Source organism: Spermophilus citellus (assembly GCF_964194105.1).
Source record: "Spermophilus citellus genome assembly, chromosome: 13".
Taxonomy (NCBI): Eukaryota; Metazoa; Chordata; class Mammalia; order Rodentia; family Sciuridae; genus Spermophilus; species Spermophilus citellus.
In genome coordinates this window covers 109726521-109867029 of record NC_138193.1, presented here as the reverse complement: position 1 = coordinate 109867029, position 140509 = coordinate 109726521, and the positions used below count along the sequence as shown (strand labels likewise).

Genomic DNA, 140509 nt, shown 5'->3' with positions numbered 1-140509 from the left:
CTGGCCTGCAGAAGGAGCTGGGCTCCTTGGGGGTGCCTACCCGGGCCCTTCCTGGGCTGCCACGAGCTTCTGAAAGGTGACGGGAGAGTGTGCGTCGCAGCGTCTGGCTATGACAGCTGCCCGATAAGCCCTGGTTACTATCCTCATTAATATTGATCAGTGGGGCCAAGTGACCTGAGACAAGGTTTGCAGGAAGTGGCTTCTTCTCTGGCGGCTGAGTAGGAGGAGAAACGCAGGGCTGGCCCAGTGGGAGGCCCCATGTGGGCAAGGTGGGCCATGAGGAGGCCCAGGCCACGGAGCAGGAAGGAGGGAGGCCGGGAGATGCTTTGCATTTGAGGAGCCGAGGCTGCCCCAGCAGGGCAGAGCCCTCTAGTGAGCACCTACTAGGTGCTGGCAACCACCAGCCCATCGCACCACTGAGCAATGGGGCTGGGGCTTCTGTTTCCAGCCCCTCTGTCAAGTGGCTCAGAGCTGGGCTGTCACTGTGTCCAGGTCCCAGGCCTGCTGTCACATTTGGTTGGCTGCCTGCACCACCTGCCTCGCCTCCTACCCCATCCCCTATCCCTTCAGCAGCCCCTGGTTCCTGAGCCTGTGCTGTCTACGCTCCTGCTCCCCAGCTGACTTTGCTGCCTTGGGGTCTGCCACCCTGTGCTCTGGGCACTCTGCTCCACAGGCCTCGCCCCTGCAGCCGGGGAGATCCACAGAGCGGCCACGTGGGCTTCAGGCTTTCATCCCTGCTTTGGCACAAAATCTCCCCTTGGCAGTCCCTTCCTCGAGTTCGGCAAGTGGTACCCCTGCTGGGTGCGCCTGGCTCTGGGAGTGAGGCTGGGGTCAAGGGTCCTGGAGACGTTGTCCCTGCTGGGCCGGTTTCTTTGTGACATGGGCCAGCTGGGCAATGTCCCCGTGCCTCTCAGCTGCAAGAGAAGCCCAGGCTTCTCCCAGTTCAGAGGGGGATCTAGAAGTCTCCCCAAAGAGAAAAGGGGAGACAGAGGATGGGGGTTTCCATCTCAGGGATCCATGTTATTTAACACTACAATCCTGGGAGTGGCCCCCTCTGGACCCCTGAGCACCAACTGTCCCCTACTCAGCCGCTCTTCTTGGGCTGTGGATCTTTGCAAGTTTGTCTTTCCAGGTGTGTCTCACTTGGGCCTGTCTCTGAGGCCCGTTCTCAGGTTGATAGACATCTGTGTTATTCTACTTTGGGGCTATTATAAATAATACTGCTGTGAACATTCACATCCATCCAAGGTTTTTTTTTTTAATGTTTACATGATTTTTTCTTTTTTTATTAAATGTTTACTTTTCTCTGGTGTATATATTTAGGAGTGGAAATACTGGGTCACATGGTACTCTATGTTTAATATTGGAGGAACTATGAGTCTATTTCCCAAAGCAGCTGCACAGTTGTACAATTCTACCAGCAAGTATGAGAGTCCAGTTCCTCTCCATCCTCCCAACACTCCTTATCACCCACCTGATTTTATTATAGTCCTCCTCACAAAGGTGAGGTGCTACCCCACTGTGATTTTGACTGGCGTCCCCTACTCGCTAATGATGTTGAGCATATTTTCATGTACTTATTGTATTGGACATTTGTTTATCTTCTTTGGAGAAGTGTTTATTCATATTATTTGCCCACTTTTAATTGAGTTATTTGTCTTATATTATTGAATTGTAAGATTCTTTTGCATATTCTGTATACAAGACCCTTATGAGATAGATTTGCAAATATTTTCTCCCATTCTTCAGGGTATCTTCATTTTCTTAATGGTATCTTTTATAAAATTTTGATGAATTTCAAGGTTAGGAATGAGACTTAGCTGTAGAACACTTCCCTAGGATGCATAAGGCCAAAGTTTCAATCCCTAGCACTGTAAATTTAAAAAAAAATACATTTTATTAATTCCAATTGATTGATTATAATTTGTAGTTTGGTGTCATATCTATGAAATTATTACCTATCTAGGGATCATGAAGGTTAATACCCATTTTTTATATGAGTTTTATAGTTTTCACTCTAACATTCAAGTCTTTGATTCATTTTAATTTTTGTATTTGGTGTGAGGCGGGTGCCCCAGTTAATTTCTTTTGAATGTGTGTGTCCAGTTGTTTCAGCATCATTTATTGAAAAACCAATTTGTACTCCAATGAATTACCTTGGCTCCATTGTCAAAGATCGATTGGATCTAAACGTTGTTAGTTCTGGACTCTCGATTCTGTCCCATTGACCTATATGCCTGTGTCCTGTGCCAGCTCCACATTGTCTTGATTACTGTGGCTTCTGTAGTAAGACTTAAAATCTAGGAGCATGACTCTTCCAACTTTGTTCTTTATCAGGTTTGTTTGACTGTTCCAAGTCCCTTGTATTTCCACATGAATTTTAGAATTGGCTTAACCATTTCTGTACAAAAACAAGATGGTTATTAAAAACAAGGGATATTAGTATGCAGTGGGTCACACTGCGTCTATATGACTTCAGGAAGAGTCATCTTGACAGACTTGAGCCTTCTGATCTGTGGCATTGGGAGAGCTTTCCATTTATTCAGGTCTTTCCTTTCTTTTGACCATATTTTGTAGTTTTTCAGGGACCAGTCTTGCATTTCTTTTGTAAAATTTATTCCCAAGTACTTTTTTGGGGATGATGTTATAAATTGGAATCATTTTATTAATTTCATTTTGGATGGTTTATTACTAGTGTATGAAAAACGTGATTTATTTTTGTACATTGATCTTGTGTCCTGAAATATTGCTAAATTTGTTTCTTCATCTTACAGCTTTTAAAATATTTTTTCCTAGCCTTATGGCTTTCATTGTTTTATTTATTTTTTTCCCTTGGTGGATTCCTTAGAATTTTCTATGCACAAGATCATGTTATCTGTGAATAGAGATGGTTTTACTTCTTTTCCAATGGATTCCACTTATTGATGTCTTTATTTTTGCTTGTCTTCCATGGTCAGGCCTCAGTACCTGCTGAGTGAAGGTGAGTTCTTCTCTTGCTCCTGATCTGCGGGGCCTGCATCATCCAACATTGAATATGGTGTTGGCTGAGAGTTTTTTCACGGAGGCCCTTTATCAGGCAAGGAAACTCCCTTCTGTGTCTACCTTATTGAGTGTTTTCATCTTGAGAGAGTGTGCGATTTTGTTGAATGTTTCTTCTGTGTCTATTGAGGTCATCAAGTGGTGCTTTTGACCTGTATTCTATTATTGTGGCGCATTACCTGAGTGACTTTCATATGTTGAAACAACCGTGGGTTCCTAAGATAAACGCCCCTTGGTCTTGGTGTATGTACATATTCCTGGGTTCCATGTGGTAGTTGGCTGAGGACATTGGCATGGCCATTCATAAGGGATATTAGTGTGTAGTTAGTTGGCTTCTCTTTTGAGGTCTCTGTATGGTTTTGGCATTCGGATAATACTTGTGGCCTCAGAATTGAGTTGGGCAGTACTCCTTTGTGTTAGTTAGCTTTGTGCCACTATAACCAAAATATTGGACAAGAACAACTTACAGAAGGAAAAGTTTATTTTGGCTCAGTGTCATGGTCCATGGTCTGCTAACTCCATTGCTCCGGGCCTGAGGGGAGGGCTGTTAGAGGAGATCTGCTCACCTCAGGGCAGCCAGGAAGCAGAGAAAGAGAGAGGGGGTGGAGTGGGGCAGGGGCCAGGGACAGAAAGAGTCCCCAAGGCCATACCCCCAGTGACCTACTTCCTCCAGCCATGGCCCCGCCTGCCTACCATTACCACCCAGTAGCCCATTCAAATTACTAATCCATCAAATGGATTAATCCACTTTTGGGATTACAGCCCTCACAGTCCAATCGGCTCATCTCTGAACATTGCCTAAAACATGCTTCTAGAACATGAGCTTTGGAGGGGACAGCCCAGATCCAAACCAGAACATCCTTCTTTTTCTGTTTTTTGGAGGAATTTGTGAAGGACTGAGAATCATTCTTTTCATTTTTCTCTGGCGGCATTCACTGATGAAGTCACCTGGGCCTGAGCTTTTCTTTGTAGGAAGCTTTAAAATTACTAATTTAACATTAGTTATAAATCTATTCAGAATTTTTGTTTTATCTTGAACCAGTTTTGATAATCTTCTCATAGTAACCCCACCCCACCCCCTGTACTGGGGACTGAACCCAGGGACACTCGACCACTGAGTTACATCCCCAGCCCTTTTTATTTTTTGGAGACTGGTCTCACTAAGTTGGCCAGGCTGGCCTCAATCGTGTGATCCTCTACTTCAGCCTCCTGAGTCGCTGGGATTACAGGTGTGCCCCACCACACCTGGCTACACAGAGTCTGTTTTTAAAGAGTTGATGGAGGGAGATTCTAGAGGAAGGAGGAGGCCTGGGGTTAAGGTTGCAGATGAGGTTGCTTATGGATAATGGCAGGCTGGACGGCTCACGGCTCTCCTTGGCCTGGCCCTGTTCTGGTCCTGCCCTGGGGCTCAAGCTCCATAACATCTTTCTGATCTCCAAGTTTGGGTTAGGTGCCCCCCTTGCTGCCTCTCCTATAAAGGCACTTGCCACGTTGCACTGAAATGGGGCGCAGTCATCAGTCTCCCCCACAAGACTCTAAGTTCTCTGAGGAGAGTGGCTGGTGCACCATGTTTACCCAGCACCTGGCACTATAGGGCTCCTAGACACTCGCAGGATCTAATCTAAAGTGTCGGCCATCTTCTTGGGAATTCCCTTCGCTTCCCTTTTAACTCAGTGCCCTCCCCCCTCCATTTCCTGGATCCCACGTGCTCCTATTTCTTAGTTTACTGACTTGCTCCCTCATTTCAAGGTACACATCTAGCAGCAGTCTTAAGAAAGGATGCATGAGAGCCGTGAAGTATTAGAGAGCACCTTCCTTTCGGTCTGAACCATGTGTCTCCTCTACCTTCACCCTGTGTTCATTCCAGGTGGAAAACATGCCCATCCAGGGCTGCTGTGGAGATCAGTGATGCTCTTATCCCCTTGGATGAGGACTTTCTATATGTTTCTGGAAACATTTTAGGACCTCGCCTGTCCCAGGTGCTTTGGGCTTTCTCAACGGAGTGCTTTCTGTTCTGGGCCAGTTGTTCTCCAGCAGTACCATGAATCAGTCCCCTGGAGGGAGGGATGGCGCTGCTGTCCAGGGACCACATGGCTCTGGAACCACTATGCCAGGCCAGGGGTGGACCTTCAGCGGGGAGAGCTGTGCCTTTCAGTTCTGCAAATTTGACTGTAACTTAAACAAAAACAAAAATGGACCCCATGCACTTTGCTGCATCTTTTTTGGTTAACTGGTCTTTTAACCTTCTGAAATTCCTGATGTCAGGCTCCTAGAATAATCGCTTTATTTACTTTCCTCTCCTTTTCCCATCTTTCGGTTCATCTTTCAAGGAGATTTTAGCGCCCAACTCTTCTATTCAGCTTTTCCTTTTGGCTGTGGTTTTAATTTGCAGGAATTCTTTTTTGCCTAAGAGTGTTTAAAACTAGCACCTGTTCCTTTCTTGAAGGCAGCGCCTTCTCGAGTCTCTCTGTGGAGGTTGATTAGTTTTTCTTTCTTCTGCTCCTTATATAGTTCCTCTCCTCATTGCCTGGTCTGTGCCATAGAGGGTCATTAGGCAATCACAGACTTTTTTCTATTAAAAATGCTTCCCAATGTGTCACCTGCAGGCATTTCTTTGGGGACGGGTCCATCTCTCCTGTAACTCTTCCTCTAATCTCCTGCTCTCAGGGTATGAGCCCTGCTGCCAGGGCATGGGGAACAGGCAGGGCACCCCACAGCCATGGTGACACTTTTGCCTAGCCTCTCACCCTTCACCCTTGCCTTTCCACTGTGCTCCTGCACAGGTTGGATGACCCCATGAAGAGAGGACGCCCTGGTAAATACGAGATCAGATGACCACCAGGTGGTTACCTAGTACTGGTCACTAACGGAATGGACAGCCTATATTTTTACTTGCTAAATTTGCCAGCCCTCTGCACAGGATTCCAGCCAGGACATTTATTGAGAGCCTTTTATATGCCAGTATTCTGCAAGCTTCAATTCTAGAATGTCTTCAAAATCTCCAGTAAATAAACTCTTGTTGCCTTCTGTGGGGTAGCAGTAGCTTAGTGGGCAGGGCTGGCCAGGGAGCCTAACATACTATATTCTGATTTTCTTCCAATTTCTCTCCTTGGTTTTTCTCCCTCGGCCTTGCTGCTGCCTTGCGTGGGACCCGGGTCCTCTAAACTTGGATTTTTGAACTTGATCGTCACTTTAATAGTGCTCACTGGAAGCTGAAGTCAGCAGTTATGTTTAACTGGACATTCTCTGAGTGATTTGTATGTTTCAAAGTTGGGGTTCCCCAACCTGTGGCATGAAGCCAACTTTCCAGCGTGACTCTTGGGCAGCAGCCTGCCCTGCCGTCCTCTGGGCCTCCCAGCGGCACAGTCTTACTCTTCCAAGTTCATCCTTTGCCCATGCTGTTCCCCTCGACCACACACCCTTCCAGCTTAAGACCTCGTGGAGTGGCCTTTCTTCTGGAGGACCTGTGGGTTCCCCTGCCTGGGCACCCAGGCTCCCTCTGCATGGGGGAGCCCAGCACAGGCTTGTTGGCCGGGCAGAAAAGGAAGGAGCTGTGAGGCCAAGGCCTGGGCCCAGGTGGAGGAGCCTGCTAGTCCCAGAGACCCGGCTCCTTTAACAGACTTGCCCTGCTTCTGTCCTACTGACGTCCCCTCACCTGGAGGTTCGTGGACCTGTGACCACGCTTGGCACATTCCCAGGCTCTCAGAGATGGGTGCAGCCCTGTCTGCACTTTACAGAAGCAGGTGGCATCTAGGTATCTCTGAAATACATATGAAGGATGCCCGGCCTGTCCCTCTCCTGCTGATCTCCAGAACCCAATGGGGACTTAGAGGCAGAGCCAGCAGCCGTGGGAAGAGAGGTCTGTCTGGAAACTTCCTGCTCTGAGTGAGAAAGCCATCCACACCTTGTAGCTCATCCTTGTCGTAGCACACAGGACAGGGCCCTGCCCAAGTCCTGGTCTGCTCCCAGCGGGTGAGATTGAGACTGGGGACTGCTGCAGACCAGGACGGGGGCAGGGCCAGCATCTGTCCCACATCCTCCCAGGGAGGGCGGGGCCTCTGCGGCTTCTCTCTCTTCTTTGTTTTTCCCCTGGGTTTCCCCACAGATGTTTCCCGAGGGCTTGTGATGTGCCCATCCTGCTAGGTGACACACCCAAGTGAACGAGATAATCACACCTTCCAGGTAACCGGGAGCAATACACAGGAGCAGGGACAGCAGATGGGGGTCAGCTGGGGAGGACCAGGGCTCAGTCAAGAAGGTGGCATGGGGACAGGCTATGGGAGGACTCCCCCGAGCCTTTTGTCATTTTGAAATCCCAAGGTGAGGTGCAGGGGACATTAGGATCTATGTGATCCCAGGAGACATCAGTGAGCGCCAACACTGAACTTGAACCTGTTCCCGGGAGGCAGGGTTATCTGTAGAAACTAGCCAACCTCAGGCCCCCCAGCTCCCTCCCACTTGGGGCCAAGTCCCTTCCATGTCTATGTCCCCCCAATCCCAGTGCTGTCTGGTGCCATGGAGATCAGGTATCCTGAGCACTCGGGTGGATGTCCCTGCCCCCGAGGGTGCCCTGCCTGCTCTGACCCCAGAGGCAGCCTGGCTTCTGAGCGATCTGGATCTGGCTTCTGCTCTTGCAGCTCAGCAGGGCGCAAGCTAAGCCCTGAGGGCTTGGCCGGCCACCTGGTGTCCCCCACCTGGTGCTCCCCCCTCCCCAAGCTGCTGCTCTGACCAGATAGCTGCTGTCCGGTGGAGGAGCAGCTGGGCTCCCCGCTCCCCTGTCCTCCTCTCCCTAAACTGCATGGCTCCAACTGCAGTCCCAGGCCAGGGCTGGCCATGCTGACCCAGGGGAGCCACCCCAACAGCCCCAAGAACCAGAGGGATGGACTGAGGGCCATGAATGGAGGACAGGGAGGAGAGCAGTTGTTCTATTTCCCTCGGAGCTCCACAAGGGGTTGGCTGGGCTGTGAGCGGGTTTGCACGTGTGTGGTTTGTATGTGTATAGTGCCTGTGTGTGCCTGTGTGAGTGGTCATGCCATGTGTGGCATGGTGTGCCTGTGTGTACGTAGTAGTGGCATGTGTGTGGCATGGTGTATGGTGTGTACCTATGTGTGCGTGGTAGTGGCATGTGTGTGCCTATGTGTACATGGTAGTGATATGTGTGGCATGGTGTGCCTGTGTGTGCCTGGTGTGCATGGCAGTGATATGTGTAGCATGGTGTGCCTGTGTGTGCCTGGTAGTGGCATGTGTGCATGTATGCATGTGTGTGCCCTTGTGTGCATGCCAGCCTGCTGGTGGGTGGCTCTGCCTGTGAGGACTAGGAGCATGCTAACCCCTTCCAGGCTCTGCCCCAGGGTAGAGTGAGAGAGAGTGCTCATGGGGCAAGGGACTCTGTCTGGAGCCTGCAGTCCCCATACCCAGCCCTATGCCCTGCTCACAGCCATCCTAACAGGTGTTACCCAATTGTTACCGCTTCCCCAATGTTGAAGAATAACACCAAAGAAGCACGCCGAGGCAAGGTCAGAGTAGAAATTAGAAGTTTATTAAAGGACAGCAGAAAAGACTTCTCCCGGAGGAAGAAGGGGACCCAAGAGGTGGAATCCGTGGAAGTGCGGTTGTCTCCCCTTTTTATAGTTTTGGTGATGGAATGTAGGGGAAGGGGTGGGACACAGGTGGGCCAAACAAGTAATCTGGGCAGGAAGGACTTCATTATCACTTCTTTGGGATGGGCTATCTCCAAATCTGTTGGGGCTGTTCCCTGGGTTCCATTAACATTTCTTTGGGGTGGACTTTGGCCTAGGGCCTTTCGGGGACTTCATTAACATTCCATGAGTTGTCCTGCATTCCCCCCCCCCCCACCAATCATTGTCAGCATGGCCTCCATTTTAGATTTCACTGGATATGATATTAGACCCGATTTATCTAACTATACTGACTACCTAATTTTAAATCTGGCTTCACAATCATACTCCCAGGAGTGGCACTGTTCCAAGATGGCCCCTGCAGGGATTACTACTCTGCAATGGGAATTTTTGCTCCCGCCCCTGCCCCGCTCAGGCAAGGAAATGAGTCTAAGCGCTGAAGTGGCTACAGACTCCCAAGTCACAGGTTGGGGGACACCTCCAGGGCCCCTAGACTGGAGCATGGGCTACATCCCCAGGGAAATAGCAGGTTTCTTGGCAAACATGGCAGACCCTCCAGAACACGCCCACAAACCAAATGCTAATGGTGAGAGTTGGTGTTCCTGAGTGCCGTCTTCAGTGGCCCTTGCAGACCCCTAGACGTGGACTCCGGTGTTGAAATCCTCATTAGCTGGTGGGCATGCAGACTGGCTTTACCCTCTGCTCTCCCTGTAGCATCCAGCCCTTGACAGGGGGGTCAGCTTTCACCCACGGAGGCTTCCTGACTGATGAGGAAAACAGGCTGAGGACATTTAGTACCTGCTTCAGGGTCCTGGGTTAAGAAGCCCAAGAGTCAGGATTCAAGTTCAGAGCCGCCTGACCCTGGGTTCAGTTCTCTTCAGAGTCCTCTAACCAGGTGACCTGGCAGGAGTGACGGGTGATCCCTTCTGTGGTGGAGCAGGATGGTGTGGCCAGCTGTTCAGAGCTAGCTCTCTGCAGGTCCCACTGTGGGGTGACAAGCTGGGCTGTGGGAGGAGTGGGGTTCCCTGGGGCTCTGAGGCCACCGTATGCAGGGAGCAGGGCCAAAGCTGTGTGGCCAAGAGAGTGTTTCTGCACAGGGCGCTACATTATTTTGCTCCTAGCAGGTAAATGAACAATGGCTTTAGGCAGGTGAGCTTCCCATGACAATCAGTGACATAGCAGGCAGGTGACACTGGAGTCCCCCAGCACCCGGATCCTCAGGCCAGAGCCCAGAGCCCACACTTCCTTCTGCAAACCAGCCCAAATTGGCAGGACCCACTCCTTGCTCTGCGGCGCCCAGACATTGCCGCCCCCACTATGGAGAGACTTGGAGGACCCCAAGGAACAGCAGCAAGTGCCAGGTAGCGGGGGCAAAAATGAGTCCGGGGAAGGCGTGCTGGAGACAGGTGTGTGGGATGGCCTTCTCTGGTGTCTGAGGGCTCTTCACCTGCCCATGAGGGAGCAGGAGTGGTAGGGACAATAACCAGCGCTCCCGTCTGCTCCTCAGAAGGGCTCTGCCAACAAGGGAAGAACTTGGCAGAGAAGCCAACCCCACCTGCAGGTGGACAAGGGCAGGGGTGACTATCTCCTCATACTGTCCAAAGCTGAGGGCAGAGGCAGGGGCAAGGCCAGGGTGCCAAGACAGTAGTCCAGTCCCTCAATGTCAACCTGGGGACTCAGGGTCAGGTGGGGAGCAGAGGTCAAGATGGGCTCTCAGGTAGACAGGTGTGCAGTTGAGCCCGGGGTGTGGATGAGATTTACAGATGGATGAGGCTGTCTTCTGTAGCCCCAGGCGTTTTCAGACCAGCCTGGACAGGCACCTGGAGACTGAGGAAGCAGCATGGTTCTGGTGGAGGTACAGGTGGAGGTACAGGTGGAGGTACAGGTGAAGGCACTGGTGGAGGTACAGGTGGAGGCACTGGTGGAGGTACAGGTGGAGGTACAGGTGGAGGCACTGGTGGAGGTACAGGTGGAGGCACTGGTGGAGGTACAGGTGGAGGTACAGGTGGAGGTACAGGTGGAGGCACTGGTGGAGGTACAGGTGGAGGCACTGGTGGAGGCACTGGTGGAGGTACAGGTGGAGGCACTGGTGGAGGTACAGGTGGAGGCACTGGTGGAGGTACAGGTGGAGGTACAGGTGGAGGTACAGGTGGAGGTACAGGTGGAGGCACTGGTGGAGGTACAGGTGGAGGCACTGGTGGAGGTACAGGTGGAGGCACTGGTGGAGGTACAGGTGGAGGTACAGGTGGAGGCACTGGTGGAGGTACAGGTGGAGGCACTGGTGGAGGTACAGGTGGAGGCACTGGTGGAGGTACAGGTGGAGGTACAGGTGGAGGCACTGGTGGAGGTACAGGTGGAGGCACTGGTGGAGGCACTGGTGGAGGTACAGGTGGAGGCACTGGTGGAGGTACAGGTGGAGGCACTGGTGGAGGTACAGGTGGAGGCACTGGTGGAGGTACAGGTGGAGGCACTGGTGGAGGTACAGGTGGAGGTACAGGTGGAGGTACAGGTGGAGGCACTGGTGGAGGTACAGGTGGAGGCACTGGTGGAGGTACAGGTGGAGGTACAGGTGGAGGCACTGGTGGAGGTACAGGTGGAGGCACTGGTGGAGGTACAGGTGGAGGTACAGGTGGAGGCACTGGTGGAGGTACAGGTGGAGGCACTGGTGGAGGCACTGGTGGAGGTACAGGTGGAGGCACTGGTGGAGGTACAGGTGGAGGCACTGGTGGAGGTACAGGTGGAGGTACAGGTGGAGGTACAGGTGGAGGCACTGGTGGAGGTACAGGTGGAGGCACTGGTGGAGGTACAGGTGGAGGTACAGGTGGAGGCACTGGTGGAGGTACAGGTGGAGGCACTGGTGGAGGTACAGGTGGAGGCACTGGTGGAGGTACAGGTGGAGGTACAGGTGGAGGCACTGGTGGAGGTACAGGTGGAGGTACAGGTGGAGGCACTGGTGGAGGTACAGGTGGAGGCACTGGTGGAGGCACTGGTGGAGGCATTGGTGGAGGTACAGGTGAAGGCACTGGTGGAGGCACTGGTGGAGGTACAGGTGGAGGTACAGGTGGAGGTACAGGTGGAGGTACAGGTGAAGGCACTGGTGGAGGTACAGGTGGAGGCACTGGTGGAGGTACAGGTGGAGGCACTGGTGGAGGCATTGGTGGAGGTACAGGTGAAGGCACTGGTGGAGGCACTGGTGGAGGTACAGGTGGAGGTACAGGTGAAGGCACTGGTGGAGGTACAGGTGGAGGCACTGGTGGAGGTATAGGTGGAGGTTCAGGTGGAGGCACTGGTGGAGGTACAGGTGGAGGCACTGGTGGAGGTACAGGTGGAGGCACTGGTGGAGGTACAGGTGGAGGCACTGGTGGAGGTACAGGTGGAGGTACAGGTGGAGGCACAGGTGGAGGTACAGGTGGAGGTACAGGGGGAGGCACTGGTGGAGGTACAGGCGAAGGCACTGGTGGAGGTACAGGTGGAGGCACTGGTGGAGGTACAGGTGGAGGCACTGGTGGAGGTACAGGTGGAGGCACTGGTGGAGGTACAGGTGGAGGTACAGGTGAAGGCACTGGTGGAGGTACAGGTGAAGGCACTGGTGGAGGTACAGGTGAAGGCACTGGTGGAGGTACAGGTGGAGGCACTGGTGGAGGTACAGGTGGAGGTACAGGTGGAGGCACTGGTGGAGGTACAGGTGAAGGCACTGGTGGAGGTACAGGTGGAGGCACTGGTGGAGGTACAGGTGGAGGCACTGGTGGAGGTACAGGTGGAGGTACAGGTGAAGGCACTGGTGGAGGTACAGGTGGAGGCACTGGTGGAGGTACAGGTGGAGGCAGTGGTGGAGATACTGGTGGAGGTACAGGTGGAGGCACTGGTGGACGCACTGGTGGAGGTATAGGTGGAGGCACTGGTGGAGGCACTGGTGGAGGTACAGGTGGAGGCACTGGTGGAGATACTGGTGGAGGCACTGGTGGAGGCACTGGTGGAGGTACAGGTGGAGGCACTGGTGGAGGCACTGGTGGAGGTACAGGTGGAGGCACTGGTGGAGGTACAGGTGGAGGTACAGGTGAAGGCACTGGTGGAGGTACAGGTGAAGGCACTGGTGGAGGTACAGGTGGAGGCACAGGTGGAGGTACAGGTGGAGGTACAGGTGGAGGCACTGGTGGAGGTACAGGTGAAGGCACTGGTGGAGGTACAGGTGGAGGCACTGGTGGAGGTACAGGTGGAGGCACTGGTGGAGGTACAGGTGGAGGCACTGGTGGAGGTACAGGTGGAGGTACAGGTGAAGGCACTGGTGGAGGTACAGGTGAAGGCACTGGTGGAGGTACAGGTGAAGGCACTGGTGGAGGTACAGGTGGAGGCACTGGTGGAGGTACAGGTGGAGGCAGTGGTGGAGATACTGGTGGAGGTACAGGTGGAGGCACTGGTGGAGGCACTGGTGGAGGTACAGGTGGAGGCACTGGTGGAGATACTGGTGGAGGTACAGGTGGAGGTACAGGTGGCCCAGCCCTAATGCCTCATCACCCTCTCTGCCTCCACCCCAGGGGGATGCTGCTCCTCTCCCCTGCAGGGTTTCCCCAGCTCTCCACCCCTTGCCAGGGATCAAGGGGAGCTCCCTGGTGGTGTGTGCCCCATGGCTAGAGGGGCCTCATTCTGAGATGTCAGGCCTGGCTGGCCCAGTGGTCCCTGGGAGCCTTCCTGCAGAAACGCCCCAAACACAGGCCTGCATGGGCCGAATGAGCTCTGCTGTCCAAGGCAAGCACTCCAGGGCCTAGCATGGACACTGCTAGAGAGGCTGTAGCAAAAAATAAACGTGGGGAAAGTAGAGTTGTCACTCCCAGGGCTCTGGAGAAGGCTGCCTGTGCCCGGCCTCCTGCCTGCCCACTGGCCACCGACACCAGGGCTTGGCACTCTCAAGCCTCTTTCTCCCCATAGCAGAGTTCTTCCTAGAGCTTCGCTTTATAATCATGCCCAACATTGAACAGGGAGGTACCAAGACATCCGGGGCTTACGGACCGGCTTAGATTCCGTAGCTGGAGTACGGAAACAGGCTAGGGTCTGCTGTGGCCCAGTCACTAAGGTCCAGGCCAAGAGCAGCCCTCTGTCTGACTCACCTGTGGGCCAAGAGGCAGAGGCTCACCTTCTACCTGCAATGCCACGTTCACCATCGCCAGGGTGGCCCAAGGCTTTTGCCGTTGTCCATGATGATGGCCTGTGTTTGGCCATGCACCTCCCCCACTCCATGTTGTACTGTGTTTTGTTGGGGGCCCCAGACAAATGCCCAATCCACAGTGGACCCTGCACATCCAAAGACATGGAGGGACCAAGCCCTGTTTGTGCTTTGCACAGGGACATCACAGGATGGCTTTGCAGAGAGGGAAGGAAAGGGGGGGATGGACCTGCTTACCAGAGGCCTGAAGGTAGCAGAGCAGGGAGGGGCCAGAAGGTGGAATTCTGCTGCAGACCCTTCCGGTGACCAGCCAGGTGCCACCCCTCAGCCTAGTTGCTCTCCAGGTCCTTGTGTCCCCTCAGGGTCTCCCACCCAGCCAGGGTAGCTCCTCAGGGGTCTGTGCCTAGAGGTGAGTGTGACAGACTCACCAAGCCTTGGCAGTCCATCAAGAATTCCAGAATATTCTCCCCAGAGTTCAGAGATGGATCTTAACTGCCCCGTGTCCAGGAAGGCAGTGACCCTCTTGCTCCTGAGACAGACTTCTCCACTGCCCCTGTGACATGACGCACAGCTGGCTGGGGCAGGTTAGGCTGTTCTTCCCTCAGGTGAGGCCTGCGACTGCTGCCTCCCGCAGCCTCCCAATTACCTGCAGTGAGGTCACAGTCTGGAGGGTTGTCTGTCTGCTGCAGCTGGACCGCACTGGGCACTCTCTCGGCTTCAAGCCAGAAGCTGCTGGCTGTTGCCAGGGTCTTGCGGCTGGTGCAGTGTCTCTGCTCCCTCCCTCCTCGGGCACCTCTGAGCTCCGGGGAGCTTCCCTCCTTCCTGGGCAAGGAGAAGCCCTTTTTTTTCTGGGACCACTTCCAACTTACCCTCTGCCAAGACGCTTTTGAGAAACGTCTGGAAGGAAACGCAGGACTCGCTCTTTCTTGCTATAAAAACGTGCAGACCCAGCAGGCCCCGGAAGGAGGGGCTCCATGACGGGGGCAGGAGGGCGCTGGACCCTGAGACTCTCTGTGCCCTCCTGGGACCTCACATCATACTGCCCTCCCCCTTGCTGGGGCCTCCCGTCCAGGAGTGACCTGGACCCGTGGCTTCCCAGAGCAGGGAGACAGGCAGGATGGCTCAGGATTGCTCGTGAGAAGGAGGATGAACTTCTCCACCCAGCACCTTCAGGAGCAGCAGGACCTATCGAGGCAGATTGCAAAGTACACTGCGCACAGGAAATAGGCTGCTTTGTTGAAAAACCAGCCTCTATCTCAGAGCAAAGCCTGTCCAAGGAAGGGACATGCCTTAGTCCTTGGAAAGACCCACAGAGCACTCCTAAGCACATTCCCACCCTGCTAAGTTGTTTATCTACAAATAACAGGAGAAATCTGCTGTGCCAGGTGTCCCTGACTCAGTCAGGCTAAGTGGGGATCCATAGCAGCCACCAATCAGCATGAGACAGGGAAATACCTGGGATGCCAGATGACCCTCCCAGTATTTTATGGTGGTTGATAACAAGTTGGGAAACCATGTAGTTCAGCATGTACACCCCTCTTGGCTTAAACCAATCAGTTCAAATGAATACCCCTTTTGTACTGACCAATCACCCCTACCCAACTTGTTCCCTCCAGTGAATGTGCTAATCATGTTTTAGAGTTGTTATTTGATTTTCCCGCGGTGTGTGATGATTTGCTAAGAGATGCTATGATGTATGTGAAGTCCCTGCCTTTTCCAAAGAATGTATAAAAATGCTGCAAACCCTGGGCTCGGGGCCTCTCAGCGTCACCAGTTGCTGTGTGTGCATGCGGAGGACTGAGCTAGCTCACAATAAACACCTCTTTGCTGCTTACATCGATCTTGGGTCTCTGGTAGTCTTTGGGGGTCCCGAATTCGAGCATAACATTGTCACCTCCCTGATGAGCCTGTGCAGTCAGGCGGCATTACCCTGAACTCAATTGAATTTATTTGTTCATGCAGTAAATACTTGTTCAGCTTCTCCTACATGTGTGTCCTGGGCTCAGAAATAACCGGCATCCCAGGATGAAGGGTTCCCCTGGGACGTGAGACTTTTAATGCCAACATCCCGGACAAAGGTGATCACCCTTGGTGAGGGCAGGGACTCTCTCTCCTAATGGAGTTCATGTGGGAGGAAGAACTACACCTGCCCCCACCAGGAGACCCTGTGTCAGCTCCCCACCTGCCCTCTTAACTGTGGACGCTGAGAGGGAGTCATCCCACCTGTCCTCTGGACTTGGCCAGTGCACTCCCTGCTGGGGGTGGAGGTGTTGCTGAGCCCATCCCCATTGTGCACCATGACAAGCAAACGTGTATGTTGTCACTTTGCCCAGAGCTCTGTAAAGGCACACAAGCCTGCCACCCAGAGCAAACCCACAGGGTAGTGTGTCCCCAGCCAACACTCATGGCAACTGCCTAGTGAACTCAGAGCCTGGCCCAAGCCCGAAAACACTGAGCTGATGGAGGCTCCTGCACGGGCCTGCTGCGCTGGACTCCTCCTGACGGCAGAGACACCGGGTCACCCGGAGTCTGGGTCTGGGTGCAGGTATCTGGGGCCAGAGTCAGGGAAGCCCCATGTGGACCAGTCTGCCCGTGGGCTTGAGGATGCACCCCAGATGCACTTTGGTCCCTGCCTCGGTTTCCCTCACTGCCCTCAGGTTGACCTTGCTTCCTGGGTTTCCTCCTGCAGCCCCAGGACAAGTAGGCCATGAGGAGATCAGAAGGCAGGGTGGGGGGCTGTCGTAAGGGCACCCTCTCTGGTGACCTGCTGCCAGGACTCAGGAGTGCGTGTGGTCTCTGGGACCTGCAGCCTGTGTGCTGTTTCCTTTCTAGAGGGCAACGTGGCCCCTGTTGGGTGTTGTGCCTTCTGTGGGGTGTGGATGTGTAGGTTCACAACACTGTTTCCTGGGGCCCTCACAGCAGCACCCCATGAAGGAGGCGTAGTTAGCACCCTTTGATGGATGAAGCAGAGACTCAGGTACTCAATGCTTTGCCCACAGTGACGGGTCAAGTGATGAGGAAGCCGGGATTGGAACCAGCTCTTTCTGAGGCCAAAGGGCCTTCTTGGCTGAGGTGGTCCCTAAATCTTGGAGCTGTGCCTTGCAGGAGCAGTGGAGGAGGAGACAGGGCCTCCCAGTCATCCCCTTCTTCACCTGAGCACAGTGGACCCTCCCTGCCTCAGTCTACCCATCCCAGGGACACCCACTGAAGAGGTATGGGGACAATGGAAGAAAGTCTTCAGAGCAGCAGGTCACAGCTACTCTGAGAGGTTGATTAATGCCCATTTCGGAGAGCACTTTGACCGCATGGCACCCAGCGCTGGGCTAGAGTATTGGGAGCGGTGTCATTAAAACCGTTATTGCTCTATTAAATTTCTCTAGGGACAGAAAGAACTTCCATCAGCTGGTGAGACCTGCAATTACAGCTAAGCAAATTGTCGCCTTTTAAACAGGATCCATTTCTGCACAGCCCTGGATAATGCCTTCCCTGTTGGTGAATCACGCCCGCCTCACGTCCATTTCCAGGGCCCTGATCTCCTCTTCCTGTGGTTCCTTGTGCCTGGAGACATTTCTGTCGGCTTTGCAGTAGAATGAGGACTCAGGCTTGGGATCATCCATCAAGACCTGCAGAGTCCCAGAAAGCAAACTGGACCGGAGGGGAACAAACTGGATTGGATGGGCCTAAGGCTTCCTCCCTCCTAGTGTGTTCTAGATTTTTCTGGAAAAGTGCTCTTCAGTGAAGAATGATGGAATCTTGGGACTTTTTGGGGACAACACTTTTGGGGCAGTTCTTTCTGGTTGAACACTTATTGTGGACAGTTTACATTCATCAAGCCCATGCCCTGTGCCTGTGATGTGCTGAAGACACACGATGAATGAAACCCAGTTGTTGCCCTCGAGGAGCTCAGGAGACAGGGAAAGAAGGAACCTTTCAGGAGCCAGGAGCCTTTGGGTTGCTCAGTGAAGAAATAGAGACCAAAAAGGAAAGATTGTCTTGGGCTTGCATGACTAGGTGTCCTGGGCTCAAATGATCTCATGCGGGCTCCGTTTGTCCCCTCTATTCCTGGGCTCTGCATGTCTCGGCCATTCCTGGTTCACTCTCTCTGCTTTTGACATGCTCTAGACTTGGAGGAAGGAACAAGACAAAGCAAAGAAAAAAAAACAGGCTCTCTTTTGGCAGGCAAGGGTGAAATCTAAGAATTATTGCTGCGTGCGGTGGCCCACACCTGTAATCCCAGCGGCTCAGAAGGCTGAGGCAGGAGGATCTAAAGTTCAAAGCCAGCCTCAGCAATGGCAAGGCACTAAGCAACTCAGTGAGAAACCTTGTCTCTAAATAAAATATAAAACAGGGCTGGGGATGTGGTTCAGTGGTCAAGTGCTCCTGAGTTCAATCCCCAATACCCCTCCCCAAAATTATTATACCAGTTAACTTTTGCTCCCTAACACACCTCTATGAAATCTAGTGTCTTGAGGGTCGGCTGGGTCCAGCTGAGGGAGGCTGCTCACCTGGTTCATCTTCCCACCCTCGCATCTCCCTTGAGGCTGGGGTTCAGGCTGCTCCCTGTGTGAGCACCTGGGGACTCAGACTGAGGGGAGGTGGCTATCTGGGGAAGGGTGGGCATAGACAGGTTAGGTCTTAGGGATGGCAAGGCCAGAGCTAGTAATGTGGGGATTCAAAGGGAGTAAGTCACGGATGGGACTTGGTTTCTGAGTACAGGGTGAGGGGTGGAGAGTTGAGATGAAGCCAGGTATTCTAGGTAAGGCAGTGTTAGCTGTGTAACAGATGGACTTACCCATTTGAATATCTTCAAGCAGTAGTCAATTTGTGTGTGCCTGGTGGGGCTGCTCTCCTAGGAAGCCATCTTCCCAGGCTTCTTGCATCCCATGGAACCACCCTGTTCAATATGTGGCTCCCCAAGGTCATCCTCAAGGTCCTCTCTCTTCCAACCTACCTATTAGAAGAGAAGAATTTCATAGGCTAGACTTAGAAGGGCAGCACATCACTTCTGCCCAAGTTCCTGGGCTCCATGTGGGTCACATGGCCATGCCTAATTGCAAGGGGACCTGGGGAGTGTAGTCCACACTGTGTGCTCAGGAAGAGGAAATGGACTCTGTGGTCAGCTCACCACCTGGGCCCCACTAGGTTCTTGCCTTCAGATAACCAAAGCAGGAAGCCTGAAGAAGGTTGAAGCTTATGGAGGTGACCAATTCCACGGGCTGCAGGACCCCCTCCCCCCGGGATGCCTGAGTGAGTATCAGTGAATCACTGGAACACATGAGGCAGTGGAGGTGCCAGAGCCGAGGTCCCGAATCTGCAGGAAGACGACACTGGAGCCTTGAGCAGAGGCAGAGCTCACCCTGGACCTGAGAATTCAACCCAGGAAACAGGACGCCATCCCTGGCACAAGGGGAGGCTTTGCATGTGTCCTTTTGGGGGTCACTAGGGTCATGGATGACAGAGACCCGGAGACCTGGGCCACGCTGAAGGAATGTTCTCTGGAACATTGGGGTTCTGGCTTTTATTTTATTTTATTTTTTTTTTGAGAGAGAGAATTTTCATATTTATTTTTTAGTTCTCGGCGGGCACAACGTCTTTGTTGGTATGTGGTGCTGAGGATCGAACCCGGGCCGCACGCACGCCAGGCGAGCGCACTACCGCTTGAGCCGTATCCCCAGCCCCGGGGGGGTTCTGGCTTTTAAAAGCTTCTTGTGTGGAAGTTTTTTCCTTTTCCTGAAGCCATTTTGCTTCTTGATTAAAGCCAGATCCACTACAAGGTCGTTATTAAGCGAAACTTGTAGCATTAGAATCAGGGAGAGGAGGGTTGGTCTCGTGGCTGTTGAACCAGTTAAAGTTCTGTTTTCCTTTCTTCACCTTTTCCAAGATGCCTGTGATATGGATGCAGCCCACGGTGACAGGGCAGGAAGCGTCAGGAAAGGAGTCTTCTTCCTAACTGAGGCCTAACTGTTGCTTCTCATTGTGTTCCTGCATTTATCACACACCTCCTTTCTCCTATTTTTGGATTCTCTTATTTGTACTTTATAAACACTCCCCAAAGCCAGGCTCCCCACTCCTAAATCTGAGCTTCGTGTTCTCTCTTGTTTGGACTTCTCCCACCAAGGACCCAGGAGACGGGGACGGTTGGTGGAGAGGAGGTCTGGCTCAATGCCAGCTGAGGGCCCTAGACAAACAGGTCCAGCGTGGCCCTCACAGCGGCTTCTGAGCTGAGGTGAACCACAGCCTGCAGATACGGTCAACAGTGCCCGTGGGATCATGGACCCACGGGGAGACAAGACTCTGCTGACCCTACGTGCTGAAGGACGCTGGAAAGAAGACCTGGACTCCCAATGTCTCGGGCTTTCTACAGCCAGCTGGGAGGGATTTGTGTGCGGCAAATCTGTCCCTTTCTGGGCCTCTCGGGATAGGACATCTCCACTCTCCACTCCAACCTGACTCAGAAGACACAGCAGTTGTCAGGTGCCTTGTGAGGGGTCGGGGCGGCTGCAGTCACTGGTTGAACAGGACCCCCAGCTCTGTGAGCCCAGATGGACCTGCTTGCCCCGGCCCAGGAGCCCCTGGTGTATCCAGATCCTGCTCCTCACCTCCTCCTCCGCCCACCTGTCACACTTGACACAGGACATTCCCGAGCGTGGCAAAGTGGGGACTTGGGAATGTGGTTATCATGGCTTGTCAGACATGAGGATGATTTCTTCCGCGTCTGGAGGCAGAGTTGAAGAGAGGAGGGACCTTAAGGATGTTGTTTCTTTGACCACAGAGGACACCAGGAGGCTCATGGGTGGGGGTGGGGGAGGTGCTTCAGCCCCTCAGCAACAGGTCTGTCCCGAGCCAGGACTCCAGCACCCAGCCTGAGGCTTGGCTTGGCATGCTGCCATAGCTGCCCCTCCAAGTCCAAGCGCAGGGTTCCTCCCCAAAAGACCTGGCCCCACGCCCCTCTGCCTCCTGGGGCAGCTCCAATCGTCTGTGCAGGGTGGGCAGCCTCCAGGACTCCTGGTGTGCCAAGCGAGGATGCCCAGGATGGTCCAGTTCTCACCTCTAGCCGTGGTCAGCCTGGCCGCTCTCCCTTTGTCCGCTGTCAAGGAAGGCTCTAGGTGGATTCAGCTGACCTAGGGCAAGCTGCGCTTCCTGCGCCAGTGGCCACTTCTCTTGGGGCTTGGTGTTATGGACAATGCAAGGCTGGGCTCTGAGCCCCTTCCAGGGTGGTACCAGTGCCCTGGCACTGGCCAGCTCTGAACCTGACCCAGCACCAGGCACTGCACTGTGAGTGGGTTAACAAAGCGCTATCTCACCCTTTCACCCAGGGCCTCTGGGAGCAGAGGTTTGTGGATGATGGTGGGTGGGAGAGCTTAGTGTGTCCAAGGGGTCTGCTTGAGATATAGATATACATACTTCCCACAGGGTTCCATGATACTCACCTGGCATCCCAGCTATTCAGGAGGCCGAGGCAGGAGAATCAATGAAGTCCAGGAGTTCAAAGCCAGCCTGGGCAACATAGCAAAACCCTGTTAAAAACAAAAACAAAAACAAAACAAAACAAAAAAACACCCCAAACCCATTTACCCTGATGCATTTAAAATATTCATTTTCATCAGCCCTAATCAGGTGCTGAGCACTGCACTGGGTACTGGGCTGGGGATCCCAGAGAGAGCAGGGCTGAGGCAAATTCCCCAACATCTATGACAAGTAAGGGAGCATGCCCTGGAAAGGGAGGGGCAAGCTTGGTGCCCGCTAAGGGGTAGACACCTGGGTGCTTCCCTGGAGCCTCCTCTCCCAGCACGCCCCACTCACAGGGACTCCAGGCAGCCCTCCCGCAGAAGGCCCCAGCACCAGGCTCTGCCCTGCTTATCTTCAGAGGCAGGAGGAGCTGCCAAGCACAGCTTCCCTGTGTAGAGTTACACCCTCAGCTCCGCCAACGACAGCTGCCCTGCGGGGAAGACCCTCCTCCTGGCTCAGCCTCCATCTGCTGCGAGTGAATGGGCTTTGGAAACTCAGGTTTCCTAATGTGGAGAGTCCACCTGCCTCCCTCAGCCTGCATCTCAGGAATGGCTTGGTGCCAGGCCCCGGGCACAGAGGATGGACTTCACCTTCTCCCTCCCTTGAGGTGCCCACAGCAACAGCTTGTCCTGAATAGCTCACTATCCTAGAAGGGTGAGTGGAGAGCCCCAGGTAGAGTGGGGGGCAGGGGCTAGAGCAGGCTGTAGGGAGGAATGATGCACAACAGATATCCCTGGGGACTCCTCCTGCACCCTGCATGCTAGTCCAGCAGGGCCCAGCCCAGCCCAGCATCTGTACCCCATGCCCAGGTCCATTTAGGTGCCAGCTCAATGCTGCGCAGGCCCCTGGAAGATGTGAATGAGAGCAGCCCAAAGAGTATCCCATCCAGATGTTTGCTCCTGCAATTATTATAATATGGTGCCCGATTCTAAGACACCATAGACTAAAAGATGGACTCCCAAGCGGATGGTGCATGACAGGATTGGGCAACGGTAAGATACATTATGATTTCACAAATACTATGATGTGGATCCTTATAGTCAAAGGATTTGCTTTACAAATGACACATTGCATCCATAGAGTGTCATGCGTTTGTTCTCAAATTGTTGGTTGGATCCCCCTGAGACCCTTTCAGGAACTCTGCAAGTTAAAACTATTTGCATAACAATCTAAGACAGTACTGATGTTTTGTTCTTATCCTCTCCGAGTATACAGTGGAGTTTTCCAGACCTGTGCACTATGGTAATAGCTAAATGCACGAGCAGATAGAGGAGTCCTCTGTCAAGCTGGGCATTAAAGATATTTGCAAAAGTGTAAAAACCATGCCATACTTCTCACTAAACATCTTTATTTTGGAAAAGTATAATTTTTACCATAACTGTAACAGATTTATTTAAGTGAATTAAAATATTTATGAAAATTTTCAGTTTTAGTTTCAAGCAGTAAATATGGGTAGATGTGACCCATGTTCGCAAAACACTTCTGGGGTTCTGCATAATCTGGAGGTGTGTGAAGGGGCCTGAGAACAAACGCCTTGAGAAGCTGGTCCAATGTGTCAGGTCTGAGCCAGGGCTTCGCAGCGCAGAGCTGCTGAGATGCCACGTGGGCACACAGGAGCTGGCCCAGACTTGGAGCAAGACACAAGTATTGCAGAGACTTAATCTTTGAGTCTCCATCTTCTCTTCTGTCTGAGGGATGGTGGCCCAGAGCCACAGACAGGACAGAATGAGGAGCAAAAGTGGAGTGTTACTTCTGATTTGATAGCTTTATGCAAATAATTGCTTCCTCACCTTCCAAGTGAGTCCCTGGGTATCAGGAGCTGTCCCCAAAGGAAACCAAAATGATGGTGGATGCCCCATGTAAATGGCAGACCGGAGTGTCTTCTCCCTCCTGTAGCCTGGGCCTGCTCACCACAGGCTGCTCAGGGCAGCCTGTGTCTGCTCCCAAAACTAGCCAGAGCAGGGGAAGAGGTGGGAGGCAGTGAGCCGGAGCATCCTCCCTTAGTGCTCCCCAGCCTGCAAGGTTCCTGGCCAGTTGGAGCTGGGACAAGCCTGGGAGGATTGTAGAGAGAAGGAGACGTCCCTCCAGTCAGCTCCAGCTTTGGGTGGTCCCGGCCCATGCTAGCCAGCCCCTCTGGACCCACAGCATCTTTGGGGACCCTGCTGGACACACAGGCACAGAGGGCAGCTTGGAGGCCCTGGGGAGGCATCAGGTTCCAGCCTGAAGTCTGATGTCTGGCTCTGTGCTGCCTGGACTGTTGACCTTGGGCATGTCCTTTTTTCCTCCTGAGCCTCCATCTGCCCCATTAGAAAGCAGAGGCTTTGTCTCTGTTCCAGGACTGGAGCCTCCCTTGGAGGCCTGACCCAGGCTTCTGAGGGCTTCTCAACAGGAAGGGGCCCAGGGACTGGACCCAGGAGGGCCACTTGGCTCCACCTGGCAGATGAGCCAAAGGCATTAGGCAGCCATGCCAGCTGGCCCCTCGTGGCCAGCACAGGACTTCTTATCAGGTCAGCCCTGCCCAAGACACCCCAGTCCAAATCTTGCAAACCTGGTATCTCAGGCAGGGTGGAGTGTGTATGTGTGAGCACGTGTGTTTACATGTGCAAGAGTGTTTGCACAAGCCCTGCCTTTGTTTGCCTTTCTTTGTCAAGAAGGACTCCTTCTTGACCCCAGGACAAGGGCAGAGCCAAAGTCTTCCGACAGCTCGTCAGCCCCCGCCTCCCTGGAGAGCTTGTACTGGACACCCTGCAGGAGAGGGCCAGAGGGAGGTGCTTCCCAGCCAGAGTCTGAAAAGTTTTGGGAAAGTCCGAATGCCAGGCCCCACATTGTGGAGGGCGGTGTTTTGAGGCCAGTGGACTGCTAGAAAAGAGGTCAGCTGCATGCACCTCGACCTGCAGACGTCACCATGTCCTTACAAGTGCTGTGCTAGGGTGTTTGGCAAATCATGGAACATTCCCTAAGAGTTTGTAAGGATGAGGTCAGATCATAAGGACTGTGATGTTTTCTCTCATTCTGCCCCCTACTAGTAGATCCACACCACTCAAGAGGAGGGAGTCCTTTGGAGGGCCCCATCTGTCTAGGACCCCTGAGCCAAGTCCTGGCTCCCCTCCTGGCTGTTCCTGGAGGTCCACATCTGCACAGGGCTCTGCCACTGGACAAGCGCCCCGAGTCAGCCTTGGAGGCAAGCACGGAAGCTGGGCTGTATGTAATGGTCACACCTCAACCCAACTGCAGAGGAGGGAGGCTGGGCACTGTAAATCCACAGATGGGGAGGCCTGAGCGGGTGGGAGGGCTTTGGCGCCTCCCCTGGGTGCTGCTTGTTGGCGGGCTTCCTGTGTCAACTGTGAGGGCTCCACACCCCCGGCACCGCCGGCCATGGCTGGAGCAGGACCGCCGTGGGATCACCTGTCTTCCTCTTCTTGCTAATGGAAGCCGACACTGAAGCAAGGCACGAGAGGACGAGGGCCCCAAGCCGAAGGTTCTTCTGGATGCTCAGGGAATACTGTCACACAGGCCAGACCCTCCAGTAGCAGCAGGCTGGCAGGCCGGGAGAGAGCCCCACACAGCCTCCCAGGTGCACACCCAGCCAGAGGGCCAGGCCAGGCCTCCTTTCGCTTTCCTTCAGACTTTCTGTGCGACTCATTGTTTCTGAAAGCCCCACGGTCTCACCGTCTCTTTATCACTCCTGAGCTGGTGGTTGGGTTCAGTTTGTTTTCCAACTTCCTTTTACTCTTTCCAGCTGATTTAACTTTCCATGCCGGAGGCCAAATTACACAAAAGTCACTCCCCCGGTCCAGCGGCGATGAGCGTCCTGGGCCTCGGTTGGTTCTTTTCCCACAGAGGTGGCCCCAGCATGAGGCCCTGGGCCGGAGGGGCAGGTACATTGTTTCCAGGACAAGGAAGGTGCGTCCGCCTTACCCTGCATTCCACAACACGCCCTGCCTTCCTAGAGGGCTCACCCCTCACCCCGCTCTGCCAGGAGAACTCCTACTGGTCCCTCAGGACTCGGTCAGCAGCGCCAGCTCCTGGCTGGAGCAGACACTTCTCCCTCCCTGCTATGGGTTGGATGTGTCTCACCTGTTGAAGTCTTGACCTTCACTACTTCAGAATGTGACCAAGTTTGGAGATAGGGCTTTTAAGGAGGCACTTAGGGTAAACGAGGTCCTCTGGGTAGGCCCTAACCCAATATGACCAGTGGTGTTCTTCTAAGAAGAGATGAGATCTGAGACACCCACAGAGGGTAGATGGTGTGAGGACACAGCAAGACGGCGGCCATCTGCAGGTCAAGAAGAGAGACCTCAGAGGAAACCAGCCAACTGACCCCTCAACCACAGACGACCAGACTCTAGAACCCTGAGACCAGAAATGTCCCTAGCTCCCGCCCGTGGCCTGGGGTGCTTCCCCCTGGCCGCCCAGCTGCCTCCCGCTCCTCTGAGCCCCACACCTCCTGGGTTTCCCTCCACCCAGTGAGCAGTACTGCTTCCTCTGGATGTTGGCCACCCGGGAGAAGAATTTGTCTCGAGATTCTCAGTGCCTGGTTCTGTGGGTGTTCAGGAAGGGCTGATAGAAGCAAACTGAACTTTTCTTGGCTCAAATACACAGACTGTAGGCAGCTCCTAGGCTAGAAATAAACAGGTGACCTGTCTATACTGACTCCCTAGCGCCCTAAAGGGCGTTTGATACGATATTGGGCTCCATTGACTGAGGCTCCACAGCCCCTGATAAAGTCCAAGTGCTCCCTATCTCAGGCTGCGTCCTCCTCTCTGGTGTGCCCGTGTCCTCGGGCTGCCACATCTGGTGGTTTCTCTTCACTTGTCAGTTGGTTATGTTCCCAAATCCATTCATGTTAGCTGTGCTTTTAATACACACAAAAGATGTCTATTACACAAAATATGAAAGTAAAAACAGTTATTTCTATGAACAGTCAATTAAATGATTTTAAAAAGATTCATTTAAGTGAATCACTGAAAAAAAAACTTGCTGTTGAGTCAAGCTTGGTGTGATAGCCCGTCTCCAAGATGGCGCCCGGTGATTCTCACCTCTCGCTGTTCACACTATTGTGTAATCCTCTCCCACACGGGACTCATGGTCTGTGAGACGATAGAATACAAGGTAAAGGGACACTGTGTGTCTTTGAAGCTTAGGTCATGAAAGCATTAGCAGCTTCTGCCAGGTCCTTGGGGCGCTTGGTCTGGAGGGTAGCTCTTCAGAAAAGCCCCCACGGGGAAGAGCGGAGGCTTCCCCCCAGCAGCTGGCACAGTCTTGGGAGTGAGTCCATCCTTCTCACGAGGGCAGCCCTGGCTGACGTCCGACTGCAGCCTCCTGAGAAACCCCGAGCGGATCTCCACGGTCTGGTTCTTCTCAAATTCCTGACAGACACAGAGGGAATAACCGATGACCACGGCTGGAGGGCTCAGATACTCAAGTAACTGTAACTGTCACCCAGGAAAGAGCGGTTAGAGGATCGTAGGAAAAATGACTCTGAGCCCTGCTGCACCCAAGTTGTTTCACAACCGTTTTTAAAGTTCTTGCTGTGCTCAAAAGAAATGGAAACTAGAAGTTGTGGGTGCTGCTGATGCTCCCACCACATGCCCTGGGTTCAGAGGAGGCATTGTGCCTACACCAAAATGGACCGGTGAATGGCTTCTTCCACTCACAAAGAAAACTTTAAAGATATGTTTGATTCAAAAATTTGTTTTTTCACTTTAATTGATGTTTTGCTAAACTAAACTAACACCAGGCTAAAAGTTTGGGAAAAGAATACTTCTGTGGGGCTCTAAAATACAAGTGACTGTGCAACGCCCCAAAATCTTCATGTCAATCAGACCTGGAAACACTTGAAGCTGCCCAGGACGTTTCATCGCACACTCACCACACAGGGGCCTGATGGATCCTTACCTGGCTTAGGTTAGGAAAAGGGAGAGTGCTTACCAGGGTACATTTCCAGCCCTGCGGACCAGACCAGAACAGGCAAAGCCCTGCTGAGAGGTGTTTCTGCCATGGGTGCCATCCCTGTCCGCCCCTTTAGTGTAGTTTTGTGCATGAAGAGAAATGTGTATTTTTATCTTTAGGTTTCCAACAGGAGGAGGTTGAAAAAGGGCCCGGCAGCTCCACCAGCACAGGTGCTCCCTCTTACACACTCTCTCCTAGGTGCTCCCTCCTAGGTGCTCCCTCCTCAGTGCTCCCTCCTAGGCCCTCCTCCTCAGTGCTCCCTCCTAGGCCCTCCTCCTCAGTGCTCCCTCCTAGGCCCTCCCTCCTCAGTGCTCCCTCCTAGGTGCTCCCTCCTCAGTGCTCCCTCCTAGGCGCTCCCTCCTCAGTGCTCCCTCCTAGGCACTCCTCCTCAGTGCTCCCTCCTAGGCACTCCTCCTCAGTGCTCCCTCCTAGGCACTCCTCCTCAGTGCTCCCTCCTAGGCACTCCTCCTCAGTGCTCCCTCCTAGGCGCTCCCTCCTCAGTGCTCCCTCCTAGGCACTCCTTCCTCAGTGCTCCCTCCTAGGCACTCCTCCTCAGTGCTCCCTCCTAGGTGCTCCCTCCTTAGTGCTCCCTCCTAGGTCCTCCCTCCTCAGTGCTCCCTCCTAGGTGCTCCCTCCTCAGTGCTCCCTCCTAGGCCCTCCTTCCTCAGTGCTCCCTCCTAGGCACTCCTCCTCAGTGCTCCCTCCTAGGTGCTCCCTCCTTAGTGCTCCCTCCTAGATCCTCCCTCCTCAGTGCTCCCTCCTAGGCACTCCTCCTCAGTGCTCTCTTCTACTTCCTCCTCGGGCTCCACCCCCTGCTCTCTGCCGACACACTCTCCTTCTTGGGCTTCGTGCTTGTGACAGAGCCTTCCCTGCCCCTTCGCCTCCCAGATGTGGTCGCTCACCCCTGCCGCTGGCTTCTCCACCGACTCCCTCCTGGAGCCGAGGGTGTGGTCCAGCATCCTCTCATTCCACACCACCTCCTGGCCGTGCCTCTGCAGCTTGGCAGCCGTTGGAGTATCCGGGGGCTGACGGGCCAGCTGGTCAAAATAGAGGTCCTGGCCTTCCTTCCAGAGGCTCGGGTTCTTCCCACCAGGGCTGCCAGGACACTGCCCGGTGCCAATGACCTCTTGAGGGTGACCACTTCCTCACTATGTCTCTGGCCCTGACACCTCCACCCAAACATCCCAGGGGCCTCAAGTGCAGGAGGGAGCATGTGGGTGTGAGCACGTGGGTGTGAGCACACGGGTGTGAGCACGTGGGAGGAGGCAGGGAGCGTCCGCCGGACTCGGCAAGGTGGCGCTTGTGGGTGGTTAGGGGAAAGTGGTCTGGTGATGTCATGGAGGTGCACGTCAGTGTGGACCAGGAGCCAGCAGAAGGTGCACCAGCTGAGCCACGAGTCCTTCCTATGACAAGATATTGAGAAAGGACAAGGCGGTAACTGCGAAGGGGCCTGGGGTGGGGGATGGGTGGTTCCTCCCTTGGGGACAGTAACTCTCACGTGTCTGTTCCCATTGGTTTGGCTGTGAGACCAACCCGGGGTGCGGCAGTGGGCACAGCCATGGCATCGCCCCTCTCACCAGCGGCCAAGCTTCTTCCTTGCCACCCGCCACCCTGGCCAGGCGGCCTCCTCCTCACTGGCCAGCTCTGCAGCACCAGGCCCCTCCTGCTGCCCAGGCTTCTGTGGCTCAGAAGGAAGCGAGTGGACACCTGTAGCCCCTGGCAGCCCTGCCGTGTCCTGCTGCAATATTCATGAGGAGAGCCCAGTTACAGCAAAGGAAGACAGAACTTCGAGAATCTGAGAGCTAGGACTGGGCGAGGGCCTCCCCAAGCAGAGGCCCAGCCTAAGCAGAAGGACTGAAAGGCCTCTGGACTCCTGGGGCCCCGGGGAGGGTGAGCTCAGGCCAGACACAGCACACAAAGTGAAGGTGCCAAGAGGGCAGGTCCCCTGCTGTGACGTGAAGTGTGTAGAAGAGGTCACAGCATTTCTCAGGCTGGAGAAGGCGTCAAGCACTTGTTAAGGAACATGGAAGAGCGGACAGAATAGAGAAGGGAATGCGGTGCCAGGGTGCTCAAGAGAAAGCCCAGAGAGAGCAGAGACAGAGTTGGACCTGCGCATGCTGAGAAGGAGGACAGGGCTGTACGGGGAGGTCACTTGTGCCAGCTGCTGTAGTCATACATGCCCACTGCTCACCAGCCTTCCTAGGTGACCCCTCCTCAGCGCTCCCTCCTAGGACTCTCTCCTCACTCAGGTGTCCTGCTTTTCTTCATGTCCCCACCTTGGAAAGCCCCACCGCCCTCCGTCTCTTCTCCTCTCAATACCCAGCACCACCCCCGGGGAAGCTCTGGGAGGCTGCTCTCCCCAGGACTGTCCCCTCTCCGACTCCCACGGCCATGTCCTAATGCAGGCCAGCCTTGCCTCACTCCTGGACTCACACAGGACAGGCCCAACTAATCTATGTCACTCAGCTTTGTCCCAATTCGGTTCATGCCCCAGCCCTCCAGAGGCTTCCTGTGTCCCTCTGGGGGTCAGGGCTCTTCCTCCTGAGCACCAGTACCCTCTTCAGTGTCCAGTATCCTCAGTGAGCACTCCTTTGGGGAGGATTCCCGTGGGAGTGCACTACTTGGGCCTCACTCAGGACGGAGAGGGGTCAACCTCAGAGCAGCTGCAGGCCACGGGGGACTAAGTGACCAGATTGGTGCTTAGCGCTGAAGGTTCACTGGTGAACGTCACATCTGCTTCCTGCCCGCTCACAGGTAGGATGGGGGGCGAGGGATGCAGGCCTTGGCTGACTCCGGCAGGGCCAGGGTGGCAGTGAGGAGTCTCTGAGGTCCTCAAGCACGCCGTGGCCTGGCCAAGGAGCCAGCACAAGAGTGTGGAAGAGACAGGTGTCAGGGCCCCGATCCTGCAGCAAATGATGCCCCAGGCTGCCCCCTGAGAGCCAATGCTGCCTTGCCTCACTTTTTGTGGGATGTCACAGCACTGCCCAGCTCTCAGGCCTCCCTCCGGTTGGGCCACGCTGCTGGCCCGGCAAAGTCTGCTGGTGACATGGACATTGTTGGAGAGTCCCCAGGCCTGGCCTGTGGGCAGAGTTAGGCTCAGTGAGGGACAACTCCATAGGCTGTCCCTGAATGGCCCTTCCCAAGGCCCTTGGGAGCCCCCCAAGTGACTCCTCACCCCCTCGCCCCCCAGAGTGGAACCTCTGGGCTGGGATCTGAGCACCCTCTGGGCCCTTTTCCTCCAATCCAGCAGCCTCTTCGCTTCCATTTCTTTCACAAGAGACCCGAGGGTCCTGGTCCCTTAACCTCCACAGCCCTGGAGACAGGGGCAAGGATTTGCATTTCTCCTGCGAGGTGTGTTCGCCTCAGAGGCTTGGATCTTTCTTACCCTGCAAAGGAAGAGAGAGAAAAGAGGAGTTTCCATATCAAAGCAGACTCTGCATTTATTTCCCGTCTCACCTCACTCAGACCTTTGCTCTCTGGGTCCTGACATTCAGCTGGGATGCGGAGAGACCCCATGTCTGCTCCCATCCGTACTTGGGTAGAGTCTGAACAAAGAGATCATGGAGCAGAGGTGCGCAGCCGCTGGAAGGCTGCTCAGGGTTCAGAGTGACTCCATCTGGCTCATGTGAACCGGGGTGGCTCCCAGGGCGGCTCCCAGGGCCAGCTCGACGACTTTGGCTCGAGCGCAGAAATCGGAGGTTGCTTCATCCCCACTGGGGAGGGGGTCATCAGGGAGAGCGACAAGATGCCCTGAAGCCCCCCTTCAGGAACCCCACCTCTGGCTCAAATCAAGGACCCTCCCCCATGCTCCAGGCCCCCGTGCCACTGGGCTGAGGGCAGCTGGGGCCTGTGACAGGTTGCTTTGTCAGAGCTGGCGAGGGTGCCAGGCAGAGCACAAAGCCACACTGTGTTCTCTGGCAGTGATAACGGATCCGCTCAGCCATCCGAAAACCAGCTCAGCCCTAAGGGGACCTGCACCCAGAGGATGCCTCACTGCGCGGCCCCGGACCTGCGTCGTGGGCAGATACACACGGGCAGCCTAGGGGCCCAGATCCTCCAGGAAAAACCCAAGTTCAAAAACTCTCTCCCAAGGTCAGACCCGTTGTTGGTTTGAGAAACAAGGCCACACAGAACAAAGCAGACCAGCTTGTGCCCCCAAACGTCTGCAAGGAAGAGGTTCCTGTCACCTTCATGGCCTTGGCACCCCAAGTGCACTAAGCTTCCCTCGTTCCCTCTAAAGCACCCCAACACGGGGTGTGAGATAGCATGGACCAGAAGTTCAAGGGGAGGGGGCCCTTTGTAATTCTCCACTCAGCTTTGTGAGGAATGCTGAGACGACTCAGAGAGGTGGAACAACATGCCTCAGGCTGCACAGCTCACTGGGAGCTCCAATCTGAGGATCCTGACCACGGTCCAGGGATGGCTTCTCAGAAGCACCGGTTCCAGGCCCAGAGAAGGCCCACACGCTGGTGGGTGGAGGAGAGCCACTCTGGCTCAGTGCTGAGTCATGGCCCCTGGCTCCTGGAGGGCAGGAGGAATGTGGCTGACCAGGCTTCAGCAACGGCTCAGCCCTTGGCTCCCAGGACCCCAGAGGCCCACGGGTGTGTCGGCGGTGTCAGAGCCAGCAGCTGGCACCTCCCTCCCTTCCCACTGGTGCTTCTGCAGCAGGGGCTCCCTGATGGCCGCGTATGCGCTCTCAGGGGTGCAGGGGGTGCGGGGAGTGGGCAGGTAACCCCTCAAGGCCCAGTGACAAGAGCTGGGGGGCAGGAAGAGCAGAGCTGCAGGATCTGGGGGAGCTGGTGCCAGATGAAGAAAGGGGCTCAATGGACAGAAGAGAGGTGTCTGGGGGAGGATCTCCCCAGCAGGAGGAAGAGCTTGGGTAGGCAGGGGCAGGGGGCGTCCAGCAACTGCCCTGGGGCTGGCGCCCGGGGCTTCGCCTGCTCCTGCTCACTCTCTGCTGGTTTTCCAGCTGCGGGAGGCTGCCTAACTGTGCCAGGTCCTGGCTGCCCACTGGCCTGCCTCTGCAAGGTCTGGGTTACCCGTGGGCAGAGAGGGCTGGGGGCTGGGTCTGCCTCAAGAACAACCGTGGGGGAAAGGTCTGGTTGACGGGCTGAGAGGCCCCTCTCAATGTCACTAAGTCTGATGTCACTAAGGAGAAAGGGATCTTGTGCAAACCCTGAGGCTCCACCTCTGACTTCTCACCATGGTGAGAGGGGTTCCCTGGGGGAAGGGGAAAGGCTGGGAGCTGAGCAGAGGGGGAGGGAGGCCCTGGGCTACTGACCCAGCACCCTGGGCTGGGCCTGGCCTCCACCAGGGCCCTCACCTGCCTCCCCACTTAGCCAGGGCCATGAGGCCCTGCTGCTCTCAAGCAGTCTGGCCTCCATACAAACTCTCTGCTGTTATTGCTGGAGTAACCAGCCCCAAGAGGACAGGAGCTGGTCCCAAGGGGACAGGAGACAGAGCAGGAAGAGGTAAACACCGTGCTATGGGTGGGGACTCTGCCGGAACATCACAGGAGGCCATAACACTGATCCAGTTACTTCCAGTGACTCTGGGCACTGTGCCAGGTCCCTGTGAGCTGATCCTTCTCTGGGGCCTCAGAAATGGCAGTCAGGGTCCTTTGGGAAGGTAAAGTGGCAGCAGCCCTACATCAAACCATCAATTAGTTGCCCCCGAGATGGGGACCCAGCTCCCTGAAACGTGCCTGTCTGCAGCAATGCAGAGAAGGGAGGAGGCACTTTGCTGCCCACAGGACACTCTCAGCTCCCTTTCCTTGCCGGTGACCTGAACGCCCCCACATGAAGTCCACGATGAGGTCAGCTTCTGCCCCAGGAGGCTTTAGGGCATGGAGGGAATGAAGGAGGGGAGGCTTGTGTTGGTGGGTCCAGCTGCAGATGGCTGGCCAGGTGGGTCGGGAGGCTGGACTCTCCAGTCCATTCCGGGGCCGCCCCTGGCTCACAGTACCCCTGGGGACCTTCTCTTTCCCTTTCCCTGTTCCTGCCTGGGAAGGGATATTCAGATCCCGGTTCCCCCGAGCCTCCTGTGACCCTCTAGACCCTGGACATGTTGGGGGCAACACCTCAAAAGTGGGCAATCTGTTGGCTACTAATCTAAACAAGGACAGTGGGCACAGAAGGGACACTTTCGCCCCCATGTCAAGTCCACGATGTTGCCCTGACCACCCAGGCTGGCCCTGAGACTACCAGGCTAGCCCGCCAAGCCTCTCAGGCCCCAAATAGCTTTACAGAGAGGAAACATAATAAAGTCTCCACTTTATTCTCTAGAAGGGCGGTGGAGGGATACGGCAGGCAGGAACGCTGGGTTTTGGGCTCTGTTCTTTTAGTATAGGAGGGAGAAAAAACTAAGAATTCTACGTGGAACCAGCTCACAAATCCAGCAAGTGTTTGTGGAGCAAGCTCTGTGTCACAGCCCGTCCAAGCTTTGTGTACAGAGATAAATAAATACGACAAGTCCTTGGCCCCAGGGAGCTCACATTTGGGTGGTGGAGACAGGTAAATATCGAACTGAGATCTAAACAGTCAGATCAGACTATTCCAGAAGCACATACAAGCACGGCTTGCTCCACAAACACGGGACCAGGATCAGAGTAAGAATCTCACCTCCCACACCAAATGTGAAACATGCCAACTCAGTCCTTAAGAGAAATACTGCCTCAACGTAATGTCTTAAAACTCAATATTAATGGAAATCCTAAGGCTTTGGGCTGGTTTTGTGACCCTGTGTTTTGTGCAGTGGGAACAAGTGTTTCTCTTCAGCTGTGGTAGCTGGCCATGTGGCCCTCGGGCCCCCAGGACGGTCCGTGCTGGCATTCAGCTTGACAGTGGCATGTGAACAGGTTGGCACACCAGGGCTTTCTACAACTCGTGGCTTTGGACTCGGAGCTTCAGTCACTGTTCCCATTTGATTCAATGTGGGAGCCTTTTTGATAACTGTCTCAGGGCACCCAACTCCCCGCAGTCTGCCCAGCATGGCCCTGGCTGCTGGAGAGGAACCTGAGGGATTGCTGGTGATTAGGGGAGGGGGCTGCCTGCAGAGGACATGGGCCAGAGGCCTGCAGGGGAGGGCCATTCAGCTGCCTGCCGAGAGGACTCCACAAGAGGCTGGGGCTGGGCCGTGGTACTGATGGTCTAGCATGGGTGAGGCCCTGGCGGGATTCCTACCAGGGAACCGCCAACCACCACCAGGAAAGCGATACAACAGCTTGATTGAGGTCATTCACGCTCCACCGTCCACCCCGTGAAAGTGCACATTTCAGGAGCTCTCACTATCTTCCCAGAGCCACGCGGCTGCCACCCCAATAAACTGCAGAACAGTTCATCTCCCCAAAGAAACCCTGCACGTTTCTCACTCCTGCATTTCCCTCCAAATCTAGCCTGGCCCCTCCCCGGCCCACCCCTAGGAAGCCACAAATCCACCTAGAAAATGATGTTAGCTCTCAGCAGACCTGGCGACCTCTCTCAACAGGACGGTGCCCACATCCTGACCCGCACCCCGCTGGAGAAGTCTGATGGCCCAGGTCTCTCCTTGCTTCTGTCCCTTTATAGTGCACACACTGCATGGGCTGAGTCTCCTCCTCAACATGCCAACCCTGGAGTGTCCTGGTTTGGGATTCTGTTTTCCAGGTTTGGGATATTCGCATAGACAGACGGGACATCCAAGACCGGCACCAGCGTTCAAACAGGAAGTTCATCTGCATTCAGACGCACCTGATGCACACAGCCAGGAGGTAACTTTGCACACTGTTGTTGGTGACCTGCACTTGGCACCTGAGCTCAGGCCTGGAAACTCCCACTTGTATCCTGTCAGAGCTCAGAAAGTTTTGGATTTTGGAGCTTTGGGGTTTTTTGATCAGGAAGGCTCACCCTATATCTTATTCCTACCATTTTGTCATGGAAATCTTTCTAAGATATTGTGCAAATTGCCCCATTAGTCATTTGCCTCCTTCCCCTTAATAACAGAATCCTGGATCTCTATGGGACACATGTTCTAGTCTTCCTCATAGGAAGGTGGACAGAAGTGGTTGATTTCTGAGATGTAAACAGACGTGCTGTGGCACTTACCATCTCTTGGGAAGGGATGAGGATGGTGCTTTCCCTTTCTCCTTCCTCCTACCTGGAATAAGGGTATAAATGCTGGCACCTTTGCATCCATTCTGGGCCATGATGTGACTTTGCAAATAAAGATCATGTTAGCTGGAGAAACAAGAGACCAGGGGACTGGGTCCCTGTCACCTGGAGCTGCTATTTTAATCCCAGATTTCCTGCCCCTGGGCCACTTTGTCAATGTTAACATTTAAATCAACTTTCTTTTTTTTTGGAGAGGGGGTACTAGGGATACTAGGGGGGAACTCAGGGGCACTTGGCCACTGAGCCACATCCCCAGCCCTATTTTGTATTTCATTTAGAGACAGGGTCTCACTGAGTTGCTTAGCTCCTCACTTTTGCTGAGGCTGGCTTCAAACTCACTATCCTCCTGTCTCAACCTCCTGAGCCGCTGAGATTACAGGCGTGTGCCACTGTGCACCCAGCTAAATCAACTTTCTTTAGCTAAAATTTAAAAAATAGAATGTACCCGTTTTAATTGTATGGTTTATCTGGGTTTGACCAACGTATAGACCATGAAACCAACATGTCAATCAAGTTCTAGAACATTCCCATCACTCCGTTGGTTTCTGTTCCCTTGGCTGTCCATCCCCATCCCCCTTGCCCATCTCCCTCCCCCAACACATACTTCTGCCCAGGTAACTACCCACCTGCTTTCTGCCTATAGATTTATTTTTCCCTGAGCTACTTTTACATGAGAGAGAACCAACTGTCTATATTTTTTCAGGCCTCCGTATGAGTAGCCAATTCTTACATAGACCTGAATACACACAGCTCAGCTCCTAAGCATAGTGTAATATTTTCTTGAAAACTCCGGACCATTGTTAGGGATCCCATGCTTTAGATCAGTTCCCTAGGAAGCAGATTTGGGCATAAGATTTGCAGTCAGGAGTTCTATTAGGGCCACGGTTATGTGTTAAGTAAGGGGCCCAGCATGGGGCAGCTGGGACAGCACCTCAGCCAACCCTGTAAGGGGCTCTGAGTGACCTACAGAGAGGTCCTGGGCAGGGGCCTGGGCCTGTGTACCCCCAGATGGACCAGTCACCCTATGTGGGCTATTCCTGGGGACAGGGGACTCACAGGCAAGGCAGCTCTTTCCCCTCAAGGGAAATTCCAGGGAGGGACTTAGTTGTACCCATTAGTAGCCACCATACCAGCAGCTGATGGGTGAGCGTCTGGGCTCTGCTGGGAACCCAGGAGGTCTGGGCTCTGCTGGGAACCCATAGCACCATGACACCACGTGTGCTGGGGCACATCCAGGGGCCACTCAGGTGTGTGGGAGCTACCTGCATCCAGCACTCACGCCCACCCTCCTCACCCCAGCCCTGGCAACAGGCATCGACTGCAGTCTCCAGGGACTGCCCCTCACAGCCCTGCTCTGTGTGTCTAGTATCTCACAGGCAGACGCCGGGCTCTGTGTGTCCTGCAGCTCTGAGGGCAGCAGAGGTCTTCCCTGGGGACAGGGCCACAAGTTAAAGCAGCTTCAGCCCCCTAAGGCTGCTTGTGTCTCCTCGGAGCCTTCTGTTGCTCCCCCCCCTCCCCTCCCGACAGCGCCCCCTCCCCTGGGAGCTCGTTTCAGCAGCTCTCGGTGTCTCTTGAGCCCACCCTCGTTGGGCACCTCCAGCTATTGCTCTGCATCCCTCCCTGGGTGACCTTCCTGTTCATGCCTCCTCTCTCCTGGTCCTGCCTTGTTTTAAGCTTCGTGGCGGCATCACTGGCCCTTCTTGAAGACAGGGCATTTCACTTCCAAGTCACTGTATTCTTCTGCCCAGGGAACATCCATGCTCCAGAATCCGCCTCACCCCCCTGCCCCGGGCTGTGGGAGTCTGCATGCTGGCCTCCAGGAGCCCTCCTCCAGTGAGGCTTTCCCTTCTGCTGGGTTTGAGGGTTGTCTTCAGCAGAAGTGCAGTCCCGGGAACTCTGGCTCCTAGGTAAGCCGGCTATTTCCATAAGCCAGAATTCAGACTTGACGGAGAAAGGAAGGCACAGGAAGATTGTTCACGTTACTTTTCAAATGGAAATACAGAGGATAATACATCAGAAATGGAGATATCCACAAAAGACTTAATGTTTGGACATGTTTGCTTCTCATTTTTAGAAACAATATATGTCAGTTATAAATAGAAAAAAAATGCTTCAGTGATTTAAAAAAGAAAGAGAATACATGTCAGCTATATGGCTCCAGGTTCTTTCCAACCACACCCTGTCTGGGAAGCAGTCAGTAATGGGAAATCTCTGTCTGTTTTGATACCTTTGCTACATTGTATCTATATAAGTATGCATTGTATGGTGCTGTATGACAAACAGACTGTTTATTTCCATCCTTTGCCTGATCCAATGCTGTCTTTGAGATCTAGCCACCTTGATTCCTGAGTATCTAGCCAACTGATTTTAACAACAGTTTACAGTTGCCTATGATATGAACCTATCCCGCCTGGGTTAACTTTCACTCCTCCAGTGTTGCTCAGGACTCTGGGCTTCTGCACTTTTCTTTTTAAATATATTTTTAGTTGCAGGTGGACACAATATCTTTATTTATTTTTATGTGGTGCTGAGGCTGGAACCCAGTTCCTCACACGTGCAAGGCAAACACTCTACCACTGAGCCACACCCGCGCCCTTCTGTATTTTTCTTAGGGCGCATAATGAGAAGGGGAAATCGCTATGCCGAGTCACCCCTCCACTTCCTAGATCTTGCCATATTATCCTCCAAAGTGATTGTCCCAGTCCACACCCCTCCCCAGGGCACGTGAAGGGTGTCCCTGCCCCACGCCCTCCCATACCTGCTCTGAGGAGTGGGGAATGCCCTCTCGCTGTGGCTGCACTTGGCCTTTCTTGGTCCCACGTGGCATTTTGAACATCTTACATATTTTTATTGGCCATCTGGATTTTTTTCTTCTGTAAAATTTCTTTTTCATATTATAAAAGGATTTTGCCCTTCATGATTTTTTTCCTCATGTTCTTGCAGCACTTAAGAAAATGTAGCTTTACAGACGGAACAAGGTGTGTGTGTGTGGGGGGAGAACTGAGGTTGGCACCCGTAGGCCAGGGTCTAGTGCCCACTTGACATTGATTATTTATGATTTGAGGTAAATGTCTTCTCTTCTGACTTTTCCAATTTATTTATTTATTTAAGTGTGCAATTCAGTAGGTTTTAGCATATGCACACAGCTGTACAACCATCACCTCTAATTCCAAAAGAGGAACCCTGTCCCCACGAGCAGTCACTCTTCCCTCTCCTCTTGGCAAACCCACTGTCTGTGTGGGACCGGCCTATTCAACATCCCACACAGATGGGGTCATACAGTACAAACAGACAGTGCCTGATTTTCTGCAACTGGCTTCATTGACTTGGCTTGATGTTTTCAAGGCTCAATATCTAGTGGCATGTGCTAGTATTTTTCTCTCTTTCTGGCTGAACAATGTTCCATTGTATGGACGTACCACATTTTGTTAATCCGTTCCAGTAGATGAACTTTGGGGTTGTTTCTTACTTTGTGGGCATTATGAGTACGGCATCAACATTCATGTTTAAGTTTTTGTGTGGACATATATTTTCAATTTTCTTGAGTATATATTAGAAGCGGAATTGCTGGGTAATATGGTAACCTCATAGTTTTAATTGTTTGAAGGACTGCCAAACTGTTCTCCACAGCCACTAAACCATTTTATATTCTCTCCAGCAACGAATGCAGATTCCAATTCTCACATCCTTACCAACACCGATTGTTTTCTCCTCCTCCTCTTCCTCCTCCTTCTTCAGGGGCAGGGGGAGGGAGCAATGGGGTTCTTGCTGAGTCGCCCGGGCTGGCCTTGAAGTCCCAATCCCAGTGCTTCAGCCTCCTGAGTAGCTGGGATCACAGTTGGGCATCAGGGCACCCTACTCTCTATCTTTTTGATTCCAGTCATCCCGGAGGTATCTTATGAGGTTTGAATTCTTATTTCCCAGATGACTAATGATGCTGAACTTCTTAATATGTGCTTATTGACCATTTATACATCTTCCTGGAGAAATGTCTACCTAAGTCCTTCCTGTTTTTTCATTGGATTATTTATCTTTTTGTTTGGGGGCTGTAATATACACACAGTCCTTATCAGATCTATGATCTGCACATACTTTCTCCCATCCTGTATAGGCTGTTTTATTCTCACCTTCTTGAAGCCCCCCAAGTTCTTCACTTTGATGGAGTCCAACTCACCATTTTTTCCTTCGGTTGCACGTAACTTTTGTGCCATATCTAAGAAACTTGCCTAAAACAAGGTCATGAAGATTTACTGTCACATTTTCTTTTAGGAGCTTTATAGTTCTAAGTCTTATATTAGGTCTTTGATCCATTTTGAATTAGCCTTTGTGTATGGTGTGAGGCAGGGGCCCAGATGAATTCTTTTATATCTGCTCAATCATCTGCTCATCCAGCAGCATTTGTTGAAAGACTCTTCTTTATGCCAGTGAATATTTTGCATCTTTGTCAAAAATAAATGGATAATGTGTGAGGCCTTATTTCTGAATTTTCAATTTTATTGCATCCATTCAGATGTTGATCTTTACACCAATACGACACTGTCTTGACCACGCAGCTTTGTAGTAATGAATAGTTTCCTCAAATGTACATTGGAAAGTACTTTTCTTATTTGCCTTAGATGACCATCTAGGCCAGTCATTCCCAATGTGTCGTCTCTGGACCAGCAGCATCAACATCACCTGGAAGCTTCAGACATGCAAACTCTCAGGCAATACGCCAGACTTGCTCCACCAGAGACTCTGTCACCGGGCCAGCAATCAATGTTTAAACATTAGCCCTCCAGGGATTATGGTGGACACAAAAGTTGGGGATTCACTTTATTTTATCTGCACTGTTGAATGGGATCCCTGGGGCACTGGGATCGCAGTCTGTCCAAACTGAGATGTGCTGTAAGCATGAACTACACATTGAATTTCAAAGAGTTAAATGGAAACACAATACAAAAACATCTCATTCATAATTTTTACATTGATTTCTTGTTGAAGAATGCTAATACATGTGGGATTAAATAAAATATATCATTAAAATTAATGTTTTTTTTTCAAACATTAAAAAAGTGTGCCTTTAAGAAGATTTGGAATCACATACATGGGTTGAATTTTCTTCTGTTGGGATTTGGGCAACATTGAGCTAGAAGGTTCCAAGAGACATGCAGGGCTGCAGTGTGGTCACGTCCACCCCACATTGGTTGTGGACCTGGGTTTCATGAAGGAACTCCCGAATCCGCTGCGGGGCATGTGCTGATTTCTCAGGCACCTGAGCTCTCTTTCCCAGAGGAGAAGCCATCTGGAGCAGAGCTGGAAAGGCAAGCAGCCTTTTCCGGTTCAAACTGGTTTGAAACAGCAGTCAAGGCTGCTGCGGGTGTTTGGCTTTGGGTTTTAGGCTTTAGCCTGAGTGATTTGCGGGCAAGCAGACCCTGGACTGCACCTCTTATTTTTCACTCATGTGGGCAAGCTGTCAGGGTGCTGTGCAGAGTTCCAGGTGGGGGGCTTCTTTCCCCCTCCTGCATGGGGTGCCTGGTGGGCTGCTGACTTGGGGCAACCAACAGCTGGGGCCTGTACACCCTCGTCCACCCAGCTGTGTGAACTGGCAAGAGACAGACATTCATCCCGACTTGGCAACTCTGGGGAGTGACTGCTTCAAGATCAACGTTCGCAGTCACTCAAGTGCACTTTACAGTTTACAAAGCCATTTTCCCCTCCCTTGGTGCACCTGACCTCCCTCCCTCAGTCATCTGATGGCAGAGCACCCCCGAGGAATGAGCTCAGAGAGGCGAGGTGTCTTGTTTAGGTGACACTGCTAAAATGCGGAGGACTTGAGACCAGCACCCAGGCCTCCTGACTGACCTGCTGGGATGACCTTCTGCCATGTGTGGAGGGGTCAGTCAGTTCTGATGGTGATGGGGAGGAGGAGGAAGAGAACATGAGGCCGATGAGAGGAATAAATCTGCCATTTATTAAGACCACATGTACTGACCCTTTTAATGCAAAAGAGCCATTAATATCCACATCTTACACATTAGGACTTTGGAAACACTGAATTATGACTCAATCAGGGTTACTAAAGAGAACACTCCAGGCTCTCTAAAGAGGAGAGAGGGGAGAGGGAGAAGTGAAAGAAGGAGGAAGGATTTGTTTGTTTGTTTGTTTTAAGGCAGTCCTGGTTCATTTAAGCCTCTCGACCACCCTGCAAGGCTGGTGCGGTTTCCACTTTACAGAAGAGTCTGGGAGTTCAGGTCTGTCCAACCTGAAATCCTGCTCATTTCCCCCAGCACCTCCAATGTCACTTCTTCTTCTTCTTCTTTTTTTTTTTTTTTTTTTAGAGAGGGGGGTGACAGAGAGAGAGAGAGAATTTTAATATTTATTTATTTTTTCTTAGTTCTCGGCGGACACAACATCTTCGTTTGTATGTGATGCTGAGGATCGAACCCGGGCCGCACGTACGCTAGGCGAGCGTGCTACCGCTTGAGCCACATCCCCAGCCCCTCCAATGTCACTTCTTGAACTGTGTCTCTGCCAATGGCAATGAGAGAAGAGTCCAGCTACAGGGTTCCAGGTGCTGTTCCTCTCACACTGTCACCCAAGGTGGGCGGAGGGGCCAGAAACAGGGATGAGAAGGCAAAGAGCTGCCCAGGGAACAAACCCAGCTTCTGGAAGCTGTGGTCCTGGAGGGCAGGGTCCTGGGCCCCCACCCTTGAGATAGGGAGGGGTGGTCAGACAGACAGCGTGGGAAATAGAAGAAAGGGTCTTATGTCACATGCTCAGGTTGCCATGACAAATTACCATTGATTGAGAGGAGTGCAGTTCTCACAGTTACGGAGCTGAAAGTCAAGACGGAGGTGCTGTCTGGTTTAGTCTCTGGGAAGGGCTCACATCCTGGTTTGCCACATTCTTGCTGCGTCCCTCTACAACCTGTCCCTGGTACCCATGCATGTGCCTAGAGAGGGGCAGATTTCTCTCTTCTCTTCAAAGACCACCAATCCCATGGGGTTAGGAGCCTACCCTTATTACTCATTTAACCTTAATTACCTCTTGTTCTCATTTGCTTGGATTTTTTTTTTTTTTTTTTTGAACCAGGGATTGAACCCAGGGGCACTGAACCACGAAGCCACACCCCCAGCCCTTTTTATTTTTATTTTGAGACAGAGTCTGGCCAGGTTCCTTAAGGCCTTGTTAAATTGATGAGGCTGGCCTTGAACTTGGAGGGATCCTCCTGCCTCAGCCTCCTGAGTCACTGGGATTACAGGTGTGAGTCACCATGTCCAGCGTCTTGAATCTTGATTGTCCCCCAGAGACCCATGTGTTAAAGGCTTCATCCCATCACAAGTGGTGCTGGTAAAAGTTGGTGGATCCTTTAAAGATGGGGGGCCAAGTGGGAGGTCTGTAGGTAACAGGGAGTGTGCCCCTGAAGGGGATTTCCCTCCTCACGTTTTTCTGCTTCCTAGCCAGGTCCTGCTCTGTCATGGTCTCCTGTCATGATGTGCTGCCTCTCCCTAGACCCCAAGCAGGCAGGCCAACTGGTCACAGACTGGAACCTGTAAACCTGTGAGCCAAAGTAAACCTTTTCCCTTTATAAGTTGATTATCTCAGGCATTTGCTTTAGCAACACAAAGCTGACCAATGAGCCTCCTAAAGCCCCTTCTCCAGATACAGTTGTGCTAGGGGTTAGTATGCCTACTTATTAAATTGGGAAGGGGCACGTTTCAGTTCATAGCTTTAGTTTATCTTGACCCTCAGGAGTTTGCAAGGATAAAGGGCACCAGCAGTCTAGCTACTTGGGTGGTTGAGGCAGAGGGATTACAAATTTGAGACCAGCCATATCTTAAAAAAAAAAAAATTAAAAGGGCTCGGGATGTAGCTCAGTAGTTCAGTTCCTAGTACTGTGGAGGGAAAAAAGTGGACCAGAGGGTACATTCAGAACCTGCCTCTGAGTCACACTGCCGGGATAAGCCACCGGCCACAGCATCTATACCAGGCGCAGCCACGCACATGGTGTGCCACAGGGATAAACAAATTGACCTAATGATCCAATTTCCCTGATCCAGCTAATGATTCGAGGTAGCATCTAGCGATTCCACTGCCTGGCAGATCATGATAACCCCAACTTTCCCCTTTTCAGGTACCTCTTGGTTTCTCACTGAGGATACTTCTGGGAATTTCCTGGTCATTTCCTCTGCCTGTGAGCTTCTGGGGTCAGGAGAAGGTGGGCAACAGAACTGGTGCTTCTGGTAGGAGTGAGTGGCGCCTACTCTAATCTTGGCAGCCACATTTCTTCACTCTAATTACAAACAAAACTACGTGATGGAATCCAAAGAGGACCTGGAAACAAGCTGGCTTTCTACTTCCTCAAACATTCTGGGGCAGGATGTATGAGCTGCAGCCACACTCCTTGGAAAGAGTCTCCTTAGTAGGATACACACTCAAGTTCATTCAAGTACCACAACTGATTAAAAAAAAAAAAACCCACAGTATTTCTTCTAGTGCCTGCATAGGCCCAGCACAAAGACAGAGTCTGGCTTTAATTCATCCTTCTATGAGCCTATGTGGCCCTCTCCCCAATATGTTGATTTTGCTGGTGGTCGCAGCATTGAGGACAATTATTAAGGACAATATGTATGGTGCATATGTAGTCATGTTGCCCTGTGCCTGGGAGAAGTGTGCTCAATTTCTCTGGCAGGATACTGCTGCATGCTCATCAAACTGTCTTTTTCCAGCTGGGTATTGACAAGATCATAACTCCCAGGGCTCCCTGAATCTAGGTGGGACCATGAATGGTCAGTGAATGCAGGCACAAATGACAGGTGCTACTTCCAGGCCTGTCTCCTAATCAATCCCTTTGGACACCCTGGTGCTCTTTCCTCTCTTACTGGAAGTAGAGGGACAGTGGTGGCCCCTGAAGCCCTGAGGGAGTATGCTGTTCCCCAATGTCTGCATGGAGCCTTCCCCTTTCGGGTTGAACTATAACCTGGGTGAGGACTGGGGACAGCAGCCCAACATAACCCACCACAGCTGACACAATCCCCACATACCCTCTGCTGCAGTCACCTGGCTGAGGGGCTGGGTGTCTGAAGGCCTCTCTCCTGGAACCCTACCTACCCTCTGGATGGACATGCTATAGGAAGTTATAGAATGACCTTGGAAGGGAGGCAAGACACCCAGGGACTAGAGCTTGCTCCACAACACCACTACCGTTGGCTACTGGCTACTACTAACCCCACAGTCATCATTTCTTTTACTCCTCACAGGAGATCTGGCTTGGAGACTAAATGCCACTGGGTATGGTTTTGCCATTGTGCCCATATAGACAAGGGAGATAGAAGAGTCTGGAAGCCCCCAGGGCCAACCCCCACCTCAAATAGCTCTGCCACCCTTTTCATTGTCAGCTCCCAGGGTAGTAGGAGTTCACTCGCGGTGTTTTTTTGTGGAGGAGGATTTGAAGGAGGGATTTGAGTTTTTCCCTAGAGACGCCAGAGAGACCGTTTTGTCTCAGCATAACAGGATCGCCCAGCTCCACATTTATGGCTGTTTCTGTGGTTACCTGTCTTCTGGGATGTTTGGGGTGGGTGGTCATGGCAGGTGCAATTGGCAGGGGTATGTAGGAAGTTGGGGAAGAGCAGTCGGCCTCTCTGAGATCCAGGGGTCCACTCTTTCCTTACAAGAGATGTCAATCAAACCCCTTTCTGAAAAAATACACCGAAGACCCACATAATGACAGGGAAGGAAGGATCCAAAGAAATTCACCCCTCCCCGACACCCATCTTATAGGTGCGGAAACCGAGGCTAAGGGAGTCTAAGGGGCTTGTCAACATGGCCAAATGAGTTGGCAGAGGTAACCAGAACCTCAACCCAGGTCTCCAGCCTCCTGGCTGGGCTCTCCCGGAACAAGGCCCAGGAAGGTGGGCGATAGCTGCGAACAGGACTGGGGTGGAGGGGAAGAGGAGCCCCGCGGGCGGTCCAATCGAGTGCTAGGGTGCCTGGGGCGACTCAGGCCTCTTCCCCTTCCCAGGCACTCGGGCCGCACTTCCTGCTGAGGACTGCGGGGGCGGTGGGGGGGAGCGGGCTCAGGGCCGGCTCCTCCCGGGCGCCGCCTCTCGGTTTCTCCCTCCACCGCAGGCCAGAGGCCAAGGGTTAGGGAGGCGGGACTGGCGCTCAGCTCCGTCCCTGCCCCAAGGCTAAGGCCTGGCAGCGCCTCGGTTGCTCCGAGAGAGGACTGAGGAGTAGCGAGTGGCAAGGGTGGTCAGGGTGCAGGCCCCCAGCCCCAGGTCTACAGCTCGAGGTCTACTGGGGGGCGTGGCCACGGGGGGGCGTGGCCGGGCCGCGGTCCGGTGGGCGGAGCTGGTTCGGGGGCGTGGTCGAAGCGGGGGCGGGTTCGCAGGAAACTTGAGTGCCCGCCCCCGGCCGCGCGCCCCGCCCCGGCCCCCGCCTCCGGGTCCCGCCTGCGCGTCCCTTCCTTCCCGGGTTGGCAGGCGGGCCGCGGCGGCGGCAGGCGGATGACCGGCGGACCTGCGGGCGCCAACCCCTCGCTCCCTCCCTCGGCCGCCGGCTTCCTTTTGTCTTTCTGGGCGGCGATGCGCGCAGGGCCCGCGCGGCGGCTGCGGGCTCACGGAAGCCCGCGCGTTTAGCTACCCCTCGGGTCTCCGCGCTGGTCCCGGGCAGGGGCCCGCGCCCGCCGCCACCGCCACCGGCGCAACTTGGGCTCGAGAAGCCAGCGGACCGCGTCCTGCACCGGAGCCGGTAGGGCAGGGGCGGGCTGCGGGACTGCGGGAGGGCAGTCGTGTGCACTGGCGTGAGCTGCGATCGGTATCTCAGCGTGCGTGAGTGTGTGTGTGCGTGTGCGTGTGTGTGTGTGCGTGTGTTGGGGTGCCTGTGTTTCTCTGCGTGGTGGAGTTTGGGTGACCGCGAATCGTGGCGTGTCTCCGGAATGGCGTGTCCTCGTGGAGATCCCTGTGTGTTCTTGGGATGAACATTTTGAATTGCGTTTGTGGAATTGTGTGTTGGGGCGCAGTTGCTGGTGGGGACCGGTGCCAGGCGGGTGTCGTGTGTGCGCAGAGCGGGGGTGGCGGGGTGGGCGTGGGCGGTGTGGCCCGGAGAGCCGAGTCCCTGGTCCCCGCCGGTCGGCGCAGTGCGGAGCTTAGAAGCCTGGGGGAAGGCTGGGACCCGACGGGGCGAGCTCTGGCCTCTTGGGCAGCGGGGCTAGCCCCGCCCGGAGGCTGGTCCGGGCGGCCCACGTGGGTAGCCTGTGAGCTTCGACGGAGGGTGGGGGCCCGAGCGGCTGCGATCAGCTCCCTCCTCCCGGACGGTGAGCGGGGCGTGGGGGAGACCGCCGAGCTCTGGCCTTGTGACCCGCACTGCGACCTCAGCCCGACACACCACCTTCTTGGGTCTCCGTTTGCCGTTCTTTTAAATGGGAACAGCTCCTCTCTCAGGGGCTGTCGTGACAGTTCGAATGGGAACGCACTAAAGATAGCTCTCGTCCCAGTACCTGGCACGTAGTAGGTGCTGCGTTGATGGGATTAGCAGCTTGCGTTTTTTAATATTTGATTTTGCTTTATTATGGGTGGGGTGCTTATATTTCTCCTCCTGCGGTGGTTTGTGCCTCTCTCTCGGCCCTCACTTAACAACGAAGCAGGGAGATTCGAGAAAGTTTAGGCTGCTGGGTGCGCTGCCTTCTCGCCGCACCTCCAGGGCGGTGGGGCGCCGCCTCCGGGTGCGCGGGAGCGCGCAGCGACGGGCGCGGGCTCTTCTCCAGCCCCGGAGGCTCCCGCGCCGGTGCTGGGGTCCCTCTCCTGGCCGGAGGCAGCGGTTGCGGACTCGGGAGCCGTTTTGTTCAACAAGTGCCTAGTTCCTGGGGGATATAGCCCGTGGAATCAGAGAGCCAAGTGGCGCTCCCTACTGACGAGGTTCTCGCATTCTGCCTGGCCTGGTCACACCGAAGGCCACCCCCACTTCCTTTTTAAAAGGCCAATATCAATTCCATCCTGGGGAAGATGTTTGCCAGGAAGGTCCTGCTGCGGGCCTCACAATGGACACCTTCCAGTCTCATCCCTAACTCCTCTAGTTCCAGCTCCCTTGCCTGAGGCCCAAGTGGGTATGAGAGCCTTCCTTCTAGTCTCACATCTTAATTTTAAAAATATTTAGTTTTGAAATAGACATTGAACTGCACTGTCTATGCACACTGCTCTGCCTGGGATTCAGTCCTGGGCGGCACCCCGCTAACCTCACCTGAACACTGGCTCAGAGCCAGCAAGGCATCTGTGGGCTGCAGTGCCTGCCACCTTCTGCCCCAGCCAGTGCTTCCTTCCTTCACAGCCTTGGTTTCTTGCTCTCAGGACTCTCTCCAGTGTGAAAACAACCTTTAAGCAAGGGAGCAACAAACAGATCTTGTTGGTGCCCCAGGCTCTCAAAACGGAGCACTGGAGAGAAGTGGGTTGGGGCAGGGATACTGGGCCTGGCCGCCTTTGGTGGAGATGTGTTTCCTGAGCCCCAGGTGCTCCCCCTTAGTGCTCTCCTGGCATCCTTTGCAGGCTTCTGTGACACCAGAGCAGAAACCTCAGTTTGGGTTATTGGATTTGCCTCCAGCCAAGGCTATGATGGGGAGGTCTTGGGCCTGATGGCTGTAAGCTGATTTTTCATCCTGATTTGGTGTCAGGGGTTCACTTAGAATGCAACCCTTTTTCTATTTCATCTAATGATTTTATAATATCCTAGAAGAGAAAAGGGCTTTTGATCTGAATCCTACTCTTTTCCCCATAATCAGATTCAATAATGATTTTTTTAAAAAATCAATCTGGCTTTCTCAGCTCGGAAGACAGACCAAAAGGCTGTTTTGTTTTGTTTTCCTAGTTAAAGCCAGCCCTTTGTCTCAAGCAGTCCGGTGTTTTGGCACTAGGTCTATTTCTGTTTCACTTTTGAAAGGGCCTGTAATTGCTGCGCTCTTGAGGTTTCGTGGATAATGTGCCAGAGGGAAGGCCCAGGGGCTCTGTCTCTCCCTGGTCTTAGGACTCTGCGTCACCTTTTGGTTTTCCTGCTGTCTTTGGATGCCACTTTAATGTATTTTAAAGATGTAGCTGTCAATGTGCCATAGCAGTTTGGGAGTCATGGTTTTGGGAATCAGATTTATGGAAGGCTATCGGGCCTGTGGAGAAGCCAAAATCAAGCGAAAAACCCCAGAAGAAAAGAGATTTGCCCCAACTCCAGTCCAGGACCCATTAACTTCCAAAGAGCTCTCCTAGAGAGAGATTTGAAGAGAAATAGAATAACTGAAGCAAGTTGCTTCAGAGTTTATCTCAGCCCTCTTTTCTGGCCACAGGGCTGTGCAGAATTAGAAATCTTAGCTGTCATAAGAGGAGTGGGCTCACCTAGCTCCATCCCTACCTGGAACTGCTAGGAGTTTCCTTTGGCCAGGTGGTCCCAACACCTGCCTTCAGAGTTCTCCGTGCACATTTCCAGGGGTTGTCATTCACAGTCAGTACCCCGCTGACTGCCTGGGGCCAGTTCTGTCTCTAGCACCATGCTGAGCACCTGCAAAATGCAGTTTTCTCTCCATTACTCAATGTGTCTTTCTCCCAAACTTACTCCAGGACCTCATATTGCTACTCATAAATGATGACTTACCGGGCTCGATCATGAGCCAGTGATAATCTAGGCTGCTAACAGGCAGCCCCAGGGTTTATTTGGTACCAATGATTAAGCTACTTGGCAGCTCAACCTTTATCTCCAGTGGGATCAGGTTTGTATTAGGATTTGGACCTAAACTGCCTGTGTGCTGTGGGAAGGTACTTTCAATTGATGAATTCCCACCAGACTTGATGGGGGACTTGGTGTGTTTTGCTAGTCAGTGCCTGATGTCATTGTGCGCTGGGAGGGAAGGGACATTTGGAGTTAGATGAGCAGATGCTTGTAGATTGTAATCATGCTGTAGTTTGGGGTTCCCCTTCTCTCACAGTCTCATTAGGTTTCTTTGTTGTTTTCATGCCATGTAAGGCCGCAGCTGAGAATCTCATGTAGCTCTGGTTCTGTTCCCTTTGGGTTGGGTTTCTAATCTGGGGTTGCCAGAGGGTAATTGCTTATGGAGATTTACTGAGATGGGCTTATGAGCTTTCTTAGTGCCACTTGTCCTATGGGGGGAATGTTTCTTCTTTCAAATCACTTTCCACCCCCTCCCCAATTGGTGGGGCTCTAGAGGTGCAGGTTGTAATATAACTCCAGGTAATCAATAGTTTGACAGGTGGAACATTTCTTCCGTGCTGATGAGCAAGGTATAAGTCTAAAGAATTTTTTTTTAATCATCTGAAAAGCACAGTAAATCCTTTAGAGAGCCCTACCTTGGCCATGTCGTTTCAAGTAAAATTGAATTTCAGAGGCAGAGCTTCACATCTCTGTATTTATGAGGCATGACTAACTCAAGACACCCTTCCGGAGACCTGCGGTGCTGCCCTCCCCTCCAGCATGGTGGGGGGGTCTTCTTGGGACTGTTTTTCCTTTTCCTACTACACCCCCTGCTTGCTAATCCAGTGGCTGTGTTTTCTGGGGACTGAATTTGTTTCTTTCAGTGCTTGAAGTACAACCAGGTCGGCAGGAAGCCAGGAGCCTGGGGGTGGAGGTGCCCGCTCAGCCCCACCTGCCTCGAGAGAAGAGCACTCTTCCCTAGCAGCAGTGATGGGCCTCTGGCCTTTGACTAAGGAAACTCAAGATTGTTCAATACTCCATGGTTAGGGGGGCAGAGTCCTGAAGGAGGGAGGAGGGCTTTGGGAGGCGCGTGGTTCTCCTCACAGGGCTTCTCTGATTTCACATTAGTGCTCTGTGTCCTCAATATCTTTCCCTGCTCCCTGTCCCCTTCAGCTGGTGAAGAATCCCTGGGGCAGGCACTATACCAAGTGTGTCTCTAGAGCAGTCTCCTTCACGTGTCCCTGTCCCCCAGCTGAGCTACCGTGCTCACGTCTGCATCAGCAGGCAACACAGCCTGTGTTCTCTGTGTGAGCTGCGGCCCCAGTCCTGTCCCCCAGGATGGTGTCCAGTGCGGCGGAGCAGGACTCCCCTCTCCCGTGGAAACTGCATCTTGTACCCGATACGGCCACAGGGCCTCCTCCTCATCTGTCAGAGCTCTATGTCTCAGGAGAGTTTAGGGGCTCTTTCCCCTCCCTCAATGCACCTGCCTGACCAGGTCAGTGCTCCCTGTGGCCCTGGTCTCTCCTTCCCAGCCCCGAGCCTCTCTTCCCATGCAGCAAACCCTGGAGTGTGGCATCTGGTTCCTCCATTGCAGCCAGTTTGCTGCTCAGAACACAGATTTCATCATCTTGCTCCCTCGCCCCTCCCCACGCCAGGTTGTTCTCTTACTCAGTGAACATCAGTGAACGTTGGACTCTGCTGCCAGCCCTGAGTTAAGGGTTAGGGCTGGGGTCTGGGGAGATCATCAACAAGCCCTGATGCTCTGGTGCCAGCAGGGAAACTTCTGTCCCCAGCTAGGGCCAGAGGGACTTCTGCAGAAGCATCTTTTGACCTGATGCCTGGAAGAGGGATGGGCCGTGGAGCGGCTGGAATTAGGGCTGGATATTCAGTGCCTCTGTTTTCTCTCCCACCCATATTTCTTTATCTGCAAGATTCCTGCTCATCCTTTTTTTTTTTTTTTAAAAAAAACTTAACAGTAATATTAAGAAATATATAGTAATTCATATGAAATATCCCCATTTTAAATGTACAATTCATTGGTGTCTGATAAATTTATAGAGGTATAGAGTTGTCACCAGAATCCCTTTTAGGATTTTTTCGTCATCCAGAAAAGATGTCTAGTCCCTATTTGCACTTGCTCCCTGACCCCAAGTCCCAGCCACCGGCGGCCACCAGTGGATCAGCTTTTTGATTCTCTGCACTTGCCTTTTCTTCCTCCCGTCTCAGGTGGCTTGGTCTCTGGCTCAGTGCCACCCAAGGGGGCTGAGTGCTTGTTCATCTCCCTGCTGTCTCCTGGCCTCCCCTGCTGCACCTAGCCCAGCACTGCTGTCCACAGTGTCCTCAAGGCATGTTGACTGGGCCAGCTGGAGCTGCTTTTCCCACATTTCTTCTGTCCACGTCTGGAGTGTCTAGAAGAGTGTTGACGTTGGGATACGGGGTTTGCAAGGTGCCAGATGGTGTGGGGCCCTGCTGCATTCATTATCTTGTTCCATCAAGAACCTGTGAGGCAAAGGGCATTGGACTAATTTTTTAAATGAAAAAACCAAAGAGTCCCAGAACAAAATGAATAGCCCAAGGCTACCCATAAGCAGAAAATACTAGAACCAAGAATGGAATCAGGTCACTTTCTCTTCTGTCCTATTTTGGTCATAATTATATGTCTTCCTATGGCTTGGCTTGGGCCGATGCTCAATTTTTCCTGTACAAGTCTTGTCATCCCGTCCAAAGCTGTGGAAGTGCCTTTCAGGGCATGAGTGGTACCAGATGCGTCTTCATTTGCCCTCGGATCTGGTCCACAGCTGAACTCCATAAGTACATAAAATTCTAGTAAATATGTGGGGGGCCTTGTAGAGGGAGTGGCTGGCTGAACACAGTAGACCGTATGGTTTTACACCCTTGCATTTCAGAAGTGGTCCTCACCTTGTGTATTGGGTTTTGAGGTGACCAGCAGAGGACACCCAGTTTGACAAATGTAAAGGTGGTCTCTTGCTCTCACTGAGGTAGCAAACTCCCACCGTGAACCGTAAGAACATCTTGTTTCTTTCAGCTTGGATCAGGGTTACATTCTCATTTCAAAATATCTCAGGGAGCTATCTGGGTGTTAGGATCAGGGAGTCCTGGATTTGAATCTTAGTCTCTGCTGTGTATCTGAGCCCACGTCCTCACGTACAGAAGGGGCTTCTAGGCCCATTTAGAGCATCAAAGGAAACACAGCTATGGGCACCAGTGAGTCTTTGGCTGGCTATTTGTGTGTATTAATGGTGGTGGACTTTGTCACAGTTTAAGTCTTCATGGCTATAAGTACCTCCTCTGCCACTAATTATTCCATTTCAAATTCTGGTTGAAGACATTTAATGTCAGAGTCTTTGTATGCAGATGTGCATGAAGGCTTCAAAAGGAAGCCACTGACGGTCAGTTTGGAGTTTGGGGAGCTGCCATTTTGGATCTTTCCAGCTTTACATCTTCTGAGAAGCATCTCTTAGGGTCCCTACTCACCCACGGTAACCCTGAACTTGGGGACTGCACAGAGATCTGCAGGCTATTCCCTAGACATAACGGGGCCTCACCCTCTTGATCCTTCCCCTGGAGTGCGGAGGAAGCATCTGCTGAGTTTAGATGTGTGCGCGAGCAGACTGAGGACTGCTGGGAACACTCACAGCGCCATTCTGAGTGGCTGTGTGTGGACGGCAACGCCCTCCCCTCCGGCAGCAAGATGTTCAACTCTGCTTTCTGTCTGTGCATTTAACGGATGTTTCCTGAAAACAGAATGGATGCTAGTCCCCACCTTTCCCTGTCACTCCTGTCCTTTCCATTTGCTGCCCTCTAGTCCATTTCTGGAGAGAAGTGAGAACCTCTTTAAATCAATCACCTGTGCATTAAAAAAAAAAAAAAAAAATCCTCCCCAGGACTGTGCAGTGTTCCTTACTCAATGCATGTGGCTGGGGGAACTTCTGGCCAAGGGAATATGGATGTCCCGAAGGTAGCCCAGACCAGGACCTGAGGCAGGGCCATGGGCAGCAGGACGGGTGGCTCCCCAACCTCCCAGCCCTCACCCTAGTGTCGGTAGCAGTGGCAAGAATGAGCTTCTTTAAAATTCCTCCAGCCAGGCTCAGTGGCACACACCTGTCATCCCAGCAGCTCAGAGGCTGAGGCAGGAGGACTGCAAGTTCGAAGCCAGCCTCTGCAGCTTAGGAAGACCCTAAACAACTCAGCAAGACCCTGTCTTTAAATAAAATACAAAAAAGGGCTGGGGATGTGGCTCAGTGGGTAAGCACCCCTGAAGTCAATCGCTGGTACCTCTCCAAAAAAATCCCTTCAGCTGTGCCATTGGGTCCCTGGTTTCTGGCATGACCTAGACAGTGTGGTGGGGCTTTGACCTCTAGCAGTGGACATAAAACCCAGGTGGCTTTGCAGGTCTTCCTAGTCAGCCCAGGTGGACATAGGCCTTTGGTGGAGTCAGGGGTGAGGGTCTTTGGCTTGTCTGGTGGCTGCTTTCCCCTTTTTTTCTGAAATGCGGATGATGAATGGCCACTTTTGTTAATATATGTTTTTGGAGATAAACTGTTACTGGACATGAAAACAGAATGGCATGGCCAACGGTCCTTGGAGTTTGCTGTCAGGTGGGTGCTTATGGATTTTGGAATTGCTTCCCCCAGTGTTAGTGAGAGTGGGGAGAGAGAATGTAGCACAGGAAAGGGATTCCAAGTTTTCTCTCACAGGATCCTCCAAGTAACGCAAAGGGCTCTTTATGACTCATAATTCCTTCCCCCATGGCTTGTTTTGGGCCAGATGCTGGCTCCCCAAGACAAACATGTCATCACAGTCACTATATCACCATGATCACTATCATCACCACCACGGTCACTATCATTTTTATCTTCAGCATCACTACTATCACCATCACCACGATCACCGTCATCGTTACCATCATGACCGCCTTCACCGTCATCATGACCACCATCACCATCACCACCATGATCACAACACCACCGCGGTCACCATCATCACCATCACTATCACCACACCACCATCACTGACATCGCCCTCACGACCACGATCGCCATCACCACTGTCATCACACAGTCGCAATCTTGATTCTCAGTCTTTGGGCCATTGTGTCACATTGCCATCCCAGTTCTTCTTTACAGTCTTCCTGCCGTTTGAGGGGAGTGGAAGGGAGGATTGTAGATACAGAGAACTCAATGGATGGGTGGTGCAATGTGATTCTGAAAGTGGCTCCATGAGAATTACTGCTGTGGAAGATCCTGGGCCGGGAAGTCTCACCTGCTCTTTTGGGCCCAGCAGCAAGCCAGTGTTACCTGCTCTGTGCTGCTCTCCTTTGCCCTCTAGGGAGGACAGATTATTCTGGATGGAGCCTGGCCTTATTCCTGGGCATCATATTTGTCCACCTCTCCCAGGGCAGTGGGCCTCTTCAGTTAGGACCCTGATGAATTTCTCCTTGATGACCCTCCATTCCTGGTACCACGGGCCTGGAACACGTGAATGCCCAGAGGTCTGGTGTAACCGCCCCCCACGCTTTCAGCTGTAGGATGGCGAGTACCTTGAATTATTTAAAATCTTCACAGTTTGCCTGAAGGGCTTGCTTTGCAGGCCTGAGTGGTCAGTGCACTAGTGTGTTTTCTGTGCACGTCGTTGATTGGTGCATGTTTGTTCTATGCATTTGTTAAAACTGCGGTGCAGTGGTCTGGAAGCCATCAAGTCTTTATGGGTTGGTGGAGTGGCCCCCATTCCATTATTAATGTCTGGTTTTGACTTGGCATAAGAAATGCTTCCTCTCCAGATTTCAGCTTCCTCATTTGGCAAATGGGGCTTATGGCTAGGTAACCCCTAAATCCACCATCAGCTCAACAATTCAGGAAAAGTGTTTAAAAATGTAAACTTGCATGGTAGGTACACCCAATGCAGAGCACAGAGAGAGTCTGCATTGCTAAACTGACTCCGAAAAAATGAACTAGAAAACATAGACACCTTGGCAACTGCATATTAAGAGGTGGTGTTGCAATTCAGAAGGGGAAATTTGGGGAGCATAGGTAGAAGGAGACATGGGGGTTGGAAGGGACTGAAGTTAGTGTAGGGGCTCTGTGTGTTGGTGTCATCTGCCTGTCACCAGTCAACCTTTTCTTTTAGCTTCCTGTACTAAGGGAGCTGGGATTAAGAAGATGGGCTCATGGTTAAAGGAGAGAACTGGCGGGATGATTGCAGTGTGTTAGTTCTGGGGAGAGCAAGGTGGAGGTCAGCGGATGAGCTGGTCCTTAGGCTCTAGACCCAGTGCCTTATTTAGACACTGTTTCCTATTCCCTAAGAGGATGCTCCAGCAAGAAAAGCCGCTGCGAAGGAGATTGCCCTCCTTAATATAGCAGTGCTTTTATGTTCTTCCTGGAAAGTTACACCACTGATCACCTGAGAGACTGGTAAACTGAACTCCTTGTTTTGACTAATTGCAAATTAAAGAAAAGTCCACATTAGGAAGTATTGTACAGGAAGAGTAATCATATCATTTCAGACAAAAAGTATATTTAGTACTGCAGACTCCTAACCGGATTTTGCCTCCATTTGAAGTTTCTAGTGAATTCTTCAGAATCCTTTGATATTAGCATATTAGTGGTGGTAGGATAATAGGAATTAGTTAAAGGGGTTGAAAATCAGCACCAAAGCGTTTCTCCTAAGCATGGGATTGAGAGGCATGATATAGAATTATACACGGAGCTTTACTTCACTTATGTTTGCAAGAGAAAAAACTCAGAGAAAGCAGATGGGAAGGGAGGACACTCAGTGGTTCATAGTGGGTGATGGATGGGATCACGGTGGCTTCTCTCCTGCTTTTTCATATTTCTATACATTCTGAGTTTTCCACTGGGCATGTGTTACTTTGGCAATTAGAAAGAAAAATGGTCTTAAAAGGAATGCCAGTGCCCTTCCTGGTTTGCACGTGTATCTGGCTTACCCTCTTAATTTGCCTGGCAGACTTCCTCTCTGACCTCAGACTGGCTGGAACCCATAACTTCCATACTTGTGATTATTTGAATTAATGGAAATTTGTCATAATGCACCATTAGAATTTGTTAAGTGAATCTAAATTCAATACTGAGCAAGTGCATTAACTGGATATAAAGAAAGACGTTCTGAGTCTTCTGAGAAATTCACCGTTGGAGTGTGGCAGGGTGCAGATGTTCATGATGCAGTGTCTTTCTTGAATGTGGGTGTCCACTTGACCTGGGGGAGGCTTTGTGGCTCCTGCTGTTTTCACCTTGGTATTTGATGTCCTAGTACCACAGTCCCTGCTTCCCTGGGAAGCATCTCCGTCCTGTCTCCCTAGCTGGCTAATATGTTCCAGCTCCCTTTCTGAAAATAACCTTTTCTGTACCTACCCTGCCCCTACTGCACGACCCCCAGGGAATGGACCTGCTGGTCTCCAGCCCTGTGAATCAGAGGGCTCCTGGTGGGGATCCTTCCTCCTCTCCCTGTGACTCAGACCTCAGTTGACGTTGGCTTGACTGTATTTGTGTGCTGGCTGGGAAGCCATCTCAGCCTTCATTAGGGCCATGCCTGACTTCTGCGGCGTCCCTCCAAAAGATGTTCATCCCCATCATTTTTCAGAGGTTTAATCTGAGTCCAGGATATTGAGTCAGCAATGGAAAGTTATGAAAAGAGGCCAGCCATCAGAGAAACTGCCTAATATGAAAGATTAATTCCAGGGTGAGGGAGGGGGAGAGATGCTGAGGACGGGCCACCTCCAGGCAAATAACAGGCATAAAATGGGGGATCCCGAGGTTGCATTGCTGTGAGCTCAGCGTCTGCGTATAGTTTCTTGGATTAGAGATTTAATAAATCACCTCTTTATAGTCCACTATCTGTATTTATGATCTGGAAAAAGAAGATTGCAATTATCAGCAAAATTCCGTCATATCTGGTACATAATTTCAGGATCTTCACCAACCACAAGGAAGCCAAATTAAAAAATATATATATATATATATATATATATGGATGCTGTGTTCAGAAATTGTTCCTTTAAATGCTGGGTCCTTAGGTTTTTCCAGGATCCAACACCGAGGCAGGAAGCATGCTCTCCCATCACTGGAGACAGGTAGGTTGCTATGGAGACCAGGTATGGCACGGTGGTTTCCTGGGTATACCAGTTGTCCTGAAAGAGGAATAAGCCTCACTGTGGGGGAGATTTCTGGAAGAGTGAGTGTGAATTAAGTTTTTCTAAAACAAAGGTCAGGCATTCTAATTGAGGTATCTGGCATAATTTTGCCTTCAGTTCTGTTTCGCTTAATTATTAATGCTGCACCCTCCCTTTTCCTGCCAGATATGCTTAAATGCATCAAGACCGTTGATCCAAAACAACAACAAAGTCTTAATAAAGCTAGGGATGCTTCTTTAGTGCGGTTGATGATTATCCTTTAGAACTCAACAGATTGAGCTTTTGCACTTCTGTGACCAAAAGACCTGACAGGAACAGTTTTAAAGGAGGAAAAGTGTCCTTGGCACTCACAGAGGTCTCAGTCCATAGATGGCCAGCTCCACTGTTCTAGGTCCGAGGTGAGGAAGGACACCCTGGTGGAAGGAGTACAGAGGAAAGCAGCCCAGGACATCCCACCAGGAAGCAGAGAGCGTTCCACTCACCGAGGGCAAAATAGGTACCCAAAGACATGCCCCCATGCCTCCTCCAGCCACACGCTGCCTGCCTACAGTTACCACCTGGTAATCCCCCTCAGGGGTTTAAGGTCTCATAACCCAATCACCTCATCCCCAGACTTTCTTGCATTGTGTCACACATGAGCTTTTGGGGGAACATTTTCTATCTAAAACAGTTATATGTTATATGACTGCCTTGATGTGGGCCCTGTGGCACCGCTGAAGCTAGACTGCCAGACCCTGCCCTGTGGGCTGTGTTATGGCAGATCCCTGTGGGCTGTGTTGTGACATGATCCCTGTGGGCTGTGTCATGGCATGATCCCTGTGTTAGTCAGCTTTTCGCTGCTGTGTCAAAATACCTGAGATATACAACTCAAAAGGAGGAAGAGTTGATTTTTAGCTCATGGTTTCACAGGTGTCAATCCATGGTGGTTGGCCCTGTCGCTCCTCTGTGGCAGCAGAGTACATCACGGTAGGAGCACATGGCAGAGAGGCCTGTTCATCTCGGGATGACCAGGAAACAAAGAGAAAGAATTTGGGGCCAGGGTGCCAATATCCCCTCCAAGGGCACACCCCACGACCTAACTTCCTTCCACCGGGACCCATTTCCTGAATGTTCTACTACCTCCTGATCGTGCCCCAGGCTGATGACCAAGCTTATGGCATTTGGGAGACATTTAAGATCCGAACCGTAACAATCACAGGCTCTGGGAAAGTGAGGAGGACCCGGGCTGACCTACTCCTGACTCAGCGCCAGCCCCCGTGAGAGCCCGGGTGGAATCTTGGTGGGAGGTGGGGGAGGGGATGCCAGCGGGTGACATCTGCTTGTTTGATTTGTTGTTACTCACAGCGCTTCCAGTCAGCCCTGGTAACTTTGTACCCTAAGACAGGCCTGCCACGCCTCCTCTTGGGAGCTCCCTGTTCCCTGGTGCCTAGAGGGGTCTTGGGCGGTTGGTGGGGAGCTCCTGGCAGTGCTTGGTCTGCTGAATGCTCGAAGTGCCCTTCCTCCTGCCATCTGGCTGGGCTTCAGCCCCCTCCAGCCCCTGCACAGCAGCAGTCAGAGTCCTGCACTGCTGTCCTCCCCCGGCTCCGGGAGCTGCCCGCAGATGCCTGCTTGGCACATGCTTGGTAGCTCATGGGGGCCACAGGAGCCTCGTACCCACCTGAGAAGGTGCATGTGGTGCAAAAGGAAGCTGTGGCAGAGCTGGGCGTGGGCGATGGGGAAGACCCCTGCCTCTGCCCGGCATGACCTGGGTCCCTAGCTCAGAGGGTGAAAAAGGGCCTCAGCCTCGCGTGCCCTGGGTGCAGACACCCGGCTTTGGAGTTCCCGTTGGGAAGACCAGGTTTCTTGAGGCTGACTGACTCCCTTACGGTCTAGGGGAGTGACCGGGCCATGCTTTGTGAAGGGAAGAACTCTTCCTGTGGCTCTGTCCTCACGCAACTGAGGCCCACACAGCACCCACCCCTGTGCCTGCTGCACACCCTGGGGTCCTTCAGACCCACTCTTCCTTTTTTTTTTTTTGCAGTGCTGGGGGTGGAATGCAGGGCCTCACACACGCTAGGCAAGCCCTCCACCGCTGAGCCACGCCCCATCCCGGGCCTTCCTTTTGATGGGCCCTGCCTGACAGCATCTGTTTTCTCATCTGTGAAATGGGAATAATGCCCCTTGCCTCACAGGCTTGTTGTAATAATTATCCTTAAACCTCTTATAAACTGTAGAGTGCCATACCCATGCAGGCGCCCAGGGCTCTGGACTCAGCCTGTGCCCTGGCACGTGACTGTCAGACGTCACCGATTGCCCTGCGGGAGGTGGGGGGGTTGTTATGGCTCCCTGTGGAAGTCGAGTTCTGGGCCTCAGCCCTTTTCCTTCCCCCCTCTGGCCAGCCTGTGCCTTTCATTTTCCTCCTGCAGGATGTGAGGCCCGAGCCTCACCGAGGAAACGGGAAGACATGTGCCTCTGCTCGCCCACCTCCAGGACTGTCCGACGTCCGCCAGGCCTGGGCAGCCTGGGAACTGAGCACCCAGATTCAGATGCGCCTTCAAATCCAGCCAGCCGAGCCTGACTCAAAGGCCTGACTCGGGCAGCTCCCCTTGAACCTGTTCCCGAGGGCGGCCACCTCTGGATCCCTGGTGTCAGTAACAAGCTGGGCATGTGGGCACCTGCACCTTAAATCCTCAGGGACTTGTTTCACAGCTGACTAAGGCCTCATGAAGTGTAGCTGGCCCTGGGCACAGGGGACACCGGCGGCAGGTCTTGGGTCTTGGATTGTGGGGAAGGGGAAGCACATGTTGGTTCTCAGCACCGAGAGACGAGCTCGATTCATGGCTACCCGCCTACCCAGGGCTGTCCTGCTCTCGCAGCCTCCTGTCCCCTCCCAGGTCATGGCTTTGCTTTAGGCTGTCCCTTCCTGCCAGAAGCCTCCTGGGCTTTTCCCAAGGCCCTGGTGCTCAGGCTCCCGTGGCCTGGCCATCTGCAAGACTCCGGCCTGACCGTTCACTTCCAAACCAGGGCCATCATCTTTTCATCTGACTGGGGACCTCCCAAAGGCAGGGACCGTGTTCAGCAGTCTCTGCAAAAACTGGAGCTGGAGGGAGAACCCCCGGGTGAGGAGAGACACCCTGTCAGCAGCGAGCGCTGTCACTCAAGCTGTCACTCGGTGAGTGACTCACAGGCTGTCTGCCAGACTGCATGACAAGGACGGTCCAGCAAGAACCCTGCCCTCCCTACGTTTCTACTTGAGAGCAATGGACAGGACAGTAGTGTGCCGATCACATAGTGTAGGGTAGCGGCCCCCCGCAGGGAGGGGACGGTGACAAAGAGCAGTGACTGCAGGAGGAGTTCTCTGTGGTGGGGGTAAAAGAGGGAGGGGCTTGCTCTGGTTTATGAATGAAAAACTTTAAAAATTCAGGGCTGGGCTGTGGCTCAGTGGTAGCGTGCTTCCCTAGCATGGGTGAGGCACTGGGTTCGATTCTGTTGTTTTATAAATGAACAAAAGAAAAAAAACTTTTAAAATTAAGATATAGCTCACATATCACAAAAACCGCAGTTTAAAGATGAACGTACAACTCACTTGTTTTCTAGTATCACAAGGGTGAGCTACTGATCCACTGCTACTGATTCAAGAATCTTTTCATCATTCTCTGGAGAAATCCTCTGGCTGTCAGCCTGCACTCCTCCATCTCCCGCCCCAGGCCCTGGAAGCCAGTAATTCATGTCTTATCTCTATGGATTTGCCTGTTCTGGGCATTGCAGATAAATGGTCATAAAATATGTGGCCTCTGTGTCTGGCTTCTTCGTTGCGCATAATGTTTCTGTGGCTCTTCCGTGTGGCAGCATTATTATACCTCAGGCCTTTATACGACGAAAAATACCCCACTGCGCGGCTGGGCCACGTGTGGGTTCACTTCTCTGTGGATGAACATTTGGGTCGTTTCCACTCCAGATTGTTACAGATGACGCCGCCTTCAGGACCTTCGTGCACAGTTTCTGTGTGGACGCACGTTTTCATTTCTTTCAGGTATACAGAGAGACAGGTACATAGTGTGGTCAGAATGCGAAGGGAAGGTGACCTTCGAGCAAAGTCTTGAAAGACACAAGGGCGTGGCCGAGGAGGGACTGACAGACACTGGAAGAGCAAGTGCAAGGACCTCTCTCCCAAGAGCCTCGCCCTCCTAGCCAGGGGCACCCAGAGAGTTTTGGTGATGAGAGGTTAAGTTCAAGGCCAATTGAAAGGGCTTCCATTTCTGAATAAAGACCCCAAACCCCAAGACAGACGGCTTTTGGCCCCTCTATCTTTTTCCTGCTTGGAAAGCTGATATAGTTTCTGGAAGTAGGGCAGCCCTCTTGTGACATGAGGCTAAATCCATGTGCTCAGGACCACGAAGCAGAAGAAAACTGGGTGCTTGATGGCCTCTTGAACCCTGCCTGAACCCTGAGCCCTTGCCCCTGTTATTTTATTTTGTGACACAGAGAGAACTATTTCTTGCCTAAACCACTACTTGTCAGGTTTTATATTGTTTGCAGCCAAAAGCATCCTCGTGGATGCAGTGTTTAACACAGAATATGTCATTCGAAGTCCCCCAGCTTGATCACTGCCCACAGGCCTGGGAGACATTCCAGCCCCTCCCTCTCTGCCTTACTCCCCCCGTCCCAGGGCTCAGGCCTCTAAGACGGCCAGGGTTCAGGTCTCCCCCGGCTGACGGCTTAGACCCTGTTTATTAGCAGCTCCGAGCACCCTGCCCCTCTCCGGGCTTCCTCACCTGCTGCCTCTGCTGCTGGGGATCTCTGGCTGCCCCTCACCACCTGTCCCTGGCCAGCACCCACTCAGTTTTCAAGAAGCACGCTGGGCATCTCCAGTGACAGGTCCTGTTCTCAGGTGTCCCCCGTGAGCTTCGTACTTGACATCATCCATCGTCCCAGTGGAGAGAGTCCAGTCTGTCCCTCGATTCCACTTTGGGTCTGGCCTTGGGCCTCTGCCTGGCGCAGGGTGGATGGAACTAAGAGGAGTCTAGGCTGTTGCCTGCTGCGGGTTCCAGGTGTTGGGCGCCGTGTGAGGCACCCTCCTACCCCGTCCCTGGAGCCGGCCCGTCTTCCACAGGCCTGGCCGCGCTCCACCTTGGCCACCAGAACCACTCCTCATTTATAACGAGAACAGCAGAAACAGGCACAGTCTGTGCTTCATACACATAAACGAGGGCCATGGGTCATCCCACAAGTGACCTTTGGGGTGTCCAGCCCAGGGTTCTCACAGGCCCTGGGGACATCAACGAGCATTGCAGCTACTTCACAGAGATGAGCCTTCTCGTCTTCCATTTTCTAAATGTGGGCCAAGAGCACACTCTGAAAGATGAACTTGACAGCCCAGGGTTTGTCTTCTCAGGGAAGAGGAACATTAGGCAAAAGGGACTTCAAGAAATTCAGGTGAGGGCTGGGGCTGTGGCTCAGTGGCAGAGCTCTTGCCTCACATGTGTGAGGCACTGGGTTCGATTCTCAGCACCACATATAAATGAATAAATAAAAATCAGGGTCCATTGACAACTAAAAAAATATTTTAAAAAAAGAAGGAAGAAATTCAGGTGGGAATCTTTGCACTCACGGACAGTTAAGAGCATGAGCCGCAGCCAGCTGTTTTCAGGGTCTCCCTGTTGGTGGGCCCTGTGGTTATTAAGGGTGAAACCCAGACTGTGCTGTTATGTAAAAGCCAATTAAAATAAATTAAATGCAAATAACTGGTTCATTGTAATGTTAATTTTGAGCTCCCGGATCAATCAGAGGTTGTGGAAATGCCAAAGTTGTTAAGACTTGGTTACCATGGTAGCCGCCCTACACTGTAAGTGGCCTGTTGTGCAGAAATCTCCTGGGCCAGCTCTGTAGTAATGCTCTGCAGGGGCCCAGCGCTCTGAGGTCAGTCTGGGTTCTGGAGACCTGGTGAACTCAAGACCAGACTCACCACAACTACCTGTTGGTGACCTTGGGGGAGAAAGTAATTTCCCTTCTGCCTCAGTTTCCTGCTTTGGGGACAGCACTCAACAGCCTGAGTAGCGGGGCATTGGGCACCTGCTGTGTCAGCCCCATTTTGGGGGAGTGACAGCAGGTGCAAACCCTGCCCTGGGCCTGCCCTGCCTGTCCACTGACCTTTGGTGACAGTGGCAGTCCTTCCGTCCTCTTGCCTGGAGGCAGCTGGTACCTGGTGGGTGGAGCTGTTCTGCTGGGGTCGCTGGGTTCTGAACTCTGGGTGCCTCTCACCTTTTGCGTCAGGATCCCTCTCCACCCTCGGGGTTTTCAATCCAGACACGTTCTTTCCCATCATCACTTAGACTGACCTGTTTCAGCCCCAGTCCTGAGGCCTTAAGTCCTTAGACAGGACTGTTATATAGAGGATGACTTGTCCCCGACTCTGGGTCGAGGTGGCAGTGCCAGGGGAGTAGGGCCGTGATTTGGGTGGGGTTGCTGCTCTCCTGGGACTTGGCCTTTCCCAGCTCCTGCTTCTGCAGAGCTTTGCTCAGAGCTGGTCTCGGTGTCCTCCCTTCCCAGCACCCAGATGACCTGGCCTCGCGGGGAAGGCCGCGGGCCCGGGCAGAGTGGCCTCTTGACACAGCCTGTGGCTCTAAGATGCCACAAGCGCAGCTGCAAGTGCATATCAAGCACCTGCCGCCGGTGCCGCCTGGCTTCCTCGCGTCCCCAGGGCCCTGCTTCTCCAGGCTCACTTGGGGCCAGTCAGTGCCGCTGGGAGCCGGCTAGTGTGTCTGCTTCCTTATGGTACGGAGTCTGACTGGCCTCGCCCCACTCTGGGGAGCAGCAGGGAAGTGAAAAAGCAGTTGGGGCCATACTGCTCAGGAAACGTGTCATTTTACTGTCATCTGACCTGCTGCAGATCATCCCTGAGCGTTTGCCTGGTGGCCCCGGAGGAGCAGAGGGTCAGGAGAGGAAAGGATGGTGTCCCCATGGGCCTGTCCTTTGTCCTCTCTTGAGGTGCCAAGACTCCATCTCAGGTGTCAGTGCCTTGAGGGTGACCAGGTCCCAGAGGGACCACACCCCGGGGGCAGAGGTTCCACAGGAGAATGGCCTTCCTTCCAGTTTCTTCTGGGGGGTGTGAAGTGAATTATGTTCGGGTAGACAGAGGTTCATTCACCTTTCCTCTGAGTTGCTTCTCCAAATGAGTGCAGAGCGGGCTCCTTGGGAAGGTGGGGGGGTTTGGAGTGTGTGGAAGGAGTTGGCCGCCATCCTCGGGTTGTTAACAGCAGATGGTGGGAGCCCTGTGGTAGATCCTGTTTTCAAAGCCTTGACCAACCCCTTTTGGAGGTTAGGGTGGGACAGGCAGTTGGTGGGGTACTATCCGCCTGGGTGTGTGCAGCTGGCTGGCCTTCCACCTGTGCCCTGAGCTGTGCCTTGTCACCTGCAAGGTAGGCCAGGCCGCCCCACCCTGGCCTGTGCACCCAGTTAGGCTGAGAATTGAAGCCCTGCAGCTGGCCTGAGGCCCGCAGAGGCCCGGGCACGGGGAGGATTTGTGCGGCCTCTCGGTGCTTGCTCTCCTCCTGGGCATGTTAATGAGTGAGTGACACATGTGTGGTTCTCCCTGGGAAGGCTGGGCAGTGTCCCCCTCTCACCTCCTGGGCATTTGGAATTGGCCAGCGCTCGCGAGCAGGTGCTCGAGGCTCCCAGCCCGGGCAGCTGGCCATCGCAGCCTCCCATCCCACCTCCACGCTGCATCCCAGGGAGCTGGGCCGCTGCCATTCCCCAGACACGCTGCCCTTTCCTTCTGTCCCCTGGCTCTTGGTCTTTGCTGACTGTTTAGCTCAGCCCCAGGCCCCAGGTCCCCTGACCAGCCCTCCTTCCCCAAGCCCAGGGAGCGCTTCTGCTGGGTGGGAGTGCGCTGGGACGCACCTCTCCTCACACTGTGGGTGTGGCATCTGGGAGGGAGGAGTGCAGTCGCCTCCCAGTGGCCTCTGCCGCCTGTGGAAGGGCTCTGTCACCTGGGTCCGTCTGGAGTCCTTCACTCTCCCCACCCTCCTGGGTATGCAGCCACGGCTGAGTGGAGAGTGTTTTGTATTCTATGTTAAACATAATTTCAAGACATGCGCTTCCCAGAGACGGGTCTGTTACCCAGAATGTGTAGTAAGTCCTAGGTCACTCTCGGGAGCTACCTACAGGAAGGACGTGCAGTTACTTCCTCCAGCTCTGCGCTGGGGTGAGCCTGGTGGGCTTAGAGGTTCTTTGCTCCGTGGCTCTGTGAACTTCAAGCAAGTCACTTAACTGAGTCTGAGGTTCTTAACATGTAAGTCCCACTGACCTGAAAGGCTGCATGAGGATTATATGAGCTATCATGTGTCAAAGTGCTATATTCATGTTAGTTCCTTTGTCTTATTAATATTGGGGAGCAATGGATTTTTTTTTCTGACTTGGTTTTTATTTTAAGACTAGGACAGGGCCACTTACCATCGTCATCTGTGGGTGTGAGCACTCTTACCTTCAGCGAGCACTTAATGTTGGCCAAGAGCCTTGGCTTATTCCAGTAGAGAATGGAGTTATTTAGAGCCAAACTGTAGGGGGCCTAATTCTCTGGGAAGCGTTTTCTGCAGATGGTGTTAGCGCTAATGACTTACTATATGTGTATCCATAAGTGGGTGATTTATGGCTCACGCCAGACCACAGCTTTTCATTTCCAGAACTCCATTTGTAATGGCCTATTAGATTTAGTAAGTGTGAAGGACTTAAGTCGAGGCTGCCTCCATCCTTGAGCTGCGGATAGAGCCTGGCCCTGTGGGATGTGGAGGGGCAGCCTCGGGGACAGCACCCCTGAATGGAGCCCTGGGCTCTGTGTCTGCTTTGTCTCCCAGGAACTCCCCAGTAGGCAGGCGATGGCCAGGATCCCGTTTCACAGACAACACTGAGACCCAGAGAGGTTAATGGCAGTTCCTAGGTGACAGATCTGCTTTGGAACTTGGTGTGTCTGCTCAGCTGGCAGTGCCAGAGCAGAGCAGGTCTGTGCCCCTTATTGACCAGTGCGGTTGGTGGTGCCCCGTGTGTGCCAGCTGGGCTGTGCTAAGGGGTGCCCAGGCAGCTGGTGAGGCACTGTTCTGGGAGGGTGTTTCTGGAAGAAGCTGAGCCTGAATCAGCAGTTGGCATCGGATCCCTTGAGGGTCTGGATAGGCACAAAGAGGGAGTGGGGTGAACTTGCTCTCCCTTCTCTCCTGCCTTGGGACGCCGAGCTCCTGGCTCTCAGGTCTTCGCCTTGGATTAGAATCCACACCACGGGCTGTCCCGCGTCCCCAGCTTCCAGAGTCAGGTGGTGGGGTTTCTCCTCGGCCTGCAAGATTCTGTGAGCCGGTGCCTTATGATAGGTGTCTGTTTATCTCTGTATGTCTTGCTGGCTCTGTTTCTCTGGAGAACCAGACTAACACAAACAAGATCTGAGTTACTCCCCCACCTGAAGGCTTTCTGCTCCAGATACTTGGGTGTGTGGGGAGTTGTTGGGGGAAGTTAATTATTATGCAGATTCCTACCCTTCCTGTACCTCTGGGCATCAAAGCCCCCAGAGGGCCCTCTCAGAATGCCCTTAAACTGCCCTGGGGGTCTTATGCACCCACTGCTCCACTTTGTGAATCTGTCTTCCAGCAGTCTTGTATCAGCAGGATCCCCACGTCTCTCCTATGAGGTCCCGTCCTAACCCCAGACCCCAGGGTATGTGGCTTACATGGTCAAGGCTTTGTGACGTGATGCAGATCAAGGATCTTGAAATGGGGAGAGTGTCCTTGATCACAAGGAGGACCTGCTGTTATCATAGTAGGAAACCTAGCTGGGCACGGAGTGCAGCCTGTAAACCCAGTGACTTGGGAGGCTGAGGCAGGAGGATCACAAGTTCAAGGCCAGTCTGGGAAACTTGGTGACACCCTGTCTCAAAATAAAATTAAAGGGCTGGGGAAATAGTTCAGTGTTAGAGTACTTGTCTGGCACATGCAGGTCCTGGGTTCAGTCCCCAGTGCAACACATAGGCGTGTATGCACACACCCACATACACAAGAGAACCTGTCTCAGCTATCAGCACCCTGAAGGAGATGTGACTGTGGAGGTGTGCACAGAGGCACAGTCCTGTGGCTCTGTGGACAGAGGAAGGGGCCACCAGCCAAGGAATGCAGGTGGCCTATAGAAGCTGGAAAAGGCCAGGAAACAGATTCTGCCTTACACTTCCAGAATGAACACACAGCCCTGCTGACCCTTCCCTCCCAGGGAGACCGGCAGAGCCCCTCTGAGGAGCAGAACTGTATTAAAATGAAGTCGTTTCAACACTGAGCAGCAGACTTGGCCCCAGTCTCTTCCTCAGAGCCGTGCACTTCCCCGGCTTCCCGGCTCCAGTCCGTGAATCTCAGTCCTACTGAGGCCCAGATTCTGGGCTGTAGGTGGGTGCATGGTTCCCACCCCCAAAGGAGTGGTGGCAGCTGGCCCCTGCTAACTGATGGCCTTGAGGGCATGGGCTGTGGCCCTGAAGAGCTGCTTGAGGGTCCGAGAGTCTCAGTTTACGCCCCCTGAGCTGAAAAGCAGAGCCATGCTGTCAGTACACCTGCGCAAATGGGCGCCGGCCTTGGAAACTATTAAATCTTGGTCCCTTTTTTGGTGGGGGTCTACTGGGGATTGAACCCTGGGGCACTCGGCCACTGAGCCCCATCCCCAGCCCTATTTTGTATTTTATTTAGAGACAGGGTCTCACTGAGTTGCTTAGTGCCTTGCTTTTGCTGAGGCTGGCTTTGAACTTGCGATCTTCCTGCCTCAGCCTCCCAAGCCGCTGGGATTATAGGCTTGTTGGTTGTTTTGATCCCCACCCCCCTTTTAGAGACTTCAACGTGTGTGGCAAGTTAGAGGGGCTTCTTTCTCAGTGTGGCCCGGTGATCTCTGAGCCTGCTCAGGGGTCTTGTGTGGGCACCACAGGGCGCTGGGCTGCGTGCTCTGCCCGGAAGGTGCCAGCCAGAATCCTCTGATTAAGAGGGACGGTGATGATTCTGAAATTTTGGGTGATGTTCACGATTTACTGAGTGCTTATTCCTGCTGGGTATCTTAAGGACCTTGGTTAGGAGACCTTGGTGAGCAACACTGGATCCCGAGGCGGAGGTGGGAGGGATGCAGGCAAGCACTGCCCCTGAGCTCCTGCCAGGGATAGTGCCCAACCCCAGGGTGGGGGCAGCCCTTGCTCAGGCTGCCATAACAAAGTGGGAGCCTTAGGTGACAGAAATGTATCCCCAGTGTGAAGACCTGTAAGTAGAGGTGAGAAACTGGTTGTCCAGATTAGAACCTTAGCTCAACTTCAAATTTACCTAAAGAAACCATGATTCAAAAACAAAACACAGCAAAAAACAACACCCCCCCCCAAAAAAAAATCTAAACCCACAATCTCAATGTAAAATTCAACGTTAACCTAAAGAACAGCTCTTTAGGAAAAGGAAATAACTCTTTCTAAAGTAAAAAGTGAAATGTACATAGTTGGCTGAAAAGCCACCGTCAGCTGAGAAAGCGTTCAAGCTCAGCGCTCACAAACCCTCACCTCAACTACTTACCCTCGCCTCCGCCACCCTGCTAGACCCCTGTTCATGAATAGGAGTGGCACTGTGAATACAAGTGACAAAGCATGGTCCTTTCCTTGCATCAGTTTCTTTCAGACCAAATGATTAAATTTAATAAATTTAACAATTTAATAAAACAGCCTCGTTAACGAAAGCCTCGTTAATAACACTGTTAGCTCAAGGCAGGGATGCACCTAAGGAAAGAGGAACTCTGGACAAAACCCCACCTGCTTACCAGGAACCCCACGGCTGGCCTCCTGGTGTCCGAGGCATTGCCTGCCTGGTGACATGTTCAATGGCCAGTGTCCAGACCGTGTGGAGACAGCATAGTCATCTGCTCCTTAGACAGGGACTTGTGTGAATAGCTAAATGAGGGTCTGACTCCCTCTTACTTGCAGTCGGTGAGACTGAGCTTCCCTCGACGAAGTAGGAATAAAATAATAAGACGGGACTACACTATGAAGCTTAATTTAATTAGTTCATGTAAATAATGTATTAAACTTCTACTAGAGACAGCAGCCTACCTATGGGTTAAATTTTTCTTTTTTTAAATATTTATTTATTTTTGTTTTTTAGTTGTAGTTGGACACAATATGTTTATTTTATTTTTATGTGGTGCTGAGGATCGAACCCAGGGCCTCGCATGTGCTAGGCGAGTGCTCTACCGCTGAGCCACAACCCCAGCCCTGGGTGACCTTGGAGTATAAAATAACCTCTGAATGATGTTTACCTAGGCGATGCAAGTCAAGGTCGACAAATCATTAATTGACTCAACAATTAATTATCGGGACAGGCTGCTGGGAGCGCCAGTCCTATTTTAGAGTCCATATCAACACTAGGGTTTTCGATCCTGCCATGGAGCTGGACTTCCCAATGGTGTAACTGCTATTAATGGCTCGTTTGTTCAACGATTAAGGTCCCACTTGCTCTTGAGTTCAGACAGGAGCAATCCAGGTCAGTTTCTATCTATTTAATGCTTCTCCTAGTAGGACAAGGCAAGAGAAATAAGGCCAGCTCCCCAAAGTGCCCTCCAACTAGATAGGTGACATAATCTTAACCTAGTATCCCCCTCCCTGCCCTAGTGCGGGGCTTGCTGAGGGGCGGAGCCAGGTGAGTGCGTCAGACCTAAAGCTTCAGAGTGGCCTCAGCTCCTCCTCTTAGCAGCGTGTCTGTGTGAACTCTTCCTGGTCCCCCCAGGCCACTTTGCCATCGCAGTTGCAGCTGACTCAGTCTGAGAGCTGGGTGTAGGTGGGCAGGGCTGGTGTCCCCGAGGCCACTCACTGCGTCTGGTAGGAGCGGTCTTCCTCCGTGTCCTCACGTGGTCATCCCTCTGTTCTGATCTCTTCTCTGCGTAAGGACACCAGATTAGGACCCACCTGATGACCCAATTTGGTCATAACTACCTCTTTAAGGAAACCGAGTCCAAAAACAGAGATACTCTGTGATGCTCGGGCTAAGGCTTAGCGTATGGATTTGGGGGCCACAGTTCAGCCCATAACACGTGGGAATGATGGCGTCCACCTGAGCAGGTTGCTAAGAGGATTACTGCTCACGGCGGTGTGCTTAGCACATCTAAGAGGCAGCAGCTGGCGTGCTGACGGACAAGTGAGGTTCCCTGAGGTTCTTGCCATGTCCCCTCTGAGCCAGTGTTCCTCTCGTGTGGACCCTGTCCATCTGCGTGAGGATGCAGGTTTCCAGCCCTGCCCCAGGCCTGGTGAGTGGTGGCCTCGGGGTGCCCCAGGAGTATTCTGAGCACACTGGTGTGAGCCCCTCCAGAGCCTGAGGCTCTGCTGCCCAGCACCTCCGGCTGCTACCCCTCTGCCCCCTTGCCATCTTGGCTCGTCCCTCTTCCCTTCTCCTGTGGCGGGTTGTCCCCTCTCTCGTGGCTCCAAAGCCGTTTCTCGTCCTGTGTGCATCTACACCAGCCTCCACCTCCTTCAGGGACTTGCCAGAAGGCTGCAGAGCACGGCCTGGCCAGGGACTGCCTGGTGTCCCTGTGGTGCTTCTGGCCATACTCCTGCCTCACTCCTAGGTGCCCTTGGCCACCTGCCATCTGTGCACACACAGTCCCTCTGCCCTGGAGCCTTGCACATGCCCTGTCATGGCCCAGCCCGAGTACTCTCCCTCCTCATCTGTCCCCAGGTGTCACGCCTCCTCCTGCGTTGTCTCCGTCTCCCAAGGGAACCTGCATCCTCCAAGCACAGGGCTGGATTCCTTCCTGGGTCCTTGTTGCTTGAACACCACTTCTGAACTGGAGATGCTGGGAAATCCCTGCTGGTGTGTGAAGTGAGTGGGGTTATCTGGGGCAGGGCATGCACCCTCAGGAGCTGTCCCCTACACAGCTGAGGTGAAAGTCGGCACTCCCTGTGTGATCAGACTGGGTGCCCTGGCACGCGGAGCAGGGTGGCACTTTGCCTGACTCCGCAGTTCCACCGCCACCTCCCTACCCGGGCTCTGCTGTGTCTTGAAGCGCCCTCCCCCCTCTGAGGACCTGTTTCTAGTCCTCAGTGGACGTAGAAATGAAGAAACCACCATTGGCTGCTTCGTCACATCATGGTACCTGTCTGGCCCCTGGCTGACTTGCTGCCCTGCTGGTGGAGTGCCCTGGGTGGGGCTTGGTGAGGAACCCGTGTCACCTGCTGCCCTTTCATACCCTCTGGCTCTGCACATTTGGACTGCAGCGCCCCAGTTGCGGCTTGCACCAGGCTAGTCAGGGACTTGGGCTGAGCTGCTGATTTTAAACTGCTCTGCAGGGGAGTCACCTCAGGTGCAGGGAACTGGAGTAATTAAGTGGGTGGCCCTGTCCCTCTGCCATCTCCTAAGCCTGCATTTTATCACTGTTTGGGGTAAGGCTTAATTTTAAAATCCTTAGCCAAATGTTTGAAACACAAAACGGGACGTGTGAAGCCCTCCGGCGCCAACCTTCTCTTGTGCCTGAAACAGATCCTTTCACAACTGTAGGGGGTTCAGGAGGTCATGGGGTCAGGCCAGGCAGGTCCTGGGTGTCCCTAAGAGCTGTCGTGGGAGCCAAGGAGGTTGTGTGGGCTGATGGAGAGGGAGGCACCCAGGGCTGGCAGGCCGGCTGAGTCTGTCCCTGGCATTGGCCACCCAAGCACCTCCCACAGGTTTCTCCATGGAGGGAGGGGCTGGCAGGAGCTCCACCCCTGCTCCAGGTCACCAGCCCTCTCTGCGATTTGGCTACCCTGAGCGAGCGTCTTGAAGGCCCAAGTTTAGCTCTGAAGGGGGAGTCATCCGTGGGCCTGTGGAGACAGCCCCTGGCTTGTGGGTTGGCCTTGTCCTGCAGTTAGCATCAGGCAGGAATGCACCCCGGCTCCCGGGCAGGTGCAGGGCCCTGGGACCCAGGTTGCCGCAGAACTGTCCCATGGCCTGTCGGGCCTCGGTTCCGCAGCACTCTGTGCTGTCTCCACTCCCCACGCTTCCTACCTCTGGGGAGATGACAAGACAGTGCTTCTGAGGAGGAAGTGACTTGGCCAAGGGCACGGAGGTAGGGGCAGAGCTGGCACCACAGCCTCGTCTGTGTCCCCCATCGCACCGGCTGCCCTCCTCCTGCTCCTGCGACACTGTCGTTCCTTCCAGGTGGACTTTCCTGGACTTCGATCATGTGGTTGCCTTCTTTGCTAAGGTCCGTCTGCCCAAAGGTTTGTTTCCTCTGAAACTCTCCTTCCACTCCGCCAGCCCCAGCGGTTCCCAGCCAGTTCCTTGTCCCCAGCCCTTCCTTAGGTCAGTTTCTGTCCAGGGTGGGAGAGGGGGGAAGTAGCCATGCAGTCAAGGGGCGAAGCTGGCCCTGTGTCCTAGCCAGGCTTTGGACGTCAAAGGGAAGGAAATAGTTCGGTGCTTGTTAAAACAGCAAGGAAGACTGTATTCAAGACTCTTGCCGTCGGGGTGGGAGCTCCCAGAGCAGAGGGGAGACAGTTCAGCTCCGAGAACAAGGAGGCGAGGGAGCACTAAGCCAGGAGCCCAGAGAACACTAAGCCAGGAGCCCAGGGAGCACTAAGCCAGGAGTCCAGGGAGGACTAAGCCAGGAGCCCAGGGAGCACTAAGCCAAGAACCCAGGGAGTACTAAGCCAAGAACCCAGGGAGCATTAAGCTAAGAGCCCAGGGAGCACTAAGCCAGGAGCCCAGGGAGCACTAAGCCAAGAACCCAGGGAGCACTAAGCCAAGAACCCAGGGAGCACTAAGCCAGGAGCCCAGGGAGGACTAAGCCAGGAACCCAGGGAGCACTAAGCCAAGAACCCAGGGAGCACTAAGCCAGGAGCCCAGGGAGGACTAAGCCAAGAACGCAGGGAGGACTAAGCCAAGAGCCCAGGGAGCATTAAGCTAAGAGCCCAGGGAGCATTAAGCTAAGAGCGCAGGGAGCACTAAGCCAGAAGCCCAGGGAGCACTAAGCCAGGAGCCCAGGGAGCACTAAGCCAGGAGTCCAGGGAGCACTAAGCCAAGAACCCAGGGAGGACTAAGCCAAGAGCCCAGGGAGCATTAAGCTAAGAGCCCAGGGAGCACTAAGCCAGGAGCCCAGGGAGGACTAAGCCAGGAGCCCAGGAAGGACTAAGCCAGGAACCCAGGGAGCACTAAGCCAAGAACCCAGGGAGCACTAAACCAGGAGCCCAGGGAGCATTAAGCTAAGAGCCCAGGGAGCACTAAGCCAGGAGCCCAGGGAGCACTAAGCCAGGAGCCCAAGGAGGACTAAGCCAAGAACCCAGGGAGCACTAAGCCAGGAGCCCAGGGAGCACTAAGCCAGGAGCCCAGGGAGGACTAAGCCAAGAGCCCAGGGAGCACTAAGCCAGGAGCCCAGGGAGGACTAAGCCAGGAGCCCAGGGAGCACTAAGCCAGGAGCCCAGGGAGCACTAAGCCAGGAGCCCAGGGAGCACTAAGCCAAGAACCCAGGGAGCACTAAGCCAGGAGCCCAGGGAGCACTAAACCAGGAGCCCAGGGAGGATTAAGCCAAGAACCCAAGGAGCACTAAGCCAAGAACCCAGGGAGCACTAAGCCAAGAACCCAGGGAGCATTAAGCTAAGAGCCCAGGGAGCACTAAGCCAGGAGCCCAGGGAGGACTAAGCCAAGAGCCCAGGGAGCACTAAGCCAGGAGCCCAGGGAGCACTAAGCCAAGAGCCCAGGGAGCACTAAGCCAGGAGCCCAGGGAGCACTAAGCCAGGAGCCCAGGGAGGACTAAGCCAAGAGCCCAGGGAGCACTAAGCCAGGAGCCCAGGGAGCACTAAGCCAGGAGCCCAGGGAGGACTAAGCCAAGAACCCAGGGAGCACTAAGCCAAGAACCCAGGGAGCATTAAGCTAAGAGCCTAGGGAGCACTAAGCCAGGAGCCCAGGGGGCACTAAGCCAGGAGCCCAGGGAGCACTAAGCCAGGAGCCCAGGGAGGACTAAGCCAAGAGCCCAGGGAGCACTAAGCCAGGAGCCCAGGGAGCACTAAGCCAGGAGCCCAGGGAGGACTAAGCCAAGAACCCAGGGAGCACTAAGCCAAGAACCCAGGGAGCATTAAGCTAAGAGCCTAGGGAGCACTAAGCCAGGAGCCCAGGGGGCACTAAGCCAGGAGCCCAGGGAGCACTAAGCCAGGAACCCAGGGGGCACTAAGCCAGGAGCCCAGGGAGCACTAAGCCAGGAACCCAGGGGGCGTGGGGTGGGGCCAGGGAAAGTGCCAAGGAGGAGACCTCACGATGGGATTCTGGGTAAAGGCAGGTCAAGTCTTTGACCTCAGGACATGATCAGATGTGATGGGAGGTCAGATATGGAGGGAGGGGAGATTTGCTAAGCTGACCTGGGATTCTTGCTGGAACCCAGGTAGGTGGGTCCAGGACCAGAAGGCTGGGCTGAAGCCTGGCCCACAGGAGGCTCAGAACAGCCTGCCGGAGTGTGGCTGAGGTGGGCGCTGTTGGGGCTCTGCAGGAAGTCCAGCTGTGGGGGCACCGACCACCTGGGTGGGCCACACCTCGGCCCTGCTGCCTGTCCTGCCCACGAGGCCCGTCCTGCTCATGGTCTCTGAGCTTGGTCTTCTGTCGGCCCCTTGGCACGGTGCACTGTAGACAAGGAGGTTTCTCATTTTAAAATTGATTGGTTCCCCGGGGACAGCGATGACATGTCTTCACCCAGACCTCAGACCATACATCAGGTGGTGTAACTAACAGTAGACGCTGGTGCCTGGGGGTCTTCTGACCCCTGCTCTGGGTGCCCTCTGGGGAAGCTGGGCCTGCTGGGGCTCAGGGAGGCAGCCCCTGGCCTGGGAGCCTCCTCCCTTCAGCTCCAGGGGAGCATCACTCTGGGGGGCCCCCTGAGGTCCTGACGGCTTCCGCCAGGTGGAGGGCAGGACCGCCACCTCCACTGCTCAGTGAGGCAGCGGTTTCTTTCCTCATTGCCAGTTCTCCTCGGGCTGGAATCCCTCATGCTGTCAGAGCTGATGGGCTTTCGTGGCTATTTTGGTTTTGAGCTTCACTTGATTATTGAAGAAATTTTTATTTTTTACACAAAAATTCTGGGCCTCGTTGGTGAGACTGAAAAATGGGGAAAGAAAGAAAGAAAGAAAAAAAAAAAACACCTCATCTCCTCCCAACTCCACTTCTGTCCCTATAAAGTCTGGAATCAGCAACATCTGTGTCACCACACACGCCTCAGTTGGTGAGGGAATAAAGTCCTCTGAGCTTTGCTCTCTTGTGACAAATCCAGCCATCGCAGCCAGCCAGAGCCCACCTGCCCTCCCAGCTCCCTGCTCCCACGAGTCCCTGGCTGGAGGTGGGGTCACCTCCCTGCGTAGCTGCGAGTGGTGCTGGTGTCTGGCAGTGCCCCTAAGGGAGCTGACCACACGTGTCGCCCTGTAACTTCGCTCAGGACGCGGTCAGCGCTTTGGAAGTGCTGCCAATGGTGGTCCAGTGCTTTTCCTCCTGGGGACGTCTGTCCAGAGTTCTGCTGTCCGGCAACTGTCCTTCCGCACCAAAGCCACCTCTGCAGCCTGTCTGCAGCGGGTGACTCCCCTCCCGAGGCGGCCGGGGCCTGCTGACTTGATGCCTGCAGGCCAGCGCAGCAGGGGCACGGGCATGGCTAACGTGCTGGACACCGCGGCTCGCAGGTTGGGTGCTCTCTAGTGTTCTTTTGCCCTCGGCTCTGTTTTGTGGCGCTGGGGATGGAACCCAGGGCCCCACAGGACGCCCTCCTACCGCGTCCCACCCCATTCCCTCTCGGGATCGCTGGCCCTGGAGAAAGCCAGAAGCCAGGCCCTGAGGCAGCCCCGGGAAAGGGCACTGTGAGGGGCTGAGGCCGCCAACAGCCACGTGGGTGAGCGTGGAAGCGCCTCCCCGCTTCCTGCCCTGCACCCCAGCCAAGCCGCAGATGAGGCCACTCCCTGGCACAGCCCAGCGGGGACCCTGGGAGACCCGAGCCAGAGACACCCTGCACCTCGATTCCGGACCCACAGGAGCAGTGACGAGTGGTGTCGCACTGCCTGCGGGTGCGTGGCCGTGCAGCACAGACGGCTGGACAAGCCCACTTCAGAACCCCTCGAGCAGCAGGCACTGCCCCTGAGGCCGGCTCAGTAGCACCCTTCTCCCCTGGACCCTCAAGCACTGGCGGCATTTCACTCCCCCTATCAGGGTCAACGGGTTCCCTCCTCCTCCCCAGCACCCGAGCGGGCGGCCTTGGACACCGAGCACCGACGGTGTCCACGTCCCTCGAGGTGGTTGACTGTGTGCCCTCCTGAGTTCCGGGAGGTCCATGTCCCCTAAACGTGTGTGTCTGTTGTCCCCTCTGGTCTCCTGTTGGGAATTAATTGCTTATTCATTTGCTTTGCCCCGTTTTCTCTGAATTATCTTTTTTATTGATTTGTACATTGTTTGTCAATGACTCGTCCTTTGTCACTCAATACTATTTTATACTCAGCTTTGTTCCATTAACAACACATGGAGGATGTTTTTCTACGCCAGTGTAGATGTCATTTAGTGGGGTTTTAGGTAGGTATTAGTCCTTCCGCTGGACGTCTGGCTGGCCTGTAGCTCTGTACTGGTGGGACGTGGCCATGTGTCCTTCAGCTAAGTTGTGACCTGGCAGCAAATGGCCCTGCCGATCTCCAGGGCTCAACAGTGGTTTCTTTCTCTCTCAAGTGACATGGCCTTCACCTGTTGACGGGTGAGCTCCGCCACTGTCCCTCTGGGAGCCGGGCTGACGGAGCAGCCTCACCTGAGACATCGCTGCTCACAGTGGAACACGGCAGTTCTCACCGTCAACTCGGAAATGGAATCTGACATGTGCCACTTGTCAGTTCCGCGTGGCCCAGCCCCGAGTCCTGGGGCAGGCAGCATAGTCCTTCCACGGGGAGGGTCGGGGAGTGTTTTGAGCCAATACAACTTACCTCATGGCGTGATGAACTGTCCCCTATATCCCCCTTCTTGGGACTGTGCCCCATAAATTCTTACAAGTGGACTTGCCAGGCTAGGGATGTGGTGTTGATTTCATCAGCTGGGTTTGAACTGTTACCGAATGTTTGCAGTGAATTTAAATAATTATTAGTCCCGATGACCATTTTTAAAGGAGAAAAAATACTATTCTATGGAAATTCTGCCTCACCATAGTGGTTCACCTAGGGTGGTTAAAGTACTCTCCCATTCCATTTACGTCTCACAGCCACCCTGTGAGATTTGCAGTCGCAGGTGTTTCCATTGCTATTCCACAGACAAGATTCCTGAGGCTCAGAGAGGGTGAGCCCTTGTCTCAGGGCTGCACAGCTAATGATGAGAAGCCCTGACCCCTGCTTAGCCCTGGGCTCTTTCCTAGGCCTTTGGAGGTGGTGAATAGACTCTTTCCCTGCCCCTTCCTTTAAATGTGGTCAGTGACTGGGTCTGTGATCTGAGAAGCCTGAGCACAGGCTGGCCTTAGCAAGGCCCCCCTCCGAGTCCCTGCAGCACCTCAGAACCTGCCCTTCGCTGAGTTGCTCGTGGCTGGTCGGCTTAATCTGTATTAAGGTATCGCTGACCATCACTGGAGGGCGGGGATTTACTATTTTTAGCAAAAGTCAGAGGAGCGACATAAATCCTGTTAGTCGACAGTACTGAAGTGACTGGGTTGTTTATGAAGGAGAGTGGCACATTTAGAAGACCCCATATCAGATCACCCCACTTCTATGGAATGTCCCTAGTAGGCAGAAGTCCACAGGTTTGAGTGACATTTGTCCCGGGGCTGAAATCCATGTAAACCTAACATCCGGGGCAAATGGAAGGAGGTGACTCCTCCCCGACCCCGTAGGGCTTGAGTGTCTGTCTCTGGAGCAGAGGGGAAACTGAGGCAGGAGTGTCGGACCTCGGGCTTTTTCTTTCCCCGGGAAGCCATTTGTTTTCTGAAGCTGACATTCTTCCTCCTGCGGTTGCCATGGGGACTTGGGGACAAGTGTGAGCTCACTTCTTAGGTGGCAGTGGACACACCCCAGCTTGGCTAGGACAGAAGACACAAGCAAGTGGGGGTGAAGACGTGGGCAGAGGAGGGCCTTGGGCCGTCGCTGGTGGGACTGAGGAGCCGTGCGTCTGTCTGGGGAGCAGGTGGCAGGTCCTCAGGTGACTCCCGTGTTGCCAAGTGCCCCAGCAGGGCTGCCAGGGATGCGCCCCAAAGAACAGAGACCTACTGTTAGTCAGCTTTCCGTCTTTGTGACCAAACACCTGAGGAAATCAGCTTAGAGGAGGAAAGGGTTATTTTTGGATCAAGGTTTCAGAGGTTTTAGTCCACGGTCGGCCGGCGCTGTGGTTTCTGGGCCGAGCAGGCAGAGTGTCATGGCCGAAGGACACTGGAGGGGGCCCGTGCACCTCCCTGCAGCCAGGCAGGAGTGGGAGGACGGGCGTGGGGAAGGGTCTCGGGACAAAGCATGGTCTTCAAGGGCACACCCGTAGGGACCTGCGCTTCCAGCTGGGCCGGCCTCCTGCGGTTTCCACCTCCAGCTGGGGACCAAGCCTGCAGCAGGTGAGTCTGTGGGGAACGTTCTAGATCCAAACCATGGCCTCTGTGTTCATGCGAAATGTGGACATGAATGTTCATAGTAGGAACATCCCAAGTGATGCGTGAGTGGGTGACACAGTGTGGCCATTTGATGATTTGACTCAACGCGGGAAGGAGCGGGCCCTGGCACGAACTTCAGCCGGACGGGACCTGCCAAGGGAAAGAAGCCACACAGGAGCCGCCTACTGTCTCATCCAGGCAGTTTCTAGAATAGGCACATCTAGAGAGACTGCCAGGGACCGGGAGAGGGTGGGAGGTGGGGCTTCTTTTGGGGGTGATGAAATGTCCTGGGACAACACGCTGGTGGGTGACATGGAACCTCGTGAGCTGACCAACCTCCGCAGGACTGCGCACCTCAAAACACAAAGCAAATGTAAACAGACACCACCCGACAGTTTACCCAGAGGCCACAGGAGGGAGTGGCCCGTGAACTCGGGGTTAGCTGTGGGCTGTTCTTGGGCGGAGAGCTTGAGCTGGCTAGTTCAGATGATGGTCAGCCACCCTCTGTGCCAGTGCTGGGCTGGGCACGTGTGTGTGTGAAGAGGCCAGGCCTGGTGCTGACCTGTGCAGCAGGCCCCATCAGCACCAGGGTGGTTGGCCAGGACCCTTGTCGCGGTGTGCAGGAGGGTCTGGTCGGAGCGCGCTCCCCACGAGCCCCATCGAGCCTCAAGCATGCAGCCACCGACCGGGCGTGACGTCGCCACTCCACAGAGAGGAAGCAGGACTCAGGTGGCCAGAGGCACAGAGACTGGGACAGGGATGGTGCCTGCTTGGTGACCCAGGGAGCCCAGCCAGCGCCGGCTGAGTGCCTCCTGCATGCCTCCCGGGGTCGCGGGGCTTTCTTTCTCTTCCCTCCTGTGCCCCTCTGAGCAGCCCCGAGGCAGCTGGAAGAGCAGGGAGGGGTGAGGTGGTGTCTGGGACATGGGGCAGGAGCAGAAACCCTGGGCTGGGGGCAGCCAGGGAAGGAATAGGGGGACGAGGTGCCCGGGGCCTGGACACGTGAAGCTGGATGGGGGTCCCATCGTTCATTGTATTTGAAATTTGTTTACAATAAAAAGTCTACAAACCGCCAACCCGCTGGGTGCTGTTACCAGCGGCTGACGAAAGGGTGACCCGGGGAGGCTCCGACCCAGCGCCTCCCGCACAGCGGGGCTGAGCAGCAGGGCTGCGGAGCAGGTCCCGGGCTTGGGGGCCTCTTGGGGTTACTTGTGTGCTGGTTCTTTCTCCTGAGAGAACCCCAGAGGCTGGGGCTCCCCTGCACCCGGCATCTGATGCCCTCCTCTCCCCATCCCAGGAGTTTGGGCGTCCCGGCTACGTGCCCGACGGTTAATGGGGGAGGTGTTTTCCTCTGTCCCTAGATGGGGCATTCTTGGTTAGTCTGGGCTTGGTGACATTGGGATACTGTTATTTCATGGATCATGTTGATCTGGTAAACCATTTCTCATTACTGAGACCCTTCAAGAACTTGGGGGTCAATGGGAAGGTGGTGCCTGTACCGCCGCCCTCTTCCCCTCCTCTTCATCTGCTCCCCCAGTGGAACAGAAATAAGACGGAACTGAGGGTACAGTTGAGTCCCTTACCAGCTGTGTGGCTTGGGAGAACTGGCTTACCCTCTCTGAGCCAAGGCTTGTCTCTTGAAGAGGAAGGATTAGCGCTTCCTTCACTGATGTCACTCCTCGAGGGGACTCTCAGCAGCTCTGCCCTTGTACGGCGTGGCCACGATATTGTAGAGTCTGTTGCTAAAAACTGCACCGCAATCTTGGTACCGCATGTTTTCCAGGGATTGGCAAAGGAATGTTCTAGTTATTAATGGGCCTTTACTGCTGGGTGACTCAGAGTCTCCTTGCCACAGTGGCAGAGGCAGCCTTGAGGTCACCTGCTGCAGGGCACAGGGGGCCCTCGGAGGAGTGTAGCATCCCCACTGGCACCAGGGAGTGAGGGTCAGGGGGACTAGGCTGGGGGCACACTGAGGGGCAGAGCCAGGGCCCAGGATCCAGCGGGGCCTGGAAGCCTGCGAGTGCTCTCTGCCCTTGGACGCTGAGACGCCTCTCTCAAGTTCAGCTGCATCCCTGAACATTGAGCGGGGACTCTCCAGGGCGCGGGGTCCTTTGCCCCGTCCTGAGCCCCGGCCCTCTGGGGACAAAGAGCTCTCCCGATCGTGCCGATGGCATTGAGTTCCCAGACTTCTCTTTTCTGGGTTAAATCATCCCACTTTTTCTCCCTCACAGAACATCGTTATAAATTCTCCGTTTGGCAGTGGATGGAGTACGTGGCGTGAGATGGCCACCAAGCCCTGCTCCGTGTCCCCAGCAGGTGGGGGCTTCCATCGAGCCGTGCTTTAACTCGGCCATCCCAGCAGAGTCTCTCACAGCTGAGGCCCACCCCCGAGGGTCCCAACAACCAGCAGGCACCGTGGGGACTGCCCTGTGGTCAGGCCTGGCCGTGTGGGGTCTCTGGGCAGAAACTGTCCTGACCCGTGGAAGGGAGCAGCTCTGAGACAGCGGGGCCAGCCGTCTCTGCTCCGTCGTGCTGCAGGGCGTGGGGAGAGGGCAGAGGGGCCGTGTGGCTGGCCCAGTGCTTCCTCAAGAATGTGACTGTCACAGGGGCAGAGCTTCCAGATCACCTGGGCCAATTCTGGTGTTTGGACAAGATCCACATGTTTGGGATTGAAGGGGCCCTAACTTTGAATTGCCACCTCCTGTCTCGATTGGGTAAGGGTTTGTGAGATCAGACTTCACCGCTGAAGAACGACTGTTAACGTGGTGCTGAAGGAGTGCCAGGCAGGGCGAGGGCACGCTGCGTGCTCCGTGGGGGGCCTTGGGGTCCCTGCTCTGCCTCATTCGGGGCCAGCAGCCTGGTTCCTGGGACACAGCTGGGACAATGTGCAGCTCTTGGCCTGCAGCGCAGCCCGAGGGGGGAGGACGTGGGTAATAGCAGCTCCAGGACTGAGGGGTGCTGCCTGGGGGCTGGGGGAAGCCTCCCGGAGGGGAGCTGGCGCTGGGCTGTTCAGGAGGCCGGACCTCTGGCTCGGGAGGGCAGGGTGCATTCCAGGTGTAAGGAGCAGTGTGTGCTAAGGCATCTGGGCCTCGTGCTGAGCTCCTCCGTGAAGTGCGCCTCCTCTCTCTGATCGAGTTTGTTTGACCATCAGCCTGACTCCTGGGCAAGGAGGACAGTCTGTTCCTGGGCAGGGCCGGCCACGCTCCAGAAGCTGGCCCAGACATTCCTTCTGCCTGTGGAGGATTCTCTGTCTGTCTGTCCAGTGGATGGAATCCACGTGGCTATGTGCCCGTCTCCCCAGCATTCCCTGCCCTCCTGTGGATAGGCCGTGCCACGGAAGCACAGGATTCAGAGGTGGCCTGTCCTCTGAGTTTGCAGCCTGGCCTGCTGTCACCAGGACGGCTCCTGACGTGTGTGGACCTGTGTGTCAGCGTCTGCTCCCTCCCTGTGCTCCACGTAGAGGCCGCTGTGACCACATGTCCAAGGAGGGCCAGCAGTACTGATGTCCACCTGGTGTGGCTGGGTGGCTACATTGTCTCAATACCCACGTAACTGCCACGTTGCTGGTAAACTGCCGTGTTGCCCTGCTCCCTTCCGGGGGACCCCAGGCCTCTGTGGACTGAGGTAATTCAGGAAGCAGCCTGTGGTGGCCCTCCTGTTAAATCTCCCACCTGTAGCCACCCGCCTGCACCGCCCTGTGCCACGGGGCAGACACAGAGGACTCCTGCTTTGTCTCTGCAGTTAAGAGGTCTTGCCTGTCTGTGAGTGGACAGGGGCTCAGGTTTCATGTGGTCGTGTTGGGAGCCCGATTTATAAACAGGTCCCCAGAGTCTGCAACAGGGACTTGGGCTAAAATCGGGTGGCTGGCCAGCTGACTGACGTCCCAGGATGCATCTCCAGGGCGCTGGACCACACAGCGCTGCCTCCCTGCATGACTGTGTGGGGCCTGGTCTTCCATCAGAGCAGGCTGCGCTGGACAGAGGGAGGAGGGAGGAGCAGGGAGGAGGGAGGAGAGGGAGGAGCGGGGAGGAGCAGGGAGGAGGGAAGAGCAGGAAGGAGGAGGAGGGAGAGGGGAGGGAGGGAGGAGAGGGGAGGAGGGAGGAGTGGGGGGAGGAATTTTCTTTCCCTTAAATAAGGTCCCAGCTGCGTGGCAGAGTTTTAAGAGAAGGAAAACATTTGTCCCTTCTTTTCTTCTTTGTACTCCCTCCCCCTCATGGCCCTGCCAAAGACTTTGTTTGCCCCTAAGATACCCACAGAGGGCTGCCCCATCCCCCCAAACACCCCACATCCAAATTATGCACCCCGCGTTTCCTACTCCACTTAGAAGGCCCCTCCTTATAGTGGCCCCTGTCCAGGGGCACCTCATGGTGCACAGCCTGGTGGTGCTTCGTGCCAGGGTGTGAGGGTGTGTGCACAGACGCCTGTGTGGAAGCTGGGTGTTCACCTGGTGGGACAGCAGTGCCCCGGAGCCAGCCTAGGCATCTGTTGGCCAACTTCCACATAGCACACTGCTGCTGTGCCCAGGGTCTATTTTTCCAGTTTTGGAACTTGAAGGTTTCTCAAAGTCTGAAGCAATTTCAGGTGGACGTGGCTTCAGGTGGGACCTCCGGTGAGTGGCTTTTTGATCTGTCTCTGCTTGGCCTGCCGGGCTGTGCTGGCCAGTACCAGGTCAGAGGTGTGCGCTGGGACCAGACGGAACTGAACTTCAGACCAGAGACACGAAGCTGTCTGTGGCAGAGAGGCTTATGGCAGGCTTAGAGGCTTATGGCTTCCAGAGTTCCTCTGCTGTTCTCGTTGGTGGGGCGCCCGGGGTGGGCGTGGGGGAAGAGACTGGAGCAGAGAAGAGGGATCCATCTGCAGGGCAGGTCACAGGATGGCCGCTCTTCCTGATAAGTGCTTCCAGAAGGAGGCTTCCTCTGCAGCCGTGCCAGTCGTTAGGAATGCTCAAGGGCTGGTCCCCGAGGGGCAGCGCCATAGCACACTCATCAACCTTGCGGCTTTGATCTCCCGCTCAGAGGACCACGGCTTTGATGTTCAATCTCTCTCTTTTTTTTTAATTTTATTTATTTATTTTTGTGTGGTGCTGAGGATCGAACCCAGTGCCTCACACATGCGAGGCAAGCGCTCTACCCCTGAGCTACAACCCCTTCGCCGTCATGGGGCAAGGAGGGCCGTCTGTGAGGGTGCATGCTGGCTCCCAGCCGAGGATCCATTATGCAGCGGAGCCAGACGCCAGGCCTCGTGGGGTGCGCCAGGTGCTTTGGGATTAGTGCAAGGCCCGCTTCTCCGGGAAGCGAGAAGGGCCAATCTGTTGAGCGATGCACCGGGCACTGTTTTGGAAGCTGTGCATTGTCTTCGTGGAGTGGCAGGGTGGCTTCTTGGATGTCACTCTTCGGGTTCTGAAATGGAGCCCGTGCAAAGAAATGGAAAAAAGCGATCAGGGCTGCGCAGCTGCTATTGTACCATCTGGTGGCTCAGAAATATTTTATAATCAAATGAGTAAGACAGCTTCTCGCACTCCACACATGCACTCCCCTCCCCTCCCTCTCTCTGAGGCACCAGGGAAGCCTCTTCCCCAGGGGCCAAGACACCAGCCTCTCGGTGACCTGGGCAGCTCTCTGGAGTCCCCCGGTGCTTGGTTCGCTCCTTGTGAGGTGGGTGCTGCCTCGCTGTGCCGCTGTGTGTGGGTGCAAATGAGGCTGATATCCAGTCGTGTCCTCTGGGATACTATTTATTATCTGTCTTAGAAAGACTTAAAAATTGTGCACTTTTGCTTTTCTGGATGTAAATGTAATATGCGTATGTTTGCCGCCGAGTATTTAGAAACTACAAAGACACTGGAAAACCAATGAATAATTCATAACACCCCCCACCCCCACTGGAGGGGCAACCACTGAGAACATTTGCCGTAATTTGGAAGGTTTCCTAAGTAGCCCGAGCACACAGATGGTCTGCGTATCCAAACCACAAGGAAGAATCGTGGAAAGAGATGGAAGTTTGAGTCTGTGGGGCACGGCTGAATGTGTGTGTGGGTGTGTGTGAAGGGTCAGGCCTCACGTCGGTGCGTGTCTGTGTGTGTCTGTGTGATGTCTTGAGGTCCCCAGACCTCCCTGGTTCAGAGCAGGGCCAGCGGCTTCCCAGGTAGGTGTGGGCAAGTGGGAGGACACCGTGGAGCAGTGCCTGGCGCTGGGGTCACTGGGGGCAACGGACCTTCCCGAGTGACTTTCTCAGAGTGCTCTAGACAACGTGGCCACTGCAGACATCAGGCCAGGAGGCTCTGGGGATGTGGTGGGAGAAATCCCTGTCGCAGAACTGGGAGGAGTGGAAGGAGACAGACCCAACCTGCCGCCGGTCCCCAGAGCCCACATGCCCAACCGGGGCTGGGCTTGGAGGCTTGCCCCAGCTCACCCACTTTGTGGAGGCATTTAACTAAAACAGTCCTTCAGGCAAATGGAAGCTCCTGGAGGGCACAAGAACCAGGGAGGGTGTGATGACCGGTGTCCAGCTGGGGTAACTGGTCAACCAGGCCGAGGCCCACAGACCTGGGCTGGTGTTGATTTCTGTGGGTGGGGGGTGTTCTGTTAGCGCCCCAGGCTGCACATACTCTCTCCCCTGAGAGGGTGAAGTGCAGGCAGGATGCTTCTCACTCCTTGCCCCTCTCCCTCCTTCACTCCCCTCTGGAAGGCTCAGACCCTCCTGGAGACACAGAGTTTAGGCCTCTGTCCCTCCCTCTGCCCAGGCTGGTTTCTGAAGGGCTCTTCTTTGCACAGTTTTCACCCCTAGAGGGACAGAGTGCTCCCAGATAAGCCCAGGGATTGCATTACTGGAATCCAGAAGTCTCCAGAACACGCCACACTCAGGGGCTGGCCAGGGTTGATGCTGTTCACTTGAGTTCAGCCAGATGTAGGGTCAGCCTCAGGCGATGTGTCCAGCTCCATGGTCTCTGGGGCCCTATTCAGAACATCTTGCTCGTCTGTCTACTGGCTTGGCCATTCTGCCACCCCTTGTTCCTCTGAGCACCTCTGAAGGCCGGGCAGAGCCTGCTGCAGGAACCACGGGGTCAGGTGGGTGGGGAAGCTTGCCCCACAGCTAGTGGCTGACTCGGGTCACAGGGATTTCACTAGGATTAAAAATGTGCCTTCCAAAGCCCAATGGCAGTCATCAGCCTCAAGATGCTGCCCCAGGTGTGGTCCACGGGCAGGAAGGCAAACAGATTTGAAATGGCTACACCTACTTACCCGTGTTGAAAGCGCCTCTTTCCACCCTGGGGGTCCAGGATCTGATCGGGGGTGTCAATCTCCAGCAATTGCCTGCTGTTCTTCCTTAAGGGCCCTTTAACAATCTCTGGGTCCTTATACAAGCCCGTGTCCCCCTCCATGTTTATTTATTTATCTTTGTGGTACGGGGGGATTGAATCCATGGGCGCCCCACCACTGAGCCATATCTCCAGCCCTTTTTTAAATGTCTTACTGAGGCTGTCCTTGAACTTGCAATACTCTTGCCTCAGCCTCCCAGTTGCTGGGATCACAGGTGCTCACCACCCTGCTGGGACCCCCTCCGACACCTGGACTGTCATCCCTTTCCTTGACACTTTTCTGACTTTTTCCCTGGGGAGGCTGGGGATTTCCCGAGGCCTCTTTTATGTCACTCCCAGTGGTGCCTGGCGCAGAGCATGGGCCGAATTGCTTTAGCAGTTCAGCTTCCAAACCCTTCATCTTTGTATCCTGTACTTTCAGATGAAGTCAGGATTAGCCAACGGTGTTTCAGACTTGAGAGGAAGTGGTCTGAGAAGAGCGGGGAGGGGTGTGGCAGTGGGACCATTCCAGCCCCCCAATTAAAGAAGGAACAGTGTCCTGATCCGTCAATTGCAAGCTTGTTCTTAGTCATGCTTTTGTTCCGTTGGTAGATGCCCCGTGAGCCTGGCCTGTGCTGGGGATGTACAGGGCAGGTCTGAACCCCCAGAGTTTGAACACTCAGGGCAGTAACGCCGAGTTTCTTGGAAGCCCGTGGACTGTGGCCTTCTCCGGGCACGTGTCAGCGTGTGTGTGGCGTGATGTTGCTGGTACCCCTTTGGCCTGGCAGCCAGCGTCCTTTCCCAAGCATGGCTCTAGGCCCCCGCTGCTGGCCCACAGAGGTCCCTGGGGGCGCCCATGAGAATTCCAACCGCTCAGAGGACTCGGCTTCCGTGTTGATTAACGCTGGTCGACACACACTGGACTCCTGGTCACTTTCTGCTTTCTGCTGTCCCCTCGCACATTTCCTTCTTACTCAGCTTCGTCACTTTGGATCACCGTCTTGGCTGCTGGCTGCTGTGCACTGCTGGCCACTGCAGTGGAGTGTTTCTGAATTTCTTCCCATTATTACTAGGCAGGAATGGAATGTGAATTCTTAAAACATTATATCATATTTTTCTCTACTATAAAAATAATCCATGCTCATTAGAATGTTTCAAAAATACTAAATGATAAAGAGGAGGCAGAAAAACAAAGATATTTTGTCACATTTGCCTAAGTGACCTCTGTTCCATTTGCTTGTTCATGGAAATACCACTTTCCTGGTATCATGAGTCCTGGCGTAAAGTTGGTGATTGATTCATAGTATTAAAGAGGGGTCACTAAAGTCATGTAGGCATAGTTAGCATTTAAAAAAATTTTTTAGTTGTAGATGGACCCAATACCTTTATTTATTTATTTATATTCAGTGCTGAGGATCAAACCCAGTGCCTCACGCATGCCAGACGAGTGTGCTACTGCTGAGCCACAACCCAGCCCCATAATTAGCATTTTTAACATAAAACATTTTAATGTAAAATATGCATTGTTCCCCCATCTCTTCATTTAGGGTCAGACCTCTCTTGGTCCCAGCCTACTGACTGGCGGCTGTGCTGGTGCTGTGATTTGATCTTCAATGCATTTTCTGAGATCACCAGGGTCTGTTTCTGTCAAGTGAAGTAGGAAGTAACATCAAACACTTGAAGATTTTCATACACCTCTGGTATTATTATACCTAATTGAACAGCCATCTTTCCCAAACTTTCCATTCTGTTTCATTAAAACAAAACAAAACAAAACAGCTGTGTCTCGGAGAGCCCCCAGCCTGAGGGCCCAGCCTTCTCTGTACCTCTCAGAAGGGCGAGGCAGCCCAGGAGTCCTGGGGAAGACTGGGAGGCAGTTCTCGGGTGCTTCTTCTTTCTCTCTCCTCTCTCCACCCATTTCTAAATGCGGAGCATTCCGTGTGGTCGCCTCTGACTACGTGAAGAAGTCGCGTCATGTTGCCTTTTCCAGGCTGAAGCTTTTAAACACACAAGAGCCAGCACCGTACTTAGTGGTTAAGGCTGAACGCACTCTCCCTGGGGTCAGAAGGAGAGGTGGATGTCTGCTCTTGCTTCTCCTGTCCCACGTTGCCCTGGAGGTTCAGCTGGAGAAAAAGAAAGGACGCGCTTCAAGACTGGGTGGTGGAAGTACAGACATCTAGTAGCAGACCAATATAGAATATATATAATACGTATATATAATGACTATAGTAATAAACATAAAATACATGTTCAGGGAGGTTGTGGAATATAACCCATGTGGAAAAACAAATTGCCATGGATAATCTGAAAGGAAATTAAAACAATTCCATTTATGTACATATCAGAAAGCACAAGAAGCTTAGGAATAGGTCTAATAAAAGAAGTGTGAGGCTATAATCTGCGTGTTGGTTGGCTGCATTTACCTCTCCCCCTGTGGAGCCTGAACTCTAGGGGTCAGGAGAGGCCAGCCCCCGTCTCAGGCCCTCCAGGTTGTGCAGGGAGGGAGATCAGAGCCTTACTCCCCCAGCAGGGCCACGTTTGGGGTCTCTCTCAGTTCTGCCCCAGAGTTCTGATGATTGAACCCCAGGACCTTGGACATGCTAGGCAAGTGCTCTACCACTGAGCGACATCCCAGCCACCCGTTTAGCATTTTTATTATGAGACAGAGTACTGCTAAGTCTCCCAGGTTGACCTCAAATTTATGATGCTCTTGCCTCGAACTCCCCAGTGGCTGGAATCACAGGCAGGTGCCACCGCGTCCAGGAACTTTGTGACCCTTCTGTGCTGACATTTTTTCAGGAAATGGAGCTTTTGTTGGCCAGGTGAAGCTGAGAGAGAGTTAGGCCCCGGGGCTCCGGCCGGTGGATGAACAGTGAGAGGGCCGATCTCAGTCTCCAGTCGTTTGTGGGAGGACCTTGGAAAGGCCGCCTCGCCTCTGCACCTGGGTTTCCTCATCTGTCAAGTAGTCTGTATTTCTGCCCTGCTGGCCTCAAAGAGAACCCACAGGAGTCTGTGCGAGTGGGTTGTGTGGGGCCTCCTACCAGCATTCCCGACACCTAGGACATCTTAACACCAACAGCCACAAGAAGAGTGTGATCTCAAGAGGGATGTTCCTCTGAAGATGTCCTACCACGGGAAAAGGCCCCGACGCTGTCCTTCATCGGCACTTTGAGCTGTGGTCCGGGGCCAGTGCACCATCTGCAGCCTGGGGTGGGGCCCCTGGGAGGCTCAGGCCCTGTTAGAGAAGCCAGGGCTGAAATCATCACCTTTCCAAGCAGGTCGGATTCAGAGAAGGTTTCTTTTCTCAACTCTTTATTGTAGGAAAGTTTCAAATGCTCACAGATGCAGCAGGAACAGTAAAATGAACGCTGGCAGAAGTGAAAGAAACCGAGGGTTTGCCTGGGGTGGTTGAAATGGGCCTGAAGGGGAAGGAGCTGCTACAAACCAGGATGGACTAGCAAGTGACCCACCGCTTCCCTCTGGTCAGACCACAGCTCTCAACTATGGGCGCCCCGGCCAAATCTGTGCACCCACTGCCCCCACCCCGCCTGCTCCTGCAAATAAAGTCTTCTTGGCACGTCCACCATTTACACCCTTGTCTCTGGCCACTCTTTGCGTAGGCAGAGTCGTAGTTGAGACAGAGACCCCACGGCTGCAAGCCAAGACCCTTACTCCCTGCCCTTTCTGGAAGGCCTGTGGCCTCGTGATCTAGAAGGTGGAAGGCTGAATCCCTGGGGACTGGCTTTCTGCTAAGTGCCCCCACTTGAGTCCCTTTGCTGTGGTTTGAAGTGACATCTGTCCTGCCCTGGGCCTGCATTCCTTCCTGGTGGCTCTCCCCACCAGCCGCACTGCATTCCGACTGGGGAGGTCCTAGTCGTAACTTCCCAAGCTTGCCCTCCCTCAGGCTGCGGCTCACAGACCTTCCTTCCCACCGTCTCCAGCTCTGCCCTTGACCCCCGGGGCCAACATCCCTCTCTGTTCCACAGATGCTTTCTGAGGCCTCCTCTGTGTCAGGCAGTTTAAGAAGCCTCCTGGGATTCTTCCTGGGATTCTTCCTGGGATTCAGCCCCTGGGTCGACCCCGTGTTGGACCTCATGGTACATCTCCTGCTTTGCAAACGACGGTCACCTCATTGACCCTTCAGTTCCACAAGCCCACTCAACATTAGATGCTGCAGAGAGGAAGACAGGGCCCCTACATCCAGGGAGTGTGCGGACCAGCGAAGGACAGGAAGGAAAGTGAGCATGGGCACCACACCTCAAGGGTCCAGGGACAATGGTGGGCTCTTGCCAGGGCAGGAGAGGGGACGTTGGAGCTGAGAGTTTGCCAGGTCAGCCACAGAATGAACTGATCATTAAAAAGAAAGTAGGGAACTGGGGTTCAGGAGCAACTGTTCCTGGAGACTGGACTGCAGGGGCACTCAGGAGTGGCCGGGAAGGTCAACAGTTGTGCAGTGTCCCTTGTTTTCTGCTTCCTGCTCCGGGCTCAGGCAGCTGCCCCTCTCAGGCATTTGAAGATCGGCCTCCACAGATGCACACGGTCTCCTTCACAGGTAAAGGATGACCTCATTAAGGCTCCTTTGACTCTGACCGAGAAGAGAATAGTTCCCTCCCTGCTTCCCGCCCTCCTTCCTCCGTGGGAGAAAAGGCACCTTGTGCTCCCCCTCCCTGCACCTGGCCATGCGTGTGCCAACCAACTGGCAATAGCTTCAACGGTAACAATGACCAACACCTATAAAACGCTCACCTGTGCCAGGCCCGTTTATTCATCCATCATTCACGTATTCACATGTCGTTCATTAGCTCTGATTCCAGCACCAACCTGGAAACAGGTATTTTGTGTTTTATACATAAACTTTTGCCCAGCAAGATCAGGCAGCTTCATTAAGGACACACAGCTCCTAAGCCTTACGCTCACCTGGAAGGGGAGACAGGACCAGTCTGGGGTGACTCAGGCCCCGTGGAGGCCAGCCCCTCCTTGCCCAGGGTGTCCTTGGAGGAGGCCCTGTGAGCTTGAGGGACAGGGAAGTGACTTTGAACTGGACCTTGAAGGCCAGGCTGAGGCAATAGCAAGAGGGACAGCCTGAGGGGGGACGCCCTGGGAGGGCTGCTCTGAGCTGGGTGCCAGCTGGGTGTCCTACACAGTGCCCCCTTGTGTCTCACAGCCTCTGTGAGGTGCTGTTTCCCTGAATTGCAGCTAGGGACCAGCTCAGGAACGTCCAGTAATTGGCCCAGGTGTAAGGGAGGAGGGGGGCCAGGTCTGGCTGACTGCATAGCCAAGCCCTGGGCCCCCCACACCACAGCACACCGCCTGCCATGGGGCCAGGGTCCTGAGAGGCCCTGCCCTGGTGTTCCAGCCTCTGCTGCCCACCTGCCTCCAGCTGCTCCACCCTGGGCTCCTGGGCACCCCTGGCAGACTCCTTTCTGTTGGACCCTGTGGGCTGGTGCCTTCACGGGCTGTCTGTCCCCCAAACCTGGCTGCATGTACGCCCCTGCCCCTACCAAGAGCCTGCGCCGTGTGTTTAGGGAATAGCTGAAGGTCAAGAGCACTGAGATGGAGCCCTGTGCAGGACACGCAAGGCCAGGCCAGCAGCTGCAGGTGACAGCCACATGGCCAAGCCTACATACCCCGGCCCCACCAGGGGATCAGCTGTTTCGGGGTTCATTTTCCCCACACACGTGTTTCCTCATAGCTTGCAGCGTCTGCTTCTCCGTCAGCAGTGTGAGCTGTGACGCGTGGCCTGCACCTGGCCCGGGGAAGCCTTGCAGGTGCTGATAAACCCTGCCAGATGGAGGCCGAGGGGGTGGGCCCCAGCCCCGGGCACTGGATGAATCCCACCCTGCTGGGGGTTGAACCCCACCCTGCTGGGGGTTGAACCGTGGCTGAGCACTGCCCCCTCCTCCGAGGAGTCTTAGAGCAGGGCACTTCCTACCTTCATCAGATCGCCCTAAATTGACATCTGCACAAGGCAGAGACGGGAAATTCAAGAGATCGTTTTTCCCCTCCCGTCACCCCGACAGTCACAGCAGCACAACTGTCTTCCTGTTATGAAACAGCAGCAGCTTCTTCAGGCAGAAAAGGTTGTGTCGCAACAGGGAAGAGTGTTAGGGAGAAGCAGGCGGGTCCGCCCTCCCCCAGGACCGCCCCCGAGGCCCTTCTGCCACCTGAGCCTGGTGCCTGTCCTCTCTCAGGTGAAGGGTACAGAAGGCCCACCTCGAAGTCACTTGGTGTGTCCACCCAATAGCAGAAGAGGAGAGGCCTGCCTCCTGCACCCTGAGGAATGGCTGGAGAAGGGGAATGTAGAGCTCTGGTTTATGGCTAAAAACGCGACCTGGTTACTGCAGGAGTGTGGTCGCATGTTAATACACAGGGGACAGGTGCATAGTAAGATCTGGTTGCTGAGACCCTGGACCAACCCTGTTATTTAACAGAGCACACGGAAGGAAACAAGAAACAGGCAGAGAAGCACTTCCTTGAAACCAGAAATTCCTGGTGACCATGATAGAGGGCAGGTGGGGGCCAGGAGAGGCGGAGCCAACCTCAAGGCTCTCTGGATACCTGGTCACCTGGTGCCTTTCCCCTGTCCCTCTGAAGTCCCTGCAGGCCAGTGGTTCCAAAGCAGAGTTCCAGAAGCTGAAACAAGATACGCGGTTCCCAGGGGAAGTGCCTGAGGCCCCACCTCTTGGCCTCCTCCCTCCCTCCCTCTCTGCACCTTGGACTTAATAATTGCCCTTTTGCTTGCCCCCCGTGGCGTCCGGCCAGTAGATCCATTGGTGGGTGCTGGGATACGTGGGAAGGGCATGGGCAGACATGGGCCCTGCGGTCACAGAGTTCATGCAGCCCTCACCCGGGTGACTTGACTTCTGTCCATCCAGTCAGGACTGGTGAGGCTGCCCTGGGACACCCGGCCTCTGTGGCCGCCTGGGGCGTTGCACGTGGCATGACCCAGGTGTTCATGCTGGTACCTGGGCCGTGGGACGGCTCTGTGGGAGGTTGTTCAGGGGCCACTGGAGGAGGGACGACCCAAGACCCAGTTCACCTGGTTTTCAGGGGATCATCATCGAATGAGGAGAGTGTGGGAGTCAGCCATGATTCGCTCTGTCCCTGTCATTTCCATCAGTTGTCCTAATTGCCTTCACATCATCGGGAGGAAGAAATCCCAGTGAAGGGTCGGGAGGGCTCCGGGCTATCTGGGGCGGAGCCAGTTGTGTTTGGGGACTTGAGGTGATGGCTTCCTGGAGCTGGCCAGGGAGGGAGGGTGGCAGGTGCTCCCACAGAGGGGGATGGGAAATGGCCACAAGCAGAGCCTCCAATGCGCCTGAGTCCTGGCTGAGAGGCCAGGCCTGAGTTCCTCAGGGTCCACTTCTGGGGACACACGCCCCAGGGAGGCTGAGGGGCCAGGCTTTGCAAGGGAGGAGAGGACAGGGGAGTCTTCTGTACTGAGACGCCTCGTCCCCTTTCGAATCTCAGGAAAGGTGAGCTGCGGAGGCCCTGCCTGTCCTGATGTCGGCTTCTGCCAGTTGGCAGGCCCACTGGGGACCTGTCAGTCCCAAGCCTGTCTGCAGACAGGGATCCCATTTCTGCTGCCTCGGGAGAGACGTGACGGGAGGGAGGGCAGGAGCTGAGTCTGTAGGAAAGGCCAGTTTGCTTATGGAGGGACACACCTGGCCCCGTCCCCAGCCTGGACTCTGAGGCGGGACCTGGTCCTGGGTCACAGAGGCGCTGGGTGATGACAGGGTTTGAGTGGGGCTTCAGCCCACTGTGGCCTGCGTTACTGGTCAGTGAGGTCAGAGAAGGACGTCATAACAGTGTGGTTGGGAATCTGAGTCCCAGAGAGGGAAAGTGGTTTCCCCGAGTCTCACAGGTACCCTCTCTCGAATCCATACTGCATCTGAGTTTGTGTTTTGTTTCTGAAATGTGCTTTGAGAGGGAAGCACTTTTATTTTTATAAATGCAGCAAAGGGCAGAGCAGTGGAGAGGGTCCCGGAGCCCTTCTTCTGAGGTCACTGTGACACCATGGCAAGGAAAGTATTTCTGGGTCCAGAGAGCTCTGAGAGAGGCTGGGCAGGAGTCCTGGGGGAGGTGAGTGGAGCCTACCCCCCAGCACCTGCTTCGGTTGCCCCGATGCCTTTATTGGCTGTTGGTGGAGCTTCTAGAATGAACCGCTCTGATGTGTCCAACACACTCCCACCTGCTGCCCCTACCCGTGGGGAGTGTGTAGGTGATGGACTGGCTCCTCTGACAGATGAGGCCACGGCCTCCTCCAGGGGGCTGGCTGGTGGGCTCAGTGCCGATTCCCGGTCTTCCCACACCGACTGCCTGAAGCCTCCAGGGAGGGACTGGGGGTCCGCATTAGAAACCGGCTCCGCGGTCAGCTCTGCGTCAGCCACAGTTTGGGCTCCTCTGGTGGGCAGGAAGGGAAAGGCTGTGGAGCCAGCCTCCTTGGGATCTTGAGTCTGCCCCTTGGGCTGTGACGAGGACAAGCTGTTTCCTGTCCCTGCATGGTGGTCTGTAGGCAGAGCTGCTGCCCCTTCTGATGTGCCGGCCATCAGGGCCACCCGGAGTACTGGAGTGTCTAGTGGCTTAAGTCTGGCCCACAGCCTCCTCAGTGCCGTCTTTACTGGACTTGTCAAGTGACTGGCAGGGTGAGGCTACTCAGGGTGCCCAGGGTGTAGGACAGCCCTGCTGGGAGCCTGGCTAGGACCACGGGGCAGGCTTCCTCGGGGAGGGGTTGGCCTTGCAGTGGGGGCCAGGCTGCATTAGGGCCTCAAGGCCTCCATTTGGGAAGAGCTTGTGGTGACCCCAGATGGTCTTCTCCCCTGCAGGGTCCACAGGCTCCTGTCAGGAGGCTAGATGGCCCAGAATGGGCGTCCTGCCTGAGGTGCCCATGTGGGAGCTGGGCCTGGAGCCCACAGGGCTCCCCACAGGGGCCTGCAGCAACCTTTCTGAGTAGAAAGGGGTGGCCTCGGCCTGAACGTGGGGACAAGGGTGATGCCCTTCTCTCTGGGTGCAGGAGGAGCTGCTGTGGGCCAGGGGACAGAGGCTGGGGTGTGGGGTGCCCCCCGACTTCTGCCTCCTGTCTTACCTGTTCTCCCTTGAGGGGATGAGCAGCCCTGAGGTTGCCTCATTCCAGTCCCTGCTTGGGGTGCTGCGTGGCCTGGGACTTTCCTGGGGTGGGGGCAGCCAGCTGCTGGGAGTGGGCAGCTCCCTCAGAGTGTGAGAACGAGGATGTCCTGTGGGGTTAGGAGGGCGCCGGAGAACTGTGCAGTGACTCTGACACCCTGGGGTGACGCGATGGGAAGGACGTGACAGTGAAGACCCTGGACGTGGCCCTGAGGCCCTCTGTGAAGGCCAGAGGAGATCTTTTCACCGGACGTTTCCAATTATTTTTCCAGCATATGGTCATCTGAAGATAACTGTCTCTGAACATGCTACTATTTCCGACAGATGTTTATTATGTGGATGGTGAGCAGACGGTGGTGACGTTGAAGGGTGGGGGCTGTTGACGTGTGTGTGTCTGCCCAGGGCTTTGTGCATGCTAGGCAGGTGCCTTACCACGGAGCTACACCCCCAGCCCTTTTTATTTTGAGATAAGTTCTCGATGAGTTGCTGAGCCTGGCCTCAAACTTGTGATCCTCCTGCCTCAGCCTCCCAAACAGCTCGGATTATAGTGCATACCACAGCATCCAGCTTTATTGACATTTTTAAAACTAAAATCTTATTATGGATAATTTATAACTATCAGAAAGTAACCTGTAAAGCAACATCCTAATAAAAACTGCCATAGCCCCATGTGTTGGTTTAGATGTGAATTTTAGGCTCCCTGGCAAACATGGATCACAAGAGCGGGAAATGCCCTTCTCCCATACCACAGTGCCCTGACTCATGCTCCCAGGAAACCCTTGGAACTGATGTCACAGCCAGCCCTGTGCTGAAGGGGAGGGGCCCACGAAGCCTCAGGAAAGAGTTGTGGACTGCCGCTGCCGCCCGCCCGGCTAGGAGCAGCCCACCCTGGTCAGAGCAGCCTGGGGTCCCCGTTCCTTGTGATCTTTAGCTTACCTGCCCTGGGCCTGGAGCCTGGGTGCGTAACACTTGTGCCTGTTTGTGCATGCTCGTGTATGAGTGTGTGTGCTCTCACAGGTGTGATTTGTGTACCAGACTAGGCTCCCTGAGGACAGGCACTTCCCCCATGTCCCAGCACCCAGGGCAATGTGCAGACCCTCGGTGCTGCTGAGCAGCAGCCCTGGGTTCCTGGCCACTTCATAGCTCAGGTCTGCCCCCAGCAGCACACTTCCTGGGGTGCCCTCCTCTCTGTCTCTTCCTGGCCCGGGGTTCCTGGGGGCCCTGCTGCCCTGGCCGTCCAGGGGCAGCCGGCCCAGGCTCAAGGTCAGCGCGTGCGCGTGAGCCCAGACGGGTGAATGTGTTTACTGAGCTCTCTCCACCGCCTGCACCGGCAGCTCGGATATGACATTTCAGGAATTGAATTACCGACATTTCAGAACTTGCGGAATCCAGGAATAGATTATTTGATTATATCGTTGGAAGTCACCGCCACAACTGGCTGGGTTTCCTGAGCCCACAGCTAAGCCGAGTGGGGAGACAGCAGGGGAATGCCATAATGGCTGGTTCCCAGCACATCTCCCAAGCTGGTGGCAGCCGTGCTTTTCCCTGGACGGGGGAAGCCCCCGGGCTCACCGAGGCTCCTGGCCGGGCCTGCTGGCACTGCCTCCTGCCAGGCGAGTGTGGCTCTGCCTGCGCCCGTCACACGTGCGCTCCCTCAGACTGGAAACGCCATTTGCCAACAGTGTGGCAGCAGTCGGAGGCGCCTCCCTCCCCCCGGGAGCCAGGGAGCAGAAAGCCAGTGGGTTCTGCCAGGAAGTCACACACGCCTGTGGCCCAGTTTCTGTGCCCGTCTTGCTTTCGAGAGGTTGTCAACCTTGGGACTCACACATCCAGCAGAGCCTGGCAGCCCCATGGCAGTGCCTCTCGCCTCTTCGCTGGCCTGATGGTTTCTGCAGGGCCTCGGGTGCTCCTCCACGTCCTGCAGGGGCCTCAGCCTCTCTAGCCCACGGCAGTCGTTGGGATGGGAGCCGGGCAAGGTGTGCGTGCCGCTGAGCAGGAGCCCTGGCTTCCTGGCTGCTTCTCAGCTCAGGCCCACTGGGTGGCCATCACCTGCACCTGCCAAGAGCAAGTTCAAGAGCAGCAACACACCACTGCCTCCCGCGGGCTCTCCACACCCAGACTGGTTCTGAAGGGCTCAGGGGTGGCCCAGGTACAGCAGGAGGCCTGGGAGGGGTCCCCGAGGCCTTCTTAAGCTGGCCACCTTTGTCCTTTGGAAACTGCCACCAATTCCGTATTAATCAGACGATAATGACTGTGCCACTTGGATTCTCTAGGGGAAGCTGCAAGTGAGCTAAAGGGAGGCAGGGACCAGACCGGAACTACTCATCCTTCAAGAAGTTCAGCTGATAATTTTGAAAAAGAAAAAGGCTCTGGCCTCATGAGGCCAGTGTATCCTTGAAACCTCCTCCCTCCTTAAAATGTGCCTCTTGACATCCTGGAAAACACAACCTTCCTTTCTAAGTGGAGCCTTGTCTCAGGGTGCAGGCGCCTAACTGGCCCACTCGCCTTCCAGGTCTGCGTGGGGTTAGGCCCCCAGGGCGGGGGCCCGACGCGGTGCTTAGCGTGTTTAGCGTGTGGAGGCCTCATGTTCTTTTGAGGCATCCACTGGGGATTCCCTAGTCCAGGAGCCCCTCTTCTGCTCCGGTTTCTGAATTCCGCCTTCCCTTCAGTAGCGCAAGGCTGCCTTCCGCTCCCCAAGCCCCTCTGGTGTTCTTGTCTTCTGATCTGGTTCCTCTCAGTCCTGGAGTTGGTGGATGTCATTTGGTAGGGGATGAGGACAGAGAAGCACCTACCTGTGTTCACCTACCTGTGCCTACAGGTGCTTAAAGGGCATGCACATAACAGGGCAGAGAGGGACTTGGGGCTTAGGTGTCCAGCCTGGCTTGACCCAGGCCTGTCTGGTGAATTTGTTCCCATCTGTAAGGGCCCTAGATCCTTGTCCAGAACTGACCACCTCTGAGCAATTCCTTGTTGGATGCTGGAGGGAAAAGGAACTGAGCAAGAGAAGGTGCTGGTGCAGGGCTGGCTGCATTCTCTGGTGCCACTGCACACCCGCACATGGGGACTGTCACCTGTGAGCTGGCCCTCAGCAAGGCTGCCCCATGATGCCTGGACACTTAGCACAGGTGACCCCTAGCATGGCCTCTTCCAGGACACAGGAGCCTGCCCAGCGACTGATTCAGGAGCACCCTGAGGTGCACTGAACCCCTCCACTTTGAAGCACCCCAAGGCTGCGTTCCTTGGTCGAGTGAACTAGCTTCTGGTTGTCCTTCGTCTTTGGCCTCAGTCTCCTCGTCTGTAAGGGAAAGGGGCCCATCTTAGGTCATCACAAAGTTGGGCATGTCGTGGGACTGTGCCTTTGCTCAGGGGATCCAAGGCAGAGCCGCACCGCAGGCTGCAGGGCCAAGCTGGAGCTGGCACACAGGACCCAGGGAAGGCCACTGGATGAACAGGGATGTTCCCAGGGCCCTGGAGTGCAGAGGCAAAGATGCGGAATGGGGAGGGGTCTTACGGAGTGGCCAGCGGTTGCTGTGGGCTTACTGTTTGTGCTTAGGAGGTTTGAAAGTCTGGCCTGTCCTGGGGTCAGACGGGAAGCCAGTCTGAATACGCCTTGGCTTCTTGAAAGTGACCAGCCTTGGAGCTAACTGGACAGGCCAGCTGTGTCCACATCTGCCCCATGTCCTTGACCTATGTTTCTCCTGAGAAGAGCTTTTCTTGCTATCGTTCACCTTGACACGTTGAGGTTCTCGGCGTCTTCTGAGAGCAGTTCCACCTGGGCTCTGAGGCCCCGGGAAGCTCATTCAGTTCTGGTGCAGGCAAAAGGGTGTCTCCGGGCTGGGTAGCCCTGGGTGGGCGGACACTGCAGGGTGCGGGTCCCCCTGCCAGGGCTCCTGCAGGCTGGTGGCTTGTCGGAGTGAGGAGCCAGTTAGGGAGAGCGCGACTTGGAGAGTCCACCTCTCCCAGCGCTGCCGCCCTTTTCAGTGAGCTTCCCCGGGTCCTTTGGTCTGTTCCCCTCGAAGGCCTCCTCTTCCCCTGGAGCGCACCACCCAACCAGACGCAGAAGCTGGCCGCACAGAGGCTGTTCCTCGGGCAGCAGCACGTCCTTGGAGCACAGGGCAGGGCAGGCCCCAGGACGTCTGGCTTTCCCTGCTCTGTGCTGGCTCTGGCCAGTTAGGTTCTGTGACCTTGGGAGATGTGGGACTGCAGGCCTGGCCCTGTCTCTGGGCCACTTGCACATTTCACCGCTTCTCAGAAGGCAGCTCAATCCTTGGTTCTCTGCCCTGGTGATCCTGAATGTGAAGGGACACACACAGAGCCGCCTTGGCCTGCTTAGAAGTCTGGGCACTGCGTTCTCAGGGTCGGATGTACAGTGGGGAGACATCAGTCTGATCCTCTTCCTTAGCTTTATCTCTGTGTCTGGTCACTCTCCATCTGAGACTAAAGATCAGAGAAATCACATTTCCCTGGCTCAAGCTTGACAGGGAGGCTGTGCAGCACTTGGGTGAGTTGGGGGGGGGGGCGTCTTGGGGGGAAACTCATCACTGGGGCCCTGTCAGTTACCAGGCACCTGCTATGTCCTGGCTGCTGTGTCCAGGGCCATGGGTACAGTGTAGGGTAGGGCTTGATGTCTCCGGGAACCCCTGGGCAGGGAGCAGACAGGTGAGCATAGGTTAGGACACAGTGGACAAGTGCTGTCACCATGCAGGGCACATGCAGGTCTTGGGCCCCATGCCCAGCCATCTTCCTCCCACCTGCTGTCCCTCCCTCTGCTGTTAGCACAGTCCACGCAGCCCATACGGGCAGGTGGGAGGGTCGGGATCCCTGTCTGGGATGAGAGGTTGATGAGGAAACCGAGGCCTGGAGGAGAGGAAGCGCAGAACAGGACTCGGGTCCCGGCGGGTTCTCTGCTCATGATGCTGCGCCACTGCTCCATGAATAAGGCATGAGGGGGACAGAGGGCCTCACGGTGTCATCATTATCGTCTGACTTGATAATAGAAAAATTAAAATTTAAAGTGATCTAAAGTGATGAGTGACAGAAATGTTCCTGGGAACCGGAGATTGGGTGCTGAGCCGCTCTCGGTGTAGATATCAGACACAGAATCCCCGGGAGGGGGCTCCTCAGGGTTTCGGAGCTCTGAGCTGGCCACAGAAGGGCCCTTTGTTTCTGGAGCTGCTGGGGCACTCAGCTTCATCCACAGCCCCGAGAGGCAGCCTCTGCTCAGCTGCCCCCAGCCTCTAGAACTAGATGGCCTCCCAGTGGGGCCCCAGGGATTTATGCCACCCTCATGCAGGGAGTCCAGGCCCCACACTTGGGTCCTTGCCGTTTGTCCAGTTGTTGGACTCAGGACCCTTGGGAATGTCTGCTCCAGAATCCCCCTCACCAGGGCTGCCGCAAGCTAGACCTGGGGTGCCTTCTGATCCCAGGTCGGTTTTTTCCCCTTGGGCTCAGGAAAACCCTGTCTGGTCAAGACCTCAGTCCCCAAGTCCCAGGAGCTCAGAGCAGCCTGGCTAGGGGCTTGTTTTCTCAGCCACTGTCCTCTGCTCACCTGCTGGCCTCTTCCTTCCTTTAGAGTGTTCTAGATCCTCTCCGAGCCCTGACTGAGTCCTCGAGGTCAGTGGGCACAGTGCCAGAGCGCCAGGGACAACAGGCTACATAAAGCACTTATTTTGATTATAAGAGTTACGTAACGACATATCAGAAAGTTGGCAAAATGTAGGGCAGAAGAAGCTCACTGAATCCACTTCCCGACCCAGCTGTGCATTTGGCCTGAGGGCCTCTGGGCCCTTCTGGTCTTTTTCGCTGCAGCGTGGGCATGCACCATGCAGGGCTGGGCACCGTGCGGGGCTGGGCGTGGACACCGTGTGCTGTTGTGTCTGTGGATGGTGGCTTCTCTCCAGGAGGCAGCCAGAGCCCACCCTTGGGGAGTGTGCAGTCCCACAGGACGGTTTGCAGGAAGGGAGCGGCGCCCTGACAGCAGGACGTGTGCAGGGTGGAGGTGGCCTGATCCCGGCCGCGCCCTCCGAATGTCACAGGGAGACAGTCAAATACAAAACATGGCAAGAGTTAAATGGGGGAGCAGGGTGTTGGGTGGGAAGGGGGAAAACAGTGACTGAGGTGGTTCTTGGAAGGGGCCTGAGCAGGCTGTCAGGGCGGGAAGGGTTTAGAGAGGAGGGGCCCACACTTGGGCCCCTGGCTTGGGCAGGGCCCCTGCCTTAGAGGCAGGGCCCCGGGGCTTCCTTCCTGGTCGGGTGCCCCTCGTGATCATCTCTTCTGTTCCCCGTTGTTGGCTGGAGCTCCTCCTCCTCCGCCAGACTTGCAGCTCCGCCACAGGGACGGGGCCTCCTCCACGCAGAGCGGCCTGGTGCCGAGTGGACCCGGGAGGGGGAGAGAACAGCACATGGCCGTGGCGGGGACCCATGGCCCCAGCTGGCCACAGAAGGGCAGTCATTGTGGGGGTGCTGGCTTGGCTGGCCTAAGACCTCTCTTCCAGACAGCTGCACTTGGGGAAGAAACACTAGAAAACCATTCAAGAGAAAAGAGGTGGGGAGGGGGAAGATAGTCCACGGATGGAGATGGGTCCTTATCTTCTCTTTAAAACCTGCTTTCATCACCGCTCTTCCCCGGACTTCACAGGCAGGGTGAGTTGGCCAGGGTCCTCCCCTGCCTGGACACCCGTGATCCCCTCAGGGGCTGGGGGCGTGGGAGGCTCAGGGGCTTTTCTCAGACTGTGTGGGTCGGAGCATCGTCGAGGCGGGCAGAGGGCCTGGGTACGACCATCTCTCCTTTTAGGAAGTGCAGGGCGCAGCGGCTGGCTGAGGACACCAATTATAACAAAGATGTCACTTGTTGGGCTGTTGGGACGAACCTAAACTTCAGAGTCGGCATTGACTTGGATGGAAGCCCCACATCCCCCCTTGGCAGCTGTGTGACCTGGGACACGTTCCACACTTTCCAGTGTCCTTACTATGGGAAGGGGCAACACCCCTTTGAAGAGTATGAGGAGAAAATGAACCAGATACAACCTGCACGAAGCCCCTCACACATGCAGGGGCTCTGGGGTCTGCCTTCTGCCTGCCCTTCTCGTGTATCTGTAAAGACACGAAGGAATCAACTGGAAAACCAGCAATTAATAAAATAATTCAGGAGAGTAGTGGGAGAGACAAGTGTTCCCATTAGCCGTGACCGCTTTACCAACGTGTAATTTTAAAGCATTTCATTCTTGTGCTGAAATTGTTGTTTTGGTGATTACAAAAGTCCTGTATTTGTCAAGACTCCCTCAACTGCACGCCTAGAAGGAGTGAATTTTATTGTGTGTACGTTTTGCCTTAGTAAACATGACTTTCAAAGAAAATCCCCTTCTTAATGCAAATAAAACACATGGAAATAAATAGATCTAACATCAGGGAGAAAATGCCTGACCCCGATGGGGAACAAGACGACATTTAAATACTTTGTTAATTTTTTTCCTTATTGTAAAAGTTACCACATTAATTCATCCCTTCTATAGGTATTTATTGTCTGCTGTGTGCCAGGCCTTGTTTTAGGCCCTGGGGGTACACCTGAAAATAAAAGAATAGCCCCCTGCCCTCACGGAGCTCACCTTTGGAGGGGAAGGCCACTACCAGAATAGCAAACCAGAACGTGCCACCGCAGGTTACAGGTTGGGTGGTAAATGCCAGGGGAAGCAGAGGGCAGCCTGGTGGGGACCTGGGGTGTCAGAGGAGGCACTTGCAGTTTGAGATGAGGGGGTCCTGCGGACCTCACTTAGAAGGCCATGTGAGAGCCAAACATGGGGACCCCTCCCCAAGGGAGTGGCCAAGGTGGGGGGGCCTGTGGGTTCCAGGGTCAGCGATCACCCAACTTGAGGATAAGGAATGAGCCTCCCTGCCAGGAGGGTCCCAGGCCCCACGGTCTGTGTCTGGAGTGCCACGCTCTGCTGTTATTCACATGCACCGTTCTCGTTTCTCAGGACCTCCTGGTAACCAGCTGAACATAGCAAGTTACCAAGTCTGAGTCCGTCTTACTAAAATCATCCTGAGTAGCCCAATTTTGAAGGCTTTGGCCGCATCTGTTCCTGGGTGGGCCCTGTTGTTTAATACCCTACCTTCTGGAAACCACCAGGGGTGCGAGAAGCACCACAGAGCCATGCTGGAGCACCCTACGTGGGAGGATGGAAGGTGGCCAGCAAGCCTCTGCAGATGGCTCCTGGTGTGGCCAGACCCCCCCCCCCCGACACTGTGCTTCCCACAGCTACGCGTGTGGAGGTGTTCCACATGTAAGGCGTCTGGACGGCGTTGGACAGTGTACCTAGCCCAGCATTGGCTTCCAACCTTGTGATGCCCAGCACAGTGAGCAGGTCAGCTCTGGCTTCTGAGTGTCACAGCCGTGGGCCTCTCTGCCTGCTTCAGGCACCTGTTGTTTTATGTGCTGTTCAACCACTGGTGTGCTCCTCTGTCCTCTGTTGGGGGGACCCGACTCCGTCGGAGGACCACCTCCAACCCTCCTCTCCTGGAAGCCTCCTCCTCCTTCCCCGGGTCCGGCTGTGTTGCTGCCACCCACCTGACCTGCTTGTCGCACTTCTAGTGTTTCCCTGGCAGAGCATCAGCTTGGGGACAATCCAGGGCCTGGCCGATTCCCTGTGACCCCTCCCCAACCAGCCTGCCTCACTCCTCTCCCATCCCCAGGTCTTGGCCCAGTACCCCCAGGGCCAAGCACTGGGTTACGCGAAGGATATAAAAGGGGTCATTGGGGTGTTCCAGTCGGAGGATCTGTCAGCCTGGGTGAAAAATAAACTCAGGAACACGTGCAAACGTCTCAGCTTGCTGCCGAAGGTGGCCAAGGGAGGGCACAGGAGCATGGTGAGGAAGGGTGGCCCAGAGATGCTGGGCCAGGGGCCCTCAGCTCCTAGCTGAATGCCTTACTTCTGCAGGATGGTAATTTCCAGGCATGTGACCTTGTGACAGCCCAGGTGCTGGAAGGCAGGATGACACCTGCAGCTACCTCGCCCAAGGCCAAGAGGAGGAAGCCTTCCCTTCTACCTGCCGCGAGGCTGCAATGAAGAGAGGTGCGGGACTTCTGTGCATGAACAGTCAATGTTTTCAAGGCCTGTGGGGCAGAGAGACTTGGTTGCAGCCTCAGTTTCTCCCCCTACGTCCCCAAAGGAGGGTGCTCGTCTTAGCCTGCCGGGCTGCCTTAGTGGAACACCACAGACTGGACGCTGGAACTGCAGGCATTTCTTTCTCATAGTTCTGGAGGCTGGAAGTCCAAGGTCAGGCTTCAGCATGGTCGGATTCTGGTGAGGGCACTCTGGTTTGTCGATGGCTGTCTTCCGGCCACACGGAAGGGAGAGATTCCTACTGGCCTCCTTGTCTTAGGACCCTGGATCCATCAAGGGGGCTCTACCCTCATAACCTCATCTAGACTTAATTCTCTCTAAAGCCCCCTCCCAATACCACTGTGTTCGGGTTTAGGGCTTCATCATATAAACTTGGGGGAGGGACATAGCCACTCAGTCTGGGCTAGGCCAGGGCAGGGGGAGGTTGCTGTCCCCTGAGTACCTGTGGTGGTTATAGATGGTTAAATGCTCATCACAGAAAATATGGAAAATACAGAAAACACCAAATACAATCTGTAATCCTGCCACCCCAATAATCACAGTGGACGTCTGTTCTTTCTTGTTGACAATATTCATGTAAGCAAAGTGGAGAGAAGCCTGTTGTAACTGGTGGCATGTTACAAATTCAGTTCAGGTCCTGATTTCACTTAGTGCCATATCATTCTAGTTTCTATGTCATTAAAAATTATTTGTTAACATAACTTGTCACAGAAATGATTGGACTTGGCAAGTCACAGAAGTTTTTGGACTCGGTCATGATCCAGCTCACCCTTTGCATTCCATGAAACGCCACCCCTCCCACCCCCTGCACCCTCCCCATAGACATGGGGCAGAGTGGGGAGTCGGGACTCTGTCCCATCCTGTCCTCCCTGTGAGGCCACCCTGCCTCCCTCAGCCAGCAGTGTCATGGAGTCTGCAGCAGGCAGGTCCACAACTGTGGTCCCCGTGTGTGATTCTGAAGATGAGAGTGGAAGTTGAGCCCAGGCCTCCCTCTTTCATAGTAAAATGTCCTTCACATTTTACTATGTTGTGGAGATGACCTTCGTACTTCCCCTCTCTACCTCCCTTGTTACGGGTTGGCATCAGGTGACCCAAGCATGGCTTGGGGAAGTTGCTTGGAAGGGAAGGTATTTGCCATGCACTGCCCACGGTGCCAGGAAGTGGGTTATAAGGGCCACCAAACTCATGGTACAGAGCTGGCTCCCTCCCTTGAGCCGTGGACCAAGCACTTCCAATCATGACCAAGTCCAAAACCAGGGAGGAGCTGAGCAGTGGTGCAGTTAGATGGCTCCCCAGATACCTGGTGGCCCTCCAAAGGCCTTGAGGAGTAGGATGACCATCACCACTGGACATCTCTCCATTGGTGCCACGTGGCCCTGCCTTGACCACGTCAGCAGTTTCCCCTGCCACTTAGTAAGACGTGACCTGGGCGCCAGGGGCTGAGGATGCAGCACTGAAGAGCTGTCGAGACCCCAGAAGCTCTGGGGTTGGAAAGACGAGCCGTGGGCTGAAGCAGGCTCTGCTCTCGGCGTCAGCCTGGACTTGTTCACTCACATGGGCTTGACAGAAAGTCTGACCTGGGCGGCTCGTGTGCACACTTCTCCCCAGCTCACCCACATGGGCCTGCCACGGCCCTCAGCCAGACCCAGCAGTGAGCTGACCATGGGTGTTCTGGACCCAGCTTCCCCGAGGGAGGTGGACTCCCTGACCCGAGTCCACCCCGAGGTCCAGAAAGGAATGATAATGAGCTCAGCAGAGCTCTGTGCGCTGTAACTGCACAGGTGCCCGCAGGCCTGAAGGGCCGTGGTCGGAGGTCATGCAGCCGTCAGTATTGTGCCCTTTGCTGGGGTAACTGCAGTCTTAACCCCAGCTCTCCCTCAGCTGATCTGGAAACACCAGCGCCCCACTCTCAGGTGGTCAGAGGGGCTGTGGGCGGGGGCCAGGAGGAAGCCACGTGGGTGTCCCATGGGCTCACCCGGCCTGTTCGATCCAGAGAAAACCTACCCAGGCTGGCTGGGGCTGGAGAGCCAGGGGTGGAGTGAGTGGCCCTCGCTGTCACTCTTCTCAGCCAGCCCAGCGCTCCCAGAAGCGGCCTGTGGACACCAGGTCAAAGGCCTTCAGGCCACGGAGCTAGGGTACTGCCCACGGCTGTCCACTGCCCTCTTGGGTGTTGGCAAAGTGCCCACCTCCCAGGGCGAGCCGCCTCCTGTGAAATGGAGGAGCTGTTTAGAAAGTCTCTGGCGGGGCTCCCTAAACCCTGCTCCTCCCTGTCCCCCACCATTTCTTTCTGCATGGCTATTATTCACCCTTCAGCTCTTTGTTTAAATGTCACCTCTTCCAGGAAGTCCTGATCCCAGGGTGAGCTAGCCCCTGCATGCGCTCCCCTCACAATCTCCACAGGGAGGTGCTCAGGGTCTGGAATTGCTCTTGTTCACTGTTGTGTCCCTAGAATTGGGTGGTTCAGAGTGCGTAGTAGGAGCTCCATCATGTCTTGAATGCATGGAGGAAGGCTGGCACGAGACTGAGCTCCAGCCCAGACACAAGCCACCACCCCGGTGGAAGTCCAAATGTGGGAGCACTGTGTGTGCTGGCCTGGGTGCCTGCTGGTACAGGGCAGAGGCAGGCCCCAGCTCCTCATGGGAGCCAATGAGCAGAACAGGGCCCTCTGTGCCCCAGCTGCATGAGTCCAATCACACAACACCTGGAAAAGGCACAGCTGTGACTGGTGGTGCCAGGGGTTTGGGGAGGGTGCATGAACAGAGGCAGTGCAGCGGGACTTTAGGGCCCTGAGATGACTCTGTGAGCTGCTGTGCTGGTGGAACGTGTTGTTGGACATTTGACCAAACCCATACAATATTCAACACGGAGAGTAAGCCCTAAGGTGCAGGTGGCCTTCAGTGACGATGTGATGGTGTGGTCTCTTCAGTTGTCACATGCCTCTCTGGTGCTAAGTGTTGATGGTTGGGAAGGGTGGCAGATGGGAACTCTGCACTTTCTGTTCAGTTTTGCTATGAACCTAAACTGCTCTAAAAAATAAAAAATTCTTTAATTAGAAAAATGAAATAGTCATATGCAAAATGGTGCGCTGAGGGCCAGGCCACCTAGCATGCCGTCTAGAGTAGAGACCGGGGTAAAACTGCTCCGTGTGGTTCTGGAGAAGAAGCCACACGCAGTGCCCCTCCCTGTGTCCGCAAGGGCTGGGCATAGACCCTGTGTGCCTGGCTTCACAGCAAACCAGCCACAGGGGCTGCTCATCTTCCTCTTTCTGCCAGGCCACACCACGGGGCACTTAGCATTTTTCCTGAACACACAAAGCCCAGTCTCCAGGAGCCATTTCCCGTTTAGCAGAAGTTTGGGGAGCCGCAGGCTTTCCTGTGCAAGGCTTTGGGGAGCAATGGTCCGTGCAAGGGCGCTGCACCCCGTAGGAGTTTCGCTCCTTCCTTGGGGAATGAGCTTGTACCCTGCCGTCGTCTGGATCTTGAACATCCTCCAGAGGTTGTGTGCTGAAGGCACTGTTGAGAGGAGGTGGAACCTTTGGAGGGGGGCCTAGGGGAAGGAAGTTATGTCTCTGGGGACATGCTCTTGGAGGGGATTTGGGGACCCTGGCCTCTTCCTCTCTTTGCTTCTTGGGCAACACAAGGGGAACAGACCTGTCCTGCCACATGTTTCTGCCATGATGCACTGTGCTCCCACAGGGCCAAGTGACCATGGACCGAACCCATGAGCCAAAGCAAACCTTCTTGCTTACAAGTTGTTTACCTTCGGTGTTCCATCACGGCGTGGAAAGCTAACACACGCCCCTGGCCACTAAAGTCCGCAAATGGTTTAAGGGGCAGCCAGCTGTGAGCTCTCTGTGTGTCGGGGCCTCACAGCCTCCGCACTGTTGGTGCGTTGGCCTGTGTCATCCTCTGTGGCAGCTGTGGTGACTGGCCTGTGTCCTGTAGCATGGTTCACCGCACCCTTGCCCTCTCCCCGCTAGATGCTGGTGGACACCCCCACACCAGTTGTCATGACGAAAATGTCTCCAGACAATACCCAAGGTCTCCCGGGGGGAAATCATTCCTGTGAGAGCCACTAAAGTGTGTGTGTTTTCTACGTGTGTGCATTCCTGTGCGTGTGTGCTTGTGCACATACTGACATGTTTCTGTACTTGGTGGCTCTGGCTTACCCTAAGGCCAGAACCTGTCCTGGCGTTTGCTGCACTCTTTAAACTACGTTCCTGTCACTCACAGAGCTCTCTGTCTATCAGGGCCGGGGGGTGGGTGGGGAGGACTAGAAGGTCCCTTCTCCAGGCACCTCAGATAAGCCACTTTCCTGGGCAGGAGGCTGGTCACTGCAAGTGTGCCCTGCCAAAGACCCCTTGTGGAAGCATGGGGGCAAAGGGACAACCACATGGGACCAGGGTTGGGGGGAGAAGGGCGTAAGTTCCCATCCCTGGGCGAAGTGAAGTACCTGAGTTCCCTCAGGGGGTCCTCGCACTCAACCACTTCAGTCCACGAACTCCCGTGTTGGCTTCCTGGGCGCCAGGCAAGTCCCGTCCCCTCCAGCAGTGGCTCCCTGTGGGCTACAGATGCTAACCAGCAAGTCCAGAAAAGCTATGGAATGACATCGTGGTGGAGAACATGGAGGGGAGCCGGGCTGTGCCGCTGGGCCTCCCTGGGCAGGGAGAGTGGTCAGCTGGGGACTTGTGGGGTGCTCTAGGGAAAATGAGCTGAGCAGACAGGAATCCAGGACAGGGAAACAGAGGTGACGGGAGGCCCCGAGATGAGTGGACGTCGCTTTGCAAATGTTCTCGATTCATCTTCCCTACGCCATTGGAGCCCCTGGTCAGGAGGAGCCCTGGAGCTGGCCAGCAGTGCCAGGCTGTCCAGCAGGGCTGCGTCCCTGTAGACTTCCTCTGGTGGCCCCAGCTCAGCGTTTGGGAGACCAGCTCTGCTGGGGGTGCTGGGCTGGTCTCCCAGATGCGGGTGGAAGCGAGGAGCCAGTTCCCGGGCCAGCTGCCTGCATGCGTGATGGCGGAATCTGGTGTCACTAATAGGATTGTCGGTGCCTTTCAGGCGTGTGTGGCGCGGCGGCTGTTGCGGGAGCCCAGAGGCTGCTCATTTGTGGGGGATGAATAATTTATTTCTGTTTTCGCCTGGCTTAGTCCTTCATGGCAGACGCTGTGCCGAGCTCCTGCCGTTCTGCAGCTCCTGATTAAGTGACTTCGGCAGATGACTTGGCTTAACGCCCCACGGTCCGGGGTGCCCTCCAGGCTGCCGGTTTGCAGGCTGTGTTTCGGGGGTCCTGGGTTTCTTGGCTGTGGGTGTTTTCCTTCCTTTGTGGGGAACTGTTCTTTCCTCCCACTTCAAGTTTCAGGAGGCATGGCCCCAGGGCACCAGCGGCCCCGGGCTGGAGGGAGCTGGATATTAGAACATGGATACCAATAATACAGCAGAGGCCTGTCTCACAGGACACCCTTGTTTCTGATTTCTGTGTGTGACATGCTGAAAGCAACTTGTGGTGACCATCACCCTTGAAAATCTGGTGATCTCCGTGCCAGCCTGACACCCTCTTGGGCTGCTCACCCCCCTCCTCAGTGGTTTCCCCTGACATGGGCCCTGCCATCTTTCTCACCCGGGCCACCAAGCCGGTCCTCCTCCAAGTCCACCATGGCTCCCTATTGCAGAAGGCAATCTGAACACCGTACTGAAAGCTCTGGTTGGACTGGCGTTGTCCCTCCTCCCCAGCCCGTCTCACATGGCTGCTTGATCTGAGCTGCCCACCCGTTGATTCATTCATTTAACAAGCATGGAGGGTCTTTCCAACCAGGTAGAGGGCAAGAGGCCTGGGTGCTTCTCTCCTCTGTCCTTGTGAGAGGTGAGGGACTAGGTCCCCTCAGCCTCAAAGGGAGCTTGTGCCCTGGCCTAGTCAGGTCCCTGGCAGCAGGCCTGTGTCTGAGCAGCCCACTCTCCAAACCACACAGTGCTATTGGGCTGGGTGTCCTCCTGCCCAGAGCATCCGTGCTTCCCTATGGCCCCCCCATAGTTCTGCTGTTGGCAAAGGTTCCTTCTATCTTCCTCCTTCTGGAAGAGGAGGCGCCTCACACACTGCCTGAGAAGAACACCAGAGCAGGCTTCCTGTGGCCCTGGTCCAGGATCGGTGACATCAGGGAGCCATGGAAGAAGGTGGCAGTGGCTGAGGCTCAGGAGCTTCCAAGAGCTCTGTTCCTGGGAAGAGCTGTTTCCTTTGCTGCCCCCCGGAGGGTTGGCAGTTCAGAGGGTGGAGGGCTGGAGGGTTGGGGATGGGGGTCAGGGGGTCAGAGGGTGGGAGCGTGGGAGGGTCGAGGGTCCTGAGTGAACAGCTTGAGGTCTTAGAAAATGCAGTCTCCTCTTACCCCTCCACCCAACCCACTGAGAGGGTTGGAAAGGTCTCAGTCTCGCTGCTCTGCTGCCCCTGAGGTCCAGGGATCCTGAAATCCCTCCCTTTCCCTGGAGCCTGGTAGTTTTGAAGTGCTCTTTAGTTTTCAGAGTTCTTCTACAACAATTACATTTAAAATACAGCCTAAGCTCCCCACCAGGCCTGCAAGGCCCCTCACCGTGAGCATGTCTTACAGAGAAGGAGGTTTGCACCCCACAGCAGAGAGGGGTGCCCCACAGTGTTTGCCCCTCCAAATCATCGTGGCTCATTGTTGGTGTCCCCCCCAAATTCATTTGGTGAAACCCTAACCCTCGTAGGAAGGCGTTGAGGAGGGCCTTTGGGAGGTGGATCAGGTGTGAGTGGAGCACCCAAGATGCGATTAGTGGCCTTGAAGAAGAGAACCAGAGCTGGTCACAGCGACCTCCACCTGCAGTCCCAGACTCAGGAGGCCAAGGCAGGGACATTTCAGGTTAGAGGTCAGCCAGCGACTTAGCAAGACCCCATCTCTAAATAAATAAATAAAATCAAAAAGGCTGGGGAGATAGAGCACCCCAGGCTCAACCCCCAGTACCACACACATGGAGGAGGAGCGGGAGGAGGAGGAGGAAGGGGAGGAGGAGGGGGAGGAGGGGGGAGGAGGAGGAGGAGGAGCGTGAGCCCTGCTCCCCACTACGTGAAGATATGACGAGCAGGCAGCTGCCCTCCCAAGAGCCCAGCCGTGCTGGCACCTGGGACTTAGCCTCCCGAACTGAGAAGTCATTGTCATTGAAGCCCCTCACTCGGTACTCTCTTCCAGCCCAACCTGGGGCCAAGGGTAGCTTCTGGGTCTGGCTTCCTCATTCAGCATGGGCTTGGGAGGCTCATCTGCCTCCTTGTTGTCATTAAAGATGCTGCTGATTGCTTCAGGCATCTCACCGTGTGACTATGCTGCCGTGTATTGACCCATCTAATGGGGACGGACATTTGGACTGTTTCCAGGTCATCACGGTTCAGGCTGTGCAGCTGTGCCTTTGGGTGGACTGTGCCACCTTTCTGTTGGGCACACATCAAGGAGCTGAGTCCCTGGTCTGTGGGTGGGTGGGGTCCCCATGAGTGTATATGCCCAACGGTTTTCAAAGTGGCCATACATAGTAGGTTCCGTTTAGCATGTGACAAGAGCTCACCTGTGCTGGCGGGGCAGTGGGAACAGGAGCTACAAGGACACATCGCACACTCTGTGGAACGTGGACCCTCGGTGGGCTGGTGCCCAGCCGGAGGCCTGGTGCAGGATGCAGGTCATGGCCAGGTCTGGCTCAGGGCTCAGTCTCTGTGGCACCAGCCATCTTTCCAGCCTCCCCCTTTTGTGAAGCAGGCAGCCCGGGGGGCCTCATCTGGATATCTTGATTTCACCGCATGCTCAGAGGGACCAGCCGCAGTGGCATCTGTGGGAAATGACACTTTGCCTCCTCTGTAACTCAATTTCTTGAATTGAGCTATGAAAGAAATGCCTCTACAAAGAGAGATGGTCATGCGAAACGTCTGTGTGACAGTATTCTGTGAGCGACCGTGCTTATTGCCTAGGGGGCATGGTAGAATTAGTCATTTTAAAACCACCGTCCCCTCAGAAATAGCCATAATCTAAAAACCATCCATCTTTGGCTTCAGACTCCATTATATATATATTCTTCTCCCTTAGGGACTTTGCTCCCTAATTAAGTTGGATTTCAGAAGATATTAAAATTATTTGTCATCTCTAGAGCACACATCTGCAGTGTGAGCGGGCAGGAGAGGCATTTCTGGCTTCCCAGGTCTCCGAGGTGGCACAGGAAGCTCAGGGTCGGGTGCAAGGTGGTGTCAGGTTCTGGAAAGAGGAAGTTTGCTAGCTGCCTTCCCCGAGGGCTGGCCAGTCAGGAAGATGGACACCGAAGCGCTCTAGGCCTGGCCCCTAAGGAGGAACTGGCCCAGAGACAGCCTAGGACCATAATGTCGTAGGGCCACAGCCTGCAGCACCTGGGGTGGCAGCCTGGCTGTTTCTGGGACCGAGCTGAGAGTCCCTTCGATGGAGCCTCCTCAGTTGGTGTGTATCCTGAGATCTGGGCTCTTGCACCACCCCAAAGGCCAAGCTTGCATCTGGCACCCTGCCAGACAGCTGGCCCAGCATCTGAGTGAACCTCACCCGGCCCTGTGCTTCTCAAAGGGGGCTCTGTCTCTGCACCTGTCCCACGGGGACCCTTCCATGTGGTGGAGCGAGGGCTGGGGGTGCTCCAGCAGCTCTGTAGGTCTGCTGCGGGCTCATTCCTTGGGGCCATGCCAGGATGTGGTCAGCTAAGCTGGCACCTGCCCTTCCCATCTGCCAAGACCCATATGTGCCTGGGTACAGGGCTGGAAAACCCAGGTCCTGTGATTCTGCTCTTCACTGCTCCTCTGGTGGAGAGAGGTAGGACAATGACATAGATCCCTTCTTTTGAGCAGCTTTATGGAAATGTGAATCACACACCTACAATTCACCCATCTAATGTTCACGGTGTAAAGTCAGCGTCGTGTCACGGCTTGATGTGTTTGAAGTACTTGCAACTATCGCCACAATCAATTTCGGAGTATTTTCATCACCCCCAAAGGAAACCTCACACCCTTTAACTGTGCCCCTCTTCCCCCAGCCCTAAAAACCTACCAGTTTACATTCTGTCACTATAGGTTTCCTGTCCTGGACATTTTATATACATGGAATCATGAATTGGCCCTTTTGTGTCTGGTTACATAACTTAGCCTGATGTATTCAAGGTAATATTCCATTATATGGCTATATCAAATTTTGTTTAGCCATTTATGATGGACATTTGGGCTGTTTTCACCTTGTTTTTTTTTTTTTTTTTTTTGCTATTTATGAATTTTTGGATGGACGTGAGGTTTCATTTCTCTTGGGGGTACACCTATGTGGAAAATTTCTGGATTATATAATAATTGTATATTTAGCCAAGCTGCTTTCCAAATGGATGAACAGTTTCACATTCCCACCAGTAGTGTGTGAGGGCTCTGGTTTTCCCAGATCCTTGCCAACACATGCATTGATCAGACTTTTCAATTTAAGGAGTTTTAGTGGGCATGAGGTGGTATTGACTGTGCTCTTGGTCAGTGTTTTCCTAATCACTAATGGTGTTGAGCATCTTTCCATGTGCTTACTGTCCCCTTGCACATCTTTTGAGAAGTTTCTATCAAATCGTTTGCCCTTTCTAATTGGGCATTAGTCTTTCTTTATTGAGTTGTAAGAGTTACCCCGACCCACGCACTGGGAATTGAACCCATGGCCTCGGGCAAGCTAGGCAGGGCACCATCACTGAGCTACATCCCTGGCCTTATGGAAGAGCTCTTCATGTCATCCAGGTAAAAGTCCTTTATAAGTAAGTGATCTGCAAACGTTTTCTACCAGTGCCAGCCATGGTGGGTACACCTGTAATCCCAGCAGCTCAAGAGGCTGAGGCAGGAGGACTGTAAGTTCAGGGGCCAGCCTCAGCAACTTTAATGAGGCCCTGAGCAACTTAGACCCTGTCTCAAAATTTAAAAAATAAATAAAATAAAAAAGGGCTGGGGATGTGGCTAAATGGTTAAGCATCCCTAGATTCAATCCCTGGAACATACATATATATAGTCTCCCATTCTATACATTTTCTTTTCAGTAATTTGGTGGTGTCCTTTGAAGCACAGGTTTTTAATTTTGATGGAGAATTTAATCTATCTTTCTTTGGTGGTTGGGCTTTGGTGTTCGGCCCAAGAGTCCTTTGTCAACCCAAGACCATGAAGACTTACCCTGTTTTCTTTTCCACGTCCTGTAAGTTTAGCTCTTATGTTTAGATCTCTGAGGACTCATTTTGAGTTAACTTTTGTGTATGGTGTGGGGCAAGGTCCGGCTTCACTCTTGGTGACTGTTCAGTTGTCCCAGTACCATTTGTTGAAAAATATTCCTTTCCACGGGATGGTCTTTCGACCCTTGCCGAAAATCAGTTAACCCTGGATGGATGGGTTTACTTTGGGCCTCCCGGTTCTCTTTCATTTTTCTTTTTGCCTGTCCTTGTGCCGGTACCACACTGTCTGGATTATTACTGCCTCATAGTAAGTTTTGAACGCAGGAGAAGTCCTCCTACTAGGTTCTTCTTTTCCTGAGTTGCTTTGGCAATTCTCAGTTCTTTCCAATTTCACATGAATTTTTTTTCACTTTTTTTTTTTAATCGGTGCATTATAGTTGTGCATAATGATGGGATTTGTTGTTACCTATTTGGACATGCACACAGTGTAATAATATAATTTGGCCAATAACACTCCCCAGCACTGCCCCCCACCATGAATTTTTAAAATCAACTTTTCAATTTCTGCAAAAAAGTAAAACTAGGATTATGGTGGGAATGGCATTGAATCTATAGATCAGTTTGGGAAGTATTGACAACTTAACAATATTAAGTCTTCCTATTTATAAACATAGAATGTTTTTCTATTATTTAGATCTTCCTTAATTCCTTTTAACAACGTTTTATAGTTTCCAGAGTAGGAGTTTTGCACTTATTTTGTTAAATTTATTCCCAAGTATTTAGTTGTTTTTTTTTTTATGGAATCCTTTTGGAATAATTTTCTTAATTTCACTTTCTAATGCAAGGATATGGGAGTACAGTTTTTTAAAGACAATATAGGGTCTTGCTACATTGCCCAGGCTAGTCTCAAACTCCTGTGCTCAAGCCTTAGCCTTTTGAGTAGCTGGGAACACAGGTACATGTCACCACGCCCAGCTCAGTTGATTTTTTTTATAATTATCTTATATCCAGCAACTTTGCTGAACTTGTTTATTATTCTAATTTTCTTAGTGGATTCTGAACATTTGCTATATATAAAACCATGTTCATCAGAACATGGAGATAATTTTATTTCTTCCTTTCCAGTCTGAATATCTTTTTTTTTTTTTTTTGTCTAATTGCTCTGGCTAGAAATTTGGTACAAGTTTGAATAGAAGTGGCAAGAGTAAGTATCCTTGTCTAATTCTTAATCTTAGGAAGAACGTAGCCAGTATTTCAACATTAAACATGATGTTAACTATACCCGTTGTCAGACTGAGGAAGTTCCCTTCTGTGCTAGTTCTCTCCGTGTTTTTATCATGCGAGGGTGTTGGATATCATCAACACTTTTTCTCCTTCTACTGAGATGAGTTTGTGACATTTGTTTTTTATATTTATTGGCTTAGTGTATATTTTTGGATGGCAAACCAACCTTGCATTCCTGTGATAAATCCTGCTTGATCATGATGTATGATCCTTTTTACATATTGATTGCCCTTGGTATGCTACTATTTTCTGAAGGACTTTTATATCTATATTCATAAAAGATTTTGGTAAGTAACTTCATCCTCTTGTGACACCTTTCTGTAGTTTTATATCCTGGTGATACCTCCTATAATGAGCTTGGTAAATGTACCCTCCTTTTCTATTTTCTGGAGGAGTTTGTGAAGAATTGGTGTTCTTTAAATGTTTATAGAGAATTCAGCAGTGAAACCCTCTGGGCCTGGGCTTTATTTGTGGGTAGTTTTCTGATTGCTTATTCACTTGTTGCAGGTCTTTCGTGTCTTTATAGTTGAACTTCTCCCAGCCCCTTCATAGTTGATGTCATTGAGTTTCCTAGGTGCCAAGCATTTTGTGTGTGTGTGTGTGTGTGTGTGTGTGTGTGTGTGTATTAACTCAATCTTTACCAAAACTTGATGAGCTAGGTAGCATATTACTGATGTGGGGAGGGCAGCGGGGGAGTGAAGATCAAGATCACACAGAAGGAACCAGGGACTGGAGCCCTGCTCCCCTCTCCCTCCAGCTCTCCTGCAGCTCAGCTCTGGGCTAGCCCCTGTCAAGAGCTGGGAGTGCCCCGTGGGCGGGGCCTGGTCACAGGCTACACTGTTTCCTGGAGAACCCAAACCTAAGGAAGGGAGGAGCCTTAGGCCTATAGGAACTAGGGCTGGGGCTCTGGGTCAGGAAGCACCCGCAGAGGAAGTGAGGTGTGGAAAGGGCCTTGAAGGAGGCCCAGCGCAGGTCCCTGGGAAGAGTTTGGTGACTCTGTTCCCAGAGGCTCAGCCAGAGGGCACCAGAGAGAGCACCTGCTCCTGCCAGGCCGGTGCCCAGCACGCAGGAGGAGTTTGCAGCCGCATAGCCGTGCTCTGTTGTGCGGCATGAGTCACCCGGGCCTCTGCATTTCGCTCTTCTAGAAAGGAAGAGGCCTGACGATGTGTAAGACAATCACTTGACAGATATCAGCAGCAACCAGACATAACTCGACATAATTATTGCTGCATAATGACTTCTGTTCCTGATGCCGTCTCAAGCAAGGACGGTAATCTTTATCTGTCACTGGAAAGCTGGCGGCTAGGGAGCCCCTGTGGCTCAGCGATAGAGCCAGGAGGAAATTCGCAATTCAGGTTAATGGAGTGTTCCCAGGCAGCCTGGGAGCCCTGCCCCGGAGGCCTCTGGAAACGAGACCCTCCTGCTTGCAGGCCCGGGGTTGGAGCTGGCCCTGGCCCCCCTCTAGGGTCCAGCCCACCTGCCTGGTCCTAGATGGGGATACTGACCATGGCAGAGGTCACGGGCACGCCCAGGGTCACTCGGCAGCAGAGGCCCCTGCGGAACCAGAATTTCCCCTTGCACCTCCCACTCCAGAGCTTCCCCTGAAGCCAGCGGTCCCTTCTGAGGGACAGGGAGGCTGGATAGAAAGCAACTCTGAGGATTAGAAGTGGCTGCCTGAGGTCAGCCAGCACTGAGCTTATTGTCACCCAGGGCTGTCCCTAAAAGTGGGTGACGTGGAATCTTTGTACCTGGACAGCTGAGGGAATGCAGCCTGGCAAGGCCACTTGGCATTAATGATGTGATTCGGTGTCCACCACCGAGAGCCTGGGGACTGTGTTTGCCTGCGCCAGCCTGGGAATTGGAGAGCCCCCACCCCGCCCTGGGAGGGGTGCTAGCTGCGCCTCTTAGAGGGAGTTTAATTCACAAGAGCCGCTGAGAGTGGGGCCTGGGGTGGGAGATTTGTGTTGAGGCATCCCCCCTCCCACTTAGCGCAGGGTGACAGGGCTGCCCCAGAGTCGCTTCCTCCTCACTGAGAAGGGTGAGGACGACCCTGCCTGTGAGGCGGAAGGTGGGCGACAAAGTGGTGACAGGCACAATACCTGGTGCACTCTGCCTCTGCCCCACTGCTGTGTCCTCAGGGCCCACCTGGGCTTCAATTCCCCAAGTGTCAAAGCAGGGTTCAGGGAGCCCATGGCTTGAAGGCACCGTGGCTTGAAGGCACCGTGAGCTTACACAGGACGAGGCAGGGCACCGGGGACATTCAGGGCAGGGTCACTGGCCTGGGTGGCACTTGTGGTGGATACAAGTCAGTGTTTACCCTGAAAACCCACAGAATGTGCAGCACCCAGAGTGAACCCTGCTGTAGGCCACAGACTTGGGTGACAGTGATGTCCCTCTGCTATATAACGAATGTCCCACTCTGGTGTGAGATGTCGAGAGCCGCAGAGGCTGTGTGTGTGAGGGGACAGGGTACGTGGGGCATCTCTGCACCTTCCTCAGTTTGCCATGACCTACAGCTGCCCTAAAAATGAAGTCTGTTAAAAATGCACACCATGTGCACGAGATACACAGACCCAGCTGGGGCAGCGGGTCGGAGGCCGAGCGCCCGCGCCAGCTGAGGGGCGGCCAGCGTCTCCGCACTGGCTTCTGTCCGTGTGGGGCTCACAGAGCCGTGGTCCCTGTCGCAGGTGTGCGGAACCAACTGGAGGGAGAGGCGGTGGGCTGGGGGCCGGGCGCGCCTGCCTCCCGCCTGACCCTGGCTTCTCTCTTCCAGGGGCATGGTCTAGCAGCCCGGGCAAGCCCACGCATCCAGCCCCTGGAGGTTCTGACCCCTGCTCCTCTCAGCCTCCACTTGGCCTCAGGTAAGTGGCCCCTGTAGCCTCACTGCCCTGGGCCTGGGTAGGGCCAAGGGTGGCAGGGGGCTCCTGCCATCTGTGGGTCCTGCCCACATGCAGGGGCTTCACCCAACTCAGCATAAAGACCAAGAAAGACGAGCAGTGGGGGCCAGGCTGCCCAGCACCCCCAGGCGCAGGCCAGGAACAGGCCCAGGGATGAGACCGGGAAGGTCCATCTCAGGGCTGGGTCTTTCTGGGCAGATCACTTGATCCCGGTGCTTCGGTCCAGGGACAGTTAGGGATTTGCTAAGGGGGAAGGGGCATCTGTCTTTCAGTGTTTCTTGGTCCTCCGTTTTCCTCTCAGCCCACCGCTGTCTGGAGCACTCAGGGGGCTGGTCACTTAGTGATCCCCGCCTTCCCACCCACAGGGCACCCTGCACGGCACTCGGCTGGGGGCTAAAATGTGGACCTGAAACCTGTCACAGTTGCGGCCTCCACCGCAGAGGCTGGTGTCCAGGAGTCCCACCCAGCCCAGGCTGGCACCTCCAAGGCAGGCGCCGTCCCCAGGTGGCCAGTCCCATCAGGCCCCCGCAGCCCTGGGTGGGGTTGCCTTCCCGCCAGGTACCCGTGCTGCTGGGTCCGGGTTTCCAGGGCACAGGGAGCGCCATGCCCGCCGGCCGTCACCCTGCCTTCTTGTGGGTGGAATGGCTTTGCTTGGTCTTCCTAGGAAGGGATGTCTCCACCTCCCGTTCTCCTGCACACCCTGTGGACGCTGTTACTGGTCAGGAGGAGACACCCTGCTGGGGCCTTTGCCTTGGAGTCAGGGCAGTGGGCGGGTCACTGGTCCTCACCCCACCCCCACCTGCGTGTGGAAGGTGCTGTTTTCCTCCTTTGATTCCTTCCATCAGAGCTGAGCAGTGGGAGGGACCATGCCTGCGTGTGCAGTACTGGATGCCACCTGTATACACGCCCCCCAAGCATCAGCATAGTGCACAGGGGCCTATTGGGGTTCTGCTGAGAATGGTGACTGGCATCAGGAAGCTGGAGCAGGTGCAGAGAGCAAAGGCCTCTGGGGTCCCTGCCCATCCTGAGGGCACCTCAGTGCCACACACAGTCAGTGCTCGGTAACCCCCACCCACAAGAGAGAAGTGCCGGGGTCTGATGTGCTTCCTGACACAAGCATCCCTCGCTGTGGAGTCAGTGGTCAGGCGATGCTCAGTGGGAGGCAGGGGGCGGTGACACCTGACTCAATGTACAGTAGAGTTGGAAACAGGCATCAGGGTGCTGCCGGGACGCCCATTTTGGTTAGAGTTCTTAGGGGAGGCCTCACAGGGAAATGGCCCGACAAGGACCTGGGGAGGCTTGGGGCAGCACGTTTCTCCCTGAACCTCAGCTGCGCCCCGGGCCCCTGGCAAAGCACTGCCTGGGGAGTGGAGGAGCAACAAGAGGTCAGTGTGACCCGAGGATCAGGAAGGAGGGGGCAAGAAGAGGGGTCAGGCGGATGGGAGCACAGCTCTTGGCACAGTGTGGAAAACAGCCCAGGTGACCTCTCGGTGCCGCCAGCACCCCACGGTGGACGCACTGGGTCCTCCAAGCAGGCAGCTCTGCTCAGAGCCTCAGAAGATTGCTGTGGCCTCTAGAGAGGTGGTCGGCCACGGCTCTTCTCCAGGTTAGGCTGCCAGGGGCTGCAGGCTCGGGTCTGCAGGAGAGCTTGACCCAGGCTCACCTCCTCTAGCGCCAGGCTGTGGCCCTCACAGTGCTGACCAGGCCACAGATCCCAGGCAGCGTCCTGGACAGCCGCCCACCTTGGCTCTCAAACAGCCTCCTGCCTGGACACTGTGGTCACGGGGCAGGGCACCAGGGTGGGGAAAATCCTTCCTCTGTTGAAAGTGGAGTCTTATTTTTAGGGTGACTGTGCTGTATCACTTCCTGTGGGCATCCTCCACCCTCGTCCAGTGACCAGCCCTGCCAGGCAGGCGCTGTGGGCAATGGGCACGCACACCCTGCTGCAGGCGTTTTTACTCCTGTGGTCAGTGGAGATGGGAGCTGGCATCCTGGCTCCTCTGCAGGACCCCGGGCACTGGCATGGGGATTACTGCCCGTCTGCCACTCCCAGGCACCTGTTCCATGTCAGCTTCTGTGTGAGGTGCCACAGCAGATCCCCCATGAGCCTGGGTAGGAGGAGAAGGGCAGAGAGAAGGAAGGTGGGTGACACAGGCAGGCTGCGTCAGTGCTGGGGTGGGGGTGCCGAGCAGGAGGCTCAGAGGAACAAACCATCAGGCCACCGTGCTCCCCAGACACGTGGGCGCCTGGATCAGGCCTACAAGCTGGCGGGAGCCCACCCAGCGCTTCCCCTCCCTCTTCCCCGCCTCTCCAGGTGGAGTCCACACCAGTCCTTCCTTCCCTTCTAGAGGAATCCAGCCTGGGACAGCCCAGGTGCAACATTTTCCTCTCTACTTGACCCCATGAATAGTCTTGGACTCATCGGACCTCAGGTGCAAATTTTTAACCTGGAGATAACCAGAGAACACAAGAGATACTTAACAGATATCTGCCCTGTTCATCTCTGGGGCCTCAGAGGGGCTCCAAGAAACTGGCCTTTTGACAAGAGTCAGCTGGAGAAGTCGGAGGTGTGGGCGGGGCGAGGAAGGTGGTGTCTCAGAGGGACTGGACGGTGCTCAGGGGCTGGAGAGCCTCTGGGCCACAGAACCACATGTGGGGGGGCAGATCTGCGGGTTGGAGGTTTCTGGAAGGAGTGCCCCGGCAGCCGGGCTTTCTCCCTCTCTCCCTCCCTGACTTCCTTCCTTCCTCCCATCAAACAATCACTGTGCACTTCCTTTGTTTCAGAACTTGTGCTAAGTGGTTGTGGGACTATTTCTGGCTGCGCCTGGGTAAATGGAACCTGGCTCCTTGTCCTTGGGGAAAAATAGTCAGGGAGAGACTGGGGCTCATGAGTCTATGGGTTCATCTTGGAATGGCTGCCTCCCCCTCCCCCTCCCCACCACCCGGCACCCAGACAGTGCCCGGCAAAGGAGGCGATGGATTGGGGCACGACGAGAGAGGAGACTTGGGCCTCACTTTCCCCTCCAGAGAGTCAACACTTTAAAGGCACCTTGTATGTCTGCGTTTCACTGTGTGGGTGTTCAGTTAAAGCACGTTCATTGACACTTTCTGTACGTAGATCTATGTCGCCCAACACCTCTGAAGACTCTGTGGCTTCTGGTGGTGTGATTTAAAGAATAAAAGTGGCAAAGGGCAGCTTTTCTGAACTGTCCCCACTCCTGACTGTAAACATGTTCTCTAATGAAACTTAAGACCATGGCCACTGGGGCCACCAAGAGGCAGCTGGCATGTCCCCATTCTTGAACCTAATGTTTCCCTGGGCTGATGCCATTTTAGTGAAATTAGTTTACTGTTTTTATTTCTTCCCAAAGACGATAGACATGAGTCAAAGGCACATGAGATGATCCCTGGAGGCTTTCTTCCAAGTTTAAAAAAAAAAAAAACAACAAAAGTTTTTGGCCTGGTGGGTGAGAGCCGTAAGTGGACACCAAGGAGACGTCCCCACTCCACAAGCTCAGCAGTGGGCAGCACATCACAGGGGACACTCTGTCCTGAGGACAGAGCCATCTGTCAGAGCACCCAAACCCTCCAGGGGCCGTGTGTGACTTAAAGACTCCACTTAGGCCTCAACTTAGTGACACTGCTTCTCACAGACGTGGGAGGCTGCCGCCAAGCCTCATTTATCAGGGGCACGCGAGTTTGAAACTTGGAATGAGTTCCTCTGGGGCCCATCATTTGAGAATTTAGTCATCACTCAACCAGGGACCAGGCAGACATTCAGCTTTCTGCCATCGCCCGGGAAAAGAGCTGGGCAGTGGCTGCCAACCAAGACCCTGGAGCAAGGACACAGTGATGTTGGCACAGGCCTCAGGTCCTCTAGAAGGCTCCGCTGGGGACAGACTCAAAGCCGTGTTTTGGAGCTGGGCTGTACTTCAGGGACGGTGCATTTCAAACCCACATTTGACAGAGGAGGAAAGAAAGTGTCAGGGCATGTGATCCATCCCGCCGGCCAGGCCCCGAGCCCATTCTGAAGCTGAGCAGGACAGCGGAGTTCTGTCTGTTCCTCGTCAACGCCCGTCCACCCAGCCCTTGCTTTTATTAATTTGGGTTTTAACTTAATCTTTATAAATTGGAGCTGCTCTTCAAGTAGCTAGCCTGAATTCCTGGAGTTGAAAGGTGTCTTCCTCCGTTTCCCCGGCTGCTCCTCCTCCCTTGACACTGGTGGATCTAGACTATTCTACATTGTTCTAGATGGTTCCATCCTCCTGAACGTTAGTCTCATTCTGAGTCTGTTCATTGCCCACGAAGCCGCCCATAGTAACAGGCCAGAGCTGTGTCACAGGAACAAGGGACTTGCTGGTGGGGGTGTCCCCAAGGGCCTGTGCCTGAAGCCTGGATGCTGGGGCGGCTCCTGCACCGGGACCCCGTCCTGCAGCCGGCCCTGCCCCTCTGCAGCTGTGGCCTGCCCCGGCCTGTCCCTCTCAGCCACTGCACGCTGTCCCGCCCTCTCCTTTTCACGCTCTGGCCTCTAAGACACTAGGATTCCTCCTGGAGCGCCTGGCCACCCTTCCTCACTGCAGCCCACCTGAGCTCAGGTATCGCCCTCCCCCGCCCCGGCTCGTGCATGCCCTTCTTCCACCAGGCCCCGTGCTTGGTCCTCAGCTGTGGACCTAAAGGGCAGTGCAGTGGACGGACGGGAAGCCTGGCCCGTGTTACTCTACGGAGGAGCCCGTAGGAGTGGAGTCCTGCAGCCGCCCTGCTGTGTTAGGACCCCCCCGGCTCCTCGGCAGCCCTCCCCTGGCTGGGCCTCTCTCCCGCAGAGTCAGGGCTGAGGCCTTTGGACAGGGAATGCGGGACCACACGCCACACAGGTGTGGGCCGCACAGGGATGTGGGCGTGTATGTGACGGGTGGCGTGAGGTGTCTGTGGCAGGGAGGTGAGGTGTGCACACATCCCGGCCCACCCGCAGCCTGTCCACCAACAGGTCTGACTTCCCCTCCGTTCTCAGGATGCTGGGGGTTCTCTGGGCGAGTGTGGAATGGCCCCTGCCCTCCAGGTTCCCATTGAAAGGGCTCCAAACCAGGTGGCAGCCCCAGGTCCCCCAGGACACATCCTGCTAGGGAAGGGGAGACCTCATCCTGATGGGGCCATTTTGCCAGGCGCAGCCCATGGCCCACGACTGTTTCTTCTGGGCTTTCTCCTCTGCTCTCTCTGAGGCCCAGGAGTTGGAATTCCACTGACCCGCCCCAGCTGGACGTGTCTGGGCTGCTGTGACCCCAGCTCTCTCCCGCCCAGGCCTTGAGGACCTGGTTTTGGATGCCACTGTGTGGTGCCAAGCAAAGCCACCAGTCTGCCAGAAAGCGCCACGAGCTCCAGCGAGCCCAGCCTGTGGCCGCAGCTCCGCCTGGCTCTGCATGGTATTGTGATTAAGCTCATCACGTGCTCCTGGCGTTTCTTTCTTCATCAAAGCTGTGATGATACCTCCATGTGTCTGTCTGGTGCTTTCAGCCTGTCAGAGCCTTTTACAGCTCCGGTCCCTGTATCCTTAAGCTGCACTGTCAATCAAATGGGAGCCCAGAGAAGTTGAGAGAGAGCTGGGAGCATACAACCAACCCGATAAGGAAAGGAGACCCTGGCTGACCGTGGAGTCTGGATGGGACATCCCCTGTGGACCTGCCGGCCGGCACCCTCCTACACAGCCAGCCCTGACTGCAAGCCCATTTTACAGAGGTGCACACTGAGTTGTGGTCTGGAACACTGAGACCCAGGCACAGCCCTGCCTGACTCCAGAGCCCAGCTCCACACCCCTGCAAGGCCACATGTGTCCTCTGGGTGTGTTGAGTGGTGGCCACTGGCCAGATGGGCTGAGTCACTGGACAAGCAGAACCAGCCCTGGAGGGGCAGTTGCACTCTTTGTCCTCTGGGAAAGGGCCATTGTTCAATCCTGGCCCGGAGCTCGGCAGTGGAATCGAGATTTAACTCTGACGTGCTGATCTTCCCACCCAGCCATGGTTGGGCACGTGAGTCATTCCCAGCCCCAAGGCGTCGCTCCAGCGTGTGAGGTGGGGAGGCCGGAGGCAGGTGAGACAGGGACCAGCAGTGTGGCCACGAGGTGGGGGCAGGCGAGACAGGACAAGCTCTGCCTTCCAGTGTCTCCCTTGCTCTCCCTGGGCCCATCTCCCCCCAATCAGGCTGGGCATTCTTCTCCATCAGGCCCGTGTGAGTGGGGTGGCCCCTCTCCTTGTGACCACACGGTCATGGGCTGCAGGACCCCCAGCTCTTCCTGCCTCCCTTCCCTGTGTCTGACCCCCTGGAGAACTCCAGTGCAGACCTCACCCTGTCACATCACGATGGACTACACACAGAGGCACAGACTGGCTCCACGTGGCACCCAAACCCTGGGCCCGAGGACATCTCTTTAGGAACATCACCCTGTCTGGTGGGCGTGCCAGGGTGAGGGGGCAAAACAGGCACAGGAAGAGCTCCGACCAGCACCAGGAGGTAACTGAGATGAGCGAAGGCAGATCAGAGGCTCCTTCGCCCTCCAGGCTGGGGTTCCTGGGCTCTGCCTGGGACTCTGCACTTGGCTTCCCACCCGGCTCCCTCTGGCCTGGCCCTGCCCAGGGCGTCGCAGCCCACTCTGGCCTGGTCTGTAGGAGCAGAGGACTTGTGTGTGGTGGATACTCGTGGGCCTTTACCACTGAGTCTCCTTTCCTGACAGGTTAGCAGGCTCCGCAAGGGAAGCATTGCCCTTGTGGGCACTTCCTGTCCCTCTCCTTATCCTTCCCAGAATTCGAGCATGGTCGCCACTAACCTGCCCCCCTCCCTCTGGGCAGCAGCTCAGACCCCCTCACAGAAGGCTCTGTGATGAGGCTCAATGATCGCTGGAGAGTGACAGGAAGACGCCCCACCCCCAAGAGGTGGAGATGGACACAGCTAGGAGAACAGACCTCCAGTCCGACACCCTAGAAATCAAATTTTTTTTTAAAATGCATTTTTTTAACATATTAAAGGCTTGACCCAGTATGTATTTCAGGTTGAGGGCAGTTTGGGGGGCCACATTTTAAGTGCTCCATAGCCACCTGTGACTGGTGGTTACTGTACTGGACAAAGCAGCCCTAGGGTATACATGGAGAGATGAGGTACCCATGCTGATGAGTGGAGGGGCCAGAGTCTCAGAGTCCTGGGGAGCCTGCCCAACTCCGCCCTCTAGTGTCTGCCCGATGCACCTGCGCCTGTACCTGCACCTCATCCCTGGCAAACGCATACCCCCCAGAACAGGACTGTCCCCTCCTGGGGAACTGTGTAGGAAGCCAACACTGCAGGTGGTTTGATTCTCACCTACTTATTTGAAGAAAGGACAGAGGGTGGAGTTGTTTTGAAAACTGCAGTCAGCCCCAGGACGGTGGCTCAGTCCCAAGAGGAATTTTTGTCCAGGGGTCATGGGGCAAAGGAGCTGGAGCTGCAGCTGTTTTCTGCCTCCCGCCTTCGTTTCCACCCAGACAGAACAGGCTCCCCTCTCAAACCAGCCCTCAGAATCCCTTCAAGTTCAGATTCACTGCAAACACTGCTCTAGCCTCCTCCTGAGCCTTGGCCCTTCACCAGGACCTGGGGTCCCCACCTCTTTCCTCGTCTTCCCTCCAAGTGTCTCCGTCTGGCAGCAAGCTTTGGAGCCCTGAGTGATGGGAGTACTTTTGAGCAATGGGATGAAATGCCACCGGCGCCTTGGGCCGCTGCTGAGCTGTGGCTAATGGGCCTTTGGAACCTCGGGTCCCAGGGGCCCCATTGTGGCGCTGGTAGAACCACGCCATTTAAAGAGGCTTTCATTTGTCAGCAGTACCGGCTTCGGGTTAAATATTTTCATAGGGCTCCCCAGCTACATGTTTACTCTTTTTTTTTCTTTACAATTTAGCACATTAATAACAATAACAGAGTAACTGAGACCCAGAGAGATGGGTGTAAGTGCTACATTAACTCCCTCCTCCAAGTTCCATTACCAGAAATCAGATGCCATCTCTGGTGCTCTTAGAAGGCTGTGGCCTGTCTGATTCAAGTCCTGTTTGAACATAAAGTGTTTTAAGCCAAGCAGGAGAAGGCTGTGCCCTCACGTAGGCTGCCCTCCCCTGGTACTGCCATTTCTCACCACGCCATCCTCCTTGGACGTAAAAGCAAGAGATTCTGATGAGCCACGCCTGGGTCTGCCTAATGACCAGAGCCAGGTGGCACTTCTGCTGGGAAGTGTGAGCAGTAGCTCTCTGTCTGCTTTTTGTCCGCCATTTCCCAGACAGCCAAGCGTCAAGGAGCCTGGCTCATTTCTGTAATTAATAACGGAGGGGTCACCACTGCTTGGGGTGTGCTCTGCATTCCCTGTTCCTTGCCCGAGAGCCTCTGGGAGAGCTAAAATGAGGTCCTTTGTGTTAAATATTTCATGTGGGCCTTTGTTGAGCACACACGAGCTATCCCGGTGAGGGACTGAGGGCATGTGTAGCCGTCAGCTTTGACATTCACAGGCTCCGTTTAATGGCTTCATAAAAGTTATAGTGGCGAGGCCATCTTGTGAAGCTGTCCCGACAGCAAGTTTACCATGGAGGAGGCAGCGGTGGACACCAGCTGAGAGCAGCTGGGGTCTCCCTCGCTGCTCAGGATCTTGGCAGAGAAAGAACCCTGGGAACACAGGATACGAGGAGGCCCGCTCCCACCTCAGATGCCCCTGGCCCACAGCGGCCGGCTGCAGACAAGCCAGACCTCACAGAACCTTGACCCTTCACCCTGCAGCGGAGACCATGTGGCTGTCTCCAGCTGAGCAAAGCAGACCCCGTTTCTCTGTCCTGGAGTCTCTGTGGTGCCTTCCCCGGAGTGGTCTGTGGGGACTGAGCCTTCGGCAACCTTTAAAATCCTCTTTGTCCCTCAGTTTTGATTCCTGTTGCCATCTTCCCAGGCAAACCACCTAGTCCCCCTGCCCTGCCCAGAACTGAACAGGGCCTCCCAGGAAGCCCACTTCATGTCGCTTTTTAGGGTCCATCCTGTCTGCACTTGTGCCATAGCAGCCTGGGGATCCAGAGAGCAGGCCCTGCACTGGCCTCAGCCCCGGACTCGGCACTCCCAGAGCCCAGCTAACTGGAGAGTGCTGAGCACCAGCCCCGACCACACAGTGAATTTCTGTGGGGGCTCCCTCCCGGCCCTTGTTGGGGGCTGATCCCGGCTGGCCCTCCTCTGTTTGCAGGGCTCTCTGTTGGAGCTTTGCCTTGACTCACCCCTTTTCTGTTGGCTCTTCAGTCTGTTCTCCTGTCCTGAGTCTCTCCAGAAACTATTCCTCCTTTTGGAGTGGAGAAGAAGTCCCTCTGCTAAGCTGAGTGTGGGGACTCCATACTGGTCAGGGCTGTGACAGCACGGAACACTGCACTCCTGATGACAGTAGGCGTGACGGGGGGGGGGGGTGCCGCTCTGTGCCCTCCCTCGAGGACGGGGGGCATCTTCCTTTTAGTGAGTCTTCCTTATCAACTGGGGTGTTAGGGAAGAGTCAAGTCCTCGTCCCTGAGGCACCTGTGATTAGCAGAGGGCGACTCCACACCCATGCACCAAGACACGGTAGTTATGCACCCTCTGAAGGAGGACTGAGGAGATGGCACTCCAATCATTTTGGGGGGCTGTACCTCAGAGGAGGTGGCCTGGCTGAGAAAGGTTGTGGGGTCTGCACCCTCTGGAGCCTTCAAGTCCTTCCTTGGAACCTTGCATCCCACCCACAGCAGGGAAGTGTGGAAAGAAGGGCTGCACTGGAGGTCAAGGGCCAGACAGAAGTGGTGGGCATCAATCACTGCACACATTCCATTGGCCAGTCACGGTCACATGAGCACCTGACTGCAAGGGAGGCTGGGAAATGTAGTCTAGCAGCTGGGCAGGAGGAAAAGGAGTAAGAGGAGCAGGCCGTCTGGGCTCAGGCTGTTTCACACGTGCACATGGTCCTGACTTAACACAGATTTTTTTTCCATATATTATATATTTCATTCAGCAGAAACCAGCAGACTTCAAATGTTAAACTTTGATCTTTTCCGGGGTTAGTCTTGCAGTGCGATCCTCTTCCAGGGTGCAAGGCAGTGGCGGTAGCCACAGCTCCCAGGTACCCTGTGACAGTGAGGGGAACCACTGAGACCTCCCAGTGCCTGTGCCAAGCCGTGATGTCGGTGGGTGAGGAGTCTTCGATGCATTTTCAACCTGTGGTATTTTCAGATGTGATTAAGTCCAACTGTGCTTTCCAGCTACAACCCCGTGTTCCCTGAGGCACTGAGGCCCTCTAGTCTCGGCCTTCTGGAAGCAGCCTCTAACTGGCCGGGGCTCCTCCTTTACCCGCTCTTACCCCTCCCTGCAGGCACCCAGAGTCGGCGCCCCTGGCTCTGCTTGGCCTTTGCCCTCTCCCTGCCCACTCTCCACTGGTGCATGTTGGTGCTTGGAGTTCTAGGCGTCTCCTCGTGGATATGGTCAAGGTCATCAGCATAGCCTTTGTTTTGTTTCTTTTCCTCCTTGTTGTTGGGGGGAGTTTCAAAAATGGGGTGAAAACAGTCCATCATCCAGAGACCTGCAGTCTTCCACTGTCCAGCGCTGCTCCAGGCCTTGCGATGGGGGTCTGTGTCTCAGACGTCTTGTCGCCAGCAGAACCTTGTCTGTGCATGAGATCAGAGGCAGAAGCAGACCTAAGCACCCTGCTCTGGCCAGAGATGAGTCCACAGGCCCAGAGGCCTTCTCCCCTCTCCCTATTCCATGGACCCCATAGCCCCCACCCCGAGCCTTAGGAAGGCCTCCGGGGCTCCTGGGGCCCAGTTTGAAGGTCCCCAGACAGTCTCCCTCTCGCTGTCCTCTCTGGCACTTGAACCCTCCCTGCATCCCAAGGAGGGTCACCCAGGCCCTACTGGAGTGCCGACTTTGTCGAGAGCTCCCTAGCCCCAAGGGAATGAAACCTGAAGGCAGGTGTTTGTGTGCGCACGGAAACAGCAGGGATGCCCCCAACCACACCTGCTCAGCGCTAGGCCAGCTGGATGCCAAGAGAAAGAAGGTGGGGGCAGGAGGCAGAGTCCTGGAGTCACAGTCAGCCTCCGGGACACACATGGAAGGACCTGAGAACGCAGGCGGTTTCCCCAGCGGACGAAGCGCCCTACCATTGCCTTTAGCTTACAGCCGGGCCAGCCCTGGAGCCTTCCTGACTTCAGGCACAGGGGGAGCTACGAATTTGTCACTTCTAGTGGCATCTGTAGGAACATAAATCACAGACAGGTTCTGAGGCAAATCAGGCCTTAGTCCAAGCAGAGATTTGGTTTTCAGTAAGGCGAGTGGACCCTAGACTCCAAGGGCGTCACAAAGGGCCTGTTCTGAAACAGGAAGTGCAGGGGTGCTCAGCAGGGGCCTGAGATGTGGTGATGGCCACGTGGCCATTACTGCATTTCTCTCCCCTGGGCCATCCTCCCCGCTGCAGCCCTCAGCCAGGCAGAGCAGGGCCCCGGTCCTGGCCTCACCTCTGAGAGGCTTCAGGGCTCTCCTGGGATTTGTTTGCTTGTTGGTACAGGGGACTAGTAAGTGAAGTTTCCGGCAGGTAGGCCCCCTGTCCAGGGATGATGCTTCCGATGGTCGCCTCTCAGAGTGGATGTGTTAGTCTGTGTTTCATCGCTGTCGCCAAGATGCCTAACCCAAACAGTTTTGAGAAGGAAAAGTTTACTTGGGGCTCGTGGTTTCAGAGATTCGGTTCATGGCCAGCAGACTCCATTGCTCTGGGCCTGAGTTGGGCAGAGCATCATGAGGAAGGGCGTGGTGGAGGAACGCTGCTCACTTGGGGCAGCCAGGAAACAGGGGCCGGGAGAGGGGGAGAGAAAGAGGGAGAGAGAGAACAAGGTGCCAAGGACAAAATACGACCTCCAGGTGCATGCCCAGCGACCTGCTTTCTCCAGCCGCATCCCACCGCCTTCCCAACCGCCCGGTACAGCAGCAGTCCTTTCAGACTGCTCGTCCAGTCGAGTGGTGAACCCACTGATCGGGCTGTGGCTCCATAAGCCGATCATTTTGCCTCTGAGTGTTCCGGTTGCCTCACCCGCGAGCCTTAGGGGAAACCTTACGCAGAAACCGCAGCAACGGGAGGTCAGGAGTGAAGGCCTGGGGCCCGGGACCCTCCCTCTCCTGCACCTTGACTTGGCTGCAGCCCAACCCCCACCCGCCGCTCACACATGTCCTGGGTCCAGAGCATGGCCTCCTGGGCATCCCCTGTGAGGGTCGCCCTTGCTCGGCTCAGCATGCCCCAGCACTCCTCCAGTCCTATCCTCATGGACAGCCACCTGCCCGCCCTCACTCCTGGAGCTCCCTGGACAGTACTCTTGAGACAGCTTGTCCTGCTCTGCCAGCTTGGGGGTTTTATGGACCAGCCTGTCCCAGGCCCAGCCCCATTTCTCATGTTCCCAGTGTGGCTTTAGCCATGTTGCTTATCTTGTCAATAAACTAAGCTCCCAGGGTGAATTATCCATGCTAAACACCAAGATGCTTTTGAGCCTTCAGAACTCAAAGTAACAGGGTAACGGTGCTATTACCCAGGACCAGGGTAGGTCAGAGAACTGGGAGGTGGGGCCCGTGGGGAAAGCGTCCCCCTCTATACATTCATCATAGGCTCCTCAACTCTGTGGATTAGGTGCCACATGTATCCTGGTTTTAGGGCAGACTCACTGCAGCTGGAGAGGTTGGCTCCTGGGCTGCGTGTTCAGAGCTGGACCTGGCTGGCCACCACTTCCCGGGGCCCAGGCTGCCCCACCAAACTACACTCAGTATCACCAGGAAACTGAGAATCAGGTTATGCAGAGAGGCTGGCTTCACAGTTTAGGATCGACCCGAAGGAGAAGCAGAATGGAGAGTTTGCAAACCTTGATGAAGAAGAGGGACAAAAGCTAGATGCAGAAGGAGGAGGAAGGAATCGGCAGCTCATCCTCCCAAGGGAGAGTCGAGAGCTCTGTGTCCAGCCGCTTGGCTCTTGTTTTTGTATCTCTGTTCTTTGAATAAAAAAAAAATATGGGCACAGAGTTCAACATTTTAAAATTGCAAGAAGGCTTACAGCAAAAGACCCACGAGGCCCCTGTCCATCAAGCCCCCTTTCATTCCCTGGCCAAGGTCATCATTTCTAGTCCGTCCTTCCAGAGACATGAATACACAAGCACACGTATTTCTTATTCACAAATGGCAGCAAACTCTGCATGTCATGGTGCACCAACGCTTTACACTTAAAGATCCGTCTTGGAGAGTGTTTCTTGTCAGGATGTGACGGGGCATCTGGGCTGCTGGTCATTACAGACAGCAGTGCAGGCAGCTCGGGCACTGTTGCCTGCCCAGGTGGGAGTGTGTGTAGAGAGGTTTCTAGAGCAGGACTGCTGGGTCACAGTGCGTGTGTGTGGTTTTGAAAGATAATGTCAAACTGTCCTACGAGAGGCTAGTAAAGGAGCATCAAGCTTAGCAGTTAAAGTCATAAAGACGAAAGCAAAAACAGGTCGACATAAAACTAATAAAACCTGGGGAGGAGGCACGGAAGGAGGAGGAAGTGGTGGCCATGTGGGTGAAGTGAGTTTCTTATCTTCCATACGGGGACACAGTGCCTCCTGCTTAGAGTTCATAAATGGACAAGTAGTTCAGAGTGGCTTCCTCGGAGACTCGGGGGGAAGTCGTTTCCTCCCCTCCCATTCTTCTGTGTGCTTCAAAAATTGTTGAGCCGTGTACACGTGTTAATGTGAAGTCAGAAAATGAAATGGGGTGGTGAAGCGGAAGCTACATCAGCGTCTCGTGGAAACATCACCCAGGCCTCGTGCAGAGCTGCCCACGGGTTGTGCTTTTAAGCGCAGCGCGGTCCCGCGTCCCACGATTGCCTCGTGTTTTGCTATTACCACTCAGAACAGCATTTCCTGCTTAATATTCATTCTGGAACCTCTCCCACCAGGGCCATTTCTCAAAGGCAAGAAGGGGGGAAGTCCTCAAGGTTTCCAGATACCTGTTCTAAGGATAAAAACATAATCATAGTACCCCAAAAAGAAACCCAAGCTGGAGCAGAAGCTCAAAGGGTCAGGCATGGGCCAACGTGGCTACTTTGCCCTAAACTGACGGCGGATGACAAGAGTGAGGAATTATTTTAATCTCATGACGTGTACAGCACCCCGGGGCGTTGGACATGCTCCATTCCATTGGTTTTCCCTCACCTTTCCACATTCCCAAGGCTGCCCTCTGTCCCGCCTGTGAGTGGAGTCCATCCGGACCTCACTGGAGTGCTCTGCATTCTCCACGGGGTGCAGGACCGTGGAGCACCTTGTGATCTGGGGTGTGCTGGGACCTGGTGCTTGCAGAATGATGGTCCTGTTTGGGTCCCTCCAGCCCATGGCATGGATGCAGAGGGGACGTTCTCAGCCAGCTGGGTGGGATGGAGGGAGCCAGTCTGGGGCCCCGGTGACCGTAGTCCCCCTGTGTCCTGCAGGTGTAGTCGCTGCCGGCTGCCATGGGCAAGCAGAACAGCAAGCTGCGGCCCGAGGTGCTGCAGGACCTGCGCGAGAACACGGAGTTCACCGACCACGAGCTGCAGGAGTGGTACAAGGGCTTCCTCAAGGACTGTCCCACCGGCCACCTGACCGTGGACGAGTTCAAGAAGATCTATGCCAACTTCTTCCCCTACGGCGATGCCTCCAAGTTTGCGGAGCACGTCTTCCGCACCTTCGACACCAACGGCGACGGCACCATCGACTTCCGGGAGTTCATCATCGCGCTGAGCGTGACCTCGCGGGGCAAGCTGGAGCAGAAGCTCAAGTGGGCCTTCAGCATGTACGACCTGGACGGCAACGGCTACATCAGCCGCAGCGAGATGCTGGAGATCGTGCAGGTACCAGCCGCGGGGCGCCCAGGGCAGGGGACCTCCTGCTCTGTGTTCACCACACGACCCGTCATTCTCGCAGGTCACTATCTGGGGCCCATTGAAAGTGATCAGCTGTCACGGACTGGACAGGTCCTTACAAAGAGCAATGGGAAAAGCCCAGTTTATTAATCTCCTGCTGTAAGCACCGGGCCCCATGGCGCACACTGGGATCAGTTTTCACCTTCAGAACCCTATGAAGTGGGTCATTTTTGACATTTCACAAGTTCTAAGATTCAGAGAGGTGATTTCCTAAAGAGGTAACAGAGCTCAGAATTACATTCACCCCTTGGTGTCTGTGGGGAGTTAGTTCTAGGACACCCACAGATACCAAAATGGCACAATAGTAGATAAAATGGTGTAGAATCTGCATGTGACCTACGCGGTTCCTCCGTGTCTAGATGACTTACCATTCCTAATACAGTGTAAGTCACACTGGATTGCTCAGGGGACAAGGACAGCAGATCTGTACGGGTGCAGTTTTCTTATCAATATTTTCTGTCGCACTTGGTTGAGTCACAGATTCAGATCCTGCAGACATGTGACCGCCACCCCACTCAGCATTCCCAGCCCCCAGTAGGTCCCACAAGCACCTTCCTGGCACTGTCCCAACCCTGACCCTCCGCCCGAGATGCCTCCCCTCCTTCCCCTGTCACAGTGACGTATTCTGTGTGCCCTTGAACTTCGCTGAAACGGGCCTGACTCTTTTCTCCACATCCTGTCCGTGAGATCTGTCCAAGGTGAACCAAGCAGCAGGGACCTTCTCATTAGAGAAGGTCTAGCTGCCGGGGAGCACCCACTCTCTCTGCCCCTGGCTGGCTGGGGGCTGTGGGAAGCTGTCATCTTGCCCCAAATGCCCAGAAATGTCCCCTGAGCATCCCCTGTGTGCTTCCTCCAGGCCATCTATAAGATGGTGTCCTCTGTGATGAAGATGCCGGAAGATGAGTCCACTCCGGAGAAGCGGACGGACAAGATCTTCCGGCAGATGGACACCAACAATGACGGTAGGCAGACGGGGACCTGTGTTCACGTGACGTTATGGGGTCACAGGGTGTTGACACTTCCCTCCCCTCTGTGCCTCTCAGCCTCCTGCAGCCCACCCCAGCCTCCTGCCCACCTGGCACAGCTGTGCTGAGGGACACAGGACAGGATGCCCATCTTGTGCTGGCTCCCTCCTTTGATTTTATGACTCTGGGCCCATTTCTGGCCCCTCTGAGCCACAGTCTTACTTGTTCCCATGGGTGTGCTTGGGAAAGGATGGCAGGTGTCCTGGAAGCTGGCCAGCCTGGCTCGCCGTCACCCTGGGGGCCCTCGGGGAGCTCTGTCAGGGTGCACACGGTGGCCTTGTCTACCTACGCCACTGCACTTGGGACTCTGGGGTCCTACTGCTGCAGGAAGGCCAGTCTCGGGAGGAGGGAGAGCGGCCGCACTGACCACAAAGGTGCACCCATTTTCTCCTCTGCGTCAGCTCTGAGGTTCTAGAAGGACTGCAGCAAGGATGAGCCAGCCGCGAGACGGTCCAAGACGGTCCGTTCTGCCCGTGTGCCAGCTTTGCCAAGCAGGGCCCCAGAGCCAGGTCTGATTTGCTCTTGGAACACAAAGAGAAGCCACATTAAGAAAAGAAAATGCACCCTGGGTTGTGCTGAGATTAAAAATAAGTTAATGCACCAGAAAGTGCTTTGTCGAGTCTTAAGTGCGCTGAGCAGGTGAGTTAGGCACTGAGCCCAGCGGGGAGAAGAAGCTTCTGTGTAACTATGGGCAGCAAACAGATTCCAGACAGCAAGGGAACAGCTTTCAAAACACATTTACACATAAAATAAGACGCTAGCATTGCCTCTGGGCTGATCTGAACTGTGCTCTCCACTCCATGGTGCGCCAGAGGCAGAGTTCACATTCCTCCAGACCTGTGCTCAGGCTTGGCTTTCCTGAGACTTGGTTTACTCCTCTGTAAAATGGGGATGATAACCCAGTCTCACGTGGTTGCCAGGCTTCTGTGGGATGAGGTAGAAAGCTCTGAGTGTGCGGTTGGCCTCTCCACAAATCATGGCCGTAGTTCCTGAGTCACAGCGAGGGTCCCTCCCAGCTTGTCTGTGAACTTGGAAGGTGGGTACCACCCGCAACCCCGCTGACAGAGTGCCTCCCCGCCGTGAGCCCAGCAGCCAGCCCCTTAGTCCCTGGAGTTTGAGGACGGAGGGGATACCAGAGAGGCTGGGTTGCAGCGAGGGCCCTCAGGACACCGCCCTCATCCCTTGGGCTTCATAGCCGTCTGCTCAGGAACAGGCGGTACCCGCAATTTGCCCCCCTTCCCCAGCCACCCAGAAGCTGATAGCTCTCAGGACCTCTGGCCTGGGCTGATGGCTTCCCCCTGGGCTGGGGTCGTCACTCTCCCCTGCTGACTTGTTTGGGTTGCACTTGGGGGACAAATTGTGCTCACGACCCCACCCCCAAGCCTAACCCACCCTGCTCTCTGCAGGAGGAGGACTGGAACTTTCAGGGATCCCCAGCATCTCTGCAAGCCCTCCGAGGCCAAGCCGGGCTGACCCAGTCATTCCCCACCCCCTGGCTGGGAGGCCTGGGTACAGGGAGAGGCTGGTTGTCCCCCCCCCCCCCCCCGCTGAGGTTTTCACATGTGGCTGAGGAGATGCACCTGCTGCATGCCACCAGTCATGAAAATCATGCCTGGGAGAAGCCAGAGTGTCTGCTCAGCAGTGGGTAGGAGGAAGGTCCCTGTCACTGGCTGCATAACAGTGGCCCCTGAGTCCCCCAGGCCCAGTGCTGGGCTGGCCTCTCAAATGCACCCCCTTGTGAGTCCTTGGGATGGTTTGCCATCATCCCAAATTGAAGAGGAGACCCTGAAACATGAAAAGGTCCAGGCAGGCCACTGGCACAGAGCCAAGAGCCCCAGGGCACTTCCACCATGTGCTTGGCCTGGGCTGCTGACAGCTGTCACCTGTGCCACTGCCTGACGGAGTGTGTTCATGGTCCCTCTGCACAACCACAGACCCCTAAGCACAGAGACCATGCAAGCTGGGGTCCTTCCGCTGTCCTCCGGAGCCCTATCTCCTTCCCCCGGTGGCCAAATCTGAATGGACAGACCTGCTTGTGGAGTAGCAGAACAGGAGAGGGCATGGTGCAGTCAGAGCTCATTGGGGATGGTCATGGGGACCATGGGGCTGCCGATGGGCAGCGTGGCTGACAGGCGGAGCCCACCCCCAGCAGTGGATTCTCAGGGCTGCCTCAGGAGCACCCAGCCAACATGGCCTTCATGGCCCTTGATTATCTATGGGTTAGGGACAAAGGTCTTGTCCTGCCTGGCCAAGGCCCAAATTTCTTAATAAGTGAAGTGTGGGGTGATTTGGAATCAATGAGCCACCCCCATCTACCAGGCTGGATGCCCTCCGGGTATGAACTTGTGGTTGCCAGATGCTTTGCAAGGAGCAGTGAGAGCAAAAAGTTTTGCTTTTCATTTTTTCCCAGAAATGCCCTAGCAGTGAGTGGGGACGGGGCCGTGTCCAGTTTCCAGAAGTCTCAAGACTTTGATCATGGGAGGTCTCCCTGACCCAAGTGTTACTCCAGCCCCTTTGGAAGTGCAGGGACAAGGCTAATCCAGTTTCTCCTGTCTCTGTCCCACAGGCAAACTGTCCCTGGAAGAATTCATCAAAGGTGCCAAGAGCGACCCTTCCATCGTGCGGTTGCTGCAGTGTGACCCCAGCAGTGCTAGTCAGTTCTAGGGACGGTCACTGGACAGTTGCAGAGAAACACAGGCTTGTCTTGCCATTTTCAGCTTTGCTTGCAAAAGTGGATGCCTCCACAGCCAGTCCTGACGTCCCGACCGGAGCCAGGCGACGCGCCACACCTGCCCGGCCAGCCGGCTGCACCTCTCTCCTCTGCCTGACCAGTGCGACATCCCTCCCCTCCCGCCCAGCCGGGCCCTTCCCAGGCAACTCCCAGGGATGTGATTCCACGGAGGGTTCAAGTGTTCTCAGCTCTGGGCACCTCATGCCTTCCTGCAGAGAGCCCAGAGGCTGACACCCAGGATCTAGGCAGGACTTCCCAGGACCGTGCTGAGGCCAGCTGACTTATCATGTGATCCCAGGTGACTTTGTGGGATAGGTGGGGACAAAGACCAATGGAGAGCAGACAGGCAAGCCCTTCCCGTGCATGGCTCCACGTCCCTGTTCATTTTCTCTGACCAAAGCCGCTTGCACGTATATATATTGTGGTCTCCTTTCTTTAATATATAAATTATGTGTATGGTGAAGTGACATGTACCGTGTAGGCCCCGTATTTAATGCCTCCGATTGCCTTTGAAGCATGGTCCCCTCGTGGCCTGTGACCCCTCTACGCCTGGTTGTTTTGTGGTATTTATGCATCTCCATCTGCCCTCTCCAAAAGGAAATGCACGCACCCAGGGCTATGGGGACCTGCCACTCATGTGAATGCAGGCGTCTGTGTGATCTGTCCTCCCTGTTGATTGGTCTGGCATTTCCGGTATTAAAATGATCAAATCAGTGGAGTTCTCCGAGTTTCGTGTTTGCTGGGGGAGTCCTCCCTGGGTGCCATCCCCACTCTGCAGGAAAGGCGGGTCCCAGGAGTCCTGCTGTTGGTGGTGAACTTGGCCCCCTCCCACCCCTCTGGCCATCACCACGTCTGTAAACTGTGCAGCCTGTTCTCCAACATCCGCCTAATGCCAAGCGAGATTCGTGGAAATGAAAGATGATCGTTCTTGGCAGGTCTGGCCGACGAGCTTCTGCACGCCCCAACCCCCGGCTTAATCGGTAAGGTGGCAGGAAAGCTGAGTCCAGAGGTGAGGCGTGGCCCAGGGGCATCGGCATGGCCGCCAAGTGGGCAACCTGGTTTCTCCTCCCACCTCCTCTGTCAGGTCCCTGCAGCAGAAAATCCACCTTCATGAAGGTGCCTCAGCCATGCCACGTTTGTCTCTGGTCCCCAGAAGTCCAAGGCCACGTCACAGGCTTAGCAGATTCAAGAAGGCCCTGGTGGCTCCCCTCCCCGACCTCCAGCCTCAGAGCCAGCTTTTTGACTCTCCGAGGTCCCCGCGACTGTGTGGCCTGGAGCATCCAGAGGCCCCTGACCTTCCTCTGAGAGGGGGAGACATTCCGGCATCTCCCTGCAGCTACACATCTCACCGGCTGAGACCATTGTCCCTGTCCACACCCAGACCAGTGCCAGGCCAGACAGCTGTGACATGGCCATGGCTGGCTGAGGCCAGTCAGGATGAGCCCCTGGCTGAGGGGCCACCCAGCTCTGCCAAAAGGCAGGAGCTCGTTAGAGAGACAGAATTGAGGTTCTGTTGCAAAGAAGGACATCTGCAGTGTCACATGTGCCCAATGGCCACCACTCCCCTGTGCCTCAGTGGCTCCCTTTGTACAGGACAGCTCAGGGTCATGTGTGCGAGCGCCTGCGTGGAGCTTCCTCTCAGCAGCCTCCAGTGAGCAGCCTGTTGCCTTCAGTCATTTTAACACCTTTTAACAGGAAGGGCGGGGCCAGCTGCCAGCTGCCTTCTGAGTCCCTGGTCTGTGAGACTATTTCTTGGTACAATTTCCCCTTTGCCCAAGGTGCTGAGCCTTATTGGTAACCAGGTAGGGTGCAGAGGGCACAGGCAGGGGACCTGGGGTAGATTCGGCTTGCTACAAAGAGCAGGATGGTGCCTTTGGCCACTCTGCGAGGCCTGTTGAGTGAGGGGCTAAAGTTTTACAAAACGTTACTAGGACTGGCAAAGGTCAAATCAGAAGTGCTTGTTGTGGGGAGGACTAGTTACCATGGGAACAGTCTGGTGGATGTAAACAGGAAAGAGCGCTGTGTGGACCAGGAGAGGTGGTTGGAGGGATGGATGGATGGAGGGATCATAAGGTATCGGAGAGAGTGATGCAATTATGGAAACTGAAGGGTCCCAAGATCTGCAGTCAGCAGGCTGGAGCCCAGGGGAGTTGATGGTATAGTTCCAGGTGCAAGTCTGAAGGCAGGAGATCAGTGACCAAGCTCAAGATTATTGGACCAAGGTCAAGTTCTCTTGCTCAGCTTCTTGTTCTCTCCAGGCCTTCAATGGATTGGATGAGGCCCACCCCCAACAGGGAGGGCACTCTGCTTTGTTCAATTACAGATTTCCAGGTTAATCTTACCCAGAAACGCCCTCACTGACACACCCAGTGAAAGCTTGGCCAGAGGTCTGGCACCTGTAACAGTCAAGTCAGCAAATGAAATTGACCATCAAATCTTCTTCTGTCCAAATGTGGAAGACATGGATCTGGGGGTCTCAGTGGACCCTACCCCAGCAGGAGCTCATTGAAGTCAACATGGCTTCTCAGGGAGTCTACTGCAGCCTGGGAAAGGGGAAATTGCCACATGATGGCCATAAACCAATAAGCCCAATTCAGCAGGCCTGGTGGTGCATGCCTATAAACCTAGCGACTCAGGAGGCTGAGGCAGGAGGATCCCAAGTTTGGGGTCAGCCTCAGTAACTTAGTGAGGCCTTAAGCAACTTAGAGAGACCCTGTCTCAAATAAAAAAGGGGCTGGAGACGTAGCTCAGTGGTAAAGTGCCCACGATCAAAAGTGGTAGTTTTGGGGCTGGGGGCTGTGGCTCAGTGGTATAGCACTTGCCTAGCATGTGTGAGGCCTCGGGTTCAATCCTCAGCACCACCTACAAATAAATAAAAGGTATTGTGTCCATCTACAACGAAAAAAAATAAAAAAACAAAAAAGTGGTAAAGTTTCCAGTACCAAAAAAAAAAAAGGGAGCCCAGCTCATTTAGAGGGGGAAATAACCCACAATGAACCCCAAACTGTCATCCATAGTGACTCCCCGGCAGGAACCCTCCACGGGCTCTTGTCAGGGGGGAGGCTCTGCCAGGTGGCTTTCCACAGAGGACCT

The 140509-nt window shown here is 54.6% G+C and overlaps 1 protein-coding gene and 1 long non-coding RNA gene across 3 annotated transcripts; one reads left to right on the top strand and one right to left on the bottom strand.

Annotated features, from left to right (window-relative positions):
- The first annotated feature begins 45870 nt into the window (after positions 1–45870).
- Positions 45871–137484, top strand: HPCAL1 (hippocalcin like 1). Of its 2 annotated transcripts, XM_081264254.1 has the most exons (5): positions 45876–46178; positions 118587–118674; positions 133190–133588; positions 134517–134622; positions 137252–137484. In XM_081264254.1, the coding sequence occupies exons 3-5, from the start codon at positions 133211–133213 to the stop codon at positions 137347–137349; spliced, it is 582 nt and encodes a 193-aa protein (XP_081120380.1). In that variant the 5' UTR covers positions 45876–46178; positions 118587–118674; positions 133190–133210; the 3' UTR covers positions 137350–137484. The 2 variants fall into 2 exon arrangements, with proteins under 2 accessions (XP_081120381.1, XP_081120380.1); XM_081264255.1 differs by lacking the exon at positions 118587–118674 and having other exon boundaries at positions 45871–46178.
- Positions 89239–92128, bottom strand: LOC308632920. Its single transcript, XR_014018658.1, has 3 exons — positions 92043–92128; positions 90857–90931; positions 89239–90654 (listed from the first exon to the last, which is right to left on the bottom strand). It is a non-coding gene; the product is annotated as an uncharacterized lncRNA (long non-coding RNA).
- Positions 137485–140509: the final 3025 nt, after the last annotated feature.

Bases quoted from the DNA above. Each gene is read 5' to 3' on its own strand.
- HPCAL1 (XM_081264255.1), top strand. From the start codon at position 133,211: ATGGGCAAGCAGAACAGCAAGCTGCGGCCCGAGGTGCTGCAGGACCTG. The intron at 133,589-134,516 runs GTACCAGCCGCG...TGCTTCCTCCAG, and splicing joins AGATGCTGGAGATCGTGCAG to GCCATCTATAAGATGGTGTC. The intron at 134,623-137,251 runs GTAGGCAGACGG...TCTGTCCCACAG, and splicing joins GATGGACACCAACAATGACG to GCAAACTGTCCCTGGAAGAA.